This window comes from Akebia trifoliata, chromosome 11 (genome assembly GCF_017979445.1).
Source record: "Akebia trifoliata isolate Shusen 1 chromosome 11, ASM1797944v1, whole genome shotgun sequence".
NCBI lineage: Eukaryota > Viridiplantae > Streptophyta > Magnoliopsida > Ranunculales > Lardizabalaceae > Akebia > Akebia trifoliata.
In genome coordinates, this window is record NC_141385.1 from 8,810,893 (window position 1) to 8,925,597 (window position 114,705).

Below are 114,705 nucleotides of genomic sequence, written 5' to 3' on the forward strand. Positions count from 1 at the left end.
ATTTAATTGACTAGATTTTAGTTAAGATTTCACTTTACATTAATTAATATTTTAATTATTTATTTTAGACTTTTTAATTATTAAAATTATAAAATTACCATTTTGCCCTCGAAGAGGATTTTTTGCGTTTTCAGTCATTTTTCAATGTTCCAGGATGTTTTGGATTCGATTTTTCGTAAGAAATTCAATGAGAATATTGGTTTGTGTCATTTATAAAAAATTTTGTGCGAAATGGTCGTGAACTTTATGAGGGGTATTTTTGTAATTTTGTCAAATTTTGTGAAAATTGGCGAAATGATTTATTTAGTTTTGATTTGTTGTTTTATGTGTTTGAAAGGATTTTTCTAAGAGTAATGTAAACTCTAGGGATGTTTTTGGGGTTAGGGCTATTTTGGTCATTTGGTTATTTTTTAGTGATTTTTATTGTAAAGCTTCTTTTTTTCTACAAGATAATGTTTTTATGTTTTTGGAGTTATATTTTTTTAGTGTAGCATGATTTCTACAGTTTTGTTAGTTTGAGATACTTCATCTGAATTTCTGAAAACATATCAAGTAACGAATAAAGCATTGAAATAATCATTCATCATTGGGAATCATCGCAATCGGATTGACGAGTTGATTAATCAGGTGATTGCAAAAATGGGGTGTCTACACAAACATAAAGTATTTTACACCCTATTGGTGCAAAATGTAACAAAAGTATATTCCACCTTATAGTTGCAAGATGTAATCAGATTATATTGCATCTTATAGGCGCATAATGAAATTAAAGTATACTTCACCATATAAATAGGGTGCCAAATAAACACATAAAGTTACACAGACATGTCTATGAAAAAAACAACAATACTACCCAATCAGAAAATTAGTTATCTCGCCCTCCAACCATTATAGGCGAATACGATAGAGATCAATGTTGAGAGTTACAACTGCTAGCTAGTCCAAGAGGTCAATGGACTATTGAATATTGGATGTTTTAACAGGCTTACTAGTAGCAGATGTTTGGGTGTGAACCACATCTATGAGCTTATCAATGTCTCACCAATTTGCATAGGAATAATCATATTTTATCCAAGAGCTTAGGATTCTAGAGTAACTCAACCTTTACAACGAATGGGTTCTTTGGGTGTGGGTACAATAAATGTAGCATCATCCCCAAACTCATCGACGTCATCAAGTCTAGAGGTGTCTAAGATTTTGGGGATTGGGTCTTGTTCACATCATTTATATTATCCTCGTCAAGGTCCTTTTCGTGAGCTCTTGATCTACTCGTAGGTGGCATTATATCAGATACAAGTGACCACATTTGCCCACTATTAGCATAAATGCTTCCTTTGCAAACTGCAGATGTTTCGTTCAAAATACTACATCTTTTAGATGATATAAAAAATATTAAATCCTAAATTTATACAACGGCACAAAATTCCTAAAAAGTACAAAAACTAATATTATATACATCTAACCACTCCTCAGTTGTATTTAACTTGTCGACGTTAGGATCATAAGTTATAATATTCAAATAAATCTTATTCCAACATCCTCAAATTCTCTTTTGTCTATCCCATTTGTTCAACATTTACCATTTATCATAATAAACACCACTTTTTTTTTAACTCCCTCACTAGGATTTCATAGGCAATTATGTCAAGAACTTTACGTAGTCTCCTTCCCTTCTTTACTAATTTATAGCATATCTCGACTCAAATTTCATGTTGTTTGAGTGTTCAATTTGCTTTTGCACCCCTTGAATTGTGATCCTCTAAATGACAATGGTAAAAAAAAATTATTATAATACTCACCACCTTAATTCAATGCACATGTTCGTAGTACCCTAAGAAATCCATCCCTTATTAATCCAGACTTTGATTAGATACATCCTCTTGGTTGAAATTTCAACATATTAGTTTGAAAAAAAAAATGACTCGTAAAAATTCATTAAATACTATTTAACAAATAATCACATATAACAGTTAGAAGCATTTATAGTATCATGATCAACAATCAACTTTACAATTCAACAAATTTCAGATTTTTTTTTCATCAATCAATCTAAAAATTTCATATGTTTTTCATTAATCGAATCAAAATTGATATACATTTGGTGATTCATTTCGATTTTTGATAAGTGGACTAACTAAAAATTTCAAAATTTTTCATCAATCAAACTATAATAAACCACCAAATTTGAGAAATTTTAGATATTTTCATCAACATGCATGTAGATCGGCAATCGATTGAAGTTGATGCAAGGTATGAATCGAATGGGAAATAGGATTTATAAAGATTTGAAGAAGAACATATAGTTAGGGTGTTTCAAATCAACATACCAGATACTTAAATTAAGAAAATACATTAGTGTTCATCATGTTAGAGAATAAGTTGCACTATATTAAGATGCATGAGATACATTATATCATTGTTAGTGTATCTCATCACAAATGGAAGGTTATGATGAAAGATATTCTAGAATATATATTGATATTTAGAATATATCAATTGGGATATTCTAGAATATTTATATTAGGTAGTTTTCATATATCTTGGTTGATGTAATATCTATAAATACCCTATTGGGGTTTTTGTAATATTCATCCAATAAATCTCAATAAATTCAATATTTCTGCATGGTATCAGAGCTCAAGTTCTACTGAGCACATCGATCTTAGTGCGTTGTTCTTCTCCGATGGCGGTGACGCTATTGTCAAACCTTAATCATTTTATTTACGTTGTTAGTATTTTTTTTTTCAATAAAAAAATACCATATTTCTCTATGTTTCGGACCTAAATATCTTTTATTTTCTTCTTTGCTATTATTTTAGGTTTTTGTTTTTCCAATAAAAATCACAACTCCTTCTATATCTCTACTAATCTCTCAATATTACACATTCATATTACATGATCTAATTTTTTTTCTATCTAAAATCTCTCCAACGAGAGTTCTTTCATTTAAATGGTACAATCCTATTTTTTATGCTTCTGGAAAAGATCATGATAGATCTGGCCTAATAAGTCACTGGCTTCGACAGGAGCGGGATGCGATAGTGATGGACTTTATAAACAGATAGTGACCACCGGCAAATACAATTGGTACTTCGACGATCAATGAACATATCCATTAATGCGATCAAGCAATTATTCAACAAAATCAATTGCATATTCCTTTTTCAAAAGACCATGCAATTCCGAGAGGATGTTAAAGAATAAGATGCACTATATTCAGATGCATGAGATATATTATATCATAGTTAGTATATCTCATCACAAATCGAAGGTTGTGATGAAGGATATTTTAGAATATATCAATTGGGATATTTTAGAATATTTATATTAGGTAGTTTTCATATATCTTGATTGATGTAATATCTATAAATATCCTATTGGGGCTTTTGTAATATTATTCATCTAAGAAATCTCAATAAATTCAGTATTTCTACACATCAAATACAGTTAAGTTGCATCTTAATTATAGTTTGGTTGTTGATTGGAGTTGACAACGATGGTTATTGTTATCGATCCAAGGAATAAATCTTATGAAAACAGATCCACTAGGGTTTCCATGGGAGAGACGAGGAATGAGGTTGGTTGGAGAAGTCAATATAAGATTGGGAATACCAAATGTAATTTGATTATTTGTTGAAAGTTAGTTTAATCAATTTATCATAACCGTGTTTACAATGTTTGCTTTTCTCGCAAACACATATTTTAAAAGCACCTAAAACCTGCTAGATCAAGCTGCGTTTTAAAAAGTCGATATTAAATGTGTTTTTTCGTAACAAATGATAAGCACGTCGAAATAATGCATTTCGAACCAACGAAAAAAACAAAAACGTAGTTTGAAAGCAGAATCAAGCACCACCTTAGCAAGATAGAGATTGATTAGATTTAGATGGTGAGATCTTTACTGGAAGAAAACTACATATTGAGCCAGCAAAGGTAGGGCCGGGCTTAATAATTTTTAGCCCGTTAAATCCAGGTTGGGATGGGGCCTTATAGTGTCCAACCCGACCCTAGCTCTACTTAATCTAATAGAAATATTTACAAAATATTTAATAGAAAAATATTTTTCTAATAAACTAAAATATATTATCTAATTACAATTTAACTCTCATCTATAACCTTCATAGGTTAATAAGACATTAATTTCAACTTCGATTGGATATTCTTCAAACATGCACACAAATATTATTTGAAAAAGATTTTTTTTCATTAAAAATATTGAATTGTAATCATTTTATTTGGTCCGAATCTGGCTTGCATCAATTCCAAGCCTGTTAGGATCAGATTAGGGCTTAATCGACTTAGACCTGATACTAGTATAGGGCTAATCTAGGAATAACCCATCTCTTTAAGGCCAAATTAGGGCTTGACCAAGCCCGGCCTGGACCAAACCACTAACACCCCTATCGATGTCTTGTAACTTACGAATACATTCTATTAGCCTTTCATAATAATGAGGAAGGGTGGGTTTTGGTGACCCAAATTAAAATTAAATAATTATCTTGTTAATTACAAAAAGTTTAAGCATTCGAAAGAATTTATTTAGAATAATATAAAATAAATTAATATTTATATTATTAAAAGTTTACTTGACAAGTACTTATAGTAGATAAGACCTAAGATTTAGGGGAATCTTTAGTCTAACATAAGTGCATACCCCCTGTCCGTCCCCTAATTCTTCTGCATCTGATTCAGTCCACCAACTTGCATCAATAAAATATTTAACTGTTTGATAATGTTGGAAAAAACATTATATTATGGATGAAGAATCCTACCTTTTGTGATCATTTCTTGATATTGTTGATAACGTTCAAACAACCTTCCCAAAATTAAAAATGGGGCCATGCACCATGGTTTCTTCATTATTAAATATTATCAAACACCATTGTATTCCCTTATTAATAATATATTAGTAATAATTAATTCACATATATTAAAAGAACGTTGAGTCGTGATTTTCTAACGCCCCTGACTTGGCATGGGTAAGAACCATAGAATTTTTACCTTCGGGATACACAACCATGCATCCCCATAAATATGTTTAGTTGTGTATTCCGAGAAAAAGAATCTATGATTCTGGCACATGCCACGTCAGGGGGCGTTTGTTAGATGGGGGTGTTAGAAAATCATTATTCAAGATAGTTTTATAGTGATTATTAAATGTTAAAAGTTATTATCCTCCTCCGCAAAGTTGATCGATTAAATGAATCATGTTCCTTCATTCCATTATGCTAAGTCACATCTTCTATTATTGAAAGGATATTTATATATGCTTTCACTTTTCACTTAGGGTCTTCATCTTGCTTAAAAGTTAAAATTTGATTTTTTTTTTTTTTTTTTCTAACAAGCGATCAATGTTACCTCCTTGGTAAATGTGTCCAAACCATCTCAATTGGCCTTTTTTTTTTTTTTTTAATTCTAATTTTATATTTCCAAACCCTTTCACTCACCCTCAATGAAGTTCAACGTATTAATATTCAACTAAATAAAGCATAACTAGTTTCATGGTTATTTTATAAATTGTTCTTTTAATTTAATTGATATGGTATATGTATGTCATATTGCATTTTAAGCATGTACATCCACAATAACCAACTAATTCTATGGGTTGCATTATCTTCAATCTCTCGTATTTATGTAAAATAGACTTGATATAACTGAAGTGGCCACATCAAGTATTTCATGACCTCAATCTTTTACTGAACATTCGTCCTTGTAACTGCCATTACTAAATTTACATTCTCAAAATACTCTATTTTTGTTCTAGTTATTCTAAAACCATTTGGCTCAAACATCTCTCTCAATAATTCTAGTTCGAGTCGTGACAATATGATGCCTCCTCTAACATACAGCCCCTACACATCTATCACAGAATCGTACATCAATTGCCTCAAGATACACAAGAAAATATTTATGATTATACATATCCCGAGACAAATGATCTATGATTTTGTGACGGGGGTGTGTGTCAAAGGGGGGCGTCAGAAAATCATTATACTTCTAGTTCTAAGATGGTTCCATCTCTAATCTCATCAGCTACTACTATATTGGCACCTTCTTTAACTAATACTCGACCATTTTTTTTAGAGTTTCAATCATGAAACTCTAATTCTAAGTATGTGTTCATACTTTATCTTTTAATTTCTAGTCCTAACTATTTTTGTCGCCCTCATTTATTAATTTCTTCTGAATTTATCTAAAGTATAATTTTTCTTTTTCTAATTTGTGCTAACTCATACAAATCTTTTTAACATTCTTTGGTATAATATCATTATACGTCCTATACTTAGCTCTACTTTTCATTTTCTTTGTTTTTATATATATATATATGGGAGGCGTTCGGCGCAAAACATTTTGACAAACATTTTGGCAAACATTTTTAAGCCGTCAGATTTAACGCAAATGAACGGATCAGATTCAATTTGACTGTTTTATAAAATGTTTAAGTTAATTACAGTGCCGTCCCTCATTTTCAGCGTAATTAGTGCGACGTCCCTCTCCTCTTTCAAACCGATCGAACGAAATAAGGTTCTGTTAGACAGAACTGAAGCCTTTCTCCTTTGTCGAACCCTCTCTCATTTTCCATATACCTCCATTGATCATCTCCAACATTTTCACGATCCTCTTCAGTTTCCTCACTATCTTCTTCTTCAGACACAGCTTTACTTGACCAATGCTTTTTCATTATATCCATATTAGGGGCGTCTTCAAAGCCGGCTTGGGTCTGCTTCGTTTAGGATTCTTAATATGGCCACTTTTTCTGGCATAAGCATCTTGATCACTGCCTTCATCAATGTCGTTATCAATTTCAGGAACATCTTTGCCATTCTCTTCTGGATTATGACCGAGATACTTTCGTTTAAAATGGATGTTTAGCCTTTATACATGAATGTAGGCTTTCTTGCACCCTTCATAAGGACAGGAGAAAGGACATTAAGAGGAAGCTGACCCATTAGCCACTGTCGAAGGTTTTGGAGCAATGGTTAACATCGAAGGTTTTGGAGCAGTGGCTAATGTCGAAGGTTTTGGAGCAGTAGCTAACTAACTTAAACATTTTGAAAGAGGAGAGGGACGTCGCACTAATTACACTGAAAATGAGGGACGGCGCTGTAATTAATTTAAACATTTTATAAAATAGTCAAATTGAATCTGATCCGTTCATCTGCGTTAAATCTGACGGCTTAAAAATGTTTGCCAAAATGTTTTGCGCCGAACGCCTCCCTATATATATATATTTTATTTATTAAGTTTTCTTCAATTCCAATTTTTTTATACACGACTTGTAATGGATTTTTTAATCTAATGATATCCTAAATAAAATCCAATGAATTCTTTTCTCATAATCTAATTTTGATGCATATGAACAAATTATGTTACTTACCTCGTTTGTTATTATTGGTTTTATAATTAATAATCGATCTCTTATTCTCCTAATATGTAGAATTTATCCTTCAGATCTCTATCTATTAGTATAGCTATATCATTTATTAGCATTCGCGTATCAATCCACCAAAAGATCTAGGATAAGTAGGTCTAAAGGTACATATTACAATAGATTTTACACAGATTCACATCAAACCTCTTATAATGAAGAATGTATCGAATTAATTAATGCACCTCTCATGACGTTCGTTTTCCTTGCTTTCTTTGTTTAATTATAGGAGGACCCCGCATTTATGTACAACTCATAAATGAAATTATTCGCATCTCGGTCATATCGAACTTTTACCTCCCTATTCATAATTATGTCTTCTCCACCAAATCGATCTTTTGGGATAAATGATTGTCAATATGATATCAGAGTACTAGATTCGTATAGATCATGAATTCGAATCTCCTTGAAAGATTTTGCCACCCTTATAGGTGAGGGGGAGAGTGTTGTGTTGTCCGCCTCTACTCCTGAATGTTACATGCTCATGTATTGTGCCCCAATTAGACTTGTGACTCTCTTACATTTTTAATTTCGTCTTCCTCACCAGATCATTCTTTTGGGGTAAATGGTTGTCAATACCTAGTGGCCTCCTATCTTTATTTTCTTCTAGTAGGGATGTCAATGGATTGGTTATGTGGGTTCAATTTCTAAAGAAAACCATAATTAGTATTGTTATATTTTCTCGATGCCGATTCTCAAACTAATGGAGCCAGAATTGGAACCATCCTATATTATCTCCAATCCTATCAATCTTGATCACCAATCAGTTAGGTTCTTTAAATCAAATCCTAATCGATTCCAATAAAAAGGAATCGAGAATTGAAGTATTCGGTTCCAGTTCTGCTGTTGGTGGTTAAATGGATACCCATTGACAACCCCTACTTTAAACCAACAACGAACAAGCCGTAAGAGTTGATTCGACTCGTGAGTCAACAAGTTGTCTTGGCTTGGTGGCCATTGTAGTTGAGTCTAGCTGAGTTATATAGAGTTTTTTTTTTCTTTTTTGGTCTTAGGTTTGGTTTTCACTTATGGCTGATTTGGGATCCTACACGTGTGATCTGACACTTGTCTCTGTCAAAGAAAGAATTGCGTGGAGATTCGCGGGGCAGATGCTCATGCTTAGTGCTCGGTTGTGTTGCACTTTGTTTCCTTAACTTCGAAGCATTAAAAAAACTCTTTGAGTCGACTCAAATCTCGTTCGAGTTAAATAGTTTATGAAAATATAGTCAACTAGGACGAGATAGCTAAATTTTATTGACCGAGTTATGCAACTCTTTTTAAAACTCGACTCAACTAGACTAAGTGTGACATCTCAGTCGAGTCGAGTTTTAAAACTGTGCAGCTAGTGGATATTGTTTCCATACTTTCTATATCAAGTTCATAAGTTCCTTGATTAGTAAAAGTCATGGTTTTAAATCTCGTCTTAGATCGAGATGACTTGTCTGAGTTGTCTTGGTATTGTCTACATGGTTTGTTTTAATTCTAATGTGTTTTTTTTAAATCTTGTTTCAGACTATTCAAATAAATCAGATATCTCATCCAAGACGACTCGATCTCGTTCATGCACAAGACGAGATGTTAAAACGAGTTTTAAAACCATGGAAAAAGCTCCCTCAATTTTCAAAATTAGTGAAACCTTGTTTGAGAGTTGGCCAAGTAAATTTTTAATTAATGTTAATTTGTGTAACCCAAATGAACTATGGTTCAACCGTGGTCCATTTTTGGTTTTAACCATTGCTTTGATTTTTATAACACTGCATAATACTCATTGAAAAATCAATAGGTCCATTAAATAGATCAAATTATCCCATAAAAAATACAGAAAATTTTCCATATATGGTACCCTATGTTAATTCAGACTAAGAACTATGCATTTTTTATTTTTATAAAAAAAATATAATCTCAATCAATGTAATTTGGTAGACAACCTCAAATATACATACGACTTGGATGGAAAGATATATCCTATGAATTCTCATCCCTAGGTTCAGAGGCAGCGCACATCGAAGAGAAGAGAAGGAAACCATCTTCTAGATACCAAATACATAACAGAGTTCGGAGTTGTATGCGCCCAAATTTTTGTACTATATTTCTTTTGCTTAATTAACAAAAAAAAAAAAAAAAAAAAAAATTTGAGAGCCAACTATATCTTTATCAACGGTCAAGGGTGCACTACGTGAAAAATGAAAATTTTGATAAAAAAATTTGACGGGCCAAAGCCCACAAATATTAAAAATCAAATTTTGACTGCTTATGGCCGTTGAAATTTTTTATGTTCCCCCAATTCTACGGCTCTGTTAATTTGATGGTTTCGATCTGTCGGAAAAAAAAAATTGACATGAAATTCCATGGCTTGGGCCGTCAAATATAGTTTTTTTTACATTGTGGTGGTCTCACTAATTTCTCAAAGGACAAGGGGATCTTACTAATTGTTCTATTTCCAAAGGTACTTCTAAAAATGCTAAATAAGTTTTCCTTTTCTAAAATAAATTTAGTCCTAAACAAACTTCAATAACAAAAATATGTGAAAAGCCTAACAAATAGCAATGTGAGAATATTACTTTGTTAGTCCTATAGATAGATAGAACTTAGAAGGTGCTGCATGTGTAGTGAGTTATCTCCAAAGATGTGAAAAAAAAGGAGATTTTATAGAATATTTGTTATCTTTGCATCCATACCCATCTTTCCTTGAGCCCTCAAATAGATATTTTTATTTTATTCTCTTTGTATTTCATTACAGCAGCCAAGTTGGGCTTGATCCACACTTCAAGCATCTATGTGAGATTTTTGATGCCATTCCCTAACTAAAGGGTTAAATTATTGAGATGGGTGCAACCCACATCACCATCTTGAGTCCAATAAACTTAAGAACAAGTAAGTCAAGGAAAGAGTATAAGAGAATAAGAATATATTTCAAAGAGTTAGAACCTATAGGGAAGTGATGCCTTGAAAGGAATATCTTCTAAGGCTCATCTTCATCCTTCTTCTCCTCTTACTTCATCATTCTTCTCTTCTTACTGTTTTATTTAAATATATATTAAGGGTTTTGGGGTCATGGATACACCACTTGAGAGAACATATGGTTCTTTTCTTTCAACCATCGAGTATTATTTCTTTCGCTATCTGATCAAACACAACAACCACCACCACCATCACCACCACAACCACAACAACATCATCATCATGACCAAGGGTCGACCCCTTGCGTTGCAGGTTCGCTTTCATCCCAAGTATTTTGTTTTTGTCTCTTTGAGGTATCTCTTTTAGTTTCATCTTTTAGCAAGGTTTTTCATTTTCAACATGTTATTAACAAGAAAAAGGCTAATAGTTGACAGAAACACGCGCCCCCCCCCCCCCCCCCCCAAAGAACAAGAAAAAGGCTAATAGTTGACAGAAACACGCGCGCCCCCCCAAAGAAAAAGAAAGAAACTCTTTCCCTTTCTCTCTTTTTTTTTTTTTGCACAAGGCACCATGGTCTTCTCATGGTGTGACATATATAAAACCAAAATGAAACACAAACAAAAAAATTCCAAGTTTATAGTGGTTGAAGGTTAATTAAATTTCTTCCTTCTTCCAATTTTTTTATTTCCAGAAAATTATTCCACATTAATATTATTGTAAATGACATGTTGTGCTAGAGATTAAGTTAAAGATGTCTAGGATTGTGATGGGATATATATCCATGATATGATTTAGTTTGGTGTATCTCCCTAATGGTCTTACATTACTTCACATGTTCTATTATAATAAAACAGTGGAGAGAACTAAGAATCAAAGCAAGGGTTTTAAAAAGAGAATAAGAAGAAAGAGAAGTAGGTTTTGCTTTTCTGATAAAAACAGCAACTTTTTAAGTGTGAACCTTCTTTTTTTCTTTTCTTCTTCTCTTTCATATAATATGTGTTTATGATTTTTCTAGACTGTCGAGCTTCAAGTGAGGATGTGCTGCACGGGCTGCGAGAGGGTAGTGAAAAAGGCCATCCTTAAGCTCAGAGGTACTTCACATATATAACTTGTTTTTAACGAGAGGAAAACTAGTGGGCCACCTTCTTTCCTCGAACATTAAATTATAATCATTAATGAGAATGCTTTTTCACATACAAGTCAAATTTGATATTTCATATAACCAATAGCAGGACATGACGTGTATTAAAGGCATCCCCAATTTACAAAACTACCTTTTTAGGGATGCCTTCAAGACACACGACACTTTGGGATTGGTTATATTAAACATCATATCAACTTTTATGTGAGCAAAAAATCTCTCATGGTTGATGATTTTATTCGTTTAATTATAGAGTATCATCATCCAAATCTTATCCCAATGATTTGGGAGTCTTTTCTTTCATGGTAGGAGGTGATAAATTTTTCCTTGGAAGAATATTTGGAAAAGGGCTCGTCACAAACAATTAATCTTTCCACAAGGTGTCAAAGTGACACCCATGACAAATTCCAGTTAGGAGAGGGTATTTTTGCCCTTTAATATCATTTACATCGTAACCAAAATAGATTTCAGTTATGTGAATTGAAAAAATTACAAATTTATAGTAAGTTATATATATATATATATATATATATATATATATATATATATATATATATATAACAATACCTTTTCAAACCCAAATTCCTAAATGTATATGTCAAATAAATTAAATTTGTCCCTCAAACAAGTTTTTCTAGATTCGAGTGTTACATATTGATGAGGAATCAAAAAACCAAACGCAAATAACACAAAGAATACAAAGATTTTATGTGATTCCCTCAATATTGAGGTAGGTCCACGGATCATAATGATTCCACTATGAGAGAAAACTCACAGTTACAAATTACACTCTTTAACAATATACATATGTATATATATATTCAACGGCCCTACAGTTTGCCAAATATTTTTCAAAACATGGGTTAGAAGTTTTGGAATGGGCTGATTTTTTGTGAGGATGATCTCTACGGTGAAGAGATTATTCTCTTCAAAAATCAACTTATTTTGAAATTTCTAACCTTAGTTTACAAATTGAAGAATCGTGGACAGTTTAATTTTTGTAAATCACTTTTGATGGGGTTAGAAGTTTTGGAATAGGTTGATTTTTGGTGAGGATGATCTCCTCATCATAGAGATCATCCTCACAAAAAATCAGCCCATTCCAAAACTTCTAACCCATGTTTTGAAAAATGTTTGGCAAACTTTAGGGCCGCTAAACCGCTCCCTATATATAGGGAAATGTTCAACACCCTAAACTTTACCCTACACTTTAACAAATGTGTTTTGTCCTACATGGGTTAGAAGTTTTGGAATGGGCTAATTTTTGGTGAGGATGATCTCTATGATTAGAAGATCATCATCACAAAAAATCATCCCATTCCAAAATTTTTAGCCCCATGTTTACAAGTTGAAAAATCGTGGACCGTCCATTTTTTGTAAACCATTTTTATGGGGTTAGAAGTTTCGGAATAGGTTGATTTTTGGTAAGGATGACCTCCTCACCATAGAAATCATCCTCATCAAAAATCAGCCCATTTCAAAACTCCTAACCCATGTAGGACAAAACACGTTTGTTAAAGTGTAGGGTAAAGCTTAGGGTGGGGAACGGGACCTATATCTATATATATATATATATAATATATATATATATATGGGAAATGTTCAGCACCCTAAGTTTTACCACACATTTTAACAAACGTTTTTTGTCCTACATGGGTTAGAAGTTTTGGAATGGGCTGATTTTTGGTGAGGATGATCTCTATGATTAGAAGATCATCCTCCCCAAAAATCAGTCCATTCCGAAATGTTTAGCCCCATGTTTACACGTTGAAAAATCGTGGACCGTCCATTTTTTATAAACCATTTTTGATGGGGTTAGAAGTTTTGGAATGAGCTGATTTTTGGTGAGGATGATCTCCTCACCATAGAGATCATCCTCACCAAAAATCAGCCCATTCCAAAACTTCTAACCCATGTAAGACAAAACACGTTTGTTAAAGTGTGTGGTAAAACTTAGGGTGCTGAACGGGACCCTATATATATATATATATATATATATATAATATATATATATATATAGATATCACCCTACGTTTTGTCCTACATGTTTTGTCTTACATGAGTTATAAGTTTTAGAATGGGCTGATTTTTGGTGAGGATGATCTCTATGGTGAGGAGGTCATCCTTACCAAAAATCAATCTATTCCGAAACTTCTAACCCCACAAAAATGGTTTACAAAAAATGGACGGTTCACAATTCTTCAATTTGTAAGCATGGGACTAGAAGTTTTGGATTGGACTGATTTTTAGTGAGGATGACCATAGAGATCACCCTCACTGAAAATTAGCCAATTCCAAAACTTCTAACCCATGTAGGACAAAACACGTAGGACAAAACATAGGGCAAATAGTAGGGTGCCGAACATTTTCCATATATATACCCTAGAAAATATAACTTGAGTTTTTTGTAATACTAGTGAAATTACAAAAACATCTTTGAAAAATTTTCTTTTAGGGGCGGATCCCCCAAACCGCCACCTTCCGGGTGGGGGGGTGGGGGGGGGGTTATGCATGGCTTGATTAACAGTACCTCACAGTATTATAAGGCTCTACAAACCACAATAAGTTTTTCATAAATATAAGAATTTCACCTCTAATTATGAAATACAAATACCAATTTGTTGTCTTTGTTAATCATTACATTGATCCAAAGGCCAACACAATAAGACCAAGATTTTATAATGATATCTGTACTAAAGTTTTCAAAGCATAGATTGGTTTGAGCATTCTAAATTTTTTTTTTCAAAATAACATTATTGGAAGTTAGATCTGACCAATTAATATTAGGAAAGTATCGTAAGTAGAAGGAGCGAGACCAATACGCACCATCATTAAAAATTAGTGTCAAGGGCTAGTAGTACCCAAGTTTATATCGATATAGCACCAATAGAATTGGATTCACCCATCATAATCCACATGTAACATGATGCAATTATAAATGTCTTAGGAATCGATTCGGTGGAGGTGGACCTCGAGATGGAGAAAGTGACGGTGATCGGGTACGTCGATCCCAACAAGGTGTTGAAGGCAGTGAGAAGGAGTGGGAAGAGGGCTGAGTTCTGGCCTTACCCTAACCCACCATTGCACTTCACCTCAGCCAATCACTACTTCAAAGACACAACCAACGACTACAAAGAGAGTTACAACTACTGGAGGCATGGTTACAATGTTGGTGAAAAGCGTGGGACTCTTCCAGTATCACACAGAGGAGATGACAAGGTTAGTAACATGTTCAATGATGACAACGTCAATGCATGCTGTCTCATGTGATTGATCCTCAAGATTCAATAAAATAGATCATCAATCTGTGGGGCCGGACATTCAGTTTCTTTATAGGTATAGTTTGGTATGTTTGGATGGGTTTGGGTGTTCTGTAAAGATGGGATGGGTTTGATTCTCCTGGCTTGCTTTTGTAATTGCTTATATTTATATATATAGTTGTTGGGAACTAGGGAACACTCTTGCACGTATATGTTGTTTTGATTGATGGTGATTGGTGAGATTTCAAATGGTCCTTAGCTCACGCAGACAAGAAGAAAAAAAAAAAAAAATTGCTCATAGAAAAGTTAATTCGGGATTTATCAAAAAATCTAGGATCGACCAATTGCACAAATCCAAATCTATTGGAGGCATCCCTAATTTACAAAACTACTCATGTTAAGCTTCATGCACACAATCTGTTAAATCTGGTATTGACTTTCTTCTGAGTATAAAATCTCTCCTCTTGCTTGGAGTTATTATTTGAATAATGATGTTCTAGCACCCGCTCTCTAACATATACCCCGTCACAAAAGTCATAAATCTTTTTCTTGTGTATCACAAGGAAAATTATCTAATGTTCTGTGATGGGACGGCGTAGACCGTATGTGAGAGAGGGGTGTTAGATTATTACAACTCTTATTATTTTCATTGGCTGAGATTCTTTCATTTTATCAAGAAAAACAACAGTCTCATCAGGAGGATCTGTTAATATCAAACATTTTATGTAAATGATCGAAAATTATGAAACATGAATCTTGGAATCATATTTTAGATTTAATAAATAAACATAAATTGTGTACCTTGACTGGGTTTTAGCCTAGCCTGATCTATCATGGACTGGTTCTGGCTAGTGTTCCTATGCCCATTTAGTTATTAGGCCAGTCACGATTAGTCATGTTTAGAAGTAGCCATGCTTGGGATCTAGGCCCGTTGGGCTGTTCCTATCCCAATAGCTTATATTATAATTTTATTTGCAACATATATGTAAATATACATATATATTTTTATATATTTTAAGAATATTGGTGGATTGGACCGGCCTTACAATTGGCCGGGCCACTCATGGGCTTTGAAATTTAGGTCCAATTAGCACTAGGCCATTTATTGCACAACCAGATCCAACCCATTAACAACCCTGACCTTGTACCTCCTTATTGGTTGAAGCTAGCATATTGCTCCAATCTCGAGCTCATTTTTGGTATATAGTTTCATTAATGGTTTGTGCAGGAAAATGATTTTCTTTGGAAAATGCAATTTGCACGTGCTTGATTGCATATTTAGTGAAAAAGCATTTTCATCAAGAAAATAAATTTTCTATCTAGGCGGAAAAATATTCTCAGACTCAACGCGGTAGAAAAGCCTAATATTATTATCTTACTATCGTCCCCGCCCTGAAGTTAAAATTAAACCAATGCTTCTGACATATTGCTAGGTGCAATCAAATACCAGTAAACATCTTCTAAGAAAATAAATTTTCCTATCATTTTTTCCAATGAGATTGATTTTTTCAAGAAAATGGTTTCTACAATCATATACAGATCCAAGGGATTAGAACAAACAAACATGAGTTAAAAGATTTGAAATAGTTTGCGACATTGGCAACCTACAAGTCTTCACTGAGGAGATCCTTGTAAAAAAATTGGAAAATTTCTTTTTATAAATTGATCTCTCGAAAAAAAACCAAATTGTAATTTCCTAGATTTCAGCACGGCCATGCACACAATATGTGCACGATTGCAACAGTGCTTGTTCCCTCCAACTTGTACTTGTGAATCCCTAGTGTATTTGAAATTGATTTTCGTAGAGATAGAAAAGTTTTCTATAAAAATTATCTTATAGTTACTATAATATCTAATCTAAAAATTATCCCGAGGTACCATAATATCTAATCTAAACTAATAATTGAAAGAAAAAAAAATTGTTGACCGACTAGTAGTTACTATTTATACTTTCTCTCCTAAAAGAAAATTCTCTCAAACCTTATTTTCTATGATGTGAGACTTTATACCAACCATTTATTTTTAAATAACAAAAGTTTCCCAATTTGCAATGCTGATGGGATTTGAACCCAAGTCCCTAGTACCATCATTCAAAGACTTTACCAATTAAGCTAGTTGGGACCTATGAAATGAACTAATTCTTACTAGCTAATTGATTTAAATGATGGAAACACCTCTATTTTCGCTGGTTTGACGTAAAAGTGTCTTGTGTCCACTACCATTGAACTTTCATGAGAAATTCGCCCAAGAGATTAATTATTGCTTTGACATGGTCAAGAATTTTTTATGTCAAAGATAATCTAAGTACGATGTAATTCCCACGAAGACAACTCCAATGACATAGATAAACAAAAGGATCGCATACCATCTAAAATACCCTTGAAAAGACAAGTCACCAACCAGAGGCATGGGATGGAAAGTGAATAACAAAGCTCAATCGATGTAGTGTTGGGTGACATTGTCAATGTTTGTGACGAGCCTCGTCAACATTTCTCTTTGTTCTTCACATTTGTTTTTATTTTTATTTCGATTTGCTTTTATGTCCATTTAGATATCGTGACATGCCTAACCCCAAATAATATAAGATTGAATGGTGCTAGACACAACACATTATTATTAAAATATTAATTATCTTTAAAAAGGCAAAATCACCTTAGAATTTTCACTTTTTTAGATAAAACAAAAGGGTAATCATAATATCCAAAGATTTTAGAAATAAAAAAGCATCCACCGCTATTATAGGATTGTTTTCTATGTATATTGAAAACCTAAAGTTGTGGTAACTTCATTTATTTTTTATGTTTTTTTTTTTTTTTGTGATTTAGATATACCCTTCAATGTGTTTGTCAATATTAGATACCCTTTTTGTCTTTAAATTGTTGACATGCCCTCTTTTGACCTAGGTTTTACTATCTGAAATGTTAATAGAAAATGACTTAAATGCCCTTGTCATCAACATCAATCCAAAGACCACCCTTAATTTTTCTCTTAGAAGAATCAATCATTTTCAAGTTGTTAACCTCTAGGGTAAATTAGTTTTAGCTTATTTAAAGTCGTCTTCAATTTATCATATAAAATCCTTGATTTTTCTTAAAAAAACCATCATTCTCCTCAAGAAATCTCATTTTGTTCTTAAGACTTGAAACTTGCAAGAGATGAAATCTGAAGGTTGAGTACGAAGTTAAAAAACACAAGTGTTCAAGTTGTTAAACTCTAGGATAAACTATTTTTAACATAGTCAACCTCATCTTTAATTCATCACTTTCAATGTCTTGAGGAAATCTTATTTTTTCTATCCAAAATTCCAGTAATCTTCTACTTCTCCAAAATTCTCATCTTATTCTTACAGCTTGAAGGTTGAGGAAGATAGGAATTTAAGATTGACTAAAAAGGTAAAAAAAAACTTCACCCTAAGATCGAAGATGAAGTATTTTAAGGAGAAAATCAACTTGAGGTTGAAGATGAGGGCATTTAGCACATTTGTTTTAGTGCCTTAGGGAAGACCTGGGTCAAGGGTGCATGTCATTGATTTGAAAACACAGGGGTATCTATACTGACCAAAACATGGAGTGGCATCAAACTCTAAAACATCGCGATTTTGATATTTCTTAAGAGTATAATTTCGAAAAAAAAAAAATTCCTTAAATTATTGGAAAATTGAGACTTTGTAAAACAATACAATAAATCTCACATGATTATAAACTTAGAGAGTTTTACTATAATAAAGATAATTTACATTTACATTTACATTTTAATGGTGTTAGATGTAAAATAATATACAATTTTAATAGTATCGTATAGTACACGTAACCCTCAATATTATAAAGGGAAATGTTCAACACCCTAAGCTTTACCCTACACTTTAACAAACGTGTTTTGTCCTACATGGGTTAGAAGTTTTGGAATGGGCTGATTTTTGGTGAGGATGATCTTTATGACTAGAAGATCATCCTCACCAAAAATCACCTCATTCCGAAATTTTTAGCCTCATGTTTACAAGTTGAAAAATCGTGAATCGTTTATTTTTTATAAATCATTTTTGATGGGGTTAGAAGTTTTGGAATGAGCTGATTTTTGGTGAGGATGATCTCCTCACCAAAAATCAGCTCATTCCAAAACTTCTAACCCATGTAGGACAAAACACGTTTGTTAAAGTGTAGGGTAAAGCTTAAGGTGGGGAACGGACCCTATTATAAAAGAAGAACTTGTAATGAAATCCAAAGAGTAAGATTTCAATATAATTTCTTAAACTTTAGAGGAGAACTTGTAAATAAAATAGTTTGGGGGTCTGCCCGGTAAGGCAACAACAACCCAATCTAAAAGAAGTCATTCTCCTTGAAGACTTCTTCCCATGAGGAGATCATCATCACCAAAGATCAGTTCATTCCAAAACTTCTTACTCATGTAGGATAAAACATGTTTGTTAAAGTGTAGGGTAAAGCTTAGGGTGGGGAACGGACCCTATTATAAAAGAAGAACTTGTAATGAAATCCAAAGAGTAAGATTTCAATATAATTTCTTAAACTTTAGAGGAGAACTTGTAAATAAAATAGTTTGGGGGTCTGCCCGGTAAGGCAACAACAACCCAATCTAAAAGAAGTCCTTCTCCTTGAAGACTTCTTCCCATATCAGTCTCTCTCTCTCTCTCCAAACTCTTCTCCCCTTCAAAGCATAGATCAACAATTGTTCGCTTGTTCTCTCTAGAGGTACAGATATAGATATTTTGTTCTATTTTTTTCCCTGAAATATTTTTGATTATTTGATTGATTTCCTATTAATTTGATAACTTTTTTTATGTTGGGAATCAATTTTTTCCCTATTATTGTGGTTGTCAATTACTATTTAGTTCCTCTTTTAGCAAATACATAGTTGATGTCGATACCGTTTGATTATTTCGATGTTGGATTTCTATTTTTCTTGATCAGACCCCAATTTATTATTTTCTGATAATTGTTTTTAATACCCTTTTGTTTGATTTTGATTTTTTGTGGGTTTTGATCAGTTGGATTGAAGCAAACTTATGATGTATGGTATGGCTTATAAAGGATCCTTTTCATCATCATCGTCCAATTTATCACCTTTAGCTCCACCTTTCACCGTCGGAGCGTATTCCATACCCAAGAAAAACTCTTTAGGGCATTTCGTCGACCATCCTTACTTCGACGAATCCCATCACTATTTAGGGTTTGGATCTTCACCATTTGACAATTGGCCTCCATTGCAACCTGATACATCCTTACCCAATCCGTTTAACGATCCAAATCCGAGAACTGATGCCATCGGTGGCATGAGTCCACCTTATGAGGGTACTTATGGTCTGCCTACGCCCACGCTCAACTACTATAGCACTCAGTCTATCACCAGACCATATTTTCCTGAATACCCATCAACGACAGTTCACGATAATAGTTCTTCTGTGGTCTTTAATGAACCTCAGTCACAGTCTGGTAAGATTGCCCCCTTATCCCCGGGTGGCAACTTATGGAACGGAATGAGTGGGGAGCAGCAGTGGAGAAGGAAGGATAAGAACGAAGCTGGTTTATCGAATTATAATAGTTCTTTAAATCAAGGTATCTCCAATTTCTTATGTATGATGTATAGATTTAAGTAATATGTTGTTCATATGCTCAAATTTCTGATTATCATACTTATATGTTAGTCTGCTTGTTAATTGTCTTTTGTTGTTTTATTTTTCCATCATTCATCTTAATTGTATGAAGCTTTTTATCTTATTTTTTGTGAATTTATTTTTCTTGATATCATCTCCAAAATCCAAACACTAATTAATGAGATGTATCTACTCCTTATAGGAATAAATAATTTGTTGTATTCTTACTTTTATTCATGCTTTGACTTCGTGGAGGTAACGTATTCTGCTTCTGCATATTGTCTATTTCCTTCAAAGAATGGGTATTGTTGGTTTTGAATCCAATTTTATGATTGGACAAGAAGATTATTTCTTGATTTATATTTTTAAGTACATACACCCCTAGAGAGGAAAGACCAATAAAAATTGAGGGTGACAACAATTTCATTACCTTGGTTCTATAATTCATAAGGACAGAGAGATTGAGGAGGAGGATGTTTGTAGATTTTGAATTGAATGTTCAATGTGTAGGTGTGCTTCTTGAGTGTTATATGATTGATGCTTTCCAACCAAAATAAAATGGCAATTTTATAAGATGGCAATAGGACTAGCTTGCTAAATGTTTTGCAATCAAGAAACAATATATGTATAAATTCAGTGTCTCGTAGATGAGGATATTGAGATGGATGAGTGAAAAATTGATCCAGGACGGTGGAGGAAGAAGAGGGAAAAAAGGGTGGTTAGGAGATTTGATATCATATTTGGAATTGGGTTAAGGATTTGGGTGGCAATAGGAAATGGCTTCCAAAATCCCAATTGGCTATTGAAATGCAAAACGCAAAGTTTTATAAGTTAAATTATGATATTTTCAATAGGTTAAAGGTTAAGACAATGGGAAAATGATTAAGGATTGAGGAAAATGTTAAAGATTGTAGGAAAGGTTTTCAAGAATCAAAATTCAAGAATTAAAGAACAAGAAAGGGATTGCAAGAATTAAGAATTCTAGAAAATCAAGAATAAGGAACTAAAAGAAAATCAAGAAAGGACAAAAGATTAAAAAAGAAATAGAGAAATCAATAAAGAAAAAGAATGTTATCTTGGACTCACACCACACCCATTGGTGAGAAGATTAAGCTCAAGCTTTCTTTTTATTCATCATTATTCTTCTTTTAAAAGAACCCTAGTACAATCTATATATAAAGAAAATAAATCCAAATCAAATTAAAATACCAAATAAATAACCTAATTTGGTAACTTTTTCTCTCATAATTTTCTAATCTTAATAAACTTAAATAAAAGACAAACTAAAGTTATTAAACTACCCTAAATATTATACTAAGATCATGGGCTAATAAAACATCAAAATAAGTCCCAAAAACATAACATTAAAGCTCTAAAACAACTCAAAACTAATGAAGCAATTAATTTAAAATAATCTCAAAAGATAAACCTAAACTTAGTTAAGTGAAAACCTAAATAATTACAAATTTTTCATCGCAACCCTTGATTGTTGACTTGATTTTCGTTCCACATTAAAAATGTAGGAAAGATAAAATTAGAAATGAATATATTTGGGTAGCCTCATGTGTTGACAAACCAAGGAAAATTTGATTGAGATGGTTTGATCATGTGCAATGAATGCCAATTAAAGCACTAGTTTGAAGGCATGTGCAAGTTGAAGGTTTTAAAAAAATGGGAGGAAGACCAAATAGAATTTGGCTTTATTTAAAGCAAATTTGAAGACTCTAGAACTAACAAATACATGGATTTAGACATAATTGATTGGAAGAGCAAGATTCGTTCAACTTACTCCAAATATATATATATATATTTTTTTGAAAAGTGTAATATATTGATAAAGGAAAACAAATACATGAAAACCCAAATACAATGAGGCCGAGGAAGCCTCACAAAGGACAAGAATAAGAAAAAGAGGAAAAAATAAAAGAACATCTCTAATTACAAAGGTCATTCCATCTAAAGACAAAATCATCGAAAGAGAATCCTGCAAACTCTTTATACTGTTTTGACCAAAGGTACAAATAGCCCAAAATCTCCAAAAAGCTTGCATGCGAGTTTCTAGTCTTGTTATTGAACACCCTGTTGTTTCTCTCGTTCCAAACCCCCCAAGCAATAGCCGAGGGAAGCATAGCCCATAGAAGTCTTTTTCTGGAATTAAAGTCATTACTAGCCCATTCAACTAACAGGGAGGAAAACTTACAAGGAAGGGCCCAATAGATGCAAAATCGACTAAGAAAATAAGACCAAATAATAGAAGAGAAAGAGCAATGAATTAAAATATGATCCACAGACTCCGCATCCCTCAAACAAAGAGGACAACAATTAGGGGTGATCCAACCTCGAACAATCAAATTATCCAACGTGAGTATCCTATCAAATTATCCAACTTACTCCAAATATTTTGGATAAGGCTTTGATTACGATGATTTTTGTGTGTATTACTGATGGAATTAGTTATATTATATACTTTGCTATTATTTCTCTGTGTTGTAGTCTATGTAACAATACTCCATTATGTAAGAATTCTTTCTGTTAGACATTTTGTCATGTTCATGTCTTAGGCACATGCCTAAAATATTTGACAAGTACTTTTTTCTTCACAGGAATATATTTTGCTTCTTCGTGCGTTAATATCTTAGTTACTGACCAAAAAATGTGTCCATACCTTAGTTGCACGAAGTGGCATCATTTGTATCGGGAAAAAGTTGTTTGTTGTGAGAAAGTTTTGATTAACTCTTAAAAAAAGGTGATAAATTAAAAGAGTGGCACTTTGATCTAGGTCAAAAGCTTTAGCAAAAATTAGACTGAATTGTATCTACTATGATAAAAATGCCCTTGTGATGCTTTTTGAGTTTATTTCTATTTTTATAAGTAATGAAGTTTCATTAAAAGAAAGCAAAGAGAAACAACAAGCTGAGGTCGAGGAAACCATCCTAAGAAGAAAAAAACAAAACACTAGAACCCATAAGATAAAAAAGAAAGCCCAAACATAAACTATGAGGTTATTTTGCTTGACACTACTTTCGAACTCCCCCTGGCATATAAATATTGATGATGACTTGTTTTCTAAAATTATTTTGTATTCTACCTATCATTGAATGATAGATAATATATCACAATTGCTTTCTCTCCATTCTTGGTCCTTCCATGGTAGATCAAACTAGTGTCTCATGGTTTCCAAAAGTGCAGAAATGAGTATATCCAGGAGAGGTCCCTTTTATACCCATCGTTTCTTTTGAGCTTCTCCTTTGTGGCCGGCGTGAAAGAAATTGAAGAGTTTTCAATGGGCAGGGTTTGGATGTTCAAGATATCTTCTTGGTGGTGTTCAATGTTATCAAATAGCATATGTGACCAGCATATGCTGTGCCCATTTGTGAAATCTCATATGGCATATGTGGGCTCATATTGAACAAAATAATTTTTTATTTAAAAAAAAAAAAAAACAGTAAAAAAATAAGAAAAGAGGGAAAAATATTTAAAAAAATCAGAAAAATATAAGAAAATAAAAACAAATCTCTAACAATATATTTGGATACATTTTTTTAATTGAATAAAATTGATTACATTTAGTCATTTAGTAACAAGAATAAAAGAACTCAAGAAGCTAAATAGTCAATAATATATAAACTATTCATGATACGAAGGTGGTCTACTTTAATTATCAAGTTCTAGTTCTAGATACTTAAAGTGAACAACTCTGCATTAATTGTTTAATCATTGGATACTGTGATTTTATGTTAGAATGCATAAACTCAGTATTTTCAAAAAATAAAGTAAAAAATAAGACTTGAAGATAACACATGCGAGTGAAAGAATAAAAGAAATAGCATAGAATAAGGCAGGAATAGGGTAGTTTTAGGAGAAGATAGATTAAAAAAAACTTGAATTTAATGCTCCAATAGTCAAATCTTTGCCCATTGGAGTAATATGCCTTGACATACTGTATATGCCATCACATACTTTTGTATGCCATGACATAATGAACCAGAAATCCTAAATCGCATATGCCATGATGGCATATGCGATTTACTCGTAGAAAATAGCGTATGTGATCGCATTTGACAACATTGGAGGTGTTAGTTTTTTTTGTTTTTTTTTTTGTGTGGAGCAAATTGAATTCGGACTTCAAAGGGGTGTTCTTTGATGATTTCGTGCCTAGATGGGATTCATTATGCTCTTTGTAAAATTGTACTTGCCTTTGTTAGTTTGTAATTGTTCTAATTATTGGTTACCTCAACTGGTTGGTTTATTTTGAAAAAAATTGATCTACTTATCAAAAAAAACAAAAAAAAAAACAAAAATAGTGAGGTTTTCCAGTTGAACTAGACAGAATTTTCATATTTTCTTTTTTTTGGAGGGTGAACCATGGGTACATTCCTTTACTGATTTATGTCAATCTGAGCAAAGTTCTTCTTAAGTGCAACGAGTTTTTAATGAAAATTATACAATTTGGAAAAAGAAATTAATAAATAATGCCACAGAATGGGGTATGCTCTATAATTCATTATGTAGTAGTGCCTTTTGTTCTTTGAATTTATGGATCTGTCTGCATTCTTCCTTGTCATTTATATTAAAATAATGTGCAACATATAATTTTTTTAACTCATAATCTTCTTGATAACCACGTGACATATTCTTTTGCATTTGTTCGTGATCTTGTGTAGGAACTCCTGCTGTTGATGGATTGAGCAAATGTGAAGAAAGTTCTGCTGTTTGGCTTGGAAAATGTGTTGACTCTATGGCAAGAAAATGTCACATTGGACCTAAAAGCATAGATTTACTAGACACTAAATTATCCACAGAAAAAGAGGAGAAAGCCCAGGTCACTCCTTTTAACATGTCAAGAACATCAGTTTCAGATCCTACTTCACTATTCCAAGAAATGCCTTATCATCCAGTAACATCCTCGGAATCTGTCTTGAAATCATGGAGCCATCTTAGTCCAAGCACTGCTTCATACGAGCGATGTGTCTCGGATCTTGATTCAATTGCAACCAATCCCACGGTTTTTTATCCCTCGAGTATATATTCTTCTCTGGCACATGTCTACGACTCACCAGGGAATTCTTCAACATTCGAAAAGGAGTTTTTATCAGAAAATATGAATCACTTTGAGAAACCTTGGGATGTGTGTGACAAGAAAGAGGCTTCTTCCAGTCGTACTCAGGTGCACACTGAGGGCAAAGAAGGTTGTGGTGATACAAGTAGAACCAACAATGGGTTTGACGTAAATAATCAGTTCTCCATGGATTCCTTAATGAAAAAGGATTTTTCCTCGTATAGAAACTCCATCACTGATGAACCCTTTAATCATTTGTACAATCCAAAATTCAAATCTCAGATAACTGATGTTAACCTTCCCGATGCTTTCACTTTGGTACATACGGCTGCATCTGGGGCAAGTGATTCAGTGGAGAGTTCATCTGAGACACTCGATCAGTTTAACTCTGTTTTGGATTCCCCTTGTTGGAAAGGAGCTCCAACTTCGCATCATTTTCCGTGTGGAATAACTGAAGCTGGAAGATTTAACGGTTTGAATCTTCAAGGGCCTCAGATTCTTCCTTTCGATGCTAACTTGGTTTACAGTGAAAATGGGTCTGCGGAAGATGGTTTGTCTTATTTCCCGAAAAGATCGTCTCCAGATGTTAGCCTTTCGACAGCAAAATATGAGTTAAAAGAAGTGGTCAAGGCAGGATCAGATCATTCAGAAAGGAGAAATGAGAATTTGATTCAATGTTTCTTTCCGAGCAACTTGAAAAATTGTTCCGAAACCAAATCTTCTCAAATGATGAAAATGAATCAAAATGAAGATAAAGATCCTGGGATTGATGTCAAGGATGCTGCACTAGATGACTCATCTCATGTCACATTTGGTGATGGGGAACGGATCTCGAGGCTGCCTTCTTCTGGAGATAGTGTTCCCGTTGAACTTGGTGAACCACTTGTGGGAGCGTCTGATACTTTGGGTGGGTGTCAGCTTCCAAGAATAGGTTTACGGGTGGTTGTTAATGCAATGCATAACCTCTCAGAATTGCTTCTTTCTTATTCTGAAGATGTAAATGCACTGAAGGAACACGATCATGTGGTTCTTCGGCATGTACTCAACAATCTTGATGCTTATGTATCCAAGGTTGGATTAGTGAGATCAATACCTGAATCTGATCTTTCTCAATCAGGCACTTTTTCTTTTGGAAAGCTTACTGTTCCTAACGAGGTAAGGTTTTCTAATTCTATTAATTCCATGGAAATTGTCCATTCTATTAAAATGATAGAGAGCTTTTATTGGCACCCCAACTTTACTTATTACACCCCCAATTTCTTAAATTATCTATCACACCCCAATTAAAGATAAAAACACTCTTCAAACATTACAAAGATTTGGCTCAAATTATAATCTCAACATTATAACACTCGTTGAAACAATTTCAGTAGTTGTTTACAATTATGATTAGACTCATATAAAATCCTAAACCCAAAAAATAGAAATCTAGCGACACAAAAAACGAGAGATCTTCTATTGGTGCCCCAACTTTTACTTATTATCAATCATTCACTTATTTTCTTTATTTTAATTGGGTAGTAATAAGTAAAAGTTGGGGTGCCAATAGCAGCCAGCTCTCAAAAGATAACTGGTGGTATTATTATGAACACATTGCTATTTGTGTACGAATCATTTAATGAATATATACTTCTTCCCATATACACAGACCATTGAGGTTGCCCATTTGTTCTCCAATATTCTTTCTTTCCTTTCTTTCCCTCTTTTTGTGGGTGTGGGTGTGGGTGGGTGGGGGGGTGGGGGGAGGGAGGGGGGGTGCTCTTGCTGTTGGTTTGTTTATTCATCTCAGTTTACTTTTGTATTTAACATCAAGGCCTATTATTCTGAAGCTGACTATTATCCTTCTCCAGTCACAGATAGCAAATGCAGAAGCTAATGATGTTCAGAATCAGTGTGACTTTAATGCCTCTGAACCAAAGATGCATTCTACCATGTCTAGTAAGAAAGAAGAAAAATTCAAGCAGTTCAGTTCTTCAAGTGACGATTCAGATTTTGAGCAAGATAACGATGACATGATTCAGGTACAATTTTGGTCTTCGGATTTAGGGGCAGAACCCCCAAAACAAATTTTCCCAAGGTTATTTTCTTAATTTCACTTGTATTATGTAAAAAGCCTAGTTAGGTTTTTCCTAGGGGTATATATTTTTATTTTAAGTGAAAGGGTTTAATCTGTAACTGAGAATTTTCTCTTCATAGTGGAATCAGTGTGATCCGTGGACGTATCTCAATCTTGAGGGAACCATGTAAAAATCTCCATGTTTTCTATATGTTTGATTGCATCTTGTTCTTATATAATATTTCTTCTTTATTGTTCTTGGATCAATTTCTCTGCATTCAGATGCTTCGGAAATAAAAGGGCTTTGTCATCTGATATGCAGGCTATAAAGAAGGCTCTGATGGAAAATTTCCACGAGGAAGATGAACACCCACAAACTTCATTATTTAAGAATTTATGGCTGGAGTCAGAAGCTGCATTGTGTTCCATGGCCTGTAAAACCCGCTTTGCTCGCATGAAGATGAAAATGGAGAAATGCAATAATCAGCACCAAACAAAAGGTGAAGTAGTTGAACGTTAAGTTTAAATCCCAATTCTCCATTTTCTATTGGTGTAACTTAATTTTCTTTGACCCGGTCAGATGTTGTAGGAATGCCTATTAATGCAGATAAACTATCTGGCTCGAAGATTTCTGTTGACCTCAACAGAGATGACATGGTGGCATCGAAAACTAAAGGGAGCGTGACCTCAAATATCTCTACACATGACACCAGTCAGTCGAGCAATACCAGTTGTGCAGAGGATGTTGAGGCTTCAGTTATGGATAGATACCGTATTCTGAAATGTCGGGTTGACAACTCAATTTCAATCAACAAAGAAGAAAAACTACCCGATCCTGTTGACGAGGCAAAAGCTGCACCATGTTCAATGGAAGATAAAGCTCAATCTGCTCGCTTGAAGTTTGAAATGGAAAGATGCAATCAGAACCATGTGGAAGGTGTACCACTTGACTTTTGAGTTTTAGGTCCTGTTTGGTACACTGCAAAACATTTGCAATGCAAATCTCTTGCAAAATCATTTGTGTTTGGTTGATATTTGCAATGCAAAATTTTTTTTGCAGTGATTCCTTGTTAAAATAAATCGCTAAAACAATTTTAACTTACTTGACCTCATCAAAGAATTTATTCAAATTACAAAAATACATCCAATACTTGTTGCATTAAAGTTCACATGATTTAAAAAAAAAAAAAAAAAAAACTATATCCTTATCGAATGGTATAGTAACTTACGTAAAATACCTTCAATGCTTGTTACAATAACATGCATATGAATTTACGAACATACCCTCATGATGAGGGTCATTTTTGCAAATGATTCTTTGATGGGATGTATTTTTGAGAATTCATATTGTAGCAAGTATTGGAGGACTGCTTTTATAATTTAAAATTTTCTTTGATGAGGATTATTTTATAATCTTAAATTTGAGTGTATATTATTGTAACAAGTACTAAGGGTATGTTTGTAATTTGATTAATTTCTTTGAAAAGTTGTATTCGCATATTTTGATCTGCATAGGTTTGAGTCGAATTTTCCAAGTAATTTGCAGTACTTTTTGTATTGCAAATCATTTACTGAAATTTCTTAAGAATTTCAGTGATCTATGCAAAATTTTCGCAATACCAATCATTTGCATTGTGTAACCAAACACCGATAAAATTGATTTCGAAAAATTATTTGCATTTTGCAAATGATTTGCAGCATACAAAGCAGGGCCTTAGTCTTAAATCGCCATTATATCTTGCTGTAACTTAATTTTCTTTGACATTGGTCAGATGTGGTAGGATTGCCTATAGATGTTGATCAACTACAAAGCTCAAAGGTTTCTTTTGTCCTTGACGGTGATGACATAGCGGCATCAAAAGCTAAAGGGACCATGACCCCCAACATCTCCACTCTAGATACTAGTCAATCAAGTAATATAAGTGTCACAGAAGACGTCAAGTCTTCGGTCATGGACAGATTCCGTATTTTGCAAAGCCGGATTGATAACACGATTTCAATTAACAAAGAAGGGCGACTACCAAATCCTTGTGACATTGGAGCCTATCCAGGATCGGAAAGTGTGCAAAATTTTGGGATTAAGCCCCAACCGCCAGAGCTTGTTGATATGGGTTTAGCAGAGAGGAGAGTAAAATGGCCATTTATTAGAATGATGAGAACCGAAGATGAGGCTGATTTGGATCCTGATCTTTCTGAAAAACAGGATTCAGTTAAAGATTTCACCACATTTGTTTCAGATGATGAGCCCGAGACCCAGTTTTATGACACGGACAGGTTTGGGACTTGGGTTCCAACTAGTGGGTACGATAGTCCTACATCGGATTGGGAACATGTTCTGAAGGAGGAGCTTGCATGGCCGAACTGACACGCTCAGTTTTATTTATATATACTATAGTACTTTATGTGGGCATCGCAGGAACAATCAGAATTTAAAATTCTCGTGGGATCATAATTTTAAAGACTTAATATTTACTTTTAGACTTGGGATTGGGGCAGTAAGATTCGACTTCTTCGAACTTGTATAGAACAAACCATCTTGAATTATTGCTTGTAAGTACTTACCTATATGGTTTGTTGAACACTTTTTTCTAATATTTCACTTGTGCAGAAGCTGCTCTGCTATGGTTGAGTAGGGCAGGTTGACGACTCTTTTCCAATGTTTGATTTCTCCATTTTGGTGAGACCCCATCCTTAGTCCTTGAATATTCATGGATACTTTCAATGAGTTTTTTGGTTCTATCTTAATAGGTTGTGGTTTTGAGTGCATAAAGGAGAAACCTGTAAATGGTGAAAAAAATCAACTATGATGCTCATAACACATATACTTACCACAAACCTCTTAAAACATTTCTTTTCATAGTTCCTTTAGAAAAGTGGTTTTATGTTTTTTTGTTTTTTTTAATGGTAAAAGGGATATAATGGTCATTGTTCTGTAATAGGTTTTGTGATGTTTTTGTACAAAAGATATTTTATTTTTATTTTTTTGTTACTAAAAAGATAATTATGTTGAAGGAAATTTTTTGGAGAATAGGTGCCTATGAGTTACAATAATTAGTATTAATGTAAGATTAGAATTGTATTTATAATTAATTTAAGAGATTAAATTTCAAATTGGTTATCTAATTTTATTACATATTGTGTTATCGATTAGTGACTCTAGACATTGATTGGAGTTTCCAAAAATATAAAGTTATAATCTAGTGTAAGTGTATTTTTATAATTTTAAATACTAATTAATGTGAATATCAGTCAATAGTACCCACCCTTCTCTTATACAAATTTAATTTAATAAAAAGGATATTTGTATAATTTAATTAATATGGACTTAGGCCAACACTGCCACCTTCCTCTCATTATGATTCTTTATTTTTATTTTTAATGACGACTAGCTAGACTGTAAGCCCCACTAGCAGGGGCAAGGCAAATAGCCTCTTTGAGCACATTATCTTGCCCAAATCCCTTAGGTACATGCAATACCCTACGAACCACACATATCAGGTAAGTAAGGAAAAATCCTTGTGAGTGGTCAATGAGTGGGTTTGAATCTAATGATAAGAAATCATGGAACCAAATATGTTTGATATCGCGCCACCAGTAGTTGCTTATGTTTGTCAATGGATTAAATAAGAAATTTATTAGACACATAATTGAATGGATCTGTCATTCTTAAGTTCCGGTCTCATATGATATCATATGTATTATTTCGAATTTGATTCAATAATTCAATATTTTGGGATTAGTCCTTGTCAAACTCGATTTTTGATTTATTTAACAAAAGTATCTCCATATACATCCATCTTTTTTTCTGAGGTTCTTGTTAACGTGTGCCCTTAATGCACACGTTAATGAGCAATAAATACACTTCGGAAATTAGATTTTGTATCAAAAATGCCCTTACAAAAATATTTTATTATCAAAATACCCTCAAATATTTATTCCCAGAATGTGTTTATTGCACTTTAACATGCGTCCTAAGGGCATACATTATTTACCAATCATCGTGTAGAATACATCAAGAAAACTACAATTAGGGAGATGGAGAAAGGAAATGAAAGCATAATCTCAAAGAACATAATTGGACACAATGGGAAGATAAGCTAAAGAGTAAATAAGAGCACAAATGTAACACGAAAAAAAGTATGGAGGGAGCGAGTAGTAAGGTCCGAGTCAATAAAAATACATTATGAATAATATAATATAATATAGAGAGCTTCTATTACCACACCAACTTTTACTAATGCACCACAAGATGTTTGCTAATTCTTTTGTGATGTACCTATGAATTGAGGTGGCATTAGCAAAAGTTGGTGTGGCAATAGAATCTCTCTATAATATATCTCAGATAGATAAAACATGAAGGATTGGGATCCGTAGACTCATACAAAAGAAACTCATATGTTCACTCATAATTTTGATCGTCTAAACACAAAATTCAATGGTTGAGATAAAAGATGTATCCCAAACATACATCATGTATCTCTAAGATTGATCCCAATTGTTAGGTGGGATTGTTAGTGAACATATGGCATGAGTCTACGGATTTCAACTCAGATATGAAATGTAAATATACATTTCAGATACATCAATTGGATACATTTCGGATCAAATTTGTTATGGACCAATCTGATCAGAAGATGATTGATCCAAAATCAAAATAATAAATTATCAAATCCAATTCAATTCTTATTGGAACCCAAATCCTTGACTTGGACCAATCAAATTTCGGGTTTGATCTCATCCAGATCATGGATCAATAGAGTTAGAATGGTGTGTCATGTTATGTACAATTTCTGGCCCACCATCTATCACTATTGATTGGTTATAAGTTAATGTGCGCCTATAGTTATCTTATGTAGAGCCTAAAAATAAATAAATGCGCGTGAGCGTGACAGACAGAGGGGGTGTCAATAACAGTTCCTCTGCTTCTCGTACTATACAGCTTTTGTTTTTTCTGCAATCAGAGAGAGAGAGAGAAGGTTTTCATCTGATCTGATTGGTTGGCACAGAGAACGATGGACAGGATTGAAAGTAACGGATCTGTAATTCTAAAGCCAGAAATACCGGGAAGAGTGAGATCCATTGGAGGTTGATGTTCTTTGGTTTCTGTGTCCATCAAATTTTATTAATGGACTATTGATGATGGATGGAGTGCGTACGTTTTTGTTACTGTTGTCTTTTTTATTGGGATTCTCCCCACCATCGCTATCATACGCACTAAGCACCGCATCCCAACCCCCACCCCCAATAATTGGAGCTGTCAAGTACCAATGGATCAGGTCCGGATCCGATCCAGATAATCTCTGGAGCTAAGAATTGGATTGGACCTTTGTGTTGGAGTGGATTTTATTGGATATCACTGTGAGTCCGACTAGCCTTACTTACTAAGTAAGGATTTTTCCCTTACTAAGGGTCCTTGAGTTCATCTTGTGATTCAAAATTATATGAATTTTGGTGCTTTAGGGTCGTAGAAGATAAAATTTTATGAATTTTGAAAGAAAAAAAAAAAAAACATTTTTCACCGTTGAATTTTAATTTTAAATTTTGAAATTGGGTAGAAGTTTGATAACTGTCCATTTTTTAAATCTTAGATCAAACTCAATATATAAATATATATTTCTAATCTGAGTTTTTCTATGAAATTTAGAGGGTTGTGGTGTTGGATTTTCTAATGTGATAAATTCATTTGAAAAAAATGACCCCTAGTAAGATTTAAAATCTTACTAATTTAGTAAGAAAAAAATGCTTCTCGATCTATCACTATTATAATCTAGATAAGATCACCCTCAAAGGATCGGCTCAATAATAAAACTATCAATAGAATTTACTCTCTTTGATTGAGTGGCCTCCTGACTTTCTTTATTGTCAGTTAGGGCATGCGATAGTAACGATTAATCCCATCCTCAAAGGATGTGAGATACCCTATGATGTAAAAAAAATACCAAAGTTTGAACTTACGTTAGATTGGTTTTAAGTCGAATCAAATTTAATAAAAACTTGAATCAAACTTTTGTAATGTTCAGAGGCCTTCATGACTCTTTAATTGACCCTTTAATTAGGTGGTGATAAATAATTTAAAAAATTGGGGTGCAATAAATAAATTTGGGATGCCCGTAGCAGCTCTCATTAATAATTACGGATGCCTACTTGCCTGGAAGTCGTTGCAATGATTGGAATCACTTCATTGGTTTCACATAGGAACAGATGTCATATCAAAGCTTTTATTTAGAGCGTATCGGAATGCCACGTGGCTCACGTTTTTCAAAGGGCCCACTAACCTCATCGAATGTGCAACGCGGATCTACACGTCACATATTAGCATCTCTACAATTTCTTATTTGTTTTTGGAGATGATTTTTCATGTTTAAATAGTGTGCAGAAATCATACAATTTATTTATTTTTTATCTTTAATGCGTGGACCAAACATCAACTTGATTGGTGATATCTGAATTTAATTTATTTTTATGAAGAGCTTGAAACCATTTTTTTTTCCTTTTTGTGCTAACTTAAATCCAATGGCTGAAAATAAATTTTTGTAAGTAGTTGAAATCCCGAGGTATACGATATAAAAACCATAAGAACCATAATGATGAGTATCTAATTATTCTTTGGACTTAAACTCCCACATAAATGTAGCATATTAGATATGTTTCTCCCAAACTCGAGGGGTTGGTTCAATCGTAATTTTGAATCCAATAAGCGGTGAGAGTCCGTAAGTTGTCTGTTCAATATCTAGTATAGCGACTCCTTAAGGTCATTTGGGAGGTCGTGCCCTCACTTACTTGATGCATGTGATGTGTGGGCACTGCACATGCTTAGAGGAGGGACCCATATGTCTTGGTCTATGCCTTGGCTCACTCGGTCCCGTTAATTGGACGTAAGTTCAAATACCTCGGTTACACAAAAAAAAAAAAAAATAAATAGATATGTTTTCCCAAATTCATAACATGTAAAGTTGAACATCAATGAAGAGTGCCACTACTCACCCATTATGCTCTCTTGTCTACAAAAAAAAAAAAAATGTAAAATTACTTAAGAGTACCATGATGAGAATTTTTTTTTTCCCTTTTTTTTTTGGGTAAGATTGGAAAATAATATTCCTCAGTTAAAATCTAGGAGAGTAATCTCTTAAGAGATTACCTTGTTGTGTGTGTCCTCCATATGCATGAGCCTTCTTCGATGAACACTTACCTCTACTCATTCATAATGCTCTCCTGCTGAAATTGTTTGGAAATTAACTTCAAGTTGTGCTGGAGTGACCTCAATATTGTACATCTTGAAGTGAAAGTGGATAGGAGTCATAGATGCTTTTTCACTCGTATCTGGAGGGAAAGTATCTATGGTTTCCATGCACTTTCATGTCAGGGTGTGAGATGTAAGGTCCAATCTTGAGGTCACTTCAGCATTATTCATTTACTTTAGAATACCCCACACATTAAGATAATCATAATTTATTTTTTTGTTTATTTATTTATTAATTTTGTGAAAGATTGGAAAATAATTTTGCACACTTAATAAAATCTAAAAGAGTAATATCTCAAATGATCACTTTGTGTGTCTTCCAAATGCATGAGCTTGCTTTGATGAACACTTTCCTTGTAATAATTTGCTTCTTGTCTAGTAATATAGAATGTATTCTTCTTGGAGGGTTGCTATTTTAACACTAATTCATATGGTTGGATGCTCCTAATTTTTCTCTTTCTTTCTCCCTTGCTAATAGAAAATGGCCAAAATACCCTTATCGTCAATCTGTTACAAAAAGAAATAAAAACTTGATTTTTTCCCTTAAAATTCTACAATCTTCAACCTTTTCAATCCTCAAGAGAATTTTTTTTTTGGCAACCTCAACTTTTGTTCTTCAAAAACTCATGATATTTCCTTAAAGTCCCATTGTCTTTCTTTTTTTCATTTTTTTTTTCCAGGCAAAGAGGCAAAAATTCCATGGTCTTCAAACCTTGAATTATTTGAAAAAAGAATAATCTAGAATAAAAACTTTATTTATTTTCTTTTCATTGATTTAAAAGAGGAAAAAATAGAGAAAATCAATTAATTGACCAAATCGTAGCAAGAACAAGTCGTGATCTTGTCACCAAAACCCAAAATTGAATACAATTATGGTTCTTTGCAAGAGGTTAACTACGATAATATTTTTTTGTCATTTTCTATGATCTCTCAAAGAAGACCACTGTCAAAGGGTTTTGCCATCAGTTTGAAAAAACAAAGAGGTACTCAAATATTCACCAAAACCTTGAGGAGTTGGTCCTAATTACCCTAATGTCTTCTCACTGATCGAATGAGATTTTGCAACTTTTACATAAAATTACTGCACAGTATGAAAGATATTAAAAGACCCATATGGTATTGATGAGTGTTAACTATATATCTCTTTCTTAGGTGCAGTGGGTTCCAGCTCTAAGGATTTGAAAGTTGAAACAAGTACTTCATGGTGGTGTAAGTGTGTAATAACTGTGATACATTAGTCATGATTTTCTTTCTTTCTTTCTTATGTAAGCTGTGCAGTCTTGAATTTTTTTTCTTGATGATTCTCCCCCAAGAAACCTTTTCCATGGTGGATAAAAATATATTATATTAGGGTTTGGAAAAAAAAAAAAGAGTGGATTTGCTGGTTTAAATAGATCTGATCTTTCATTGGTAAAGGAAAGAAAAAAAAACATATAATATTTGATTATTCTTTTGTCTTTAAAGGCTTCATGGTCCCCTACAAGGGGGGGAATAATTAAAATGAGGCAAAGAGAGGGGCAAACAGTGAAGTTTTTGTTTGTAGGTAGGCTGGTTAGGGACCATACTACTTCTTCATTACTCCTTTAAAGAAAACTGGGGATACTTTCAAACATGATAAAGTAGTAAAATACTTTCAAGTAGGTTGGAGGTTGGACTCCTATTTTGATGAAAAGTAACATTAATGGGGTTGCTTATATATGGTAGATAGTAAGTTGAAGCACCTGTACAGTGCATTTTTAATTACAAACGGAATTTTAATTTATATATATATATATATATATATATGAAGTTTTTTAGGATAATAAATCAATAAATACAGCTACCCAAGATGAAAATAGAAAATTCAAGACCACCAAGTTTATTCTAAACTGTTTTTATTATTGTTCTCTAGACCTTGGTACATGCATGGGATATGAGAAAAAATTGATCAATTATTCGAAATCTACTGAGAAAAGGAGTGCATGTGAAATCCTAGCTGATCAAATCACTAAGACAATATAAGATCAAATAAAATGCACAAAGAACAAGAAGATATATTCTGGTAGTACTGTAGAGATGAGAGCAATTCACTAAGTTGAGAAATCTATTACATCCTAGATTTCTCTTAGGGTGAATTAATATTGCATGAGCTGAATTTGAAGAATTTATGATTCCGGCTCACTGTACATTTTAATTACCAAAATGTGAACGGTAAAGAATTCGGAATAGTCACTTTAAAACCTCTGAATTTGTTACCATTCACGTTTTGGTAATTAAAATGAATAGTGAGCCAGAATTGTAAATTCGTCAAAAGTTGATCACTTTTTTGGTAAATAAAATGCCTCTCTCACACGTCCACACCATGAAATCCTAGTTTCCATTCTTTTCACTATTTGTAACCCTAAAATGTGTTACAATTGCCTAAAAACCAAAATCCAAAATTACAAAAATAAAATTTTCCATCACCAATGTGGACACTGAGAAGCCCATTTGGGTATAAGTGTACATCACTTTCTTGGTGATCAATCAATAATTGGATTCCAGAAATCTATCGCAGCTAGAGGAATTATTGTACTTATGTGTAGTAGTGACTTGAGCAGAAAAATGAAAAAATCCAAGCAAAAGTTTCCTTTTGAAATATCTATAACTCTATTATTGGCTACACTCACCAAACAAATATAGATCTAAAAAAGTTATACCAATCCTTTGCATTATGTAACCAAAACATTTGAAAAATAAGATTTACTTCTCCATGTAATGAACTATAAAACTTCTTGAGTTCGAAAGGTACAAAAAATACTAGAATGAAGTGAAGGGAGAAGTTTCAAACTTGGTTGAAAATTTTGAGAGTGACTTAATGTTGCTAACCTTTTGTTTTATTTTTTTCCTCTTTAGGAAAGAGTGGTATTTACAAATGAATCATGTCACCTGAGGAAGACCCCATTCTACTAGACACACCATAATGCTTCCTGATAAAATGTTCTTCCTGCCTATAGCATTAATGGAAATCACTGCATTTCTTTTTCATTATTTTCTGTTATTATTCATCACTAACAAATTTGATCTTCAAAAAATAAAAAAATAAAAAGGAAATCTTCAACATCTTTTTTTTAATTTTTAATTTTTTATGACGGGGATGTCTGAACTTATGTCCGATTAGGGAGGCCGGAATAGCTAGGGCCGGAGCCAAAGCATGTGGATACCTCCCCTGGGCACATGCAACGCCCTCAAATCACACGCACCGGGTAAGTGAGGGTGTGCCCTCTCGGGTGGCCCCGAGGAAATACTGCTCATATTGGGTATCGAACTCACAACCTACGGACTCTCACCACTTATGGATCCAAAATTGCCATTGAGCCACCCCCATGGGGTTAAATTTTCAACATATTGATATATGAAATTTAACCAAAAATCATCCAAATTACAGCTTGAGTTCCAAAATTAATTCAGTTCAGTTAGAATTGAAGACTTTGGATCTTAATTTAGTGTTGGAAGAGATTTTAGAAAGTAATGATGAAGATAGGTGAACGTCTCCTGACATTTTCCATGATTCAGCTAGTTGGATGTTTGAATGCGAAGTTAAATTAACAGATTTCAAACAATTGTACTAAGACTTCACGAATATGTAATGATGCTCAAAATACTTGAGGTTTGGATTCAAGAACACAAGAATAATGATGCACACCTTATCAAGAAACAATTAGAAAGAAAAGAAAAAAGAATCAATGGTTTCTCTTGTTGGTGATGAGCATTATCAATCAAACCTATTGTCACTTCAGCTCGACTGTGTCACAAAACCATGTTCATGAATCAACATATACTTCCAATAAAAAATCCCACTAACACAATTTGTCACTTCATTGAGGAATGAGAACATTTCAACTTTCAACAAAGCAAGGCAGAATACAGTAATTTGCATATTGCTCACGGGAATACAATCTTTCACAAACAAATAAATGAGTATCACAGAAACTAAGAGAGATGGCTCAGGTCGATCGAACTAACACAAAGAAACTCCTCTCTTTTTTTTTCTTCTGTTAACTGTAAATTTCATCAACCAACAAGAGAGAACAAAAGGGTCAAAAGAGGCAATGCAACCTACCTAAGAACCAACAGAAAGCAAAGGAAAGAAATGCAAAGAGACTCCCCACGAAAACGTCAATAGTAATACTTGTATCACTTAGTACTCGATTCAATTTTATTTAAGTAAATACATCTTATGCAAAGAGAATGGTACATTTTGCACTGGGCATCTACATACAAGTAATCAATCAAAACAAGGTTAAATGGAGCGACGATTATCAATAACAGTACCTGTAAGCAATTCACTCAAATCAGCAAGCAAGGTCTATTGTAATAATTGAATCCAAATGCTAATAAAGTAAAAATTAATTATATATATAATTATAATAGCTTCTTTATGTTTTAAAAAAATGGGTTTGGTTGTGTCAAAATTCACTGTTCTCCATTGTCTAGCCATCAGTTTCTATAAATAGTGCATGTTACTAAGAAAAGTCTATATGAATTAGACAGGCTTGGGGTATGAGTTGTGTCACTAGCAATCCACATCTTCTTTCAAGTTGAAATCTAGCTTTTAGAAAACAGCAATAAAATAAGTTTAATTAATAGGATTAAAAAACTAGAGGAGTGTTTGAGGCTATTGGGAGACCTATGAATCATTATAAGTTTTATAAACCAGTATAGCTTGTACAAGAGTTGATTAAAAAAAGTTCTAAATCTTCTTCTGAAATGTAGCTTTAAGGCTTGAATATAAATACATCTGACAATTATGTTAATAAAGCAAGTCTCCATGACCAATGCACAAAAAAATGTCAATAAAGCTTTAGTAGCTAATATAATGAACAATTACCTTTCTTATATAGGACGGTAGTAAGACTCACTATGATTTATGGAGCTGAATGTTGGACAATCAGAAAGCATTATATTAATAAATTGAGATACTAAAGATGAGGATGTTGAGCTTGATAAGTAGAAAGATTATGAATGATAAAATTAGAGACAAATAGATTTGGTAAAATGTAGAAGTAACTCCAAATAGGTGATAAAGTAAGAAAGTCGACTAAGATGGTGTGAACATGTTTAACCAAGGCCAATTATAGTTCTACTTTGAAGAAATATTCAAGTTAAAGATCCAAAAATTAAGAGCAAGCAGAAGAACCAAAAGAACATGGATGGAAACAGTAAGAGTACATAAACTCACTCAGTAACAAGAGATGTGGCTTTGGAAAGAGTGAAATAAAACCACAACATATTGTTTAGCTAATTAACCCCAAATCGTTGGAATAAGGCTTTGTTGGTGGTGGTGGTGGTGGTGGTGTTGTATCTCACTTAAGAATATATGCTTGAAGATGGACTACTTCTCCTTTTAGTATTTACTATGAAATAATGTCAGTATTTTCGAGAGATTCTAATATGATCAAAAGGAGTTTTGCTGGTAATAGATGCTTAATACATTAAACTTAAATAGAGTTTATATAAATTAAGAATTACTTAATTCTAAAAAGACATGAAATCCTTGTCAATCTAACTAAATAATAGAAGAGAATCCTTATTGATCATCATCTAACCCTTATTTTGATAATTTTCCTAATTGATACCAAACCCTAAATAAAACACCTTCTATTGTTGATCTTCCTAATGAAAAATCTACACATTATTCATTCTTTCCTTGCATACATGACCCTTTACTTAGTACCTTTCTTAAAAAAATCATTTGAGTACATTATTAACTCTCCTTTCTTATTAGAACATTTCATTTACTTCTAATTTCTCTTTTGTTATGTAAGACAAACAAAGTACCCTTAGTCATAAAATCATACAGGAATACAACACAACCAAATCTAACTTACTTTGTGCATAAAATATCTACATATCAAAGCAATCACCATCTTCAATATTCATTTGAATCCCAAAGCATTTTCTCTGAATATTTGTACTTAGAAACCCTAGAATGGGTTTTTGAAAGAGATTAGACACAAAGCATTGACTCTTTAAAGGTTTTCAAGGGTGGCTAAGCTCAGTGTACGAAACCTGCTCATTTAAGGGAATCTGTTTTTCCAAAATAGCTTTTTTTGCATCAAATTTCAAAATGAGAACTATCAAGAACTAAGGATAAAGAGAAAGTAGGAAGAAGAAGAAGAATAAAGATCCTATATACCTTTTAATGTTCTGCAAACCTTCTCTGTACCACCTGTAAGTCTGCCCAACCTATCACCGACAACAACAACAACCTACCCAGATAATAAAAACAAAAGAGAAGAAAGAGAGAACTATGTTCATCAATTCCAAGTTCTAGCTGTGTTAAAGAAAAGTTTAATACCCATTTAAGAACAAGTATGAGAGAGAGAGAGAGAGAGATTAAAGAAAAAAAGGATATATTTGACAACCCAAAGTTCTTCCAAACTATCAAAATGATGACCATGGCAAGGATACAAGTTGGGGAAATTTGGTTCTCAAAATGGAAATTTGTGAAATGATGGTGGCAGGCATGATATTAATATATATATATATAAGTAACTATATATGAATCATAAACAGTTAAAAAGAAAACAGTTGGATGTGGTGGCACCTCTCTTATGCTCTTAACTCCTCAAAAACTCTAGACCTTCAACCAAACCCATATACATATAATGTGAAAAATTAATAACCAAGACTTGACTTCCAAGTCATCCAACATTCTTCTTACTCAGTATTCATAGCAGTTGGGTATGAAGAGTGAGTATGATGCCCTTTGTGAGTGTTGATGATCTCATGATCTTCTTTTGATTAATCTCAGTACTCAGATGTCCAAATCCAACGACAAGGATTGTTTACCTTCCTTCGGCAACTCAATTGGAATTGTGGGTATTGGGGCACCATTGTAAAGTCTTAATTGGAGAGGAAGATGGGTAGGTGGAAGCTGAGGAGATTGTGAAATCAATGTTGTATCTTGTATTGCACCACCTTCGGGGTCCTCCGATGTAGGGAAGTCCATGTTCACACCGAACAGCCTAAGTCGCTTGGCCGCAGCCTTACCATGGACCACAGGCACCGGGTTGAATACCATGGACACATCTTCCCCAACGTCTTGTGGGGCTGATGATCTCAAGTAATAAATTGAGTCTGAATTTGGGTCTACGATGTTGTAACCATAGGTGCTACCAGCGTAACTATTATGGTGATGGTGACGATGATGATGATAATGTTCATAATTCAACTGTTGTTGCAAATGCATATGGTGGTCCAATGGCATAGACATGGGCATGGTCGGTGGCATGACTAATCGGCCCCATGGAACGGATCGGGCCAAGGGGAACGGCACCGGTGGCAATGATGGGTATTGATCCGATGGATTGGACCTTCGTTTCCAATCGATGTAAAGACGATCCTTGCCTAATTCACCGGCCCCACGCTCGAACGACACAATATCACCAGCATAGAGCTTCTTCTCCTTCACAAATCGGCTCCACCCTTTAGTCATCACATAGCTTTGGCTACTATTCCAATAAGAGTATCGGAATCTCCATGGCTTCCCACTTCGATCTTCAAAACATAGAAGTAGTCCCTTGTCACTTGCCGATGAATCTAATGGGAAGTACTTCTCCGCGTGTTGTTTAGGTATAACAAGGCGGTTTAGCTTACCAACATCACTTGGAGTTACAACCTTATCGAACATGTGTTCTTTCTCAATACACACGATGTCGCTGCCACCGACCCTACCACCACCATCGGATTCTCCCTTTCCATTGTTGTCGTTATACCTCGGCGACAACTCCATCAGCTCGGGCTTATGGTTGAAATCAGATAATGACAACCCTTGGTGTTTGTCGAAAATTTGTGATCCCCATCGATGGTCCGGTTGAGAAACGACGCCTTTGTATTGAGAAGAAGAAGGATGAGAAGAAGATGAAGAAGAAAAAGAGAAAGGGAGCTTACCCATATTTCCAATTATCACTTCCTCTTCTTCCTCATAACTACTTCCTCTTCCTTGAAAAAACTCCATGACCCACCTTGAATTTAGCTTCTTTGTAATGGATCTAAAAGGAATATGAGAAGAAAACCCAGGGAAAAAATAAAGAAAAAAGTGGGTTTTCGACTTCTTGGTCTAATAAAATATTAGAACTCTCCTCACCTGTGATACTTCTTTCTTGGTTTAGATTTCTTCAAATTTTCAACACCCAAATGAACCACTATAGATCTCTCACTTCAATGACAGTCGGTGCCTTCTTCTTTGACTAAGAACACTAAGACCCATAACAAGACAAGCCATGAGAGAATCAAAGAGTGCTAGTGTGGTTCTTCACCTCTTCTTGTTGACCTTGTGTAGATAGAGAGAGAGAGAGAGAGAAGCTTCTCAAGGATTATGAGGTTTTTTTCCTTCCTTCTTTAAGACAAGAAGAAAGAGGGGAGAGAGAGAAAGAGAGGAGAAAGAGAAAGAGAAGGGAGGGAGTAGAGAAGCTTTATACATAGGGGCCCATGAATTATCTGGTTGGGTTCATGTGAGCTTGTCCTTTCATCATTTTAGGCATCGATATTTTTCTTACAGATAATTAATACTCAAAAAGCCAGTTGTTCAAGAGAGCATGAGCTTGTGATGGATTTTGCCCTAATGAGAGAAAATATGAATATTAATACTTATTTTATCTATTTTTATTATTTTTCTAACTAAGATATGTATGATTAAGAGAAACCATTCGATTATAAAAATAAAATAAAAAATCAATTTCCTACAAAATGCTCATGAGAAAACTATTTTTCTCAAAAAAAAAATGTATATCCATTCATCTACAAATTGTATTTTCTTGAAAAATTATTTTCCTTCCAATTCTCTCCCCCACACACACTACCCACCCCCAACCCAATCATATGCATCATTAGAAAAAGAAATTTGTTTTTAAAAGAATGGAAGAGGTTTTCACTTGCTTTGGAATTTTGTGATTTTAGTTTGTAGCCATTGAAATTTGTACAGGCATTTTTAAAGAAACTATCGCCACACCAACTTTTACTTACAGCTCACCAATCCCTTTTCAATTGTATGCAGGGTTATAAGCAAAAGTTAGCGTGCTAATAGTTTCTCTCCATTTTTTTAGTGGGAAAGTGTATGGAGGGTTGGTGAAGTGCTCTTGCAAAGAAGGAATTAAACCCTTGGCAGGTTTGCACACTGAATGATTTGGGCAGTTTTCATGGGCACTATGAACATACTCACAGTTGAGTGGATTTAAAAACCCATGATAGCAACTCCTGGTGCCAAACCATCTTTTTATTATAACACACCAATCCTAAAATTAAAATTAAAATTTCTATGGGATGGTTATCACACACGTCTTCATCGAACCCAAGATGGGAGAGAGTGTCAAAGAGAGCACGAGAGCAGCCGTCGAAAAGAGGGGATAGAGAGCAAGAATAAAAAATGAAAATAAAACCGAGGGAGGGAGGGAGGGAGAGTGTTTGTCGAAGACAACGGGGATCGACACATCCTACATATTATTATTTCTAAATAATTAATATTTAATTTCAAAAAATTATGGATTTTTAACCATTGGATTGCTTTGTTAATTATTATTTTTGGTTGAAGGTGATCCTATGTATAATATTATATGCTTTAATACAAAACCACTCTTGTCCAATAATTGCATGTGCCCATTGATTCCATGTGGTCCAGTTGATCTATTTCGTCTTGAATGAGTCCCAAATGCCATATCATGTTAATGATCGTAGCGATTCAATTATTGTCGAGTGTCCTAAACAAGTCATCAATTTTAATTTCTTAGGACCAGTGGATTGAGTATATACACAAGTAATTTCAAAGCCACCCAATGGATTTATTATAACCAACTCAGGGTTTATCTTTTTTTTTTAAATCATCGACCACATGAATGTGTGTCTTACCTTTAGATGGACCAATCTCTCATCATGATCATCAATATCTTATTTCAAAGATTTGGGGTTGGTGATACTTACTTGGACGGGGTCAATGAGCGATCATGAAGGTCCATGGCCTAGGCTAGTGACCTTCATTGCATTTCGGAGCGATCTCTACGTCATTATTTGTTGTTGTGGGGGTATGTGTTCTTGCGACCCATGCCCCTTTATCCATAAAAAAAGATTTGGGATTAGTTAAATGAATTTTATTTTTTCATTCCACTTTCTGCATAGCAACATTTATCATGATTAAAAAAATTCAAATCTAATGGTCAGAAATCATCAATTACATTGAATTTAAATAATTAAGTATATAGGTATGTCAAAGGAGTTGAATTTTTCTTTTTTTTTTTTAAGAATAAATAAAAATGAATTAGAAAATCAAAGGATTTTAATTTTTTTTTAGATGAGAGTAACTTAATAGATTACATTACCAACCATGAGACAATTCCCTTAGAATAACTTCTTTTAACTCTAACCAACATCTTTGGAACGTTCTTTTCAAACCAATGCCTTTAAGGCATTGGTTCAATTTTGCCTATTGGCACCCTATTTTTTAACACCTTTTCTTTACATCTCTTTGAAAGAGTGGGAACTCTTCATTGTTTATGTATTATTGGAGTTAATCTAAGAAGATAAAAGAACTTCACTTTTAATTTATTTTCAAGTAAATATTGTGAGATTCTTAAGTCTAAAATATCATTACATTTAAATTGTTCTCATTATTTATTATTTATGAGATATATTAAAAGAAAATGCAAAATATTTTTAGATTCACCATAAACAAATATTAAAGTGCTACCATCTTTGTTATAGATCATTGTATCCTGGAGACGAACATCTACGAATTGTTGACACTATAACAAGGGCAAAAACTGTCTTAAGGACATCATGTTCAACGTAAAGTCTTGATCTTAATTTATTTCTACAAATCAATAAATTCTTTTAATTTTTTTTCCTAATATTTTATTAAGATTTAACTTAATTTCTCGTTTAATTCTATACTTAATTTATTTTCTTAATAAAACTGAGTTACAACCAACAAAATGATGGGTCCAAAACTCATGAGATGAATTGATCAAATAGACCAAGTGACGTGGAATTTTTGAATTGTCGAATCCTTGGATATTTAAGTATCTTATTATAAGTATCTATCCTTAAAAATTCTAACTTACAACTTGCAAGTACTCGTGTCCCAAAAACCATGACTTCCTCCGAACACGCCTAATACTATTAAATGGGTCCCACTGCAGGTAATTAAAAGAAGGAACTTTTTTTTTGATTGGGTGATCAAGTTATATCAACCAATCAGGATGGGACCCATTTAATAGTGAACCATGTGACTCACAGGTTGATGACGTGTCCATCAGCAATAATGAAAGTATTAATCATGTCTTCAAGAAAGCAAACATGCCGCAGTAACCATGCAATGAACTAAGACACATGGCGTAAACATGCTAAAAATATATGGAGCAGTGGTTCCTAATCCTGGAAAAAAAAAAAAACTTTTAAGAAATTAAATTATATGATTTGAAAAAAATATATTTAATTTAAAAATAAATAATATTAAATTTATATTATTTGATAAATTCACTTAGTGTGACGTTGACACATGTTACCTCGACATACAAGAAAGAAATTATAATTCTTTATGCATCTTCGTAATGAGATTTGAAACTAACTCTTATGGAGATGGAGTCTTGGATTGATTGAGCCCGTCGGCCCGCCTAATATAATAGGGTTAGGACTTTCATATTGAGCCTACAAAGGTAGGGCCGTGCTTAATATTTTCAGCCAGTTAAATTTGGGTTGGGCTACACGACCCACTTCTTAATCTTAATATTTATAATATATTTAATTATAAAAATATTTTTCCAATAAAAGTGAAATACATTGTCTAATTACAATTTAACTCTCATCCATAACTATAACTTCGATTAGATAGTCTTCAAACAATGCACACACAAAAATATTTGAAAAATGTATTTTTTTTCATTAAAAATATTAAATTTTAATCATTTTATTTGGCCTGAAACCGTTATGGTCAGGCTAAGGCTTAGTCAACTTAGACCCGATATTGTTATAAAGCTAGTCTACTTATAAACTACTTCTTTAGGGCCGGGTTAGGGCTCAACCAAGCCTGACCCGAATCCGCCCATTGACACCCCTAGTATTGGACAAGTGATTAACGAGCAACAATAATTGTTATATTAACTCTGAAGATGATGGCAGAATCACAAGCGACTATTAATGATTAGAAATATAGCATCACCAATCATGGAGTTGTCATGGAACACAAGAGAGAATTATGATCATAAAGAAGTTGCCAACTAGCTTAGTTGTTGAAGGTGCCACCTAACTAAGTGATAAAAGCTTGAGGAGAGTTGATCCCATGACCCAGATTCAAATCTCATTGAATCCATCTTCACCTCCATCAACATGGACAGAGTTAGGATTTTCTGCCAATGGGGGCTAAATTGAACTCGATGACTTATAATTACATGGATCCTTTACATATATAGAAATTTGTTTCCAAAATGCAATGATCCATATTTTTTAGATGAGTTTGATTATTTATCATAAATAACTTATAATTGGAGCTTTTGCACAACTTTTATAGACCCTTTGCCATGCTTATAGAGCAAGAGTTGAAGATGACATTCATGAGTGAGGCATTTCACATTTTAAATTTAGCATATTTAATGCACATTCAAATTAGTCGATGGACATTATTGTATGAGATCTTGATGTTGAATTTGAACTCGATGAGGGTTATACGATAGACAATAAATATTTTGTACACTTCCCCTTTTTTTCTTGGACCTCTTTTAAGTTAGATAGTCTTCCATGTTCTGAGTGTGGTTCAAGTTTAAATAAACAAAAGTACATGTCTTTCCCTATAAAAAAAAATGCAATATCCAAATGATTAAAAGACATTGAGGGAATAACTCAATGACGATGACAACTAAATAACTTAATTGGTAAAGTCTATGGATGATGATACAAAAGACTAACATTCAGTTACAACCATCATTGAATTACTAATCTTGTTAAAAATAGGCTTATTGAGAAAATTAAAAAAAAATATAATCTTAAAATCTATAAAATGGAAGAAAAACGTCTAGGGTAAATAACAAGATAACCAAACAAATTTTACTTCACACTAAGTGACATGGGCATTGATTTAATTTTGCAGGTACACCCCCAGCACCCAAAGAACTTGGATCGAGATGAGATTGAGTGGATCAAATCATTGTCGTAGATCATGGCAAAATACAATTTTTTTTTCCTTTTTAACGTAATGTGTATTTGTAAAGCTCATTTCTACCACAAGGGCATGTGTCCTTTCTAGTTCAGTGGGCCCGCTTTAAATATCAAACATCACCAAACAAGATCCAGAAATTATCATGCGTCAGTGATAAAGTATTGACCCAGAGAGTCCAAAATGAAGTTTTTGGTTCGGAGGGAAAACCTTGGGTATAGTAAGACAAGGAATTTTACTGTCAGAGTCCGATCATGCACTAAATCTTCGTATTAAATGCGTATCCACGAGTATTTATCAGAACAGCAGTGACAATAACCTTCTCTAACTCATCAATTTTTAAATAGTGAAATCAAATCAACTGAACAATTAATGCATTGAGACATTTTGAATCAAACTTGATTATTAGCATTAATGAGGTGTGGGTACCAAGGTAGAGTCAGCAACCTATAGCCAACTCACATCCTATTTGGTAATACACCTAAACCAACTGTGCAGTGACACCTATCTTAGACTCGAAATTATAAAATACCCTTAAAAAAGTTGAGAGGAGGTTTAGAAAAATCATTTTCTTTACATACAGAAAGGAGATCTGCCCTGCAATTTACTATTCATCATCTTTTCAATTTCCTACCATTAATGTTTTCTTCTTACATATTTATTACTGACTTAATCTTTGGAGGACCCTTGACAGGCTCACATCGGAGCCTCATCATTTTTACTTCATCTTTCAAAGAACTAGGAACCCATCTCATCAACAACGTCCAAGGAGAAAAATCAGGGAATTAAGGGTTTAGAGAGCAAAGTCGAAGGATCACAAATCATTTGGTTTGTCCAAGAATTTTGCACATCTCTAGGGGTGATAGCCTTAAAATTTTTCCACAGTACTCTTATCTCTTCTTAGATATGTACTATTAAGGTGCACGATCATTCACCCAAAAATTTCATTTTCTTGAAAATTTTATTTTTGTAACAATTTTCAACCACATCCTCTCTTGCATTTTCATTTCATTCTCACTTTCTTGAGGAATCCCAAAGGATTATCTTCCTATTTCAACCGCTGGTTGGACTCTAGAATATTTCAAAAATAAACTTAATACATCTCCCAAAATCCAAGTCAACTCTGAGTAACAACTCAAATGGATTCGAGTCATAGATTGGGTTTCGATAAGCACCTAACCCGACCCAGACACGACTAACCGCCCCAGCTGTTACAGCCAGACTTTTCATCATGAATGATTTCAGAGACCACTTTGTTAAAATGGAATCTCGTTATTGCAAAGTAACAGAGCCTACGATCTAACGGTATATATTCCTACTTATATTGCATCTCGCGATATTTTGACGATATTTTGCATTATAATTCCCTACTAGTAGTCTTGGGCCACCCCCTACAGTCTAACCTATAAAGTGTGAGCTGTTGTACACCTTCGGGCCATCACACTTTGTGAGTGCCGACTACTCGCACTCTACGAAATTAGTAATACCTCCCTGTTAGATAGACGAAATTAAGGATAATCCTTGAAATTAATGCAAGATATGATATACCCCTCAATCTAAAATCAGCTTTATTGACCGATGTGAATTAGCTATAAAATTGTGATTTATTTATAATGTTTAAAACGCCCTCCAAGAACTTAAATTACTAAAATGTTAGTTTGTTTATAATAAAAAAATGAAAAAATATGGGAGAATCTACCAATGTTGGATTAAATCAAGAGAAATCATTTTCGTTGATATCAAACTTATCTTCTTTATTTGAAGTTCTTCACTCCAGATTATTTTTTATTGGACTGTATAAAGCATAATAGAATCTCCATCGTTATTTTGTTAGGAATCATCTCATTTATTATCCCTCAACCTTATTCTAACTCTTCTTCCCACTATTAACATATCTCCATTAAAATGTTGAAGTTGTTATGGTTTGTGGAGTCTGATGTTACTGGTCAGCAAGGAATTATCTTTAGAATAATGATGAATGCACGCGGTTGAGTACGTGACCGACATGGTAAGGACACAAAACCACACATCTTTTTCTTGTGTATTCCGATGAAAAAGATCTATGGTTATGTATCCTTGCCATGTTAACCCTGTATCCAACTTCGTAATAAAATCATGTGCATTCATCACGATTCTTATCTTTATTATTTTTACAATTTTTCGTCGATCGAACCCAACCGATGAAACAAAATGAAGGCTTCTAGCTATAATTTTGGATGATCTTTTTCCAATTATGTATGGTAATAGAATAGGTCGGTTTGCTCTAACTAATGCACCATTTTTTGCTCCATCCATGGAGTATATGAATTTCTTGAAATGTAGATAGACCAAAAGAAGGAATGAAGGGATAGGAATAGGAATTATACCACCACTAGCCCCCAAACCAAATATTCAATGGGTATTTTCATAATTTCACCATAAAGCCTAGCTATGTTTATAAAGATTATATAATTCTTTTTCTTCGGTGAAGTGGTGTAATCTGTAACAGAGATTTTTCTCTTCATGGCAAAGTTGGTGTAAATCCGTGGATGTATCTCAACCTTGAGGAAACCATGTAAATCTCTGTGTACTTGTATTTTAATTTATTTAATTTATATTATTTTTTATTTCAATTTCTTTATAAAAGTAATAGTGTAAAATCGAGCTCAAAACTCTCATTTTATGCAATAGTTTGTGATAAAAGCTGTAAGAGAATTCCTTCACATATTTTCAACTTTGAATCTCCATTTCTTGCAATTGATGATCTAGCAATTAATCATGGAAGATGGAAACATTTTTATCCTTCACCTCCAAAATTTTAGCTCTATCAACATTCGAACATCAAAGAAGTAAGGATTTAGAGAGAGAGGTTGCTGATGATATAGAGCTTTTGGTAAGAAATCCAATAAAACATTTTGTATAATTTCCGAATCCAAACTTTGTCACTATGGTCTATACCATGTGCTTCTTGGAGATACTATACGTACCTAATAAATCCACAATGCATGGCACAAATTCCCCTAAGATGATACAACTCTCATTCCAATTATTAGGGAAACGACCTTGGACCAACGAAGAAAGGATGACGAATGAATCTGGATAACAAGGTTCTAGTTCTTCTTTAGTTGGGACAATGGTGGCAAACATTCCAAACAACATCCATGACAGGTAAAACACGGACTCACCATAGTTGGAATGGCGATAGAATGTGTCGAGGCCAAAGCCTATATAGGGGACAACGTGTGTTTGGGTTACGTAAAAAGTCTTTGCAAATAAAAAGGCAGATTACTAGCACCAGCTGATAAGCATGTAGATCATCAATCCGAAATGATCCATGTAAGTACATTTCACGAAAAACACGACCTAGACATGTACAATTATTACATGTCGATCGGAGGCTTTTGCACACCAACTATAAGGGGAACCAAATGGGGGAAATTGTGCACAGTTTTTAAACTTCATTTCGTTACATTGCATATCAACCAACTTGATCATCGGAGCTACCTTGTAAGGAACACCACCATTAACTAGATGAGTTTGATTTCGTTGCCCGAAGCCAACAATAACTTGAGTTGTGAGTAGCAACAAAAAAAAACTTGGATTTGTGTTGAACTACGTTCTAATTATAATATTAAACATGTCTTATAGAGATCGAGTATATAGGACTTCCCGGTCCCCAGTTGTTCCTACATGATATATATTTTATAGAAAAAACACTCAAGCTTGTGACTAGGGTTTGAAATTTATATGGGTCATTTCTTAGGCTAATTTGTAGTCTTGTTTTTAGCTTGTACTCGATGGAAGATCTTTCTCCATGAATGTAATCCTCAGTGGGGAACAAGTATCTCTTGGGAATGTTTTTTTTTTTCCAAGATGTTATTGATTGTGGTCGACCAAGTTTTTGCAAAAAAAAACACTCCCAACTACAAATTTTCGCACCACATATAATTAGGCCTTTTTTGTAATCATTGTTAGTCAAGGTTTTTATGGTAATTGAGAAACAAAGCATCGATAAAAACCATGCAAGCCTGATTGATTGATTCACGAAGTCACCAACACAATGTGAAAAAAGGGCAAATTTGACACCAAGGTCCACTGAATTTAATTACCCTTCTCTCACGTAGTGTTTTAAAGGGTCACGTCGAATTCACCCCTTTTTTCACATAGTGCAAGCAGAACAAGAAAATCATGGATTATTATTTTTTTTTTTCTAAAAAAGCAATGGGTTTAGCGGTTTAGAGTGAATGTTAAGACCCAAACCAATTCTCTAAAAATACCTAGGTGTTAATGGATCGTAGCAAGTTTAAGTCTTAACCTAAGGATCTTAACAGTGAACGTGGGTTCAACGCCGACCTTTCCAACTTAGCTAAGTCCGCATTTTCGATGGAGAGTTTCCCTTATTTATATTGCACTACAGCCTATAGATGGCGCTAATGCACTGCAATTTAAGTGTTTAATTTCTTTTTTTACCTCTTGAAAATCCATTGGAATATCATCTCTTGATGACAATTATATAAATAAGTTATAACTAAATTAAAAGACAAAATAGTATTCCAAATTCACATACCCCAAGGGGTTTGCCTAGTGGCAAGCCGAGCCTTGATAAGCTCCTCAAGAAGGATAGGTTAAGTGTTCAAAACCCCACGAAGCTATGAATTCCTTGGTGCCACTTTTCAGGGTCTGGTTGACCCTCGACTCATCCAGTTGTACTTAGATCTTACTCCTACTTTCATTTATTTATATCATAAATGTATAGGTAATAATCAATAAATAAATAAATGCCATATATATGTGGTGCAAAATATATACATATCTAATATTTGTTATATTAATTAATAATATATAAATGTGAAAAGATTTTTTTGAACTAATGATGTGATTGCACATGGAAAATAGGGTGGAAAATCAATTTCCATGGAAAATGATATTTTTCAAGTGTTTAATTGCACATGGAAATGGAAATTCATTTTCCACCTCAATCAAAAAGTCCACCAAAACATGGATTTCACTTTCCCACCCATATGGGTGGGAAAGTGAAATCCATCCATATTTTCCATCTCAAATTTTTTCAAACTCATATCTTCTTCTTCACCACCACCACCACCATTACACTAACCTCGTCATCGTCACCATCACCGTCGTCGTCGTCGCCGTTATCACCATCTCCGACCACCTTTCCTCTCTCACTCTTCTTCTCCTTCTCCATCCCTCACCTCCGTCACCACCACCTTCTCCCCTCATCTTCTTACTCATTTACCTCCGTTGTCATCGCCACCATCGCCACCGTCGCTATCGCCACCACCGCCACTTATCTTCTTCCTCTCCCCCTTCTCTCCTCTTTCTTTCTCTTCCTCCTCTCCTTCTTTTTTTTTTTTTCTCATTTAATTTTTTCATGATTTTATCCAAGTAAAATCAAACAATAGAATTTGATTTTCCAACCCTACCTATTTTCCATCACAATTTTTCCATAGATTTCAAATTCCATGGAAAGTTACTTTCCATGCAATCAAACATACCCGTAGTATTATCAATTGTTGTTTTTCACGTGGATTGAAAATTTGGTTTAGAAGGAACTTCCAACTATGAAAGTGATTTTGGAAGAAAATTTGATTTTGTGAATGGAGGTCCATTTTTTCTCATTTGTCACACCTAGTCTCTTTCATTAAGAATTCTTAACAACAATTTGAATACGATTATATATATATATGGGGGCGGTTCAAGGGACATATATAAAAACATATGTAAAAACAATGATTTTTCAAAATATGGGTTAGAGGTTTTGGATTGAGCTGATTTTTTGCAAGAATGATCACTATGATGAGAAGATCATCCTCACAAAAAATCAGCTCAATCTGAAACTTCTAAATCCATCAAAAGTGATTTACAAATTATTGATAAAATTGGCAAAAAATCGACGGTCCACATTGTAAATCACTTTTAATGGGGTTAAAAATTTTAGATTTGACTGATTTTTTTTTTCCGGATGATCTTCCCATCATAGAGATCATCCTCACAAAAATATTACTCAATCCGAAACTTTTAACCCATATTTTGAAAATTTATTAATGTTACATTGTTTTTACATATGTTTTTTCATATGTCCCTTGATCCTTACCCTATATATATATATAAAAGAAAAAATGAAAAGAAAAAAAAAATGGAAGAAAAATAGAGAAACGAGAAAATAAGATATAACGAGACGAGAAATAGTTAGGTGCTCTTAGGGATCAAGAGCACCTAACGGGTCTCGAATTTCAAAAAGTGCTTAGTGAGACTTAGGCTATATTTTGGTTGAGAGAAGTCAGGAGAAGAGGAATTCATTAAGAAAAGAGAAGAGAAGAGAAACTCAATTTCTCTCCACCGTGTTTGGATTGATAAGAGAGAACTTGGGACAACTTTGAAATTTTAAAAAATCATAAAAGAGATTTAGGGACATAGTTGAAATTGTAAAATATTTATAAGAGTTTCTCTCCTTTGCTCTCCACTTTTGGAGAGAAAGAAAACTAATATTTTTTTCTCTCTTCTCACCCCACTTAACAATGCAAAGAAGAGAAATGGAGAGAAAGCCATTTATTTTCTCTTCTCTTCTCTCCTCTCCATTTCTCTCAATCCAAACACAGCATTAGGGTTGCCACAATTGAGTGTCAACCATGAAAAAAAAAAAAAAAAGAAACCAATTTGGTCAAAATAAATAATAATAAAAAAAATCTCTTTATCTATCTATTTAACCATTCCCACCGCCCTTCTTTTTAAAAGAATATTCATTTGCCCCTTCAAAAAAGAAGGGCGGTGAAATTACTTTCTTTCGAGTGATTTGATTCATCAATAGGGGACCATCCCATACCATAGGAAGTTGCTTCTTGGAATGCTGTCGTTCAAGCACAGGCTGACCACTGATTCTAATTTATAAATTTTCATTCGAATTTAAGAAATCTCATGTATAGATGATCAAAAAACTTGTGTGATAGATTCTCTTTTAAGATAATGCGAACTTTAAAAGAATATATAATTTTGGATGAATTATTAGGCTCAAGTATATCTTAAAGATAAATTCATTAGAAATTAACCCAATCTTGAAGATAAATTCATTAGAAACCCAATCGCACCCACATCTTTTGGAACCCATCGAATTAATGTATGTCCTAGATCAATTCCAATGTCTAATTCTTGGATTCCTTACCCTAATTTTTTCAACAATTTATATGCAAAATTCTATCTTCTTCTTTTTTTTTTTTTTAAATACATATCCTTTCTTATACCTTTTAGTTAGGAATTTATTTTGATATATGTGAACATAATACATGTAAAAATATGGAAACAAATAGTAACACCTAACTGGAAACTGATGAGAAAAAGTTCATAAAAAACGGTTCAAAAGAAAGGGTGTGATGGTAGTGTGTTTTGGAATAAAAGGCTATCAGTTCATGTGTGGACCTCTCTCTCATTTCACACGTGAGACCCATTTCTCTTAATATTATTATAAGGGTAATGCTGAAGTAACATTAAAATGTACATCAATTATACATTTTGATGTGATGGTGCACACATAACCTTAGATGCTTTTCATCAAGACGTGATTGAAGAGCATCTATGGCTATGTGTGCACTACCACATTAGAATGTCAGAATTGGTGTACATTTCAATGTTACACCATCACGACTCTTATTGATATACTATAAATAATTTTGTTGCATGTTTATTAGTAGAGACGTGTTGAAGTGATCTCAAGATTATACCTAATATATCACTTTCTTGACGTGGAACCACATCAGAAAAATTAGATATGAGGTACAATCTTGAGGTCACTTCAACATTATTCTTATTAATACCACCCTGACCTTAAGCAAAAAGAAAAAAAGTGCTATTGGCACCCAAACTTTTATTTATTACATTTTAATTAAAAATAAAGAAAATAAGTGAATGATTGAGAATAATTAAAAATTGGGGTGCCAATAGAAACTCTCTCAATTTTTATTTTTTGCAAGATTTCTATTTTTGGTTTTAGGGTTTTTTATAAGCCTAATCATAATTGTAACAACTAATAATTATTGAAATTGTTTGAAAGTGCAGTATTATAATATTTTTTAATGCTGAGATCATAATTTAGGGATAATGACTATAAAGACTTATTTTTTGAAAATATATACAAAAGAGTCCCTTCTAAAAAAATATGGACTCTTTAATGCTCTTTTATAAAATACTAGTCTAAAAAGGATTTTTGAAACGAAAAAAATTGTAACTACCCTTTCAATGATTTTTTAAGTTTAAATAAATGTGTTTATTTGATAATATTTAAGGTACTCCTATGTTTTAAAATTAATGAAAACCTCATTGATTAAGGTCATCTCTTACAGAACAATTAAAAAAAGATATAAATGAAAAAGAAAATCTTTGTTTTCTCTTCCTAAAACTAGTAATCTTTAATTCACATAGATGATGATGATGACTATCAAAACGATAATGATGGAGATGAATATGGTCATCATCACCATCAAAATGATTTGATCCATGTATGTTAGATTTATTAAAATATATAAATAATTATCAATAATTGAAACATAATTTTAAAACTCAACTTGAATATTCATCGAATTGATTCAACTAAAAAATTAGCAAGTCGATTTAAATGAGTCAAATAAAATTATATTAAATTTATGAGTTGTTTTTAATAAATAAAAATATTTATTTTTTCTACTTTTCACTAAAATATTAATTTTCAAATAAATTGGTTAAATTTTTTATTTGACTCGATATATTTTTATATTAAATCACTTTATAAAATTGTTAAAAAAGTATTTTAGATATTTTTCTTTAAAAAATCTTCAAAAGATTCTTAATAAGTTAATATTTTATTAAGTGGGACTTAAAAGGTCTGCATTATTTATTAGGGGACTATTCGGTACATATTCTCAATAAAGAGTCCTCACCGTCATTGTCGCTATAATATAAGTCAAATCTCTGTAACGTTTGAAGTGTGTGTTTTAATCTCTAATTGGGTATGTTAAGTAATTTAAGAAATTAGGTGTGATAAGTAAAAAAATTGGGGCGCCAATAGTAGCTCTCCACCACCACCTATATATCATTGGACCATCCCCTCGTACAGTTTGCGACTTCGCGTCTCTTTCTCTCTCTATTATATAGGATGGTAGGCCCTATCATTCAAACTGGGTCCCCCACCTAAATATATTGCATGCCTGAGCAAGCAAGTCTGACTCTAATTGCAGGCGCGGACCACAACAAATTAGTTGAACCATCCCAATCAACGCACGTGTCCAAAATCTTAAACCATCTTTTTTTTACTATATCTAGACATACCCTTCCAAGTTTGGCAAATATTTGAGATAGCCCCCTGTATTTTCAAATTCATGATGATACCCTTTGATATTTACTATAATTCTGCGTAGGCAAAAACAAAATATTACTGTTTTTTATTTTATTTTATATAATCGTGGGTATCCACACCCTTCGAGTAAGACTAATCTCATGGTCACATGCACCGCCCCCTCAAAAAGTCATACGTGCAAGTAGTTAAGTCGAGAGTCAACCTGACCATAGGGCGAGGCCCCAAGGAGTTTATAGTCTCATGGGATTTCAAACATTTGAATTAATTCATATACGATTTAAATTATATATTTGATGATAAATTTAATATTTCAGTAAGAAAGATAGATACCGATAAAAATATATACAAAATTGTTTGGATATAATTCAAGTTCAGCACTTCCGTAATGCCTCTTATAAGAAATCTAACAGAACTCACCTCACTATATCTACGATAATAAAAAATATATATTTCCCCCACTTTTTTGGGGAAAGATTATTCTTTTTCATATCCTTGATATTTGACGAATGTCTTTTTGATAAATAATCAACGCTATAACCATGCTAAGGGTGGGGGCCAAAGGCACAGAAGAAGAAGAGGAAGAAGCTTGTATCTAGATTGATCGATTAGAGAGAACGGAGAAGATCTAGTAATTTTTAGCCACCCCACTATAAATGAAATCTGTCGTAGCCCAGGATGACGATACGAAAAGAAGACCTTAATGACTTTGATAGTAGTGGTCCGAGTCAATCCATCATCCCCTCAATAATCATAATATATTAATGTATAATACATTAGATATTTATTCTAAGTTTACAATATATTTGTAAGTAAAAATGAATAATATTACTGAATATCTATGTATGATAACATGTCCCTGCACATAATTATATATTTTATGATGATAAAAAATAGTTTTACCATCAATGTATCTTTTGAGTAAAATAACACATTATTGAAAAGAAAAAAAAAAAAACTATAACATCAAGCATTATCATCAAACTCTACATTGAACAATGAGCTAACAGCACAAACAACCTTAAGACCATAAAAATGAATTATAAACCTGTAAAAATGGGTTGTCTTTGTTTTTATTACATGTTAAAACATAGAAGTCGTGCACAAAACATTAAAACTTATTTTTTTTGTAAGTCGAGTTTTTGTCTGAATCATTAGAAGTACGAAACACATTTTAAACGAGACTTTTTCAGTAATAATATATAAAAAAAAAATGGTTTTTTTTTTTATTACTACTCAAGAAAAAAAAAATCTTAATAAATTTTAATAGAGCCCCAAATGTTGGAAGTTTCCAAAAAAATAAAAACCCTTAATAGGCCATCATGTAGTGAGTTTCTTTAATAAATAAATAACTATAAATAGGAAGAAAAAAAAAAGAATTAAAGAAACCCTTAATAAGTTTCCCTTTAAGCCCACCTTTTAAGGGTCCAAAACTACCCATTGAAAGTCCTTTAGTAAAACCATATATCAAAATTAAAATTATTTGATCCAAACCAGATTTGCTAAAACCCCTTTAACTTTAAGCACACAATCAGATCAAAGGTGGTGAATATTATATATCTCAGGTGGGACCATGGTGTTTAGAAACTTAATGCATGTAATCATCTCTCCGTGTGTACCTATATATATATAGAGAGATTTTTTAAAATGTAGATTAGGTTGCTATATGTCGGCTAAACCAAGAACACAATAGTTGTAGGCGGGTCAGTCATAAAGTATCATACGAAGCAGGTATGGATCATGGGGTGGTGGGGCACTAAACCCAGATAATTCCTCCAGTACTTGTCAGCCTTTTCTCGGGATCATGGTCACAGTCACCGAATTACTTCTCACCTCGCCCTTCCTTCCATCTGAGAAACCGTTTGGGCCTTTGTTGTTTAGTCGCTTTCTGGATCTTTTTTCACACCCGGATCCGAAATTGTTTTGCGTTGTCCGGCCTGTCATGGATGAGGTTTGGGCCTTCTAGGTGTGGTACTAGGCCCGATTTATGGTGAGGGCTGGGCTCGAGTCTTCTTATGGCCCTATCTGGTTTGATAACTGATGAAATATTTTTTGACTTTTGGCTTCACTTATAGACTAACTTCGAATGACGTAAATGCCCTTATTTTCAACTTGTAACGAAAAATCCTTGATTTTTCTTCTCTAAACTATTCTTATTCAATAAAAATATTGAACCTCTCCTTGATCCATTTAGAAATCCTTGATTTTGTACACAGAATTTCATCACTTTCTATTTCAAAAATCATATTTTGTTCTTGAAGTTTGAAGGTTGAAGTAGATAGAATCTTATGATTGAATAGGATCGTAATTTTGTTTTTCAAGGTTTAAGCAGTAATGTTGTAAGGTTTGAAGAGCACTCTAAAAAATTTTAAACGTTTATACGTATGGTTTTTGAAGAAAAATCAAAGGGTTTTTAATGTTTCAAATTGAAGGCCAGGCATTTAAGTCATTTTTTATAATTCTATTAGAGAAGACTAAGGTCAGGGATCCATGTCATCACTTTGAAAACTTATGTACCTAGAAAAACTAAGTCCTAAACCCTTGAATTAGGTCTCAGGAAATAGGGTTCTTGGAGGGTTTAGGGGCGAAGCTACGAGAGATTGATCGATGGATCCGTTCTCATCTCCTTCAAGCGGTTCTTCGACCTCTCAACCTTCGGCAGAAGCTTTCATGGATCAGCTCAAGACTCAGCTCGCACAGGCTTACGCAGAGGAATTTCTTGAGGTAACCCCAAAACCTAACCCTAAATCTCTCTTTCTATTGGATTTGGTGATGATGATGAAGATTTATTTGATGTTATATGCAATCTGCATATGAGTTTTTTTATTTTTTTGTTACAAAAATTTCTAATTTTTTCACTGGAATGAAGCTTGCTTACACTTATAGACAAGATTAAATTGTGTTTTCTTAGTGTTTGAAGAAACCCTTGTAGATAGATTTGGGGGAGAGGGGGGGGGGGGGGGGGGGGGGAAGTAAATTTGATAGTTTTATCTGATATATTGTGATCAGCCGCATGAATCACATTTCACCTCTCAACTCTATTTTAAGGATTTTGTTATTTGCTCTCATGTTTTCCTATATATATTTTTATTTTGTTCGCTACTTAGGTTTAGGGTTTTTTGTTTTTATTTGCTTGTATGGTTTTGTTTGGTGAAAATCACAAAAGAAGGGGTGGATACAAAGTGGGGGAGAGCTTTGTAGTTCTGAAAAGACATGTAGGTCCTCTGCATAGTGCCCAGACATACAAACCTTAAACATTGATTTCCCTCAGTTTTGGGGAAAGATGGCTACATATTATTGTTTCCCATCTCGAGTTCCCTACATTTGCTATTAGAGGGCCTAGAGTTCTTTATAAAGTTTTCTTCTTTCTTTGGGTAGCAAACTTGGGCAAAATTTTAACCATGGACAAGATCATTCATGATGGTATTATCACTGTTGATTTTTGGGTTCCCTGTTAATCTAGTGGTGAACTTATTCCTTGCAATTTTGCCTATTCTATTTTTTAGCCATCTCTATTCAATCTTTTTTGTTTCTTCCCTTCCTTTTCTTCTCTCTTTAGTGGTTGGAAGTCTTCGGTCTTGTACATGAGGAAGAGGGTCCTGTGGATTTTGACCCTTTTTGTTGTGTGCTTGGGTATTTGGTAGGAAAGAAATTGTCGAGTTTCTGAAGGTTCAAAGCACTCATTCTAGGATGTTATCATTTCTATTTTGGGTTTGATATTTTTTGTTGGTCCGAGGTCTTCAAGGAGTTTAGAAATGTCTTCTTTGAGGACTTACTTTTTAGATGGGAGTCGGTGTGTCAATGAATTTCATTTTTGTGTTGTCTTTTTTTGTTTTGATTTTCTTGTTTACCAAGTTGGTAGGTCCCTAGACCTCCTCCCTCATATCCTTTTTTTAATTTTAATAATAATCTTTATCAGTCAAAAAAAATTGTGTTGGTCTTGGGTTTCTCTTCTTTGCCAAGGAATCGGCTCACCTCACCTACCCACCTCTTCTCTCACAAACCCATCTCTTAATTTCATGACACTATCTCCACATCTCTCTCTTTCACTTATAACCATGGTTTAAAATATCATAATGTATTGGTCGATACGTATTGGTACCGACTGAGACCAATACAAAACATTTAATGTTTCGGGAATGTGTTGGGTATGTTTCCATTTGTATTGAATGTATTGATCGATACCATGTCGGTTTTTTCATTAACCAAAACATTCAATTGATAGGATATTTTAAACCTTTCTTATAACCCCAAAAAATTACATTTGGTGTAGGAACTTGGAAGATGGTAGGGAAAATTAAGAGAGAGAACAATAAATCTTCGAAGCCAAGATTTCTTAGAGGAAAATTTAGGGAAAATCTCCAACAGGATGCCAATCCAAGAAACCAAACATTCAAAGGTTGGCTGAATTGATCCACAAGAAATTTTTTCTTTATTTTATCTTGGGCAATTTTTTAATCAAGAAGTCAAGCGTTATTGTTTTTCTTTGCGATCCAATCTTTAACACTCTTTGACTTGATAAGCCTAGCTGTAGTGTTGATCTACTCATCTATTATTTAGAAGGTTTGACTTGGGTTATGTTGTTAGGGTTGCTAGATAGTTCGAAGGAATACGCTTTGTCTGAAGAGTTGGTTATGAGGGGAAATTATCAAAAAAGAATCGTGAAAATAAATATTTATGAAAAAAGATAACAATTTTGTGAAAATTAGGGATAGGAACTCAAAACACCACTTGAAGTGGCGTTTTCTTACCTAATGAACATACTAACCTTTGCCATTTTTTTACAAAAAAATGTGACTCTAAGTGGCGTTTTTACTGATTTCGAATTCCACCTCCTTCCTCCTTCTGAACCTACAAATCTGCTACCAAGGTAAGTTTTTGAAAAAAAAAAAAATCTTCTATATTTTAAGATCTTGATCGTTTTTGAATTTTTTTTTTTCTTCTATATATAAGATCTTGATTGGGGTATTTTAGTCATTAATTGTGTGTGATAAATAATTTAAGATTTTGATCTTGATCTAATATTTAATACTAAGATCAAGATTGGGGTATTTTAATCATTAATTGGTGTGCGATAAATAATCTAAGATCTTGATCAAGATCTTATATTTAAGACTAATTTAATAAGTTGGGGTCTCCATAAAAATAAAAAAAAATCCGACCAAAGAACTCAATCATCGTCATCGTTGATTTCTGCTATCGTCCACGTCTTGCTCTTCTCTCTCTCTCTCCAACAAACGAAATCAACTTTTCTCTCAACTAATACGAAAATGCAAAGGACTTCTATCTCGGCTTCAACGGACAAAATCGAGATATGAACACTCTCGGAGGTACTTGAATTTCTGCTTCTTGAAGAGCTTCTCTACGTCTCATCAATGATATTTCGTCACCCAAAACGATCCCACAGTCTCTGTTCTTCATGTAATTTGGCTCTTCTGTAGTTTCTTGGATTTTTAAGCTTTGAATGCTTCATGATGTGGTTTTTTCTATTATTTTACAAGTTTTAGATTAGGATTTGTTTGCATTTTAAGGATTTTAGTTTCAATTCATGTAATTTCATTCGGAACTGATGTGGTTAATCCTCATAGTTTGAACTTTGAATCTGTTGAAATGTGATTAATATGAGAGGGATTATTTGTAATTTCACACACCAATTAATGATTAAAATACCCCAATCAATCAAGATCATTAGATCTAGATCTTAGATCTTAAAATATAGAAGAAAAAAATTCAAAAACTTACCTTGGTGGCGGATCTGTAGGTTCAAAAGGAAACAAAATTCGAAATCAGGAAAAATGCTACTTTAGAGTGGCCTTTTTTTTTTTTTTTGTAAAAAAATGGTAAAGGGTAGTGTGGTCATTAGATGAGAAAAACTACACTGGCGTTTGGGGTTCCTATCCCTAATTTTTACAAAATTGTTACCTTTTTGATAAATATTTATGGGTCCAATACTGGTTGCACACCACTAGTTGTTGGTTGCGCACAAATCTTAAAAAAATAGTTATTTTTGTAACCTCTATTTTAACCTACTAATTGCACTTCATTACGGTGACCTAGGGTTTAAGGTTTATTCTACTTCTCGTGGCTTCATCTTCTCGTTTATAAGTTGTAATGTAAATATACTTGCTATATAACTAAGAATTTCTTACAAAAATTATTGAACCAACAATAATTTTTGTGGGCATGATTGAAGATGAAGGACAATAAAAACAACAAAGGAGTGAAACATTGTCTTTATTATTTTTGGAGTGCAATCATCCAAATGGAGTGCAAAGGGAAAATTTTAAGTGATGGAGTGCAATTGGTAGTAGGCAGTGTGCAACTAAGTCAATCCCATATTTATTTTCATGGGTTTTTTTGATAATTTTCCCTATAGTTAAACAGAGAAATAGGATTTACATTGCTGACACTAGTAATTGGGATAAGGTTTAGATCTATGTTACCTGGTTCATTGTTTCGCACAATTCGTGGTTGATTTTTCACCACTCTAGAATGAACCCCATTTGTAGGGGTAGGCACAAATAATTTATTTCTTGGTTCTCTAGTTCGATTTGCTTGGGCATATATTTAATTCAAGCCTGGAAGCTACAAGTGCAACTATAATGGTAACAATTCTAAAAGTTAAACAGAAATGCATACATATATTAATCCAATTCTAAATATAAACAATTATAATAGAGATTCGCTTCTCTTTCATTATATTTGTGAAGAAGGAAGATGAAGAGGTATAATCAAATTTCTCAAAAAAATACATTGTATCTTCACTATTTGGTTCACCCAACCCAATGCAAAAATTTAGCAAATCAGAATGGTTGGGTTGGCAAATTGGTTAGTTCATAGTTCACTTTATTCCACGAACTCAGTACGAACCATACCACAAACTGGTTCTTTTCATACCAGTTTGTGGTTCGGTCTAGTAGTAACAAAACTGGTAACACTGGTTTAGACGGTGAATTAGGGCTGCTATCTACTTCTTGTACTACCAGGGGAGACTCTGGAAATAATCTTGTTACCCCCTTCTCATTCACTCAATCAAACACCTCAAGTTTTTGGCTTTATACGCATATTGGTTTAGATCTCAATATGCAATCCGGGATCTAAACATGAAGCTATTTATCAAAAAAAAAAATCTAAACTTGAAGCTCGTGCCCAATCTGAGCAGGTTGTTTGGGTTCATCGGTTTGATCTGGTTTATAAGATATTATTCCTCAAGACCAAGTCTTGATTCCATATTCAATTCAAGATTTTGGTTGAGCTGTGTGAAATGAAACTATCTTATGAAGTAAGCTCATGAGAAGTAGCTGACTTTCTCATCCTTGCTGAACTTTGAGAATATTTTGGGCCTTGTGTGAAGTTGCATATTGTGAAGAATAAGGATCCCATCTTCAAGCCACCATTTGTCCTAAACCATCTTCTGTTTTTCTCATTCATCACACAGACAGTCAGGGGAAAGTGCTTTACAAAGTGCATCACAAAACCAGGGACAAGCCTGAGCGGAAGCGAAAGTAGTTGCATCTCTCGATGTGTGGATCGCTACATTGAAGCTACCGGTATTATTAGCCGTGCTTTGTTCAGCTCTCCTCGCTAAGGTTTTGACAACTGCCCCCATGCAGCTTCCATACCTTGCTTGAAACTTAAAAGTACAGGTGAAGTTGATGATGGGTTTTGTTTTGTTTTCTTGTTTGTCGTGATTCCATGTTAGCATATTTGAGTTCTTAATTTACACTTCTTTAGCTTTTCTTACCATTCCTTGAGATTTTTATTAACTAAGCAGTTTCAACTGTTCCTTATTTTAAGATTTTATTGATGGGATATCGTGACAATTTCCAGTTTCAATATTTGATACATTGTTTCCATTGTTCATGGAAATTAAAAGAATCTATGCACTTGGATATTATGATCCAATCCTTCAATAGAGCATCATCATCTTCAAATCATAGAAGTTTACGATCTTGGATGCGTGTCTTGATGTATCTACATTGCTAGTATCCCATGTCGGCCATCCTCAAAATATTTCATCAATCAATGATTATTATTGCCCACAAAAAAACAACAATTATGTTTACTTACAATACGAAAAAAAAAAAAAAAAAAATCATTTTGGGTATTAGTGAAGTTGAATGATGAATTGTTTTTACCTTATCCCAACCATTGGAGTTGGCAATAATTTGCTCACACTCAGTGGTGGAGCAAATTTATTTCACCCAAATCCATCTAAGGGTCTCCATTGGAAAATAATTTATGTCAACCAAGCGGTCCAAACAACCATATATCTCCCCATTTCCTCCATGGAATGTCAAGTTTTAACTCCTTTGGCTTTGATAAAATAAAATCAAAACATAAGAAAAATGAGAAAATATAAAATATGGCTGCTTAAATAATGTTTTATAAGATACGGTTAATTCATAAATGATATGCTTAGTGCAAAATTATATAAATTTTATAGTGTGTTTCAATTGAGAGAAATGGAGAGAAAAGAAAAAAAAAAAAGCGAGTTTCTCTTCATTTCTCGTATTTGGATTGTTAAGTGGGGAGAGAAAAGAGAATTAATTGAGAGAAAAGAAAATAAATTTTATAGTGTGTTCCAAACTCGAGTTTTTCTATTATTAAATCAAACAATATAGAAGGAAATTGGATTTCTTTTCTCTTTATTTTATTTTCTTTTCTTTAATTTTAATGAGTTTCTTTTCTCTTCATTTCTCTCAATCCGAACAAAGCGGTGTGGTATCTTTGAAAATTTTGGTTGCCTAATAAGTTTTTCCGAGCTATGAAAAGTTCATATAGAATAAATCCCTCTGTGGTTGGAAAGGAAAGTACAGAGGAAAATGATTTTCTCAAGAAATGTGACTTCTCAACTTTTTGTTGCTATGCATAATGTACACACAAACATTGAAGGAAAAATATTCTAAGATCCGACCTCATGGAAAATTATTTTTTCATCGGGAAAGGAAAACCAAGCTCTTTTTTATGTTTTTCTCTATGCAATTCACGTACAAATATTTTTTGAGAAAATGTAATTTTCTCTACAATTACTCATCCTAAGATGTGTATGATCACAAGAAATCGCTTTCAAGAAATATGAATTTCTTAGGAAATTGAATTCCAACATTTGATTGCACCTAAGAAAATATCAAAAAGAGAGTTTGTTTTAAATTTTGGAGTGGGGGATGGGCACTTGTGAGATTTTACATTAAGAAATGGGAAAATCATTTTCTTAGTGGTTGGCTTGGGAAAATATTTTCTCTCCCAGGGTGGAAAATCACTTCCTGCGAGAAAATATATAATCATACTCCTGGAAATCACATTTTCCTCTAAAAATCATTTTCAATTTGCAATCACACAAACCCTAATTAGTATATAATTTGCAAAATTGTCATGGGTCAAAACTTCTACAGATTAAAATGTTGTCACATTCAGCTACAAGATATAGATTTTGATCTTATTATATATTATGATTTTAAATAAAGTTGTGATAATATGACGCCCCCCTGACACATGCCCCCGTACGCTCCCATCACAAAACGGTAGATCATTTGCCTCGGGATACACAAGAAAAGGATTTATGGTTATGCATATCTCGAGACAAATGATCTGTGGTTCTGTGATTGTGTGTGTGTGAGTGTGAGGGGGCATCTGAAAATCATTGCACTTTTAAATAATATTATCTAAAACCTCTCTTTTACTCTTATTTTTCCACCACGTCTCTAACAACTATTATTGGTTTATTTTGCACTTAAGTCAACCTATTATCATTTCTTAATCAGGTTTATAGAAATTAATGCACAAAATCCTCTTGTTTAACCCCACAAGATTTCAAATCAAACCAAACCACTTGTCCTCACTTGCCAAAAAAAGACACAATTTCATGTACAGACATATGTCGGTCAATCAATAAGGACATTTCCAGATCAAAATTTCCAACTGGGTTGGCTTAAAATACTCTACTCTGTTACATTTCTTTTACTATAAATAGATACATTGAGGTGATATCAGTGTTCAAGTGTCTTAAGAGATTCAATCCAAAATAGACTTGTTGTAGAAGAAATGGGTTCAAAAAGGGTTATAGAGGTTTTGCTATCTTTTGTTCTAGTAATGTGCTTAAGTATTAAGTTAGAAGCTCAACTTCAAGTAGGGTTCTATACAAGAACATGTGGGTTTGCTGAATTTATTATTAAGGATGAAGTAAGAAAGGGTTTTAATAAGGATAAAGGAGTGGCTCCAGGTCTCGTTAGGATGCATTTTCATGATTGTTTTGTTAGAGTGAGTAAATGAAATTAGTGGGTTTTCTTTTCTTTACAATCATATTTTTATGGTTAATGTTTTTTGAGCTTTCAAAGATGAGTTAGAATAAGTTTTGTTTGTTGATTCAGGGTTGTGATGGGTCAGTGCTCATTGACTCGACTCCATCGAACACTGCCGAGAAAGATTCTCCAGCTAATAATCCTAGTCTCAGAGGGTTCGAAGTCATTGATAATGCAAAGACTAGACTTGAAGCCATGTGTAAAGGAGTGGTGTCTTGTGCTGATATACTAGCATTTGCAGCAAGAGATAGCGTCGAAATAGTGAGACACCATGGTTTGACCTTCATTGTTTAAACCATTGAGCTTCATGGCAGTGTGTGTATGTGTGTGTGCCCGCGTGCGTGCATGCTTGTGTATCTTGACTGTCAAAATTGTGTGTGTAACTAGGTCCGGTTCAAACTAAGAACCGAACCAAACCAATAGCTTTGGGCTGATTTGGTTTGGTTTGGAACAAGTTGCAGTTCAGTCTTGGGTTAAGAAAATGAAACCGATCAATTTGGTTCGGTTCCTGATTCAAAGCTTGTATAGAACCGGACCATTACATAATAACTATAATATATAGTTAGATTATTATGAATTATTTTAGGACATATTAATGGTTTTTTATGGATAAATTAATGATTTGTTCCTTCCCAAGAAGGTTAATAGGATATTCATATTTTGGCAACCAATATAATCGAACCAAACCAAACTGACTTTTGTTCGGTTTGATTTGGTTCTATTGGCATTTTGGTTCTTCTTTAGTGGAACCAACATATGTTGGTTTGGTTCCAATTTGGCCGCAAACAGAACCAACCCGAACCAAGGTTGCAGCCCTATGTGTAACTACTAAATTTCTTTTCTACCTGCAGACAGGAGGCCTTGGGTACGATGTCCCGGCAGGAAGAATGGATGGAAAAGTTTCATTGGCATCCGAAGTACCCTCAAACTTACCCCCTCCATCTTTTAACGTCGACCAACTCACTCAATCCTTTGCAAACAAGGGACTCACACAAGAAGAAATGGTTACTCTCTCTGGTAAGATCTCCAAATCATCGATTTAATTCGTGTCCACTAAAGTATCATGGTTCGAGTCTTCTTCAACTCGCAAAAGTTTGATTCTGTGCAGGAGCGCATACAGTTGGTCGCTCTCATTGCACTTCCTTCGTAAACAGATTATACAATTTCAATTCAACTACGAGCCAAGACCCAAGTCTAGACACTAATTATGCAACCCAACTGAAACAAAAGTGTCCACAAGGGAGCAATGATCCAAGCCTTGTGGTTCCAATGAACCCTACTAGCCCAAATTCCATGGACGTCGGTTATTACAAGGACATTATAGGCAACCGTGGCTTGTTCACATCAGACCAGATGCTGCTGTCCAAGGCAGCCACGGCTAACCAGGTGAATCAGAATGCGGGTAATCTGTTCATTTGGAGGAGAAAATTTGCTGCAGCTATGGTGAAGATGGGTCAGGTGGGTGTCTTGACTGGCAGTGCTGGAGAAATAAGATTGAATTGTAGAGTACCCAACTGAGAGGAGTACAGGAGAGATTCCTTAAGCTTCTGATTTCTTTGTTTTGTAACCTATGAGTTAAATTGTGGAATAAGTAAAAGGGCAGACATAAGGCTTTGTTACTTCAATTAAGAAACTGATTAAATCGAAGTCATGAAATTGACCTACAAATTTTTTTTGAGAAAATGTAATTTTCTCTACAATTACTCAGCCTAAGGATGTGTATGATTGCAGGAAATATTTTTCAAGAAATATGAATTTATTAGGAAATTGAATTCCAACATTTGATTGCACCTAAGAAAATATCAAAAGGAGAGTTTGTTTTAAATTTTGGAGTGGGTCATGGGTACTTGTGAGAGATTACATTAAGAAGTGGGAAAATCATTTTCTTCGTGGTTGGCTTGGGAAAATATTTTTCCTTCTAGGGTGAAAAATCGCTTCTTGCAAGAAAATATACAATCATACTCCTGAAAATCACATTTTCCACGAAAAATCATTTTCAATTTGCAATCACACAAACCCTAATTAGTGTATAATTTGCAAAATTGTCATGGGTCAAAACTTCTACAGATTAAAATGTCGTCACATTCAATTACAAAATATGGATTTTGATCTTATTATATATTATGATTTTAAATAAAGTCATGATAATATAACGCCCCCCTCTGACACATGCCCCCATACACTCCCATCACAGAACCGTAGATCATTTGCCTCAGGATACACAAGAAAAAGATTTATGGTTCTGCGTATCTCGAGACAAATGATCTGTGGTTCTGTGATGGGGGGGCATCAGAAAATCATTACACTTTTAAATAATATATCCAAAACCTCCATTTTACCTTTATTTTTCCACTGCCCTTTAACAACTATTATTGGCTTATTCTGCACTTAAGTCAACCTGATTATCATTTCTTAATCAGATTTATAGAAATCAATGCACAAAATCCTCTTGTTTAATCCCACAAGATTTCAAATCAAACCAAACCACTTGGCCTCATTGCCTTAAAAAAGACACAATTTCATGTAATGACATATGTTGGTCAATCAATAAGGACATTTCCAGATCAAAATTTCCAACTGGGGTGGCTTACAATACTCTCACTCTGTTACATTTCTTTTACTATAAATAGATACATTGAGGTGATATCAGTGTTCAAGTGCCTTAAGAGATTCAATCCTAAATAGACTTGTTGTAGAAGAAATGGGTTCAAAAAGGGTTATAGAGGTTTTGTTATCTTTTGTTCTAGTCTTAATGTGTTTTAGTATTACGTTAGAAGCTCAGCTTCGAGTAGGGTTCTATACAAGAACATGTGGGCTTGCTGAGCTTATTATTAAGGATGAAGTAAGAAAGGGTTTTAATAAGGATAAAGGAGTGGCTCCTGGTCTTGTTAGGATGCATTTTCATGATTGTTTTGTTAGAGTGAGTAAATGAAATTAGTGGTTTTCTGTTCTTTACAATCATATTTTTATGGTTAATGTTTTTTGAGCTTTCAAAGATGAGTTAGAATAAGTTTTGTTTGTTGATTCAGGGTTGTGATGGGTCGGTGCTCATTGACTCGACTCCATCGAACACTGCCGAGAAAGATTCTCCAGCTAATAATCCTAGTCTCAGAGGGTTCGAAGTCATTGATAATGCAAAGACTAGACTCGAAGCCATGTGTAAAGGAGTGGTGTCTTGTGCTGATATACTAGCATTTGCAGCAAGAAATAGTGTGGAAATAGTGAGACACCATTGTTTGACCTTTCATTGTTTAAATCATTGAGCTTCATGGCTGTGTGTGTGTGTGTGCGCGCCTCGACTGTCAAATTCATGTGTGTAACCAGGGATGAAACTTGGTTCTGTTCAAACTGAGAAACAAATCAAACCGATAGCTTTGGGCTGATTTGATTCAGTTTGAAACAAGTTGCAGTTCAGTTTTGAGTTAAGAAAATGAAACCGATCAATTTGGTTTGGTTCCTGGTTCAAGGTTTGTATAGAGCCGGACCTGATATAATAACTATAATATATAATATATTTTTAGATTATTATGAATTATTTTAAGAGTACGGACAGATTAATGATTTTTTATGGATAAATTAATGATTTACTATTTGAAAGTTTGTTTATTATTTATTTTTATTTTTTTCATTAGTGATTTTGTTCCTTCCCAAGAAGGTTGATAGAGGATATTCCTATTGGTAACCCATAGAACCAAACCAAACTGACCTTAGTTCCAATTTGGCCACAAACAGAACTAACCCGAACCAAGGTTGCAGCCCTATGTGTCACTACTAAATTTATTTTCTACCTGCAGACAGGAGGCCTTGGGTACGATGTCCCGGCAGGAAGAATGGATGGAAAAGTTTCATTGGCATCCGAAGTACCCTTACCCCCTCCAATTTTTGACGTTGACCAACTCGCTCAATCCTTTGCAAACAAGGACTCGCACAAGAAGAAATGGTTACTCTCTCTGGTAAGATCTCCAAATCATCGATTTAATTCATTTCCACTAAAGTATAATGGTTCTAGTGTTCTTCAACTCACAAAAGTTTGATTTGATTCTGTGCAGGAGCACATACAATTGGTCGCTCTCATTGCACTTCCTTAGTAAACAGATTATACAATTTCAATTCAACTACGAGCCAAGACCCAAGTCTAGACACCAATTATGCAACCCAACTGAAACAAATGTGTCCACAGGGGAGCAATGATCCAAGCCTTGTGGTTCCAATGAACCCTTCTAGCCCAAATTCCATGGACGTCAGTTATTACAAGGACATTATAGGGAACCGTGGCTTGTTCACGTCAGACCAGACGCTGCTTTCCAAGGCAGCCACGGCCAACCAGGTGAATCAGAATGCGGGTAATCTGTTCCTTTGGAGGAGAAAATTTGCTGCAGCTATGGTGAAGATGGGTCAGGTGGGTGTCTTGACTGGCAGTGCTGGAGAAATAAGATTGAATTGTAGGGTACCCAACTGAGAGGAGTACAGGAGATATGGCTTAACAAATTGTGGAATAACCAAAAGGGCGGGTATAAGGCTTTGTTACTTAAATTAAAAAACTGATTAAATCGAACTCATGAAATTGATAAACCAGAACCAACAGACATCTCAACTGCAAAAAGAAGAAAGAGAAAGCCCTTGCAAGTCGATAATTTCGGACCCGAACCAACATACACAGAATCAGAACCCCGTAGGCAACAATTCTGAATCCTTGATTTTTGTTCCACTGCTGCTCTAGACCCTTTTAGTTCACAAGTTAACCACAAAAATCAGGATAAATGTTGCTGCCCTTCATAAAAGTTGCCTGCCTTTTGATGATCAGAAAATATTATGTCCATCAAAAATTCAAAGAAAATTCAACTAATCAGATGGCATAGATACCCTGGTTCAACTGACATCGATGGCTGTTATAACCAATTATAACAGATCCATTAAATAAGGGTCCCACATTGACGAACATGTTGCATCACATGTACCATGGCATGACCATTTGGATTGTTGTACAGCAATTTAATTAGTGTACCATTACAAATGAGGGACAAAAAAAAGAAGAATTACAAAAATAAAAGAAATGCAATTACACACACACACACACACACACATATATATATATATATATAAAAAGTAAAAAAATACTAAAAGGATCAACAAAACACCAAGTTTATAAAATGGCCACATTAGCAAAAAATTTAAATTCCAAAAGACCGCACACATTAGGGAAAAAAATTTATTCAGGTGGGAAACACCCATGTCTCAAGAAAACTCCATCCAAACATCAAAATGGCAAACAAAATTCAAGCTTAACAAAATGGTCATCAACCTAATAATAACAACAATAATAGGAAAATGCTAGGTAGTGAGCTCCATAATAGCACTAACTATGTCTCCTCCATGGGTCTTGAGAGCCTTAACGGCCTTGCCCCTTGACACGCCCGCCTGTGTCATCACCAAATCAATATCACGAGGCTCCACCCCAGATTCATCGATCTCCTCTTCTTCCTCATCAGCTTGTGCGGCCACAGCAGACACATCTGGCTTTGCCATTACGGATGCCATGTCTGGCATCCTGAATTGTTGTGCGGCTTGTGTTTGCAGCTGAGAACTCAAATCCTCAATCTTTGCCTCACCAAAAATGATGTACGTCTCAGAATTTGGACTCTTGAAGACGTCGGGTTTTGAGATTACAAATAGTATCTGAACCCAACAAAATGTTATGATCATGAGTCATCTATATTATAAGCAGACGGATTAAATGGGAAGACTTTTTGTTATTTAAAAAAAAAAATTACATTTTTGGTCCTCTTAATGGTAATCCGGCTAACACCGGTAACAGGTTTCATCCCCAGCTTCAACATTGCCTTGCGACTCTTCTTCTCACTTCTGCTCTGCTTTGAGCCATTAGCCCCTGTACTTAGTTCACCTATCAAGAAAATTTCAAGGACAAGAAATAAGCTATCATAGTGAATCAGAAAAGAACCCTCAATAGCAAAAGAAGAATCGTAAAAAACAGGGATCAAACTTGAGTAGTTATTGAAATCCTCTAATTCGAGGACTACCCACCACAGCATCCAATCTGTGGACAACCATCAAGAATAGGACGTCTGTGAAACCCAGCCAGGGATGGTCAAACACCTCCAAGGATAGATTATATCTGAGTTCAGACTTTCAATGCCATTTGTTTGAAGTTAGACCCAATAAATGCCAATTATTTGAGACTTATTCCTATCCAGTAGTGTTACTTTGGCTCTTACAATGTCCAAGTTTCTGTCTTGCCGGTGTGACATAACTTTTCCCTTCTTTTTTTTTAATTTTCTAATCTTCCGCTCCTATTAGATAATTTTTATGTCTTATAACTTAAGGCTTTGGCTAGTCAAAATAATCCCTTGCCTTACACCTTAGCATTTAAAAATGAGTTGCAATCCAAAACGGTGTCCCATTCCTATAGCAACAAACGGTGTCTACATGGCACGTTTTGGTTGGATTTAAAACACATAGGGCTGCCTGTACAGCTTGTTTAGGAGCCCAATGTGTGCTAAACACCAGCCTAATCTCGTATGTGTGAACATACGAGTTCACTTTTCAATGAGTCTATGGATCCCAACCCATTCTAAAAATAGCTACTTATTTTCTCCATCGATTTGTCCTACTTTACATCACAAAGACCAAACCATTTCCCAATGAAGAAACAAAGGCATATCATATGAGGGCCTCGCTTGTTCACCATAGATGCAAGTATATGTGGTGAATGTAGTGTTTTCATGGGCTTGCTAACAAAAAAAAAAGCAAATCCCACAAATAAATGCATTTGAGTCTACCTTTTTAATGCAAATTAGCCACAAACAGTAGCAAATTCTGGTCTGTTCCAAAGCTAGGAAGCTCAACTCAAATAGAAAGCTCATCGAATCAGGTTCACCCAAAGACTTGTGAGTCAGTAAAACCATATACATAGTTCATACTCGCATAAAAGTGGGTTTTTTACTATTTTTTTGCCTGTTTTGTGCATCAATTCAAAGATACAAAACCCAAAACAAATATATATTTAAAAAAAAAAACCAATATCTTCTTATTATCAAATCGTGAAAAAAGAAAAAAATTGGTACCACGTAAAAAGATCTGATATAATCTAAATCGAAACCCTAGAAATATATAAAATCCTAAAGTCGAAATTACAGATGAAACCACGTAACCAATTAAGTACGAATGTAAGATAAAACATCAAACAAGTATTAAAGAGGAAACCCTAGCTTAAGATGAGAAATGATACGATTACTATACAATTAAATAAATTAAATTACCTTCGGCTCCATCTTCCTTCTCATCATCATCATCGTCATCTTCATCATCATCGTCATCTTCGTCTTCCTTCACTTCTTCAACGACTGGTTCGTCGCTCTGTAAAATATACGTATAAATAAGAAAACAAAAGGAAAAAAGACCATATTATATACGTAGATACGCATATTTATACCTGGATTTTCTGTTGTTCTTTGAGAGAAGCGAGATGATCCTCCTCTTCGACTACTGGACCTGGCATTTTCTTTGAAGAACAACGAAGATTGTGTTAAAGAGTGACCAAGCTTTGCTCACTCTTTCGGATAACATTGTTATATATGTAGGGTTCATGTGGTGCACCTTGGGAGCATTGAAGATGGTGCTCCCTCTGCATCTTGAGTGGATTTTCAAAGTTGATCTGATCTTTTAAAATGTGATTGACCTCCATTCACACTTTGCTAACGTGGAGGTGTGCATGGAACCATAGATGTTTTTCATCGAGAAAGGAGCGAAAAGCATTTATGGTTCTGTGCACACTTCTGCGTCAGCAAAGTGCGAAATGAGGTCAATCATGAGGTCACTCCAACATGACTCATGTTTAAAAGATGAGTTATGCTAAAGTGGCCTCATTCCGCACTTTGCTAACTAAGAGGTGTGCACAGAACGATAGGTGCTTTTTGTTAAGAAAATAGGTGCAATCGAAATAAAAAAAACAAATCGAAAAACACACACAAGATTCAATCACACAAAGATTTTCTGTGGTTTCCTTAAGATTTATGTATGTTCATGAATCACATTGATTCCACTATGAAAAGAAAACTCGTAGTTACAAATTACACCCTTTTACCAAAAAATAAGAAATATAAATACCTCAGGAAATCCAACTAGGGTTTTACCAATTCGATCAGCGTAAAGGCGTGACTTTATTTACAGTACCTCATTGTTGACCAGTGCTACCAACCTCCACAAACCACAACACATTTCACTTGTACATCGATGAAAAGCATATATGGTTTGTACACACCTCATGTCAGCATAGTTCGATATGAGGTCAGTATTTGAGGTCACTCTAGTATTAAACTTTAAATATATCAAAATGTTGAGTGTAGTAAGCATGTCAATGGATCAGATCTGATTGGGTCGATCGTTCTAGATCGACCAATCCAATAAGAATTAGATTAGAACATCGGATCCATGACTTTCAATCTTGGCTTTTCACTTCATCTTGTCCAGGAACAATTTAACTTATCCAGTTCTAGGGCTTAGTTTTAACCATGTCGAACCACACAATTTTTGTAGTGGATTCCACTTAGTCGATGAGGCAGGAACATTGATTGATCATTTTGAAAGACTTATCCCAAAATGAGTTCAACGTAAGTGACAGATTTAAATCGAAATTACAAATGTAAATAAAAGGTACTTAATTATAATATCTATTACCACGCACATCTCATTTCATTACCATACTAGTTTTCCCATGCCAACTAGCACGAGCATCCTCTTTGGGGTTAAGGTGTCAAAGAGGAAAGATAATAAAATTAAAAGGATATTTTTAAAAAGAGGTAGTAGAGGAAAGATAATAAAGTTGGAGGAGTATCTATTGTTTATTACTATATAAAAAGAGAATTGTTTCATATAATTTTTTATGTTGACAAAAATACCCCCATTTGAAAATATATCCCTTGTATACATAATAAAATAAAATAAAATTCAACGTCTTCCTTTGTCTCTACAGCTTCGCTGTAAAACCATACTTTTTCTCTACAAACCTTACTTCGTATCTATAGACACCCCAATTTGCACTGACGCACCTCGATAAAGCCCATAAAAATTTGTCTTTTATCGAATTTTCAATCAAGGACCTAATAACCCAATTCTTGAATTTTTTCACTTTTTGTAGCAATAAAATAAACCCAAGGCTTTTAGTTTACCAATGGACTTGCAAATGAGTCTCATACTCATCACTTTAATCAATATCCTCTAAGTCATCTCTAACTTACCTCCATTATTCTCAAAATCTCTAAACAATCCAACTCTTAAAAAACCTCAATCCAACCTAACCCTAGCCAAAGCACCAATTAATAAACCAACCAAGCCTAACCTTAAACCCATGCAATCTAACATAAATCACAAGATAATCCTAAGTCCAATATCAAAAGTTTATTCTAAATCAAGCCTCTACTCAAGCCCAAAACCACACCCATGTCCATAATCTTAATCAATCAAGGTCCACCCAAGATCAAAAACCCATAATCATCAAGGGGGACACTTGTCACCACCACAATTCACCTCCCAAAATCAATCTACCTAACCCAATCACCATTCTCAAAACCTACACAACCCATATCACTTGTTATCATCAACATTTATCATTTTCTCCAAACCTTCGTCACAAGTCATCTTCACACCCCTTCTTCTTAATCTCCCCACCAAAAAGTTACACATGTCTATCATTTTGTGACACATGTCACAATACCTTCACACTCCCAAAAGCAAAATACCTACCCCCCCCTTACATAATCATTATTTTAACCTATACCCACACCCCTCAACAATAACCAACACACAACCTAGGAATGATTGCCTAACAAACCCAATTGGATTTTATCCGTGAGTTTGGGTCAAAATAAACTCATCTACCCCTTTTACGAATTTATCCCCATTTAAATCCCAAAATTCAAACCTCTCATGCCTAAATTTGATGTCATTGTCCTCCATCTTCTAACCTTGACTATTGTAATCTGAAAAGTAATTCTCAACTCTTATTGAATCCCTCACTCTTTAAAAAGACATACTTGAACCTCCTATTTGAAGCTTCAATTCTCTCAACTCTCAAACCAATTAAAGACTCTCAACCTAAAATTCATCAACTTCAAATTCTCACACTACAAGCATCTCAACCCTCAAATTCTACATTAAAGTTGAGATCAAGAAATACTTCACGAACACAAAGAAAAATATTAAAAAAAGAGACTCAAAACTTCAAGGTGAGTGTAGGAAAATAATTTTCCCTCTCTCTCTCTCTCTCTTCTATATCTCCATCTTCTATCTCCCCTTTCACCTTTTTTTCTCTTTATTTTAGAGGTTTATCTCTCTTAAAATGTAAGTCATTGTGATCTAATCACCACGAGGTCCCTCTCTTAATGAGATGGCCCCCATAATCTAAGCCCAAAATAAAATCCTTCAAAGATTGAGGGTACAAGTTTTATTTTCATCAACTTTCTCTCTTAGATTTAAAAAAAATGATCAATACATAGGTTACTACCACTTAAGATGGAGGAAATAAGGTGTCTAGCACCTTCACTATTTCTTAAATGGATCCCTTACCTAGATCTTAGGTAGGTTAGTGTCAAATCCATACGATAGCCACTACAAAACTAACATTTTCAACAACAAAAAAATCGGGTACCTGTTCACACCCTATTCTAAAAAAGAATGGTGACGACTCTAAATTCAAGTAAAGATTGAGTTTTCAACAAAAATTGCATGTCTACAGTATCATCATTAATTAATTGTCTCTTCAATTCCTAATAATTGTCTCTACAAACCCTATTTTTTCTCTACCTCTTAAGATTGTCATCAAACCAAATGACTCATCTTACCACAAGATCTAATAAGTAGTAATTGAGATAATAGAGTTTGACCATTCTCTTTCTTTGAGGGTCAGGGTTCCACGAAGAACATTTTTATTTTATTTTTTCTTCTGATATGAGCATAAGGTTTTGTTCTGATAGTTCATTTGATTCGTTTGACTTCGTTATTAAGGTTTGAAACAAAAAATGGTGAGAGGTCTTCTTAACAAGCTCGCTTCTCAATCTCTCTCTCACTTGTTGGGTTTGTTTGTTCTCTCTATTTTATTGGTTTATGTTCTTTGTTGATTATTTGATATACTTGCATCTATTTTAACAAGTTCAATTTTTAATTCATTTGTTTTTTGCGAATCTACTCATTTTCAATGTGTGTTTTATATTTTGGATCTTGGAGCTCTTGAAATTTTGTAAATATGCATGTGTACACCTGCGTATGTGTTTAAAATTGTTAATTTCAAAATTTGAAATATTTTTCAATTGATTTCTCCAAACATGTTGTACAATTTCTATTAGTGTTCTTAGACCCTCAAAAAATATTTCTTGGACATTGTCAACATGAAATTGAAGTTGCAACACAATTCTTAGAACAATGGTTCTACAAAAGCATTTCGATTAAGTAAAGTGGGGTCAATCTCAACTACTTGAGTTAAAATTAACTACCAAAATCGAGAAAAAAATATATGTTTGTCTAAGTTTAGTACTTCTAAGTCTGGAATCGCTAACCATGACTAAAAATGTATTTGGCAGCATTGTTAAGATATTGAAGTCCAAGTCTATAAGAGAAAAATAGTTATCTATTACCTATATAAAAAGAGAATTCATCATACAACTTTTTCTCTTGACCAAAATATTCTCGTAAAGAAAATTAATTTTATATCCTAAATTAGGTTTATCGTGAGAAGAAGAAAACTCTTCAGCTTCGCCACTATTCATCTTCTCAGTTTCATATGAACCAACTATTCATCTTCTCTCTTGCTTCATTTGTTTACAAGGTTTACAAATCTTTGTCATCTCTTCAACTTCATTGAAGAAAATAAAATATTTCTCCTAAAATCAAGCTCTCCAATACATTCTCACCCTCGAAGAAAAATCTATGAAGACCGAGGAAACTAAATTAGTTACGACGGATTTTTCTAAAATAATCCATCAATAATCCTTTTTTTAGACTTTACCTCACCTTATCTTGCTATAACATGATAAGAACTACAAGTTGATGCTCTAATTAAAGATTGCCATGAGACCTCCAAGTCTTTTTAAGAATTTTCTATATTGCAAAATAAGTAAGTGCAAGTTGTGACCCCCTCATGGATAAAGAATCGAGTTCCTTCTCTCTCTTGCTCTCTCTTTTTGAGGAGCAATCCAAAGTATGCAAAATCAAATGTATTTGATTTTCAGAATATTTTATTTTTCAATTTGAATCTTGTGTATTTATATAAAATGTCGTCCAAACAAAGAAGATTTTGTCGAAACAAGTTCAAACAAAGGAATTTTGTCAAAACAAGATGTTAAAATAATAAAATAAGCGAAAAAACACGAGCAATTTATCAACAAGGTATGTATCTGTTTCATTTTTTTTTTCAAACCTAATGAGCATCTAGGTTAATAGGTTTTCTTCATTTGGGTTGGTTTTCCTTTAACTTTTATTTATGATTTTTTATGATTTAGGTTAATAAATTTATTAGATTTTTATTTAAATTTTGTTTGATTTTATTTTATTTTCGGGCTTGGTTGTTTTGAATAATTTGGGTGTTTGATTAATGGGTTTTCTTCAATTGGATTTCTTTCATCTTATATTTCAGGTATTTTTTTTTTTTCATTTGGGTTTGTTAATTTATTATATATTTTTAAAATTTTAGAATTTCTTAAATGGGTCTTTCAACATTTCTAAGTGTTTGGATTATTTGGTTTTCTTCATAAGCTTGCCTTCATCTTATATTTCAAATTTTATATAGTTTGGATTAGTAGATTTGTTGACTTTTTATTGAAAATTTGATTATTTTTGTTAGGTTATTTCATTTTATGGGCTTTTGTTAATAGATTTTATTCCTTTGGACTGATTTTATATTATATTTTATGGTTTTTAATCATTTGAGTGACTATATTTTCTATTTTTTATATATATAAAATTTAACTTTTTATTTGTTATTTATGTGATTCATGTCTTAGGGGATCTTGCCATATTTGTTGGGATTATATGAGTAAACTAGGCAGTTTTTTGTTGCCTATGAGTAAATTTGGCAACTAAACAATATACACTTGCTTCTTGTTTGGATTATATGAGTAAACTAGGCAAAAAAAATTTATTTGAAATACTTATTCAAAGGAAAATATGATTATTTATTTATATTATAGTTTCTAGTTCTCAGAATTCATATGCATATTTTTGTTTTATGTCATAATTGTTCTTCTCTGATGGATATACTATTACTTCAAGAAATGTCATTATTATCCGCATAGACATGTTGGGTATGAGTTAAATTTATCTATCCATTATTTTAGAAATATAAAAGACGTATAGAAATTATACATGTTATCCTATCATACCATTTATCTTAAGTTTATTCATACTTCAAGAGATGGATATAAAACTTAAAAATGTAAAACTTATCCTAATGTTTAAGATCTATATCAATGCTGTAATCATGGATTTACATTGGGTCAGTTGGAAGTATATCTTAACACACATAAGAATGCTTGTTGGTTTGAAAATTGAAATCTTCTCAAAGTCTTAAATCATTATTTGTAAAATAAACTAATTAAAATATTAAGGTTTAAAATTAATTTGAGTTTATAAAATATTAATGTATCATTGCTTGTCTATTGTCATTTCCACAAGAAAACTAGATGTTGCTCAAATTAGCTTGATTAGATTTAGGAATCATGACATAAATAACATATCACTTATTATATAGGCACTTTTATAAGGTAAATCTTTACATCAAGAGTAAATAAAATTTTCAAAATTTTACTTTTTTTTTATATAGGCATTTTATAAATTATATATTGAAAGATTTGTCAACATGATGTATTTTAGAATATTTCTAATCCACTTTTGAAAATGTAGAATGTTAAAAGAAAAAATGTTTGAAAGTAATAATTCAAAATATCGTTTTCTTTATCTTTTTTAGGAAATGTATTAGTTTATCGTTATTGTCCAAAAAAATGAATTCATTAGAGTTCAAATAATTAAATATGATTATTTAGAAATTGACCTCCCAACCTGGAGGTGGTAGCTCAATGAAAATTTTGAATCCAATAAGCGGTGAGAGTCCGTAGGTTGTGAGTTCAATACCCAGTATGAACAATATTTCCTCGGGACCACCAACGAAGGCGCACCCTAGCTGACCCGGTACGTGTGATGTGCGGGCATTACAAATGCTCGGGAGAGGGACACATATGCCTTGGTTCCAACCTTGGCTCTTTCAGCCCCCCTCGAATAATGTAAGTTTGGACACCCTTGTCATTAAAAAAAGAAAAAGAAAAAAGAAATCAACCTCCCAAAAATCAAATCATAAATTTAACAATTCAAATCAAAATTTACCACCAAAATGATTGTTAACAAAATCAAAGAGGGGAAAATTAAATGAAATAAATTTACATCACGGACCTAGACTACTAGATGTTGGAGATTAGAGCCTTCAACTTGTAGCAAAAGTACCCTTTTGATATCATTATTCGTCTTTGTTGTACAAGACCAAATCATATCAATCAACCTCCTCTTATTTTACACCCTATTGGAGTTATTCTTAGACTGCATAGGAACCTCGTCATTCTCTATTATATTGATTCTATAAACATATTGTCTATTGACTATTAGAAAATTATTGGATATTATTTCAAATTTTAAAATTGATTCGGTATAACATAGGGAAAGGGATTAGGAAATCTTGATTATCAATTTAATTCATTATAAACAAAAAAAATCTAAAATTTTGAAAATACTAAAATAATTTTTTGGATTTCATGTATTCAATAAATTTTCTAAAATAAATCAAATTTTTTAATGACAAAAATCTTGGATTTTATGTTTTTAACAAAGCATGCAAATAAAAAATAAAAATTGAGTTTACTTATTCTCCTCATATCTTGTTAGCATGTAAGCAAATTGAATGCCTAGGCACAAACAACAAAATTTCTTGATCGATTCTTGAACAAAGAGTATCTATGAATAATCTCAAGATCTCGCTAACAAAACATTAAGAGAAAAACATGCACCACTCAAATCTCTCTCTTGATAAAAAATTTAATAATTTGTGTTTCCTAACCAACTTCACAAGATGGTGATAGTTATAAGACTTTAAAATTAAGATACACAAGACTTTATAAATATACATCCAATAATTCCTAATATAACAACATTAGTGAATAAGATCCAAAATATTTATCTATTATCTACATACAATTCTACTCTCCAATAAGTTCTCTAACAGGTAGAGAATCATTCCTTCAATTAATGTCAACACTGATTGAAAGAAACAATATCATGTGGATACTCGACTTGATTCAATTCAAAATCGATTAAGTATTCAGGCTCAAAATCAATACAAGAAGGGGGCTAAACCTAGTAAAAAGTGATTCGAACATAATGTGCAAAATGGATAAGTAGATCTTAAAGGTTATTCGAGTTCGTTGATTTTAAATTGAAAATTAATTGATAATATCATGAAACACATCCAAATGTGATATCGAACCATTAGACATTTGAATGATAAAAGGCCATATGAATATCATATCATCTGAGATTGACAATTAAGATGAATCTTAGGAATCAAATTTGTCTACCATACATGCACAAATCAATGGAAACCAACGAATTGAATAAAATTAAAAGAATTTTAAAACTTACGTACATGAGAGCTCCCCATTGCGTAGAGGACTTGCTATCTTTTTAAAGAAAGGAGATTTTTTTATAAATCTCAAAGTTAAGTTTTTTATTAGATCATGTTTTCTATTTTTTCTTTCCCGTGTTGTATAACTTATGTCCCACGAAAATGTATAGAATCTTAATTTGACTATCTCTATAAAAGTCTTATTATTCGGAAAATATTAGATTTTGATATTTTTAAAATTTAAAATTAATTAGATGGGACTTTCACATTTTCTTTGGCTAACATTTTAGTTTTTCATACTCTCAGTAAGATGTTGATCAACTACCCATAATCCTATCGGAAGAGTACTTTACAATTTATATGTTATTAAAAACGTAAAGTGGATAAAAAAAAGTCTTATGATAAAAATTAACCCATAAGTCTAATTACTGGAAGTCGGAAAAGGACTTTACAATTTACACGTTATTAAAAATGTGAAGTGGATAAGAAAAGTTTATTGATAAAAATAATATTTTAAATTAATTAATAATTAATTACTAAATAGGTGGCGGGAGAAAATTCAATTTTCTTTTTAAGGAGGTAGAGGATAATGGGAGAATGGTGAGTGTTTTTTTATGTCAACTTTTTAAATTACTAGGGAAGTGCACGTGTGTTGCACGTTGTAATATGTTTATTTAAATAAAGAAGTAATTCATTATTTTAAATAACAATTTTAAAATTTCAACAAGAAAAACCATATTATTCGTTATATGTGTTCGAGTCCAATGATTATGACTCATTAGGCTCCTGATAATATCTACACAGATGCAAAATAGAAAAGAACACTTCTTAGAAACAATTTTAATTGAAAATCATTTTAACGGAAAAAATAATTTTGAGAATATAATGTTTAAAAGAATAAAAAACCAGGCCTATGGTTTGAAACTATTTTACATTTTACAAGTTAAGAAATGTGAATTGTAAGTTAAAGGTTGGTTTTTGATGACTCATGTAAAAGCGCGAGATCCTAAAGACCATATTTTTCCTCACAATAAGTATCTTTGAGATATGTAGTATTAGGATCATATACTTTTTCAAGAATCATTTTCCTTGAGTCACCTAATCTTCAGAGGCAAATAATAAGAGGACTAATACAAAAATATTAATGGTTTAAAAGGCATTATAAGTGTGAAACTCACAAACGGAACGCAATAAAATATAACACAAGAAGCTACTAATATTAGAACTTAAAATAATAAGTTCTAGTTCATATCTTTTTACAGAATCTATAAAACTAGTCTAATGAAAATGTTAAAATTGTGAATAAGATAATGGACAAAACCTACAGCTTTATCTAGTATATCACATTCATAAAGACTAGAGTACATAGAATTGTGAACCCAACAAATATATAATTTAAATGGAAGCAACCAGACCTACTCATACCATCCCAAATAACTTGTTGAATTTCTACTTTGGTAACTCTTAAACATTTTTGTTCGTGCCATCACGTAACCTTGGTTTATCATACATTGAAGCAATTGTCAAAGAAGTTGTTTCTTTATAGGTTGTTTAATATAACATGATGTGAACATATCAAACACCTATTGAATTAAAAAATCAAAATTATGTAAAATTAAAGCAAACTTGTTGAATACCAAAAAAGAAAAAAAAATTATAATGTATTCAGATGATCCATAACACCTTCATTGACAAAATAACAAACAAAAAAAGAAGAAAATAATAAAGAAATTTAAGTGGGGCTGCTAGAGATCAATCTAAAATATCTATTGAATAACTAAATCAAATATGAGTAGTAAATTAATAAACAAAAAATAAGAATAGATAATTATGAATAAATAGGCAAGTTAAATTATCAAATGGTTATAATATTACATCCTATACTATCCACATTAGTTTGACATAAGACTCCGCTCGATATCATTGAAGTATTTCAAGTAAGCACAAAAGACAAGAGATAATCAAACAATCAAATAGATTATTTGATTCACTTATTTTATTTACATAGATTATAGTATATCTAATGGTATGTAACCTACAGGCTAGTAGACAAAGAGATCATTAGATTTCTGACGTTCCTTTTACAAATAATATTTAATTCTTAACATAGATCCAAACTCATTTGCTCTGAATGGACACCAACTTTAAATAGATAAATAATACTAAAAGTGAAGGATTGTAATGTACAAAATGTGTTCACATGGGTGGGTATAGATACATACACCTATAGGATAACACATTATAACAAGCTTGAAAAAGAAAAATAAAATCGACACGAGCATCAAAAGCATCGTGGAATAGAAAAATAATCTCATGTTATTATTAACTGTTGTAAAATAAATCACAATCTCAACAAACACATGCACTGTCAATCATGAAGTAAAGTTTTATTGACCATGTTAAATGTCAAGTATGTTTAGGTTATCAAAAAGTTATTGGAGAAATTGGAAGGAGTTTTATATCTCAATCCAATTTTCAACGCTAATGTAAGTACAATTACTTCGTAGCAACATATAGAGATTGGTCACTATAATGTCAGTGTGTAACATATACTCTATCCCTGAATGTCATCTGTCTTCCATTCTATTTTATGAACATGTTTAATTATTTTAGGTTATTTATATAGTGGCATATAATGCATTAGATAGTTAAACTTTTCCATTCATCGATTGGTAAGATACAGAACCACATACCTTTTCTCATTGGCCCCATCTATGACCTCAACCTTGGAAAGCAAACCAGACTTGATGAGTGATTTGAGAGATTGGATTTCTTAAATGACGAGAATGTCAATAACATTACAAATAACATAATCTCTTCCTGGATGTCTCCTAGTTTTTTTCATCCACACTCAACAACAAGTTTTCCTCTTGCAATCATCATCCCCAAGGGATTTGGGGATTGCATCACCTGTAAGAGCAGAAGGGATAATTTTTCATACCCACCCTGTGTCGTAATTTTTAATACAATCTATTTCTCCAATTCTTATTAAAAGATAATAACATCACGGACATTTGACATGAATGAGATCCCCACCATATTGTCGTGAGCAGCAACAAATTCAAGATCTACCAGATCCTTTGAAGTGAGATTTTCAAATCAAATATCACTATTAAGGACCCCTAAGTCAAATTTAGAGTCTTTAGGACCAACATGCGTGATAAATATAATAACATATGAGATATTGGTTCCTTGAATTACTTTCCAAATCTTCTCATCATCAAAAGTAATAAGTTCACTAGATTTGACTTAATAAAAAAATATGACTATAGGAAAAAGTTATTCTCGGAGCACCAACTGTGGATCCACCTAATTTATCCTCTATATTTATAGATGATTCTCATGATATAATTAACAATAATTTATGTGATCATATGTTTTCATGACATTGATATGAGTTCTACTTCATTAAAGTTCTATGACTATAATCAATTTGTCTTAGCCATAATATAAATTCTCAAAAAATAATCAACAAATATTACATACAGATTTTGCCTCCAAAAAGCATGATTATCATTCCTTAATGCATTAAAGCATTTTACCTTCCAAGGTGCAAACTGGATCCAAAATATAAATAGCCTACAAACCGAGTTCCAATAGACAGAGCATTAAATCAAAATAGAACTTGTGATGACTCTCAAAGAGCGCGATGATTATTGAATGGGTATTGAAAAAAAAAGATTTTTCAATTTTTTAGCATTATTTTTCTCCAATGTTCTGAAATTTTTTTACTATAAATCAAACATAGACATAATACACAAAAGCCTAGCAGATGTTATTTGTAGAGAAAGAAGATAAATTGAATCTAATCAAATATTTGATTAATATATGATATTAACACCACATAAAAGATATCCACCTCAAATGTAACATTTTCAAAATAATGTCTACCCTGGAATGAATTTAATTTATTTAGTGGATGTGTTTGGAGAACTTCGTGGTATCATGGGCAAGGTCAAAGGTTTGAAATCATAACACCTTCTAATACTTGCACGCAATCACTTGGATTTTTTTATTATTTATGGATTCATTAAAGACTTGATCAGTGATTGATTTTTATCATTTTGTTTGTTTTAATTTCCATGATGAATGGTGTCCATGATTGATTAAAAAAATTAAAAGAAATTGGGTTGATTTGATTCACATTTAATTAGAGATTTAATTGATCGATTAATTGACGATTAGCTTGATTTGTTTTGATCGTTAACATATTTGATTAAATTAAATGCTTAATGGATAAAAGGGCCTTGATTAATTTGATTGGTCGATTTAAGTCCTCAAGATTTCAATTCTAATATTCGATTTGGTGGGTATTATCGAGATTTTAATTTTAAGGTTCGATTTGATTAATAGATTTAGGTACTCAAGATTTTAATTTTAAACTTAGATTTGATTGGTCGATTAAGGTTAAATTTTAATATTGGCTGGTTAATTAAGGTTAAAATGTTATTTTATTAGTTGATTGAGTTTTGATTGGTTAATTATGCATTACAACATTTTCTATCTACAACGACGAATTTTTTCACCGCTAAAGGATACTTTTTTCATTGGTAAAAGCTATTGTGGCAAATAAGCAACGGAACCAAGATCCGACGTTGTTGTCTCGGTCGCTAAATATAGCAGTGGATAACTTGTTCCGCTGTTGCAGGTAATACCTTTAGCAGCAGATATAAATATCCGCTGCAATAGTTCAATTTTAAAAAATATATATAACAATTATAGCAGCGGATAGCAGCACATATTAATATTCGCTGCAATAGATCATTTAAAAAAAATAACACATATAGCGGTGGATATTAATATCCGCTACAATAGGTCACTTATATATATATATATATATATATATTACATTTAACCTATGTCCTCCAACCTGCATACATTAAAAACAAATATACAATAAACAACACCATTGCACCTGCCACTAAAATCTACCAAAAATTCAATTCAATTCGCCTAAGCTAGAGTAACAACTCGGAAGTGGCTTATGAGAAAATGATTAATACTGCTTGACTATAAACAAATTTATAATAGAAGCTGGAACACTAAGAATTCATAATCATTATTCGTATTATTTTGCACAGCTTCGGGTGCTAGTGATACTCAAAGTTTTATGAAAATATTATAGCAGTAATAATGAAAAAATAAAATTTGACTCATCATTCCAACATAAAGGAAATGACACATCAGGTAAAAGAAACTGAATAAGCATAAAATTATGAAACTTCAAATAAGTGATGCAGGTGACGAATAAGAACCTGGCATGTCAAACTAGGCAATATTATAGAGGGATAATTAATATTTATAAAAAAAATATACATTAACAAAATGAGAAATAAAAGCACATTTGATCTATGAATATTAGAACTGTACTATGAATATTAGAATTTCACCTGCCACTGATGAAATTGAACAACTGATAAGAAACCAACCTGATAACTTGTTGCACAAGTGAGAAGTTTGACAATAGCAACAATTAAATCTTCATTTCTTAGTGTTTCCTCACATAATATGTCATAAATAGAATATCTTAAATCTGAAATTTGATAAATAACTAGTTGACGATGAAATTAAATAAAAAATAGTTGGTTTAGACAACGGTATTTACACACTCAAGATGATGGAATAAGCTCAAATATGATGGCATACATGCATCTCATCTAAAACAAGGCATACATCACCAAACAAAATATGAGTGTGCATTTTCTACAATGATGCAAAGCATAGAAAGAACTTTAGCAGCACCAACTTGTATTGCCTGCATACACAATCACATATTAATAAAATCAACATTTATAACGACATGAAATATGTATTCACCCCTCATCAAAAAAAGCTTCAAAGGTTCATTGACTATCGGTTCAATACAATAGATTTTTGGATAAATTGAAATAATTCATCCGGGTTCATCACCTGTCTAGTTCTCTTCTGGAATTAGAACCAAAATACATGTGTTTTGGTTTCGAATACAACTATAAAATAAAGTTAGCAATTGAAGGAACCCTCATATTCACAATCTAACTTTGTATATTCACAACAAATTTTGCCTAATGACACAAGATCATCTAAACATTATCGACTTATTCTACTATTGATGCATCATTAATACCTTTGGCAAATTTTGACACTACAAGATCATTTATTGACTTATTTTATTATTGATACATCATTGTTACAGATTATTTGATATTCATATTTGATCACATGGAGTTGTCTAAGTGGCTGAAATTGCTTATGTGATGACCCAAATGGTTCTAAAGTGGTGAACTTTCTAAAATTTCAATTTCATTTTAAGGTATGGTACTCAAATTTATTATTTATTTTTATTATGTTTTTAGGGTTATAGTTTCAATTTTAGATTTCAACTATATATATATATATATATATATGCTTTATTACTACGATAGAACATCAAACAAAACAATTGACATAAATAAAAAGAAAGAAACTTACATTGTATTTTTCTTCCTTCAACCAGCATCAGGGGGTAAACTCTTCCTTTTACACATTGAGCAGTCTCTCCACATCCCCAATGGCACTCTCCTGTAGACACCCCATTTTCGCATCCACCTGACTTGACGATCCGTTACCCAATTGCTATGGATTCCTAATGATGAATGCAAAGAATTCGAAATCTTGTGAGAGGCCTTCTTCTGATTCCTTTTGTCTTCTAATTCCATTCTCCTCTTTCTCCTTGTCACGTAACATAGAACTACGCATGTTTAGGATCACTAAATTTTTCACTCGACTTAACAAGCACGTACGTTTAGGTTCGCTACACATTTAGATTACTTAGAGACCCGCTACATTAAGAAAATATGATTTGAACTTAGAAATAATCACATTAGAAATGAAAGAAACTTCATGCTAAAATTCACCAAATTTGATAAAATTTGATAAAATAATGAAAATAACCCTCATGAATTTTGGACGCCTGAAAAGTCTTAAAGTACCTTTATTGCACTCAAAATGGGATTTCAAGTCTAACGGGATCTAAATCGATGAAATCGGAGAAATTTATGAAAAAATTGTAAAATGACCAAAATGCCTCTTGATTTCCAACTTGCGCGTAGAGCCCTTGACTTTTAGAAAAATCGAAAGTTTTTAAATCGAAATGAAAATGAAAATTCAAACGATCAACTTGAAAATTTTAAATCAATATTCAATCTAAAATTTAATTAACTCATCAACATTTAAATCAAAATCCAATCAATCGATCAATATTTAAATTAAAATATATGGCGCCCCGTCAAATGCTAACACAAATCCCCATGTTAGATCTCGAGGTACTAGGTGGCAACTCAAAATTTCGGCATGGTCTCCTCTGTTTATGTTAGCATTCCAAGGCGTTCAATCTGCACCTAATAAACGACATACAATCCTGCATATATACCTACAAAAATATAATACTAGCGAAAGCCTACATACATCTAATAACGTACGATATATCAGAGTGCGGAAGAAGAAATTTATATACAGGATTATACATAAATTTCTCACTCTAATAAAAGTCCTAACACTCATAACAAAATCTATAATACTTTTGGTCTAACTGATACCACTAGGGGTAATAACTCTAATACTCACAAGGTAACAAATTCTGGCTGTCTATCTGACCCACTAGATGATCCTCACTCGTGCTCTATAACTGTTTCGCCAAGCTCTGAATCTGAAACTAAAAAATGAAGAAAGAAAATGTGAGTAATAATGGTTACCCAGTAAGGAAGAAGACAATTTCTGCCAATAACATCTTCTAATATGAACGCATAAGTATACTAAATCATTTTAAAATATGTAAAATTTTACAGAAGAAAATACGATTAACTGGTACATATAGCCAGGGATTAGCAACTAATCATTTTAAAACTCACATTATATCTATCAACAATACTCACTATAACATTCTCTTTTTATACAAATCTAATTTATCAAATGGAAATATTAAATGTGCATTTCATTTTATATATCAAAATAAGGCAACAGATACATAATACACAATGGTGGAGTATTGGAATTAGAGAGTTGAGATTCACGACTGGATCGCTCCCAGTCAAGACATGATGTTACAATTCTTCTCTAACTTTTAGTTCTTGATTTTGTGGCCGGTCGCTGCACTTACCACGCTTGGTTGACCATTTATCCAGTTCAGGCTGGCCGTTTGACGTGACCGTAAGCAATGGGTCTCTTTTCGATATGTCAGAACGTTCGACTACTATAGATTATTAGTGATCACTGACTAATCATCTTCTTCTATGCCTATCAGGCGTACATGTGATTCCCAAATATATAAACTATTAGTATACGACCACCTTTACATTACAAGTTCACTGGTAAAGATAGAAAGGAATAACCCAGATTCCAATTGTGACTCCACTCTCATACGCGTCCCATACCACGTATGAGCTTGGTGGTCCCTATCATACATTCTAGGATAGTACACCACTCCGAATGATATGACGCACTATCCCTACAAACATTTACAAACTCTTTAACAACTCACAAAATAGCTACATATATATATATATTTAGCAGCCCTAAAGTTTGCCAAGTTTGGTGCTAAACATTTTTCAAAATATGGGTTAGAAGCTTTGGAATGAGCTGATTTTTTGTGAGAATGATCTCTATGATGAGGAGATCATCCTCACCAAAAATCAGCATATTCCAAAACTACTAACCCCATCAAAAGTGAGTTACAAAAATTGGATGGTCCACGATTCTTCAAGTTGTAAACTAGGGTTAGAAGTTTCAAAATGAGCTGATTTTTTGTGAGGATGATCTCTTCACCGTAGAGATCATCTTTACAAAAAATCAGCCTATTCCAAAACTTCTAACCCCATCAAAAGTGATTTACAAAAATGTTTGGCACCAAACTTGACAAATTTTAGGGCTGTCGAACCGATCCCTATATATATATATATATATATATATTATTTTCATTTAAAAATAAAAGATAAATTAACAATACAAGATTGAGAATGGATATCCAATTTCCTACCATGTAACTATGGCCAGCTAGCCTAAAATAAATAATGGAACGGAAATGTAAACAGCGCCTCGCGCTAACAAAAAATAAATAAACATGTAACCAGTAACATTATCCCTGGATATCCGTTCATCAACCTACACATACACAACAATGTAAAATGCAGACATCACCCCTCGGGTGTGATTTTGACATTTTACCATTTCATACCCTTTTTCCCTTTTTTTTGAATTTTACAATTTTCAATCTCTCAAACAAAATATCCATTTTCTGATATTTATCAACTTAATATGAGTTAATTTAATATTAAATTAATTTTTTAATTATGAAATTCATTTTTATCAATAACATTGAAAAAGTACAAAACTTAAATTAAAACAGGATCCGAGCGGTGCACAGTATCCAACTAACGGAAATAACCCGTTAAAATATCCTACCCACATATAATTTGTTATAAAATACAATTAAACATATCAAATATGCAAGTTCTGGCTTGAATTTGAAATAACCAATTGAATTCTATATTTTTGAAAACTCACAAAAATCTTAAATGCAATTTTAATAAAATCCTAAATGTAATTTTCACAATCTACGATTACTAATAGAAATTGAGAGTTCCTTACAATATTTAGACGATGAAATTGAAGTACGTGCATGAAAATCAAGACGAATCAAACTTCAAGAAGGTTGATTTTTGAATCTGATCTGGTGGTTTTGAAGATCTCGATGACGTCGTTCTTTCTCCCTTCTACGGAGGAAGACGGTTTGACCCCTAAATAGACGAAATTCGAGGTCAAAATTTCGAAACTCCCATATATGTATACAGCCGATTTTTGACGATATGTGATGAAAGAGAAAATGAAACAAAGGAATCTTGGGTGAGTTTTGTAGATGTCGAGGCTACGAACTTGTTTCCCTTATGCGACGGAAGTCAACGACGAGTTATTTGCGACGAATCCGAGATTGAAAAAAAAATGAATTTATTTTTAAAAAAATGGGTTGACTGGTTTGGACGAGTTGGAGAAGATGAAGAATAAAAAAAAATTTAATTATATTTATATAAAATTTGGGACGGAATCAATATTTTACCTATTATTTTGATCGACGATAACTCGACCGTCCGGACTCTAAGAATGACGAATGAATACTCTATTTTATCTAATTTTTCATTCCGGATCTAATGGTGTGGTCAATTTCTATAAATTCCATCTCTAACAAAAATTTACATTTTTAGCCTAAGGTGACCCCTAAAATTGACGTCGTTTTCATTTTTGACGATAATTCAACTTTCTGATCTCCAAAAATGACAAATAAATAGTTTCATATTTAATAATTTTTTATTACGAATCCAATAGTATAATCAAATCTTAATAATTCTTACTTTAACAAAAAATCACTATTTTAGCCTGGTCTGACTCGGTAATTGAAGATTTTACAACTTTTATGTTTGGATTCGCATTTGAATGTGCTTACAGGCTAAAGTATGTTTTTCGGTCATTTTGAATTTAATGGTAATATCATATTCTATTAAAAATGATTAGAAACATCCTAAATTTTTATCCCTAAGTCCCACTTTTAGGATTTTCTTAAAATTTCACTATTTATTTTTCCTCGAGATACGAATCGAAAACTTGGGATTTTACAAAATACAAATCAACCAATTAACATTCGAATTAAAATCCAATCAATCAACCAACTAAAAATAAAATCAACCAATTAACATTCAGATTAAAATTCAATCAACCAATTAACATTGAAATTAAAATCCGATTGACCACTTAACATTAAATTTAAAATCTAATCAACCAATCAAATTGAATCAAAACATAATCAATCAATAAAGATCGAAAAATTAAACATAATTAACCCATCAAATTAAAATCAAACCAAAATTAAAAATTAAAAAAATCAATCAATCAAAATTATTAAAAATAAAAAGTAATCGTCAATGATTCACTAACGTGCCACGGGTTGCGAAGCATGGGATCATGGCCCCTTTCTTTCTAAACTCAAATAGAGAGAGATATTCTCTTTTTGGTTCATTTAAAGAAAGAATAAAAAATAAAACAAAAGAATAAACAAATAAAGAAAAGAAGAGAAAGTTACTAAAAAAGAGAACCTAGAAGACATCTATAAAAAGTCTATCTTTTTCTAGAAGAATAGGGGATTGACGTTCTTGAAAGCGGAGAGAGGAATCTGACATTTTTTGGACAGCAATCAAGGAAAGAATAAAGAGAAAAAAAAAACAAAGAAAAGAATAAGATAAAAGATAACAAAGAGAAAGACTCCACTTCATCTTCTCCATCCAATATCTCTCAATCACCCTTCTTCTTCATCATCTCTTCTTGACAGCGCCACACCACCCTTAACAGCCTCCATTAACAGCTCCCACACGTCCTCTAGTAGTATCCATTAACAACCCCTACATTCACTGCAGCCTTTTCTTCTTAGCCCTTTTTTTCCCATTCATCTTCTTCATTCCATAGTTGCAACGTCCCCAACCTCGCTACAATGCCCAAGCCTCGACTCTATAGAAGCCTTTACTGCAACTCCATCCCTTCTTTCCCATTCCAAAAATAGCTTCATCTCCTCTCTCAAACATCCACTATACATCACCCTCTCCTGTTCCTTTTAACTCTCTCCCAACAACATCCATCACAGACATCCCTTCAACAACACGTCCTAATAACAGTCCCATTCTCACATTCCACCATTAAAACCAGTCCCACCTTCATTCCATCTCATATTCACACTCACATTCCACCATTAAGACCATCTCTAACCTTCTGTTAACAGCTACTGTTATACAAATCATGGTCATACCTCTATTAGAGAAAGTGTCAAAAACTCATCAAAGCATCAATCTCGCGACTCTGAAAGCATAACACAGCGGCTACAACATTAAAAGGAATAATATTTCATTATTCTTGAACCTGATTTGTGAATGAGTAGAACCACTTACTTTTCTTTCTCACTAGATTCTATATTCGAAGCCGTGTAAGATAATCAATTAAATGCTTTTCTATTTGCATTGTTTTAATGAACCATGTTCAATTTATGAAGAGTTGCATTGTCTATAGGCACTTGGTAATTAGTAATGGAATATCTAAAAGTGATTCAATTGATTTTAAGATTTTCATGATGTTTTGAATTAGTTTAAGGCGAATTCTTTTTCATCCTATTGATTGTCATATTCGATTTTGATGAATCTGAAACGTCTGTCTAATATTTTGATGATTTATCCAACTTATGATATTGATTAACGCATTGGTTACGTGATTGTGGTGATTTTTTATTTGCCTTTTGATTATGTTGGAATTTCGAGTGATTTGTTATTGATAATTATCATTTAATCAATGCATAATGGCGATCATGACTGGTATCCTTTGCTTCATTCTAATGCAATTTTCTTGATCCAAATAACCTATGATTTATATCCATGGCAAATTTGACAACTTCACAAAACCATGTGATACGATAGAATTAATATCTTGATGGTTTCAGAATATTGTGATATAGATCTTTTGTAATTTCATTATTTGTGTCGTGCTTATTGGGAATACCAATTTCATTTTTATGCCATGGTTATGTATGCTAACAAATTGAGTCACTCACTATTTTGAGGTGTGCATTGAGTGAAGCATTGATATTTCCAATGATAAGTGAGTCAACTCACTATTTTGGGGAATGCATTGAGTGGAACATTGAGATTTCATGTGATAAATGAGTTGTTTTTTATGCGCATAGAAATTTCAAAATCGATTTCTAATAAGATGGGCACATTAGTCGACTCACTGATTTTTGTGTACATTGGAAGTTTAAAATCAAATATTTTTTATAAAATTGGCATGTGGGTTAACTCACTGATTTCGTTGGACATAAGGAGAGGAACAATTATTTTTACTTTTTAAAATGCCATCAATAAGTCGACTCACTGATTTGAGTGCACCTGATATTAAAATTAGTTTCTTTTTTTTCAAAATGTGACAGAATTAATTCATTAATTTTTTGGTGTCACGTAAGCATTATCAATCGTGGAATTCCACTATGCGACATTCGAAGAACTCACGTGTAAAGATAAATTTTTGAAAAAATCATAGTTTGCTAATTTTGAAGATTTGTGTAACTTTGAATTTTTCATTGATTTAGTGACTTTCCTAAAATCATGATTTTCTATTCTTGAAAATTAATATTCATAAATTGTTGATTTGGGAAATTTAATATTCACAATTTTCTATTTTGAATAATCATTTTTATAAATTTTAATTTGGGACTCATTATATTTGAAATTTTCTACTTTAGAAAGTTTATTTTTTCAAGTTTCCAACTTGGGAGCTCATCATGTATCTATAAACTTCTAATTTAGAAAATTTCAAATTTTCTAGTTTAGAAACTCCTTGAATTACCAAATTAGAAATTTCATATCCACAACTTTTCAATGTAGAAAATTTTCACAAATTCCTATTTTAGTCGATTTGAAAAATCTTTGCATATTTGGATTTGTAATTAAAATATTGCCACGCGAACTTTGGAGCATAGGATAGAATTAAGGCTTTTTTAAAATATTTCCATTTTATGCGAAATTTGAGAATCATGTAATATTTAGGAGAATATTAGTCGTAAGATTCGTTTAGCACATTCGATATAATCTGATGATGATGGGATCCTAGCTTGACTTTAGTCTCTACCCATTGACCGTAGGATAGTTTAGATCGTAGTAGAAATCGATCATCTCAATTGGGTGGTTCGATGTCTAACACCTTCTAAAACCCGTAATCTGACCCCTTACCCATTTATCTTATTTGTGGACAAACCTGATCCATTTTGGAGTTATCTTTGGTGCCTAAACCTAAATTAGGTGGTGACTCCATATTTCCTAAAAATTCTCAATTTATCAATCGAACCCCTATTCGATATTTAGTGGAAAGAGGGTCGAGGCGATTTCATCTCAACCTCAACTTCCATAATCATCACCTGAGGATGAAACATGGACATATTAGATAAATGATGTCTTTATCCTAACTATCCAGGCTTGGCGACATAAATCATGATCTGCCATTCAACTCTAATAAACTCATTTCTTATAAGTACAGTGACTATACTTTGATTTTACACTAAACTTTGATTAGTTAGAATTTAAGAAGTTTGTAAAATTTGCCAATTTAGAGTTTGGAGAATATTATCAAAATGGTGAGTACACAGATAGAAGTAGTGCCAAAAGTGAAGCCCATTCACTAATGTTCTGAAAACACAATACAATTACATAAAACAAAATAACAAATGGTGATTGACCCCTTGAGTGGCCAAGGTGTTGGCCATGCAGAAAGGTCAAACAAGCTCCCTCCCAAAAATAGGTGCTAGCATTTCCCTCCTAATGCGAATGAGACATTGAAAAGTGGACTGTCCATTTTTTGTAAACAACTTTTGACAAGGATAAAAGTCTTGGATTGAACTGATTTTTAGTGAGGATGATCTCCTCATCATAGAGATCATTTTTACCAAAAATCAGCTTAATCCATAACTTTTAGCCCACATAGGACAAAACACGTTGTAGATATATGTGTACACGGATCATAAACAATATATATATATATATTGGGGGCAGTTCATGTATGTAAAAACAATGGTTTTTCAAAATATAGGTTAAAGGTTTTGGATTGAGCTGATTTTTTGCGAGAATGGTCACTATGATGATAAGATCATCCTCACAAAAAATCAGCTCAATCTGGAACTTCTAAATCCATCAAAAGTGATTTACAAATTATTGGCAAAAAATAGACGATCCACATTCTAAATCACTTTTAATGGGGTTAAAAGTTTCAGATTGGACTGATTTTTTTTTTTCGGATGATCTTCCCATCATAGAGATCATCCTCACAAAAATCCAGCTCAATCCAAAACTTCTAACCCATATTTTGAAAATTTATTAATATAACATTGTTATTACATATGGTTTTTCATGTGTCCCTTGATCCGATCCCATATATATATATATATATATATATATATATAGAAGACGCTGTAAATAGATTAACTATGTTTATTACAAGAAGACATTGTAAATAGATGTTAAGTACATGATGGATATCCAAAAGAGATAATTTAACATTATAACATATATATCCAAAAATATCTAGAAGACGATGCTAAGTACATGATGGATAATTGGATATCCAAAAGAGATAATTTAACATTACAATATATATATATATTTATATCTGAAAATATCTAGAAGACGTTGTAAATAAATACTAAGTACATGATGGAAATCAAGTCAATGTTTCAGGGGTCAATTGAAATGTCTACATGATTTTTTGATCAAATGTCATGAGCAAGTTCTGTACAAGAAGAAAACTTACTAATGTGACATAGGATCTTGTTTATTCTTGGTTCATTTTGGGGTCATAATCGATATGGAGAGCCTTGGAAAATATCATGAACTCCATGCTCAATTAATAGAACAAGGAATTGAAACAAAATTAACAACATAAACTAAATTGAATGATGAAAATAAGATATCAATCAAGTTAATACTATAAAATTTAACTTCATTACAGAAATAAAAACCATGAACTCAAATATATATATCCTTAATGAAATAATAGCTGATAAAACACCTTTTTTGAAAGGTGGCATCTAACCTCAAACAATACTCTTAAAGAATACTTGATGAAAGGCATGGCGAACAAAATGGTACTATGAATGAAAAACTACCAAACCATCAAGGTAATATCAAATACAACCTTCATATTCTAAGAAATCAAAATCAAGATAAGTAGTTAGATAACGTCGTAAGAGTTTAATAACAAAAAATGCATTTCTGAATCATAACAAGGCACATAAATGCATTTTTAATATTACCTATTGAGTCTTGGAGCGGCATTCAATATGAAAAGTTTCTCTTATCGTCGTAAGAGTTAAATAATAAAAATGCATTTCTGAATGTGAATTTTTACAAGGTTCTAGTAGCAACTCACGAAAATGAGCTTGAATTGTAACCATGGTCAAAGCCTACAAGTAAAAGATATATCTATAGGATTAACTACATGAAGATATCTATATAAATAAGATAATAAAAGTACAATTAAAAGGATTGATGGTGAATATTACTAGAATTTTGACAAACACAAAAGTTAGACATGTATCGAGTTTACTTAAGTATCCGAGATGAAGTCACCGATGAGCGAGAAGAAGTAAGTTGAACCAATGAAGTTCATTAGAGTGTTTGCAGAGCCAGCCATATCAAAGTGTATCACAAGCATGACTACAATACCATGCACACCATGTTAACTAAGCCCATGTTCTTGAGTGCTATAAGGACATTACGCATAAGAGATTTATGAGTCACATTACGATGTTAATTAGGATAAAATGTATGAGTATCAAGGGTATCCTTACCGAGAATGAACACGGTAGCTCTAAATCTACCATGTCTTTTCTTACATTGGTTAAGAGACTTGTAGCCTGGTTCACAAGCACTATCGTTTTCCTCCTAAGTGTAAAGGATTAAAACAAAGCAATTAGTTTAATGAATGAGTAATGGAGGAAGAGATATAATTTGTAAAGAATGTAGAATTGATGGGATTATGAGGATGATATATTGAGACTTACAATGGTTAAGTGAGGGAAATGGAGGTCTGTGATTTGTGAAGAGGGTGGCCTTCGCTCCTCTATATGTTCAAAACCACCCCTTTTGCTACTACATTAAAAATTAGTATTTTTATCAAACATCCTCCTCATACACACACATACACACACACACACGCACACATGCACATATAATTTTATATAAGCCCCATGGCATATAATAGAAATAAGTTAAAATGATCTCAAACCCAGTAATTTAACATAATAAAATATGTTTTTCCTTGACTACAATGTTATTGAAGGTCATTAAGATCATAATGATTGATCCTAGTGCTTCGTGCATGCCTTAACCTCTAATTTATAGTTAAGTAATTTTTCATTACATTCAAATCTGAACTAAAAAACTATCAATTTTCTTTTCTCTCTTTACATAAGAACTCAATACCCATTTTCTAACAAAATGAATGTAGTTTACCTTCTCAATTCTTTACTTTACTAAAAAGGGTTGTATTTTGAAGGAAGGGGGACTGCATCAACCCACTTTGTCCATGATAATATCATAATCCAAATAACTTTTTTGATGAAATTAGTACGAACTTTTTTGATTATCCAAAAAGGGATAACTAAAAACTAGTCTTGGGTACCCCACCTCTTTAAATAATTTGGTTGTTTAATCTTCTGAACTATTTTTGGTGGGTAAATTTTTTTTACTAGAAAAGATTTTAACTTGTTTAAATGAGGGATGAATCAAATCATCAAATAGAGAAGGTTTTAACTTGTTTAATAAACATGCAATCATGATCTCTTTCAAAGCAAAAGAACAACAAACAAATGTTAGAAAACTCATCAAATCAAGTGTCCATGTAGCACGTTGAATATATTTTATAACTTATGCCTATTATGAAAGCACATGAGTAATAATAAATTCATGAAAAACCCTTGACTATAAAGAAATGGACCATTTATATGTTTTTTAACAGAGAAACACATTGATTAATCTCCATTACTTGAAACTCACTTGCATCCTAGCACTCAACAATTCTGATTCAAGATAAGAACTGAAAAATAGACTTGAAATTTAGTATTGACTTTTCTTGAATCGATTCAAGTACTGAATCCGATTTAAACTAAAGCATCCAGTGCATTTTCATGATTTAAGCATTCAATGCGAACTAACCTCAATGATAATGGAACTCTGGAATTCAATCCATCCCAAATTACTCAAATTCATGAATTTCAAACAAAGATTAGACTAAAACCACTAAAATATACAATCCAAAACTAAAACTGAAAATCCTAAAAATAAAAAAATTGAAAAATCAATTAGGGTCTAAAACATACCTGTAATCTTTAATGTTATTTGAGGATTTAAATAGAAATCAAGGTGTGAAAGAGAAAGATGGGTTTGTAAGAAGGAGAATCGATGAGTGAGAAGGAAAATAAGCCACAAAAATCAAAGAGAGAGAGAGAGAGTATGAGACAAAAGAAGAGCGGGACATTGAGAATCTCTAGGGTTCCCAACAAGAAAACCACGCCTAAAAATCGAACCACAAAAGCTTGCCACAAAAATAGATTGAGATTCATTAGTGTTTTCATGAAAACCACCTCTACAATGCATCTCTTTGGAGGCATTTCATCAAAAATCGCCAATGCTTCCTTATCTTTGGAGGCAATTATCACAAATCGTCGTTGTTTTTGTCTTTTTGGAGTAATTTTATTTAAAATTGCCCCTAACCTTGCTCTTTTTGTGGAGTTTCACAAATTTGCTGAAGAAAATCGTCGTTGATAGCCTCTGTTTTTGTAGTGAGAGAGAGAGTGAGTGAGTGAAAGAGACGAAGGAATGAGGGGGAAAATGATAAGGAAAAGGGAAAAGGATTTTCGCGGGTGAGTCAATTTTTTTCGTAAGGTGTAGTATTTTTTACCAGTAGATTTTTTTTTCACTGTCATTTGTAGATAAATCAAGTGTGAAATTTTGTTGAGCTGTGCATGGGTCCCTATAACGACAGATAAAATGATCCATTGCAAAAAAAGTATCATAATGGATTATGCATGGGTCCTTATAGCAGCAGATAAAAATATCCGCTGCAAAAAAATGTACCATACTGTCCTATAGTAGCGGATAAAAATATCTGTTGTAAAAAATGTACCATACTGCGCTATGCATGGGTCCCCATAGCGACAGATAAAATGATCCACTGCAAAAGATGTATCATACTGCAATTGAGATAGTCATCCACTATTATAAACTAACGCTATAGATCGAAAATGTTGTAGTGATGGTTAAAATGTCATTTTATGTTTAAAAAATTTCAATTTTCCTAACTTGAGGTTTCTAAATTTTGTTTGATGTGCGTAAATTTTTTGGAAGCTTATTTTTTACCACGTCTTTCTAAAAATTGAGGTTTCTAAAAGTCGTTATCAAAGGGTGTTTTAGTCATTTTTATGATTTTTAGTAAATTTCTCTGTTTTTATCAATTTTAATTTCGTTAAATTCAAAATCATATTTCGAGGATAATGAAAGTACTTTTAAGATTTTTCAGAGGTGTTGGACCCGCGAGGGGTATTTTTGTTATTTTTGTAAGTTTTGGCGTAAGATTTTTTTCAGTCCCAACTTGATTATTTATAAGTCTCGCGGTCATATTTTCATAATGTTGTGAGGTCTCTAAGTTATCAAAATGTGTGACGAACCTAAGCGTACGTATTTACTAAATCGAGTGTAAGGTGTAGCGATCTTAAGCGTGTTTAATTTTTTATGTCGATTCGTGACTAGTGAGAGAGATTGAAGGATTATAAATAAATAAAAATGGAAAATGTATTCTCAAGCTTTTGAGTTCTTTGTACTTATCATTAGGAATCCATGACAATCAAGTAACGAATTATCGAATTAGACACACGCAAAAATGGGGTGTCTATAAGTTCCAAATATCATTTTATATTTAAAGTTCTATAAAAAATGAAATTCTTCAATCTTTGGCACAAAAAATAAACACACGACTTTATAATAATTGAATTTCCCAAGATTTCTCATTTTTTAAACAAAAACTATAAACATTAGTATTAAAAGAACTAATTTTCTTTACTAACAACAAAAGATGATGATGTACTTCAATCAAAAGCTCGTTTTAATAAGATCTTATTAAAATAAGTTTGAGCCAAATGATGTGTCATTGCAATCAACTAAAAATAAAACCTATACTCCTAAAAATACATGTAGTGGTGCGAGTAAGGATTGTTCCTACGAAGAGTATCTAGCTTAGTTTTATGCTAATGAACAAGGAGGGGGGGTTCGAGTATAACGAAAATAATTTTAAGAAAAACAACTAATGAACAATTCAAATTGAAGTATGGAAATCAATCAAAAGAATAAACCTTGGTCTAAATTAACATCCACCATAGGAATTTTACAATTGATCATCGATGCAAGTATATATAAATTCATAGTTTGAATATTCACCGTTAAAACTATTTTTTCTATTTCTCCTTAGTCGTAGTTAAACATAAAACATGCGATCTAATTAACCTTAACTACTAAATAACCCAAGAGAAGCACTAAAAGTTTAATCTAGTAGTAGCTTTAAGAATTAGAGAGATCGATGAAGCTAAACAACACAAGTACAAGCGGTTGCATTTAATTTAGTCGAGCATTCTTCCTAAGATCTAATAATTTCTAACGCAGCAAATCATTAAATCTTAGTTGCTTTACAAATTAGAGGAATCAAACAATTACGGATTTGATATTTAACCTAGTAGTAGATTGCAACGAATAATAAGCTAGTAGGTCTCCTAGTAATTAAACGAGACAATCACGAAAATAGGCACAGAAGAACATTCAATACTCAAAATATAAATTGAACAATAAAAATCAATGAGATCTCATAGTTTTATTAATTCCCAAGCTTTCGTTTCCTTCGACTAATTATAAAAGTTTAGCCACACAAAGTCATGATAAAAATTCAAAGGAAAAGTTACAAAAGAAGGCAGAGAGAGACGTTTTTTTTTTCAAGTTTCTTGATTTTTTTTTCTACTACACATTATTTTTCCTTCTTAGAAGCCTACAAAATCTCTTAAAAATATTCTAAATCCTATTATAAATAACAATATTCAAATCTGACTAATTAAGGAAAAAGAATATTAAAAATAAAATAAAGTCTTAATACAATTAGGAAAGTGATGTTTTCAACTGAAATTTTCGTGCACCAAATCTAGAGATTTCCGAAAATAAATCGTGTCAAATCTGTGTATCAAATTTGCATGCTAAGGGACATTTCAAAACGTCAACAATGCAAATGCAATAACTTGAAGCTCGATTTCGACCTTAATACAGGCTGTATATCTCAAAACTCAAAACATGAAAGTCTTTTTCTTGGATGAGAGAGTTATGTTTAGATTACGAAACAATGTCAAAACTGTCCAAAATCGCTCGATTAACTTTATTTTGCACTTAACACCTCCATTTGCATCCTAAATCAAAATAAAAGAATAATAAGTACATTTAGGCACCAAATATGTATAAAAGACTAAACATTAAAGGAGAAAAATATGACATTTTGCATTCTCATCACCAAATAAGTTATTTGCAGTAAAAAAATGAAAGTTAATTCCAATTTAAAAAGAAAAAAAAAAAAGAAATCTAAGCAACAAAGAACAAGATTATTGAAAAAGGAAAAATATATTTGAAACACACTTTGAGAACCTATAAGATGGCAAGCAAACGAGCATATTCGAACACGTTTTCTTTAATCATCGAGAAATTTGAAGATCCATGGCTTTTACTCCCAAAACTACATTTTGAATCAATAAAATTTTTATATATTTATCTTTGGATTCTAATATTATGTTAATAAACAGGTAGAACAACAAATAGTAGAAGCCAATGAGATATAAAATAAACATATAAATCAATAAAAATAATAATTTTATTCAATAAATCAAATACATATAAACTAAGAATTTAATTTTAAAAATATTTTTCTTTAATAATGTAAAGTTTATGGAACAAAATGTTGTAAGATTCACAGTTACTATTATTTATTGAGTTTTGTTGCTTATAAGATTTGAATTCAAGACCTTTTTCTCTTGAGTGCAATTAGTGTAGGATTTTTTCATTTTTAGTGAATCCTTAGCTAAAAGTGCATTTTCCTTATTTGTGATAGTTGAAAAGTCAAAGATTCTTTGATTTACTTTCTTTTAAAAATTGTAGAAATAATTCTCTAAATCTTTAATCCCACATCAGATAAATATAAGATTCGTGCTCAACTTATAAATATTCTCACTCTCATACTTGCTTGAGTGTGAGTAAGAAAGAGGGTGGGCCTTGCTTGCACATGGGGGTCCAAAGTACCATGGGACGGTTGCAATCCATTGTGTTAGAGGCCAACCTGTCGAAAACCTTAGTGGCGTGTGTGTGCATGTGATAAGCCCACAATGGGGGTGAAAATCTCAAATTTAAGCCTCACGTGGGTGCACGTGAAATGCCCACTTTTGCTATAAAAGAAATAAGTCCTAGAGTTTTATACACAAACACATGACAATGTTGTGATCTTTCTCTCTCTCTCTATTCTTCTCTTTACTGTTGCTTGTACACTTATTGATTCACGCACAATGGGGTGGTGAAAATCTTGGATTTAAGCCTCACGTGGGTGCGTGTGAAATGCCCATTTTTGCTTTAAAAAAAAGTGTATCCTAGAGTTCTATACACATAGAGGTTGACTGTTTGGATCCTCCAACATTTAGAAATAAGTCAATTAAGGCTCAAATGTCTCTCTCTTTAATCCATTAAATCATTGTGCTTTAACTATTAAAGAGTTGTGTGCTATAGAGTTCTGTATATAGAAACACATGGACAGTGTTCTGATATCTCTATTCCTCTCTCTATTATTCTTTTTACTGTTGCTCGTACACCTATTGATTCAATCGAACTTGTCGAAAATCTGATCTGTTATTTCTGAGTACACGGTCAACAAATTTGTGATTGTTGAATCTTGAAAATTAATCACCTAAGATCGATTGCATTGTGGATACCATCATAGGGGGTGAATTTAGTTTTAAAGATAACAACTTCTTCATGCCTTAGTCACCGAATCAAATCAATAAATTCTTTCTAACTTGTTCTACTTTTAATTTTTAATATCTTATTCGGATTCAAGATCCACACCAAATACAATACAAAATACCTACAAAAACTTAAAATCAGACAACTCTCTCGATCAAAATTTAAAACATTTGGTAACTACTTAAATCACCAACAAAGAGAAAGAACATCTTCTAAACCATCATATTTTATAAGAAAACATTTTCAAATAAACTAATTTAAAATAAAATCTACAAATACATTATTTGAACTTAAAAAATTGTTCAAAATATTATATATTTAAAAATAATGGATAAAAAAGAGCATCAATATAATAGTAAAGAAGGAAAAAGGGATCCTTTCCTTGAATCGATGATCTAATTGAAACAATAAACCTTAGATCACGAAGAGGTGGATTTGGGGGTATGTTTTCAACATGATTGAAAAAAAAACGTCTAATTTTGATATGAAAATCAAAACCCCAATTTGGGTAAGAGAGAGAAAACATACCTTCTAAAATAATCTTCAAATTGAAACTTCGACAATTCGACCTAAGAAAATATTAATTGAAATTAAAACAAAAAGATTTTTTTTACATAATCAGATTACAAGAAGTATTCCAACAACATTGACAAGTTAATCGAAAATGGAAGCAAACCCATATCCTCCTCACTCCTTCTCAAGTAGAAAATATTTGAGAAAGTCCTTGTTATTGTGATTGAAGAAGACAATGGAAAGTTTGAAAGTAGTGAAAAAACTTCATTGAAATCTCAGTATTTCAGGCATCACATATGTGATTGGTCAATTAAAAAAAATGATTAAAATAAAAAACAATATGAGGGGGAATATTAATTATTCAAAAATTTATACTAGCAAACTCAAATCATCTTCCAAGTGGTTTTCAATCAAACCCTAGTCCATGGGATTTTGAACAAGAACCATATGGCTTATTGGCTCAAAATGAAGATGTGAGGGGGATGGAGAGAGAGAATGGGAAATGTACCTAAAATAGTTGAAGACAAAAGAGAGAGATGGACATTTTTGAAACGCTGGTGAGGGACGCTTTGGTGCTCACAACAGACATAAGAAAGTAATAGTATTCAAGTTTCTTGTGTGCTAAAGCTATTTAACTCCTCATCGATGGAGAAGAAGATTAACGAACAAAAGAGAGTGATAGTATTCGAGCTATTTAGTGTTTGGGCTTCCCAAACTCCTCAGATCTCCTCCTGATCAATCGATGGATTTGAAAATTTCATCTATTACTTTTAATGGGTAGGATTTGTAGAAGTTGTAGTAACAGAGGAAGAGGTTTGTAGAGAAGCTGTAGAGATAGTCGATATGCTTTCTTTTTTGGATATAAAAGATAATTATTAATAGATAGGCTAATTTGGTCAGATAAAAAAGTTGTACTAAACAATCCTCTTTTATATAGGTAATATAATAGATAAATAAAACTACCATTGCATTACATCAAATGGCTCATGTAATGAAATAAGACCTAGTATAGTTAACACCCAAATTTTAAATTTCAAAAATGCCCGTAGAGTACATCAAATCTTAGATTTATTTTTTTGTTAAGTTTTTTAAATCGAAAATATATAATGATAGAAGGGCAACATTTAGTATTTCTTTAAATTATAAAGATACCATTGCATTACATTAAATGACACATGCTATAATACTTGAATATAAACTTTCTAAAAGAAGAACTTAAATTAATTATAAAGACAATTAGACATGGGAAGCGTATGGAAATCTCTAAAGAGAGTCAAACTGTAGACACCCCATTTTTGCACTCGCCTGATTAATCAACTCGTCAATCATTGCAATGATTCCCAATGATGGATGTGTATTCCATTGCTTTATTTTGTTACCAGATATGTTTCAGAAATCCGGATGAGGTATCTCGAATTGACAAAACTTTAGAAACCACGCTACGCTAGGAAAATACGACCCAGAAACATAGAAACCATCATCTTGCAGACCAAAAAGAAACTTCACGATAAAAATCACTAAAAATTGAACAAATTACCAAAATACCCCTAACCTCAAAATAACCCTAGAGCCTACGTTACGATTAGGAAAACTCTCTCGAACACATAAAATAACAAATCGGAACCAAATAAATCATTTCACCAATTTTAACAGAATTTGACAAAATTACGAAAATGCCCCTCATAAAGTTCACAATCATTTCACATAAAAATTTTCATAAATGACACAAACCAACATTCTAATTGAATTCCTTACGAAAAACAGATTCTAAAACATCCTAGAACATTAAAAACCGACTTGAAACGTGAAAAGTCCTCTCCGGGGGCAAAACGATAATTTCAGAATTTTCATAATTAAAAATTTTGAAATTAATAAATAAAACATTAAATAATTAAAGTAAAACATTAATGAAATTAATTTAAAAATTGGAACTAAAAAATCGATCAATCGGACTTTCAAGTAAAATTGTTGAGGGTTCGTGGGATATTTCTTTAAGGACCCCTCCATTTGGGGGTCCAAAGAATTAAAGATATTTTAGAGGGGGGTTCTCCAAAAATTAAAAGTAAATCAAGCAAGACTGAAGTCAAGGTATTAAAGTCAATCAAGTGAGACTAAAGTCAAAATTAAAGTCAATTAAGCAAGACTGAAGTCAAGATATTAAAAGTCAATCAATTAAGACTGAAGTCAAAACATTAAAAGTCAATCAAATAAGACCAAAAGTCATAATAGGGTTCTAATTAAATAATAACTCTATCTAATAGAGTTCTAACTTAAAAACAATTCTACCTAAAATAATTCTAATTAAAACACAATTCTACCTAAAACAATTTTAACTAAAACACAATTCTAATTAAAAGATCTCTAATTAAACACTAACTCTATCCAAATCAACCTTAAAAAAATTCTATAAATAGAGGTGCTCACACCCTATTTTCGTATCAAATCATAAATCCTAAGAGAAGTAGGTCTAGAAGCTCCCCTAGCCCCCCATAAACCCTAGTTTTGGAGCCCCAACTCCTTACCTAACATCCCTCCTTCAATTTTAGTCTAGAAAACACCTAAAATCCCTCCAAAAACACCCCCAAATCCGCAACAAACTTGAAGAGTTCAGATCCAAAAATAAGGAGATACCTTGATCTAGGAGATCCGAAGTCAAATCCGGAGACAGAACGAAGCAAGGGAGTACAGTACAAGGAGCTCTTTTTGTCAGATCTGATGGAACAAAATCCTTGCTATCGGAAAGGTATGTAATTTTTTTATTTTTATCTAGGTTTTTAGCAATGTGATATATTTAGAAAGTTAGTAAAGACCGGTTTTGGCCGGACGGGGTTGGTGCCTAACACCTTCCAACTCCGTAACATGATCCCCGAATTCAGATTTTTTGTGGTAGATTAATTCTTTTTATCCATGTTAGAGTCAGTTTGGTTCCTAAACCACAATAACTAGGTGGCGACTCCCAAACCTCAAGAGTCAAAAGTGGATCCGCGCACCCCGCGGATCGAGGGCGCTTTCAGTGGCGACTCCACTGGGGACTATTGAGGATCAAACTTGAAAAACCCCAAGTATGGGAACATTGCCAAAATGACCTAGATTTTTTTATTATTTAGTTTGATTTATTTTATTTATTTTTTCTGTTTATTTATTTTTTGTCTTGATTGTAAATGATTTTGGGTATTACATTTTTTTTCCAAATTAAGGATCACTTTTTGATGACCCCTAAATAATGAAAGATTCAAATTGACCTATGAAAATGATGGAATGATGAAGGTTGGACAGAAATATTAAAACATTTTTAGAGAATATTCTAGTAAAAATTAAGTCTGGGAGCCTTTAATAAAACATAGATCTCGTCGAGTAGATTAATTTAGAATCTGAGTTCACTCAATTTCGTTATCGGAAGCCTTAGATATCATCGATGCAAGTTCAATCTGTAAATCTGGAATTATTTCTAAATGAAAGTTGGGACAACAATGTTAAAACTTTTTAGAGAATATTCTAGTGAGAATTAAGTTTGGGAGCCTCTTAATAAAACATAGATCTCGTCAACTAGATTAATTTAGAATCTGAGTTCACTCAATTTCGTTATCGGAAGCCTTAGATATCATCGATGCAAGTTCAATCTGTAAATCTGAAATTATTTCTGAATGAAAGTTGGGACAGCAACGTTAAAACGTTTTTACAGAACATTCTGGTGAGAACTAAGTCTGGACACCTATTAATAAAATGTAGATCTCATCGAGTAGATTAATTTAGAATTTGAGTTCACTCTATTTCGTTATCGGGAGCCTTAGATATCATCGATGCAAGTTCAGATTGTATTTTTCTAATTCACAGAAAATCTGAATTTATCTAATGTTGGCACAATTAATGTTCTTGAGAGTGAGCTCATCTCAACCATTGTCATTCTATCATCAATGTAACACCTATTGGAATCTCGATTTATTTTGGATCACCCAAAAGTGATCATTGATTGGACCTTAAAAATTATAAAAATTATGCCTATTGCAATGTTTGTTTGATCATTATCATATGCCATATTTATTGATTAATTTACCATGATCTTGTTTGAAATACATGATTGATGTTGATCGTAATGTTAATGTACTTATGTGATGGGAATAATGTGATCTTAATTGAATATTCATATGATTTGAATGATTTTAGTTTTGATTAAATGTATGATTGGTTTGATTGGATCCATGGGCCCATTTGTTTGAAAAAGGTCCCGGGCACACCCCACCCTGTTTTGCACACACCACATGCACGTTTACTGTTTTACTCACTTACACGTCCCATTTAGCCAACGTGGCACTAGTGCGTGGCCCGGTCTCTTCGGAGATGCGACGTCATTCATGAAACCCACAACTCCAGTCACGTACCTTAGGGTATATCAAACTGGGGGCATCAATACCATCTGATCAGGTGATTCTGAGAAGTATGTTGATGCACCCAGGCTGGAGCGACCTGAGCCTTTGACCTTTTGTAAGCCACACAGTCACATGTCCCGATTGCCAACGTAGTACTAATACGTGGTCGGTCCCCTCGTGGGATGCCAAACCATTTATGAAAGCTACAACTCTTGACTCGCACCCGTAGGTATAAAAGATAGTCTAAGTATATCAATTGCACTTCTTGGTCAAAACCGGTGCCTAAGCAAGATCTTGCCTCGCTGTACCCTACTGTACGAGGGGGATAAACTACGTCTATTCTAGACGAGAGGTATTTAAGTGGGCCCTTGCTCAGCATTGTGCGCCACCTCTCAACTGGAGATCAAACTGGCTGTTTTTGGCTTCAGAGAAGTGAAATGAGGTTTTAGATTATCTCCTATATGGTATATCAAACCAAGTCACCACGTATCGAAAGGTATATAGGTGTGCTTGGGCAAGGGTGGCCAGATAAAAATGCATTGCACGTAGTAAGCTTAGAGTCTAGAAACCTTCCCACTAGGTCACGACTCGAACTTATCGTGGGTGTTCCCGGGTTGTTTATTGAATGAATGCATGTGATTGATGAATGTATGTGAGTGATGTGAATGATGAGATCAAGAGTGTATAATTGTCCTCAAGGATCAAAAATTTGTTTTGAAAATTAAAATGGGTGCACCGACCCAATAAAGAATCCATTCTTTTACAATAATGACCCAGTCCATCCCGATCCAATAATCATGGTGGGTTGGGCCATTTAAATTGAAATAAAAATCAAATTTTCAAAGAAGAAAAATGGTTTACAAAGGGAAAGTGTTTTCTAGAAAAAGTGTTTTCCAAAATAAGTGTTTTCCAAAATAAGTGTTTTCCAGAAAAAGTGTTATTCTCTAGAAAATAATGTTTTCTAAGAAAAAGTGTTTTCCAGATGAACAAGATTTTTCAAGAGAAAATGCTTTCCAAATAACAAACTATTTTTCAGAGAAAAAATATTTTTCAGAAGAAAATATTTTTCGAAAGAAAAGAAAATGAAGGAAAAATGATTTACAAAAGATCTATTTCTGCATGAAAAATTTTTGAAATGTGTTTTTCACCAAAAATCTATTTTTTTGCATGGACTTTGTAAAATTATCAAAATATGTTTTTCTAAAAAGAAAATGACTTGCAAAAAAAAAAAATCAGATTTGTGAAAGTTTTATTCAATGAAAACATTATTTCCAATAATTTTCAAGAGTGCAATAAAATTATTTCCTTCTGAATAATCATTGAACGGATGAATTGTTTAATGGATTGGTGCACAGAATTCAATAAAATCTCAGGGTTCATTTAAAATGTTATCAAGGGGGAGACACTGAAATTGGTTAAATTCACCTTCAAAGAGGTTTAAGGATTATCATTGTACCTAAGCTCAATCGTCCATCGTCTAGCTAGGGTTACTAGTCCAGTCAGTTGGAACGAACGTCAACGCCAAATCAATCCTTTAGAATTTCTCAACATCGCCCAGTTATTCCCTGAAGATCATAGTACTTTAGTCTTGTCGGTTATAAGCAATGTCTCAGTCCTCAGTCCTAATCAAGCCCGTTGTGGGTAGTTGTATTGAGTTTTCATGAGTTATTTGAGTTAGCTCGAGTCCAATTTTTCAATGTCATATTTTCTTTAGATCGAGTCTACTCTTTTTCTGTTGAGTCGAGTTAGTTTGTTGAGTCTTAGAGGTGTCTGTCGCCCCTTTTGAATTTGATTGGCTAAAGGAAATATTTGAATACCTCGAGCGCATTAACGAATTAATTACTAATCTGGCTTCAATGATAGATTTCTTTCCTGAGCAAGAAGATAAGAGTCAGGTTCAACGTTTAATCGAGAAAACAAAGGTTATTGACCTCAAAACAGAAAATAATTCTTAAAGAGATTAAAATAGAAACCCTCATATCCCTAGAGGAACACGAGGGGATAATGAATTTACTCAGAAATTTCAAAAGACTTGTTCGTGTGATCCTACGAGGATGTGTTAGGTGCAAGCTTGGGTGTTGTTCAATACGGAATAAATACTCGCTTGATGAGATGAAAATATCGATAGAGATGTTATAAAATGTATCAACACTATCCTTACTACATCTTGAGTTTCAAATCACATATTATCAGTCGATATGGGGTACCTTCAGAGTTGATCTCTGATAACGGGTCGCACTTCAAAGTTGAGGTTATCAAATTGTGTTCAAAGTTCAAGATCTCACACCATAAATCATCTCCTTACCGACCTCAGACTAACAGAGCAGTCGAAGCAGCTAATAAGAATATTAAGACTATCCTCAGAAAAATGTGTCAATTACATCGAGATTGGTCAGAAAAACTGCCATTTGCATTATGGGCATATCGAACCTCAATTCGATCTTCCACCGGAGCTACTCCCTACTCCTTAGTATATGGCATGGAAGCAGTCTTGCCAGTTGAAATGGAGATTCCATCTCTCAGGGTTCTGTTAGAAAGTCAGTTGTCAAAAGCAGACTGGGTTCGCCAACGATATGAAGAGTTGAATTTGATCGAGGAAAAACGACTGAGAGCATTGTATCATGTGCAAGCTTATCAAAGAAGAGTCGCCCGTGCGTTTGACAAGAAAATCAAGGCCCGTCACTTACAAATCGGGGATTTAGTACTCAAAGAGAACAGGGCACCTATTTTTGATCCCAGGGGAAAGTTCAAACCAAATTGGGGAGGTCCGTTCATCGTCAAAGAAATATTACCAGGAAAAGCTGTCAGACTTCAAGATCATGATGGAATCGAATTACCAGAGCCAACCAACCTTGACCAAATCAAACGGTACTACATTTAAGGAGGCCATCTTTGGCCAAATCAATCCTCATATTATCCAGTTACCCAGTTCAAAATATCCTTTCTCAGCCCTTTGCAACCTTTTAAAAAAAATGATGCTTTTTTCTTTCTCAGCCCGTTCACCTAACCTAGGGGAGGGAAAAATCTGAACTACGTTTTGGTCTGATCCCAAAATGTTGGGGTACGTAGGCAACCTGAAAAGTTACCTCAGGCCCGACCACATCAATAATATAAAAAAAATCTCTATTTCCCCACACAATAAGAAATGAAAAAAAATTCAAAAGAAAAAGAAATTCAAAATGGGGAAGAAAATTTAAAGGAAAAGAAATAATTTAAAAGGAAATGCCACACAAGGGGCATTTGGGTTTTTGAGCCTCAAAATTCCTTTCTTTTTATACCCAGTCCTAAGCTTACCTATAAAAGTCCTCCTAAGTACCGTGTGAAAAGTCAAGGAGGGTGGCAAAGTAACTCCAGAAGTTTAGAGGAGAAGAAAAAGATGAAAAATGATGAAGCCTGCTAAGTTGAAAACCCGAAAAGGGCGACTTAGGCAAAAATCAAGGCAAGCTCGCAAGGTTGAAAATCTGAAATGACAACTTTGACAACAATCAGAGCCAAGAGAAAAAAAGAGCTCGCTAGATCGAAAACCTGAAAAGGTGATCTAGGCAAAAGCTAGAGCAAGCTCGCTAGATTGAAAACCTGAAAAGACGATCTAGGCAAAAATTAGAGCAACAAAGAAAAACAGAAGAAAATCCCAAGCTGAGAGCGGCCCAAACTGAAACATCAGAAGTCCGAATAACCAAGTTCAATACTTAGCTTAAACCAGGCATAGACTCAGAAACCACAAGTTCTTGTCTACGATCGATCTGAAAATGTTTACTTCCCCAAGTGAACCAAAGGAGATAAGGGTGAATTCTATGATGAGTCTCGAAAGGAAATAATTTTGTACTCGTGAGCCTGACTCAAAACCTTCAATAAAATTAATCAAAATTAAAAGTTGAGTCTTTATTGCGCTTGTGGTAATCAAATATTTCAAACCTTCATACAAGAGGCATTTTCTTTCTTCTTTAATGTAACATTTCCCCCTTATACTAGGGGCATTTTTTTTAATGATGTGTTCAATTATTTTCAAGGCCATATTCATTGTCAAACTAGGGGCATTTTGTCCTTAAGCAATGTT

General features: G+C 33.1%; 7 protein-coding genes, 1 long non-coding RNA gene and 1 pseudogene across 11 annotated transcripts; 6 read left to right on the top strand and 3 right to left on the bottom strand.

Annotated features, from left to right (window-relative positions):
* Positions 1 to 10,368: 10,368 nt before the first annotated feature.
* On the top strand, positions 10,369 to 14,941 carry LOC147390765 (heavy metal-associated isoprenylated plant protein 30-like). The gene is made up of 3 exons (XM_086417221.1): positions 10,369 to 10,642; positions 11,346 to 11,421; positions 14,419 to 14,941. Exons 1-3 carry the CDS (start codon positions 10,484 to 10,486, stop codon positions 14,739 to 14,741), a joined length of 558 nt encoding a protein of 185 aa, XP_086273347.1. The 5' UTR covers positions 10,369 to 10,483; the 3' UTR covers positions 14,742 to 14,941.
* Positions 14,942 to 19,262: 4,321 nt separating this feature from the next.
* LOC147390766 (uncharacterized) lies at positions 19,263 to 30,111 on the top strand. Of its 4 annotated transcripts, none has more exons than XM_086457485.1 (7): positions 19,263 to 19,437; positions 19,734 to 20,301; positions 25,004 to 26,553; positions 27,249 to 27,419; positions 27,777 to 27,954; positions 28,035 to 28,391; positions 29,227 to 30,111. In XM_086457485.1, exons 2-7 carry the CDS (start codon positions 19,752 to 19,754, stop codon positions 29,817 to 29,819), a joined length of 3,399 nt encoding a protein of 1,132 aa, XP_086313611.1. In that variant the 5' UTR covers positions 19,263 to 19,437; positions 19,734 to 19,751; the 3' UTR covers positions 29,820 to 30,111. The 4 variants fall into 4 exon arrangements, with proteins under 4 accessions (XP_086313611.1, XP_086313613.1, XP_086313614.1 ...); XM_086457487.1 differs by having other exon boundaries at positions 28,044 to 28,391; XM_086457488.1 differs by having other exon boundaries at positions 28,062 to 28,391.
* Positions 30,112 to 38,478: 8,367 nt separating this feature from the next.
* Positions 38,479 to 43,134, bottom strand: LOC147390767 (B3 domain-containing protein Os03g0120900-like). Its single transcript, XM_086417160.1, has 2 exons — positions 40,852 to 43,134; positions 38,479 to 38,714 (listed from the first exon to the last, which is right to left on the bottom strand). The coding sequence occupies exon 1, from the start codon at positions 42,673 to 42,675 to the stop codon at positions 41,473 to 41,475; it is 1,203 nt and encodes a 400-aa protein (XP_086273286.1). The 5' UTR covers positions 42,676 to 43,134; the 3' UTR covers positions 38,479 to 38,714; positions 40,852 to 41,472.
* A 1,491-nt stretch (positions 43,135 to 44,625) lies between these two features.
* Positions 44,626 to 44,762, top strand: LOC147390768 (U1 spliceosomal RNA; annotated as a pseudogene).
* A 14,939-nt stretch (positions 44,763 to 59,701) lies between these two features.
* Positions 59,702 to 65,011, top strand: LOC147390769 (uncharacterized). The gene is made up of 2 exons (XM_086458758.1): positions 59,702 to 59,899; positions 64,614 to 65,011. Exons 1-2 carry the CDS (start codon positions 59,783 to 59,785, stop codon positions 64,761 to 64,763), a joined length of 267 nt encoding a protein of 88 aa, XP_086314884.1. The 5' UTR covers positions 59,702 to 59,782; the 3' UTR covers positions 64,764 to 65,011.
* Positions 65,012 to 65,140: 129 nt separating this feature from the next.
* Positions 65,141 to 69,194, top strand: LOC147390770 (peroxidase 5-like). Its single transcript, XM_086458759.1, has 4 exons — positions 65,141 to 67,435; positions 67,546 to 67,737; positions 68,328 to 68,493; positions 68,585 to 69,194. Exons 1-4 carry the CDS (start codon positions 67,220 to 67,222, stop codon positions 68,992 to 68,994), a joined length of 984 nt encoding a protein of 327 aa, XP_086314885.1. The 5' UTR covers positions 65,141 to 67,219; the 3' UTR covers positions 68,995 to 69,194.
* A 983-nt stretch (positions 69,195 to 70,177) lies between these two features.
* LOC147390771 (peroxidase 5-like) lies at positions 70,178 to 71,935 on the top strand. The gene is given in 5 exon segments (XM_086459796.1): positions 70,178 to 70,396; positions 70,506 to 70,697; positions 71,271 to 71,391; positions 71,394 to 71,429; positions 71,526 to 71,935. Coding segments are annotated over 5 exon segments (978 nt in total).
* A 736-nt stretch (positions 71,936 to 72,671) lies between these two features.
* LOC147390772 (nascent polypeptide-associated complex subunit alpha-like protein 1) lies at positions 72,672 to 75,087 on the bottom strand. The gene is made up of 4 exons (XM_086459797.1): positions 74,927 to 75,087; positions 74,754 to 74,850; positions 73,248 to 73,378; positions 72,672 to 73,152 (listed from the first exon to the last, which is right to left on the bottom strand). The coding sequence occupies exons 1-4, from the start codon at positions 74,990 to 74,992 to the stop codon at positions 72,808 to 72,810; spliced, it is 639 nt and encodes a 212-aa protein (XP_086315923.1). The 5' UTR covers positions 74,993 to 75,087; the 3' UTR covers positions 72,672 to 72,807.
* Positions 75,088 to 99,167: 24,080 nt separating this feature from the next.
* On the bottom strand, positions 99,168 to 99,829 carry LOC147390773 (uncharacterized). The gene is made up of 3 exons (XR_015182513.1): positions 99,741 to 99,829; positions 99,528 to 99,621; positions 99,168 to 99,440 (listed from the first exon to the last, which is right to left on the bottom strand). It is a non-coding gene; the product is annotated as an uncharacterized LOC147390773 (long non-coding RNA).
* Positions 99,830 to 114,705: the final 14,876 nt, after the last annotated feature.

Excerpts from the sequence above, each read along its gene's own strand:
- LOC147390765 (XM_086417221.1), top strand. The coding sequence starts at position 10,484 with ATGGATACACCACTTGAGAGAACATATGGTTCTTTTCTTTCAACCATC. Across the intron at positions 10,643-11,345 it reads GTCGACCCCTTGCGTTGCAG|ACTGTCGAGCTTCAAGTGAG; the intron begins GTTCGCTTTCAT and ends TGATTTTTCTAG. Across the intron at positions 11,422-14,418 it reads GGCCATCCTTAAGCTCAGAG|GAATCGATTCGGTGGAGGTG; the intron begins GTACTTCACATA and ends TAAATGTCTTAG.
- LOC147390766 (XM_086457485.1), top strand. The coding sequence starts at position 19,752 with ATGATGTATGGTATGGCTTATAAAGGATCCTTTTCATCATCATCGTCC. Across the intron at positions 26,554-27,248 it reads AGCTTACTGTTCCTAACGAG|TCACAGATAGCAAATGCAGA; the intron begins GTAAGGTTTTCT and ends ATCCTTCTCCAG. Across the intron at positions 27,955-28,034 it reads TAATCAGCACCAAACAAAAG|ATGTTGTAGGAATGCCTATT; the intron begins GTGAAGTAGTTG and ends TGACCCGGTCAG.
- LOC147390767 (XM_086417160.1), bottom strand. The coding sequence starts at position 42,675 with ATGGAGTTTTTTCAAGGAAGAGGAAGTAGTTATGAGGAAGAAGAGGAA.
- LOC147390769 (XM_086458758.1), top strand. The coding sequence starts at position 59,783 with ATGGATCCGTTCTCATCTCCTTCAAGCGGTTCTTCGACCTCTCAACCT. Across the intron at positions 59,900-64,613 it reads ACGCAGAGGAATTTCTTGAG|ACAGTCAGGGGAAAGTGCTT; the intron begins GTAACCCCAAAA and ends TTCATCACACAG.
- LOC147390770 (XM_086458759.1), top strand. The coding sequence starts at position 67,220 with ATGGGTTCAAAAAGGGTTATAGAGGTTTTGCTATCTTTTGTTCTAGTA. Across the intron at positions 67,738-68,327 it reads CAAGAGATAGCGTCGAAATA|ACAGGAGGCCTTGGGTACGA; the intron begins GTGAGACACCAT and ends TTCTACCTGCAG. Across the intron at positions 68,494-68,584 it reads AGAAATGGTTACTCTCTCTG|GAGCGCATACAGTTGGTCGC; the intron begins GTAAGATCTCCA and ends GATTCTGTGCAG.
- LOC147390772 (XM_086459797.1), bottom strand. The coding sequence starts at position 74,992 with ATGCCAGGTCCAGTAGTCGAAGAGGAGGATCATCTCGCTTCTCTCAAA. Across the intron at positions 74,851-74,926 it reads AAGAACAACAGAAAATCCAG|AGCGACGAACCAGTCGTTGA; the intron begins GTATAAATATGC and ends TATATTTTACAG. Across the intron at positions 73,153-73,247 it reads CCATTAAGAGGACCAAAAAT|ATACTATTTGTAATCTCAAA; the intron begins GTAATTTTTTTT and ends TGTTGGGTTCAG.